General features: G+C 43.1%; 2 protein-coding genes and 2 long non-coding RNA genes across 16 annotated transcripts in view; 1 reads left to right on the top strand and 3 right to left on the bottom strand.

The window, feature by feature from the left end:
- Positions 1-7,985: 7,985 nt before the first annotated feature.
- LOC133493657 (uncharacterized) lies at positions 7,986-17,101 on the bottom strand. 2 transcript variants are annotated; one of them, XR_009793088.1, is made up of 4 exons: positions 16,862-17,101; positions 16,546-16,683; positions 8,541-8,606; positions 7,986-8,272 (listed from the first exon to the last, which is right to left on the bottom strand). It is a non-coding gene; the product is annotated as an uncharacterized LOC133493657 (long non-coding RNA). The 2 variants fall into 2 exon arrangements; XR_009793087.1 differs by having other exon boundaries at positions 16,546-17,101.
- An 8,700-nt stretch (positions 17,102-25,801) lies between these two features.
- Positions 25,802-44,383, bottom strand: LOC133493652 (uncharacterized). Its single transcript, XR_009793082.1, has 6 exons — positions 44,274-44,383; positions 42,004-42,189; positions 40,692-41,883; positions 39,107-39,211; positions 38,872-38,995; positions 25,802-29,890 (listed from the first exon to the last, which is right to left on the bottom strand). It is a non-coding gene; the product is annotated as an uncharacterized LOC133493652 (long non-coding RNA).
- Positions 44,384-48,163: 3,780 nt separating this feature from the next.
- On the top strand, positions 48,164-112,382 carry LOC133493633 (gastrula zinc finger protein XlCGF17.1-like). Of its 12 annotated transcripts, XR_009793067.1 has the most exons (6): positions 48,164-48,935; positions 57,098-57,219; positions 62,344-62,495; positions 71,692-72,090; positions 80,335-80,443; positions 112,335-112,382. XR_009793067.1 is itself a non-coding variant. In XM_061807242.1 (5 exons), the coding sequence occupies exons 2-5, from the start codon at positions 57,173-57,175 to the stop codon at positions 80,355-80,357; spliced, it is 621 nt and encodes a 206-aa protein (XP_061663226.1). In that variant the 5' UTR covers positions 48,164-48,935; positions 57,098-57,172; the 3' UTR covers positions 80,358-80,866. The 12 variants fall into 12 exon arrangements, 11 of the variants coding, with proteins under 11 accessions (XP_061663226.1, XP_061663221.1, XP_061663219.1 ...); XM_061807242.1 differs by lacking the exon at positions 112,335-112,382 and having other exon boundaries at positions 80,335-80,866; XM_061807240.1 differs by lacking the exons at positions 48,164-48,935; positions 57,098-57,219; positions 62,344-62,495; positions 71,692-72,090; positions 112,335-112,382 and adding exons at positions 79,379-79,594; positions 80,896-82,784; positions 82,936-83,355; positions 83,440-84,786.
- Positions 112,383-114,128: 1,746 nt separating this feature from the next.
- Positions 114,129-115,890, bottom strand: part of LOC133493943 (gastrula zinc finger protein XlCGF17.1-like) — a 4,056-nt gene continuing 2,294 nt past the window's right edge. Inside the window, exon 2 of the mRNA XM_061807948.1 lies at positions 114,129-114,301. Coding sequence (XP_061663932.1) covers positions 114,129-114,301 — 173 coding nt within the window. The remainder of the gene's footprint in view (positions 114,302-115,890) is intronic.

The raw sequence follows: 115,890 nt of genomic DNA, 5'->3' as shown, positions 1-115,890 counted from the left end.
CCAAAACTTCAAATATGGACTAGCCAGAGTCCATATGCTGAATAGTCATTTCAAATGTGGAATCCTCTTAAGTTCAAATGTAGCAGAGCCAAAAGGACGAATTTGGAAGAGCGAGATTCGGCCAACAAATCGGCTTGATACTTCTCGGTCTGCTGAATGTGCAGCCCCATAGAAAATAATTTGAAAATGGTTCACATTAGACAACCATCACATGCATCAGGGGACGTGCAAACCTCCATGGCAAACATGCAACTTGTAATCCTCATTGCTCTGCCAAGATTCAGGCTCAAGAGCCAGCACAAAAGGTTTCAGAACAAGCAGAGGCCGGGCTCGTTGGCGGGAGAAAACTGCTCCAGTAGGTTATTCTGAAGAAGGTATGTTGTCATATTTTTATAATGGAAATATTGCTGGGATGAAATCGTTCAACCCATGTCTGCGTGGCAAATGCAAACAAACACCCAAATACCCCAAGTGATGTGGTGTACCTGTACTTTTAACATCACTACATGGTCTCCTGATAATTTACATTACTCCGTCCCACCTTCGGCTCTTAAAGGGGTACAATCATAATTACAAACACTGTTAAACATGCTCCTTGTGTTTACTCTCGATAATAATGGTAAAAGTTAAAAAAAAAAGTGCTGTTGGTTTAATGAATGTCGGGGTATGTGAATAATAGAAGAAAAAGTGCTGAAACTGGAAGAGATTTTCTCTTTTTTGAGTAAAATAGGTCTGGTCTGAAGCCAAAGTAGAAAGTACAGGATGAGATGGTGTATAATGTTAAAATTCCACCTTGGCACAGCCTGATAGAGGATGAAAGCCTACACAATACAGTGCACAAAAAGCTAATTTTGTACTTGCCCGCCCCCTCGCGAAGCGCACGCTGCAGTGGGAACGGACTCGCCACCTCGCTAAGCGCACGTAGCTGTGGGAACTGACCCGCTCCCGAGACACGCCCACGTGTCAGTTTCGATTGACTCTCTGCCGACTCTCGTTCACGTTGCCCTGGAAACGGATTCGCCACCACGCCACGCCCACGTTGCTGTTTCAACGGTTGCACTGCAAGCTCACGTGGCAGTGGGGACCGACCCAATGCCGCCTCACGTTGCTGTCCAGGAGGTGGCGACGTCTCCACAGCCGCTTCTCGTCCGTGCCCTGGAGTACCAGTGGCGACCGGTCCGCGGTCGCCCCCCGTTCTTGCTCTGTCAGCGACCGGTCCGCGGTCGTCCCCTGTTCCTGCTCCGACGGCGACGTCCATATGTTCCCGTCCAGGAGGTGGCGATGGTGCCACCACCTTCTCACGTTCCTGTCCAGGAGGAGGTGGCGGTGATGGTGTCGCCGCCTTTTCACGTGGCTGTCCAGGAGGAGGTGGGGATGGCGATGGTGTCGCCACCTTCTCACGTTGCCGTCCAGGAGGGGGCGATGGCACCGCAGCCTCCTCACGTTGCCGTCCAGGAGGAGGTGGAGTTGGTGATGCTGCCTCCGCCTTCTCACGTTCCTGTCCAGGAGGTGGCGACTGTTCCCCAGCCGCCTCACATTCCTGTCCAGGAGTACCAGCAGCGACCGGTCCGTGGTCGTCCCACGCCCGTGTCTCGACGGCGACAAGAGCTGGGGAGTTCTGATGAGCCACCCCGGAGCTGGAGAGACTTCGGGATGGCTGTGATGGTAATGGTGGCGGTCATGGCTCTGGTCCTTCTCTCCATCACCCTCGTCGCTCCTGAGGGCTCCCAGCCGCTTCAGGACCTGGCCTCGTTGGTGACCAATCCACGGCTGCCTCCTGACCAAGCCTCGGTGGCGACCAGTCTCTGGTCGTCTCGCAACCACAGCGTGGGAGGTTCTCGTCCGGAGCAGTTGCCTGCCTCGGCCTGGTTCCTGCTTCGTCGTTTGGTTCCTCACAGAGGTCGTCCGCCCAAATCGCTCCGTGGGGACCCTGGTGCTTGGCGTCCTGGTCGTCCTCCTGACCTGTCCACCCGGACGCCTTGCGTTTGGTGGCCTGGGTGGCCACCAGACTGGGGTTTGGGGGTGGTGGGGGCGTGCCCTCCTCCGGACCCCCCTTCCGCCCACCCCTGCCTGTGTTAATTATTGTCTGTTTGTTTCGTTTAGGCACGTCTGGGAGCCGTGCCTTTGAGGGGGCTACTGTCATGATCCTGCCGGTCCAGCCGGGCTGTGCGGGTGTCTGTGGTTGTTCTGATTGGGAGGTGCACACCTGCGCCTCATGCAGCCTGATTATGCTGTGTATTTATATGACCCCGATGACGACTGGCCGGCGCCAGTTCCTTGAGCTTCATGTCCCGTTCCAGCACTCTCGTTTCCCTGATCGACAACCTGTGTGTACTGATCTTCGCCCGTTTTCCGACCAACCTTGTAAGCCTGACTCCTTTGATACTTCTGCCTGCCTTGATCGTTCTCCTGTGTACCGACTCCTGCCTGCCCGCTCACCTGCTCTCTTCGCCCGACGTCCCAACTACCGCTGCTGCTCCGGACTGCCTACTCGATCCCCGACCTCGGCATATAATAAACGTTTCTCCTTGAACTACCTTGCATCGTCCGAGTCCGGCATTTGGGTCCTACCCCCGTTCCGATGTTCTGTGACAAATGTCTTTGTAAAAGCATGCCCATGTTCCTGCTGATTACACGCAAAGACAATGAGCTTCTTGTCAACAATATTTATACACTTGCAATTATAGTTTATATTTTTAATAACCATAAATACACAGTCATTATGATGCACCGACTACATTGTTAAGCTTTGGCACTTATTATTGAAGTGGCAACACATGATCATATAGTTGAAATATTGCTATCTGCCATAACCAGTTAATCCAATATTAGTCATGGAATACTGTATTGAGTACCTGCCAAGTCATGGAAAATTCATGGAATGTTGATTCTCTGGAAGTGTACGAACCCTGAATACATTAAAGAAGAGGAGGAAGAAATCCTCCACGTGAAAGAAGAAAGCAGGAGGAAAGCATCTAGGTTCCAGCCACTTGTCTCCATTTGAAGAGGTAAGATGGTCAAAGTGAGAAGAGACAAGGGGCGGACCCTCCAAGCAGGAACAGCTCAAGTGATGGAGACCAATGTGAAGGATCACAAACAGATGGTCATGATGATGATTATGATGAGCAGTCAGAAAGTGATGGGACATGTCACGATGCCAACAAATGCTGGAAATGTTCTCGGTGGAGAAAACTTTTGCTGCTATGAGGGATTTCAAACAACACGGAAAATACACAGGAGAGAAGCCTTTTACACGCTCAATTTGTGGTAAAAGGTTCACTCGGAAGGGACATTTAAAAACACAAGAACACACACTGGTGAGAAACCCATTTCCTGTTCAGTTTGTGGCCAAAGATTCTCACAGAGGGATATTTAAAAGTACACACAAGAACAAACACTGGTGAGAAACCTTTTTCATGTCCAGTTTGTGATAAAAGCTTCACTAAGACAGAGCTTTAAAAAGACGCACAAGAACACACACTGGTGAAAAACCTTTTTCATGTCCACTTTACGATAAAAGATTCACTCAGAGCGGAGCTTTAAAAAGACACACAAGAACACTTACCGGTGAGAAGCCTTTTTCCTGCTCCGATGTGCCCAAAGATTCTTTGTGAATGAAAGTTTAAAAAGACAAGAACATGATGACGGTCCTCGAAGAAGTATACGTAGCAGTCACTGTGATTTGACGGGCACATACGTGCCCACGCGCCGACACTCGCAAATCTGCACAGTAGAGCACGAAAAATCCATCCATCCATTATCTAACGCTTTTCCGGGTTGGGTCGTGGGGGAAGTAGCTTCAGCAGGGATACCCAGACTTCCCTTTCCCCAGCCACTTCTTCCAGCTCTTCCGGAAGGATCCTGAGGCGTTCCCAAGCCAGCCGAGAGACATAGTCTCTCCAGCGTGTCCTGAGTCGTCCTCAGAGTCTCTTTCCGGTGGAACATGCATGGAACACCTCACCAGGGAGGCGTCCGGGAGGCATCTTAATCAGATGCCCCAGCCACCTCATAGGGCTCTTCTCAATGCTGAGGAGCAGCGGCTCAACACTGAGCCCCTCACAGATGACCGAGCTTCTCACACTATCTCTAAGGGGGAGCCCAGGCACTCTGCGGAGGAAACTCATTTTAGCCGCCTGTATCCCAGATACAATGTTCTTTCGGTCACGACCCAAAGCCCATGCCCATAGGTGAGGGTAGGAACATGGATCAAATGGTAAATTGAGAGCTTCGCCTTTCGACTTAGCTCCCTCTTTACCACAATGGACCGATACAAAGTCCGCATCACTGCAGACGTTGCACCGATCCGTCTGTCGATCTCCCGGTCCATTCTTCCCTCACTCGTGAACAAGACCCCAAGATACTTGAACTCCTCCACTTGGGGAAGGATCTCATCCTCGACCTGGAGAGGGCACGCCACCATTTTCCGACTGAGGACCATAGTCTCCGATTTGGAGGTGCTGATTCTCATCCCATCCGCTTCACACTGCGCTGCGAATCGCTCCAATGAGAGCTGGAGAGCACGGCTTGATGAAGCCAACAGAACCACATAATCCGCAAAGAGCAGTGATGTGATGCTGAGGTTGTACTGGGACCGAACAGCTCGTATCAGGGGGTTCGGTAGCCCATACTCAAGAAGAGCCCCCCACAGGACACCCTGAGGGACATGGTTGAATACCTTCTCCAAGTCCACAAAACACATATAGACTGGTTGGGCGAACTCCCATGCACCTTCGAGGATCCTGCTGAGGGTGTAGAGCTGGTCCACTGTTCCAAGGCCAGGACGAAAACCACATTGCTCCTCCTGAATTCGAGACTCCACTTCCTGATGGACCCTACTCTCCAGTACCCCTGAGTAGACCTTACCAGGGAGGTTGAGGTGTGTAATCCCTTTATAGTTGGAACACACACTCCGGTCCCCCTTCTTGCAAACGGGGACCACCACCCCAGTCTGCCAATCCAGTGGCACTGTCCCCAATGTTCACAAGATAGTGCAGAGGTGTGTCAACCAGGACAGCCCCACAACATGCAGAGCCTTTAGGAACTCCGGGCGAATCTCATCCACAACCGGGGCCCTGCCACCAAGGATCTTTTTAACAACCTCGGTGACCTCAACCCCAGAGATAGGAGAGCCCGCCTCAGAGCACCCATACTCAGCTTCCTCGTGGGAAGGCGTGTTGGTGGACTTGAGGAGGTCTTTGAATTATTCTCCCCGCCGACTCACAACATCCCGAGTTGAGGTCAGCAGCGCCCCATCTCCACCATACACAGTGTTGAGGGTGCACTGCTTGCCCCTCCTGAGACGCCGGAGGGTGGACCAGAATTTCCTCAAAGCTGTCCTGAAGTCGTTCTCCATGGCCTCACCGAACTCCTCCCACGCCCAGGTTTTTGCCTCAGCGACCACCGAAGCCGCATTCCGCTTGGCCAGCCGATACCTATCAGCTGCCTCGGGAGTCCCACAGACCAGAAATGCCTGATAGGACTCCTTCAGCTTGACAGCATCCCTTACTGTTGGTGTCCACCAACGTGTTTGTGGGTTGCCGCCATAACAGGCACTGACCACCTTACGGCCACAGCTCCGGTCAGCCGCCTCAGCAATGGAGGTCCAGAACATCGTCCATTCGGACTCAATCTCCCCCGCCTCCTCCGGGATGTGAGTAAAATTCTTACAGAGGTGGGACTTGAAATTCCTTCTGACAGGGGAATCTGACAGCCGTTCCCACCAGACCCTCACAATATGTTTGGGCCTGCCACGTCGGACTGGCACCCACCATCGGAGCCAAATCACCACCAGGTGGTGATCAGTTAACAGCTCCGGCCCTCTCTTCACCCGTGTGTCCAAGACATGCGGTCGCAGGTCCGATGACACAACCACAAATTCGATCATCGAACGGCGATCTAGGGTATCATGTGAACACCCTTATGCCTGAACATTGTTTGTTATGGACAATCCGTGATGAGCACAGAAGTCCATTAACAGAACACCACTCGAGTTCTGATCGGGGGAGCATTCTTCCCAATCATGCCCTTCCAGGTCTCACTGTCATTGCCCACGTGGAGATTTAACTCCCCCAGCAGAATGATGGAGTCACCAGAGGGGGCGCGCTCCAGCACTCCTTCTCAGGACTCCAAAAAGGGTGGGTACTCTGCACTGCTGTTTGGTGGATAAGCACAGACAACAGTCAGTACCCATCCCCCTACCTGCAGGCGCAGGGAGGCTACCCTTTCATCCACCGTGGTAAACCCCGACGTACAGGCCCCGAGCTGGGGGGCAATAAGTATACCCACACTTGCTTGGCGTCTCTCCCCGTGGACAACTCCAGAGTGGAACACAGTCCAATCCCTCTCTAGGGGAGTGGTGCCAGAGCCCAAGCGGTGCATAGAGGAAAGTCTGACTATATCTAGTTGAAACTTCTCGACCTCACGCACCACGGAAGGACTCCTTCCCTGCCAAAGAGTTGAAATTCCATGTGCCTAGAGCTAGTTTCTGTAGCCGGCGATCAGATTGCCAAAGTCCCCGCTTTTGACCACTGGCCAGATCACATTGCAGCTGACCCCTATGGCCCCTCTCACAGGTGGCGAGACCATTGGAACGGGGACCCATGTTATCCTTTCGGGCTGTGCCCGGCCGAGCCCCATGAGTGCAGGCCCGGCCACCTGAATCAGCTTTATTGGCTAAATGTGTAACAACACACAAGGAATTTGTCTCTGGTCATCCGTGCTACCTTGGTACGACATTCATAACATAGAACAAAAAAATTTACAAGAACAAAGAACACATTCAGTAACAGATGTGAAAGATGCAGTCTTCATTTAGAGTTAAGTTTGATAAGTTAGGGTTAAGTTAACAGTTAAGAGTGCGTCAACGCCCCACATTATATTAAGCTGATTCAGAGTTCCCTGACCTGATCGCAGTTAATATTTTAAAGCTTGTGCACGTGACGTCACTGTCCATGGCACCATATTGCTGTCGGTCAAACAAAGTTGTTCTGCAGTAGGAAGTTGTTGGACCGGAGCAGATTTTTTACAATTCCCGAGACCCATTGTGCTGTTGGTTGCCACAATAGACAAGACAGTCTACCAGCTGAAAAGATGAGAAAAGATTGATGGATTTCGGCAATAAAACACGATGGATAGCGCCCAACGACGTACACATACGCCTGTGTAGCCATCATTTCAGGTAGGAATTATTCTTCTCAATCTCAAATTATCAAGCACAACACAAATTGAGCACACAACTGTGGGCGTCGGTAAACTATCCATACATTGTCAACTATCTCCTCTTCTCGACAAGTGCTTATACTGTGGACCAACTAAAGCATTACAAAAGTCTGGAAGCCTACAAACAATTCATCAATGGCTGGGTTTGTCAGGCGGTGGTATCCATTGTAAGCAACCTGTCTCCCCACACTGCTAAGGTTAGTTTACCGCACAATGCAATTTAAATATGTACCACGTGATTATAGTCAGTGTTGTGTTAAATTATGTTGATTATACCAACGAAAGAGGTGTAGATTATTATTTTCATTTTTGTTACCAAGAGGGAAAGAGAGAGAGAGAGGTTCAACCGGGACGACCCTGCTCAAAACTTTCTATAGAACATTTCTAAAGAATTTCTATAAAAACATTCAATAAAAATGCTATAGAACTTTATGAACTAATTTCTAGAGAACATTTCTCAAGAAATTCTATAGAAATATTCTATAGAAATCCTATAGAACTTTAGGACCCAAATTCTATTGAACTGTTCTAAAGAACCTGTTCTAAAGAACAGTTCTATTACACTGTGTTCTGAAAAAGTTCAAAAGAACTGTTCTAAAGAACTGAAACAACATTGCACTTGTAAAGTGCATTAACGTGATAATTCCACATAAAATCAACGTTGCCTTAGAACATAGAAATAACTTTGCCATGTTACATGGAAACTGAGCCATTAAAACATGGATTGAAACCTTTATTATGCAGTGTGAAACCAGACTGTTTTTCAATCAAACTGCACACAATTACAAACAATTGGGTTATTCAGGCCACAGTAATACATGTTTAACGTTTAGAACTAATAACTTTTTTCTTAAATTATGTTACAATAAAATTTAAATATAATATTCCACTATGTAACTTTAACTATGTGTCTCTCATATTTACTGTCCATCCTGGTTCTTCCCGTCCTGTTTCTTGCCACTGCCACGGCATCTGTCAGGCGCATATTTCAGGCATGACGTGGCCGCATTTCGTACATCGCTCAGGGTCCCCTCCTGGTTTCTCAAGACACATTCTGAGTTCAAAATTAAGAGACTTGGTTATTATTACGTCTGGCAAACGCTATAACAATCAGATAGGAATTTATCAAATGCAAGAATCTATATTTTGTTTGAGGGAACATTGTTCGGAAGTCTGCAAACAGCACACAAAATACTTTCAACTGTATTAATAAATGCAATATCATTTGAAAGTTAAGTACAAAATCTTCACATAATTCTCAACTGTATATTACTGGTAAAAAAAACATGACATTCTGTACAAAATATATAATATTCAATTACCTCTTCAGGATCTGTTTGATATTTTCCTTAAGGTGTTATCCATCCAACTTTCAACATTTGGAATTTCTGCAAATCAAAAAGAGGATAAAAAAATTGGTAAATAGTTTGTTGTTAAAATTAAACTCAACAACATTTTCCATACTTAATCATAGCAGTTCTGCAGAAGCAGAAGGGTCTTCCGTCACCTTCTCTTCAAGGACAATAAAGTCGGCCAATGTCGATCTCCTCTTCCTGTGCTGCCCTATGGTTTTGATGCCTGACTGTGTTCCTTAACTCAATAAACAGCATCAGTCCTTTTTTTGTGGTGGTCTCTATCGGCTGCATCTTTCTAACCATTCTGTGTAAAGGTGCCAGGAGTCTTGAAAGGCTGCATAATAGTCTGAATTAGAAGGAACTCTTTACAATGCAATAATTCTTTCATCCATTCCTTTTCTCAGCTGCTTATCCTCATGATTGTCTTCTTTATCTCTATCTTTTACAGTGGACAAATACATGTTTAACTGTTTCCTTTTGTTGACTTTTTGGTGCTTTGCTATTTTCACTAATGTTCTGTATTTAACCTACATTGTAGGTGTCAAACTTTGGCCCAAAGTGTAATTATATTTGGCCCGTGAGGCAATTTCAAATTAATATTAGAGCTGGCCCACTGGTGTTACACGACGGCAGCACTGTAATGCCACATTCACCGCTTATATTACAAATCCCATGATGCCCTGCTGTGGTTTTGGCACGTCAAAACAACGTGACAACGTGACGCCCCCTGCTCTGTGTCAGTCGCATCTATGGTAGCGGTCATGGATGTATTAAGAAGGTAGTGATCTGTCTTCATGCACACCCCTTCGGCTATAACCCTCAGTGGACTCCATATCCCCGTTCCTCTCCCCCGGACCACACTGCAAACTCAAAGTACAGCTGTCACTGTGTTACCCTACCAAGAAATGGCGAAAGGAAAGGCACAAAATAGAACTTTTTTGGACAGGTGGGAGATGGAATATCTGTTTATATATGGAAAAGGCAGACCATTTTTTCTTGTTTGTGGAGCCAACATGTCAGTAACCAAGTAGTACAATATTAGACGACACTATGAAACAAAACACCAGGACAAATATAAGGACATGGACACGACTGAAAAAAGATAGAATGTAAAGGAAATGAAAAGAGCTTTGTTTTCACGGCAGAAAATGTTCACAAAAGCCACAACACAAAGTGAGGCTGCTGTAAAGGCAAGTAATATCGTGGCAGAAGAAATTGCCAAATCAGCCCGACCCTTTAATGAGGGAGAGTTTGTAAAAAAATGCATGATGACGGTTTATGACCAAGTGTGCCCAGAGAAGCAAGCCTTTGCAAATGTAAGCCTAAGCAGAAACACAAGAGCTGAGCGCACTTGCGAGCTTGCCACCTGTCTACATGTCCAGTTGATGGAGAAGGGAAAAGATTTTGTTTATTTTTCCCTTGCTGTGGATTAGATCACTGACGCGTCTGATACTGCAAAACTGTCAGTCTTCATCCGCAGCGTGGACTAAAATCTCTGTATTACGGAGGAGCTTTTGGGATTTAAATCCATGCATGGCACAATCACAGGGAAAGAGATTTTTGAGGAGGTTTGCAAATGTGTCAGTGAGATAAACCTGTCGTGCGATAAACTTGGGTGTGATTAACCAAGATGGTGCGCCAGCGATGAGTGGTGAAAAGAATGGACTGGTGGCCAGGATTCGTGAAAAGATGGTTGAAGAGAACTGTGCGGGTGAACTGTCTGTTTATCACTGCATTTTACATCAGGAATTCTTGTGTGGTAAAGCACTAAAGATGGAGGATGTTGTGAGCAAAGTAACATAAGTTGTTAACTTCATTAGAGCCAAACCTCTCAATCATCGGCAGTGCTGAACAGATTTCTGGAAAGCAAAGGGAAGGACACAGCAGAGCCCTGGGAACAGAGCTCACCTTTCTGTGTGACATCTCAAGCCACCTTGATGTGCTGAACCCACAGCTCCAGGGGCGGGGATGCAATCATCACAGACATGTATTCGTCAGTGAGAGCTTATAAAACTAAGATGTGCCGGTGGGAGAAGCAGAAGCTCACTTTGGCCATTTCCACTGCTGCCAATCCATTAAAATGCAGATCTTCACCGCCGTGTGTGTTCAGTTTGCTGAAAAGCTCAGCGTGCACGGCGTTGAGTTTAGCCGGCGATTTGGCGACTTTGATCTCCATAAACTTAGATTTGAACTACTTAGTAATCCCTTTGCAGTTGATGTGGAAAAAGCACCAACCGAGCTCCAAATGGAGCTGGTTGAACTCCAGTGTAATGCAACGCTGAAGTCAAAGTTTGATGCTGTCGGGGAATACAGTTTCCATAGTTCATCCCGAACACGATGCCTTAGCTCCGCACCGAAGTTGCTCCATCGCTCCCCATATTTGGTAGCACTTACTTATGTGAGCAAATTTTCTCCTCAATGAAGATGACGAAAACATCTCATAGGAGACGTATGACTGACGAACACCTTTGTTCGATAATGAAGGTTTCCCTAGCTCAAACCCTGAGCCCTGATGTTGATGAACTGACATGCAAGAAAAGATGCCAGGTGTCTGGTTTGGGCACATCAAAGTAGATCAGTGTGTCCCAAAATGAGCAGTAAATACATTCTCTCTGCACTTTTTCTTGCTACTCCAAGGCCTGAATGGTTGACCCTAAATATTTGAAGTTGTCCACCCGTGGTATCTCTTCTCTCTGTAGCCTCATGCACCCTCCACCCCTCTCATGCACGCACATACAGTATATTCTGTTTTACTTTGGTAATCTTCATTCCTCTCCTTTCCACCAATATCACAGGCACTACTATCACAACTCCGATCACCACCATCACGACAATTACAAGTACTTCAAAGATCTTAATACTGACCCTTTTGTGCACAAGGCTAAGTATATTTTATTTTATTTTCACCTGTAGAGTGTTGGCCTCACAGTTCTGAGGACTGTGGTTCAAAACCCTGGCACTGCCTGCGTAGAGTTTGCATGTTCTCCCCGTCCCTGCGGGCACTCTGGTTTCTTCCCACATCCCAAAAACATGCAACATTAATTGAACACTCTAAATTGCCCCTTGGTGTGATTGTGAGTGCGGCTGCTTGTCTCCATGTGCCCTGCTATTGGCTGGCAACCAGTTCTGGTGGGATTGGCTCCAGAACACCTGCGACACTCGTGAGGATAAGGGGCTCAGAAAATGGATGGATGGATGTTTTCAGCTGGTTAAACCCCATCTACACATTTTAGAAACTTTTCTCAGACAGGCATTAACAGGTGCTAATTTACTATATTTAAAAAGGGAGCGTAAGATCGTTAGCGAGATTTAACGAGATTTTGCAAACAATTCCGGATGAGAGGAGCTACTAACGTTTTGAACATTGGCGAACGAATACACATATGGCTTAATTGGTGATAATTTGTGCTCCAAAAAGCTTTATAATAACTATCTTTTTGTCGTAACTTGTTTTTCAAAGGAGTAGTCCATGTTTGTGAGAAGAAACACAAACCCTTTGTTACATATCCCCCCCCCCCCCCCCACCACCACCATACAGGTTAGGGTTAGGGCTATTCACAATGTAAAAAAAAAAAAAAAACAACGTCGTGTTTTCAACTACAAGAATGACTTTATTTCTACCCTGATTGAATGATCACAAAAATAATTAAAACATCTTTTTTTAAAACATGTATCTTTCAGTAATGGTAACCTGTTTTACATTTGGGTGCCAACACAGAAGTGGGCAAGACGATTGCAGGTTTTACAAATTTCCACGGATAAAGCAAACTTTGTGGGCAAGACTGTGCATGTTGGTAGATGTTATCATGTGTGTACAGATGTATGCATGTTACAATTGGGATGTTCATGTTTATGACAAACCATTTCAATTTTGTATTCCATAGACGATCTGACAGACAACCAACACAGCCCAATGATCGCCTTCGTAGTTCCCACTTCAAAGATGGCTTGATGGAAAATGACCCAGTGTACTTTCTGCACAACCTCGGAAAATGGATGGATGGACTCCCCTGATCCAGGAAAGAGCAGGTATTGGACAGAAATTCTTACAAATGGCAGCTGTGTGGTGACAACACATTGAAATCGGATTGTTTGGCTGTCTTCACCAGTCAGGAGCAATCGGAGACGTTTGTCCATGAGATGGCAACAAATAGTCAGCAGCTGGAAGATGAACATGCCCAGACAGCTGATAATGTATTCCATTATCATATATCATCTATTTCCACATGTGCTTCACATTGTTTAATCTTTGCCCAGAAAGACATAAAGAGTAATTAAACATTTATATGCCTGTTTGCATTTTTCTTTGATTAGGATGCACGTGAAGATCACACCTATGCCTCAACAGCTTGCTTGTCTAGATGTCTGGAGCTAATAACAAAACTAAAAGAAGAAGTTAAAGTACTTCAGAAAAATGTTGAGGACCTCATGCTCGAGTGTGAAAAGCGCAAACCCATGTCTATTTCTGACATAAAGGACAGAGAAAAAAAGGTAAACATAATTATACGCAAAGACTTTAATAACATTCAAATGTCCACATATGTAGCATGTATCCTTAGAGAGCATTCAAATTTTTTCTAAATTTGTTTTCTTTTGTTACCTTTGTACTCGTAGTTAGGCATGCTGGGTGGGAACAAGTCGTCTGTAATTTTAATGTCTTTCTTCGTTGACTTTGGATGCTTCAGCCACGCACATTTATCATCTGTTTAGCTCATGCATTTGTACCTCCTAGCATGTTTAAAAATAACATAAGTTTACATATATATTACATTTGTTCATATCACATATGTAGAGACACGTTTTTAATGAAAAATATCTTTATATGCTGTGCAACTTTTTATTTGAAATTGCTTACTGGTCATTGTTTTAGTTCTGAAAAATCTTACCGGTGTGGTGGTCTACAGGACCTTGAGTTAGGTTACGAGGTTCCGCACGGACGTTATTGTTGGTTATGCCTCCGGTGTTAGTGTGTTAGAGAGTTCCCGCCGTAATGGGTTCACTCTGTTGATGTCTGCATTAAAATGAGGTTTGCTCCTGTGTTCAACACTCGGCCTCCGACTCCTTTTCTTCGGCGCTACACTGGTGACCCCGACGTCAGTCCCGGCGTTTCCGAGACTGAACCAAACATGGCAACCACCATCCTCAAATTGCCGGAGTTTTGGGAGGCGTCCGCGACAGCATGGTTCGCACAGACAGAGGCTCGATTCGCCCTCCACGGGATCTCGAATGACACAGCACGCTATTACCATGTTGTCTCAGCCCTTGGGAGATCAACGGTGGCCAGAGCAGTGAGTTTCATCACATCTCCCCCGGCCCGAGATAAATATGCTGGGCTCAAGGCTCACCTTCTCAAAGTTTTCGAACTTTCACGGCCAGAGCGAGCCCGACGTCTTTTGGCTATTCATGGACTGGGGGACAGCAAACCTTCCGAACACATTGAAATGATGCTAAACCTGCTGGGCAGGGAGGACCCCAACTTCCTTTTCATGGAACTGTTTCTAAGACACATGCTGCCGCATGTTCAGACAGCGCTTGCTAACACTTCTATCACTGAACCCCGTGCCCTGGCTGAGGAGGCCGACCGTTTCTTCCTGGCCGCCCAGCGCTTCTCCCCTGAGGTGCTGGCCCAGGTGCGCAGTTACTCGCCCCTGGGCGCGGGGGTGCCATCCAGCAGGGGCCCCATCACGCTGGCACAGGCTTGTGCTACTTCCACACCCGTTTTGGCGCGAAAGCGAAGAGGTGCCGCGCCCGTTGCAACTACGACACGTTGGGAAACGCCAAACCCCACGCTCTGTAGCAGCTGTGAGCGTGGCCGGGAAGAACCGGCTGCTCTTCGTCATGGACACCCTTTCCGGCCGCAAATTCCTTTGCGACACTGGGGCCCAGAGGAGCGTCCTGACCGCCACTGCGGATGACGTCGCTGGTGGGACTCAGGGGCCACTCCTGCTGTCCGCTAATGGCTCCCCTATCCGCACGTATGGCATAAAGACTGTGGACTTGTATTTCGGGGCTCGGCACTTTACATGGCACTTTGTCACTGGCGCTGATTTTCTTTGTGCCCACGGGCTGCTGGTGGACGTGAAGAAGGGCCGTCTGGTGGACGCACTGACTTTCTTCTCGGTTGCCTGTTTCTGCAACGAGGCGACTTATGGCGGTCTCTCCAACTCACTCTCAGATGGCACCAAGTATCAGCTCCTCCTTGGTGAGTTCCCCGGCTTGATACGGCCCACTTTCACCTCTCCCACAATTAAACGTGGGGTGAAGCACCACATCAAGACCAAGGGCCCCCCGATTCATGCTAGAGCCCGACGGGTCGACCTCGAGAAGCTAGCAGTCGCTAAGTCCGAGTTTGCCAATATGGAGCGCCTGGGCATCGTCCACCACTCGGATAGCCCTTGGACCCCGCCGCTACACATCGTCCCTGGACCAGAGGGCGGGTGGTGACCGTGTGGTGACTACCACCGCCTTAACAACGCCACTACACCCGACCGCTACCCTGTCCCCCACATTCAAGACTTCTCGGCCCACCTGGCGGGCAAAATCCTGTTCTCCAAGATCAACCTGGTGCGCGGTTATCACCAGGTCCCCGTGCACCCCTCAGACGTTCCCAAGACTGCTGTAGGCACACTGTTTGGCCTGTTCAAATTTCTGAGGATGCCGTTTGGACTCGGTGCTCAGAGATTTGCCCTTCGTGTTCGTCTATTTGTACGACATCCTCGTCACCAGCTCCTCGGAGGAAGAACATCTGAACCACCTCCGGGACCTCTTCGCGAGACTCGAGCCTCATGGCCTGATCATCAACCCGGCGAAGTGTGTTTTCGGGGTGCCCTCCATCCAGTTCCTCGGGCACCTCATCGACAAAAACGGAGCCGCCCCGCTTCCGTCAAAGGTGGAGGACGTCTCCGCTTTTCCCCAACCTCGCTCGCCTCAGGGGCTCCGAGAGTTTCTGGAGATGGTGACTTTCTATCACCGGTTCATCCGCTGGGCGGCCCACACCATGCACCCGCTGTATGAGGCTCTTAAGTACAAAGCCCCCAACCAGGACATTGAATAGATGGCCGAGAGGGTGGAAACCTTCGGGGCCACGAAGGCCGTGCTCAGGCGGGCCGCTATGCTGGCCCACCCGCCCCCGTCGCTCTCACTACCGACACTATTGGGGCTGTATTTGAACAGTGGGTCGGCGGCACTTGGCAACCGCTTGCCTTTTTCAGCCGTCAGCTGGTCCCCAGTTTGGGTTAGGTCACGTATTGATGCCTGAACAACGACTGAGATGTCATCCTCTTCACATACGAAGCGAAGAACATGCTCACAAATTTCATTTCATTTCACCAGTGCTTACAGCTGCGATGCTCGCTCGATGTGTTTGCCACAGGAACTGGATCTTTCAAAATGGCGGCGGCGAGACTTTCCATAGTTTCTCGAGTATAATGCGTCCTAACCCTAACCAGTCCTTAAGTATAATGCGCACCCCCAAAATTGACCTAAAAAATTAGGAAAACCCTTCTACCAATTTGCACCACCAATTTGCCGCTACCCATATGCTCAGAATATTAGGAATGATCTGTATTTATATTTTGTTAGGTTTGTACTTGTATTGTTTTTCAAAAAACTGTCCATACAACAATCATTAGTAATAATGTGTAAGTGCGGATGTAGCGGTTATATAATTTCGGGACAGGCCACAGGACACACTTGTCCTGGTCCCTGTAATTGTCAGAACAGAATCCCTCAACCAACTAAAATAAATGCTCAATGATGGCACAACATTTTATTAATACTGTTGACACATATTTCAGTGTTAAAAATATAAAATCTTTAACATTCTTTATTAAACACTGCATTAAATATTTGTGCATGAAACTTTTGTGCATAGTCCAGTTTATCCACTACATTACACACCCTTGGCATGCCTTCAAAAGAAGCATTTGACTCATCTCCAATCTGAAAAAAGATCCATCGTACCGGTAGCTACCTTTGGTGCATCGCTGTGGAACTCATCAGTGATGACTTGAAATATCTTTTTAATCCCAAGAGTTTGGGTTGCGGAGCACAACCTCTCCCCCTTCATTCGGCTCCAATCCGTAGCATCTTTCACTATGGCGTCAGGTGGCTATCAAAACAACGTGACCTTAAACTATGTAGAAAAGAGCGTAATGGCCATATTTTTTAAAAAGCGAGCATTTCAATTGTGTGCGCTCGTTTTTTTTTTTTTTTTTTTTTTTTTTTTTATAAATGTCCCCATGGCGCTCGTTTTACATAGTTTGAGCTCACGTTGTTGTGATACCTACCTGAAGCCATTGAGGCCAGCTATCATTGTTTCAGACTGGGGCGCTACTTCCGGGTTGCTGGCATCATCGGCACGAGCGATGACACATTTCTTTTAAAAAAGCAGCTGCACAACTAGCTGTTGTAGTCCTAGTTTAAGTTAAAACAAATTCATGGGCATTCGGTTCTGATCTTTGGTGCGGTAGCAACAAACATGCTATGATAACAATCGTAAAATGCAAGCTCCGAGAAGAACTCTGAGACCTCAGGTTGAGGGGGGCGCACATTACCGTAATATATATAAATGTGTAACATAAGACAGCGAATATAATTTCGAAATGTATATGTATACATTTTTTTTACCACGCTATGTACCTGTATACGACTATACAATGTGATTGTATTTTTTTTATTTTTCATCCGTACCTAAATATAAAGCGTTCTATTAACTTTTTGAAAATATTTTGGGAAAAATTTTAGCATTGTTTTCGAGAAATTACGGTACGCTCCCTATTACTTTTTCGTAATACAGTCACTTGCACACACTGAAACTTGAGAGCATGACAGAATAGAACCGTGTTTACATACAACCGCTTCCAAGAGCGCTTGCAATACTTAACAAGAATACTTAACGTTTTGTTGCCTACTTCCAAGCTGTATCATATTAAAGTATGTGAACATACCACATGCAAGCCTGACGCTAACATGTTTCGCCCCAATTTGTTTTTATAATCCAGACAATGGGCTCCACACATGTCATCCCCAGGTCATGAGTCACATTTGAGTTGATAAGATACTGCCCGATAATGTTCCCCTAATAATAATAATAATAATAATAATAATGCAGTGCTACCGTATCTGAATGCAAGATTTTGTTGCAATAGTAATCATCCAGCCATTCATTTTCTGAGCCCTCCTATCCTCACAAGGGTCGCGGGAGTGCTAGAGCCAATCCCAGCTGTCATCAGGCAGGAAGCAGAGTAGACCGTGAACTCGTTTTCAGCCAATTGCAGGGCACATGGAGACAGACAACACTCACACTCACAATCAAACCTAGGGGCAATTTAGAGTCTCCAATCAATGTTCCATGTTTCTTTGGGATGTGGGAGGAAACAAGAGTCCCAGGAGGAAACCCACACAGGCACGGGGAGAACATGGAAACTACACACAGGCGGGGCCGGGATTTGAACCTTGGTCCTCAGAACTGTGAGGGCAGTGATCTACAGCTGTGCCACTGTAGTAATAATTGTGAAAAAGTAAATTTGTCTTGTCTCATCTGGGCATTACTTGTCTTCTGTCAGCTGGTTCGTCTTTCCCATGTCATCAACATGTTTTATTCAATAACTTTATTGAGCATCAGATATCTATAGTACAACATCAAAAGACATGGGAAAAAAAACAATATACGAGACTTTATAATGAGTTTTATCGGGTTTTATTGGCACAACTCAATTATGTCATTGACTCATAAAGACAATAACCAATTCTACTCTTAACCGTCGTGCTCAATAAATCTCAATCTGAAATTGTTTATTTTGATACAGTGACATTTATAGTTTTGTTCCTTTCTTTTGACACTGTACTTTAAATATATAATGGTCAATAAAGTCGGCACAATGGGAGAGACAAGGCAGCGAAGATATGGCACGCAATGCACAGATCCGAATGAAAGACAAATTTGCTTTTTCACGACAGTACGATGTCAGATGACTGCAATAAAATCTTGTATTCCGATACCACCATCTTTTTTTAAATTTTATTATTATTATTATTTTTAACCATCAGTGGGGTTTTATCTGGTCAACTCAAATACGACTTTATACACTCGCTACCGTGGTGAGAACAAGTGCTGATCACCCCGACTGTATTATCAGTAGAAAATTGGGGTGGCGCGGGGTGTGTTGGCGGTCACTTGTGCTCAGGACAGGAAAGATTTCTTGTAAGGGTTGCTTAAAGTGCTACTGACACCAAAATATACACTTTAAAAGAGGTATTATCAAAATTAAATATAATATTAATCACTTTGATGATAATACGACTCAGAAAAAAGTGAGCTAGGAGCGTTTTATATAATCACAAAGTTGCCCAAGTCTGTCTCAACACAATGTGCATCCCAGTGGCGGCCATATTGTCTGTGACGTCATGTGACGTGGCCCTGGCATTGAAAACATGCCGTGCCGAATGCAATGGCAGATGAACAAGAGCGATTTTCTGATTTTTCTGATGCCCCTTCTGAGACTGAAGCTATTTTCGAGGAAGGAAACATCTCAGAAGAGAGTGAGGCGACTGGGGCTGTTTTACCGTCTCATTTCGAGCCATATTTAGATGATATGCGGATTACTTCCCCACAAACAACAGACTCCCACAGACAGACAAGGAGGATGAATGACCCGATGAAATATTCAAAATGACTCACCCATAATTGCTCGATTCCCTAACCCTTTTACAAGTCTTGTGTATGTCGCGTATTCATGAGTACCCATGCTGAGCGAAGTAAATATGTCACGGGTGCCCAGACACCAGTGACCAGTGGAGGGGAGAGCTTTATTGTTGTGACGTGGATCTTTTTTTACATTCTGAGAGAAGGATTACATTGTCAGACGGGGATTTCTACAACATTCCTATGAGGATGAGGGTGGTTGTCGACTGAGCTTTTTATTAATACTACTGCTATTTTAGGACAAGTACACGGACACCACACTGCCTACCCGGAACATTCGCCTATGTGGAACATCAACTATGCTGACCATACGTCATTTGGCTAGTTAGCTCGTGTTACACGCTACTAAACTGTCTTTGTACTTCTATTTTGTTTTTGTTTTGTAATTTACTGTGTGATTAAATTGTCGTAAATGCAATACAAGTGCTTTGTTATATTTTGCTGGTTTGATCAAGGGGATTTATTTGAAATTCACACGTAACATCTGCTATAAACTCGGACAAATTCGTCACCCCAACTAATATTTTTTTACATAGCTCTATCAACACCTATATGACATTTGTAACACACAAAGCTCTTGTCCTTTACACCTGTGCAATCCATTTTTCATGACTGTCAGGTTCACCAATTAGACATTCATTAAACAGGACAAAAAAGGAAGCAAAGACACCAGTTCAAGTCTCGTGAGGAGAGAGGAGAGGAACTGTCTCGTACAATTCGCCACTGCACTCTCTGATTATCCTCTCCTCAGCACCTCTATTTATTTAGTTTTACGACGCCCCTTATTTACATGGATGTTAAAAAAGGAAACAGCAAGCAAAACAGTTGGAAACAAAGTGTACATGTTTGTTCATGGGAGTGTGCTTGTGTGGAAGATTGCTGAGTACATGTGTGGTCATCATTTCTTTAACAGGCAGCAGTTCTAACAGTTCTGATGATTGCTATCTTCTGCTATGTGGCTGCATTTCTTTATTGGAAGCAGATGTATGATAATTATGATCACAATTATTCCTACAAGCATTTTGGCTAACACAGAAAAAACTGCTTTTTTCTCGCCGGAGTCACTGTAGGAGTCTGCAAAAAAGGTCACTTCCTGGTTCTTGTTCAACACAAAACCCTCGAGAGACTTTTCATAGCGGGAGATAAAAAAAATCGATATACGGCAACATCCTTACGTGCTGTGAACAAATGGATGAGTCCATTCCGGATGATTTTTTTTTTTTGTTAATAACATACTAACTTTTATATTTTAAGTATCAATGGCATTTTAAGATATTTTTATTTACTCTTAATGCCATACAACTCGCAAGCCAACAAAACATTGCGTTGCCTAGCAAGCTAATGCTACCGCTCGTAGTTGTTTATACACATCCTCCAATCTGTTGAACGCATGATGACCCCAGAGCAGCGAATTACAAACTTTTTGATGACAAAGGACCTACTTTTCACTTGAAAAATCTTTAGGCACACCAACATTTAAAATGTCACAAAAAGTAGATAATTAATTCCTGTATGTACTTACTGCCACCACATAAAAGACCTTTACATTGTTCCGTCACTATTCCTCACTGACATAAATGGATGAACATAGATACATTATTTATTGTCAATCTATATATATTTTGAACAATTCAGGCCACAAGAATTTACAGTAAATGAAAAAGTCATTCAAAGGGACTCATGGTGATCGCACCGTTTTTTAATTTTTTTAAACTCTGCGATTGGCCCCGAAAATCCTGACCATGTAAAGCCAAATAAATTGTACTATATGAAAATAAACTAGCTTCTGGATTCAGACACTGTATATTGTCCAAGACTGCGACAGGGAAGAAATGTATTTTGCATATCCGATCAATCATGTCATTGTTTGGATTGCAAATTTTGACCTGAAAATTGATATGCTGATCAGCAGAGAAGCCGATCCAGTTGGGGTCAAGTCTACTAAAAACATGCATGGTAGGTTCACTGAAGACTCTAAATTGCCCAGGGGTGTGAATGTGAGTGTGAATGGTTGTTTGTTTCTATGTTCCCTGCAATTGGTTGGCAAACAGTTTATGGTGTTCCTTGCCCGATGACAGCTAGAATAAGTCCAGCACTCCCGTGACCCATGTGAGGATAAGCGGCTCAGGAAATGGATGGATTGATGTACTGTTTCACTCATACTATCCAAACCTGAATCTGATTTTCACTTAATTTTCTCATCCCTCTTATGTAGTGCAGAAGGTGTTGTGATCATCGTGTGAAAATGTATGCAAGAAAATCAGTAAAGTACAAGGTACAAGATGTTCGTGGACCAAGAAAGGAGGAGGAGCCACAATGTCAACTATTGGACGCTGTGTTCATTATGCAGCCTCGAATTGTCCAATGTAGAGCAGGTTGGTTCATTTGATGCATGCATTCTAATTTGAATGATACAGTATTCTTATTTACGGGCCCCGTTTGATGATGCATTTTACATAACATTAATAACATCCCCCCCTGCAACTGACTGGCGACCAATTCAGGGTGTAGTCCGCCGTTGGCCCAAACGTAGCTGGGATAGGCTCCGCAAAGCATGATGGGATCACCTTTAAGCTTTTTCTGCTGTGAAATGTAAAAATCAACTATTCCTCTCTGCTTTGTGAGTGCCATCAAAGTGTAGCTTACATACACACTAAAACGTGCTACCATATATCGTAACGGTGTAACCATGTTTTCAAGTGTACTTCATTGGACAATTCACACAACAATTGTGCACATAAGGCATGCTGTCCATTTTGAAGAAAATGTAAGACTTTTAAGTGCATTTTATGGTTTCATTAATATGGTACATATCATACATCTTCTTTTCCTTTCGGCTTGTCCCGTTAGGGGTGGCCACAGCGTGTCATCTTTTTCCATCTAAGCCTATCTCGTGCTTCTTCCTCTCTAACACCCACTGTCCTCATGTCCTCCCTCACAACATCCATCAACCTTTTCTTTGGTCTTTCTCTCGCTCATTTGCCTGGCAGCTCCATCTTCAACACCCTTCTACCAATATACTCACTCTCGCCTTAGAACATGTCCAAACCATCGACGTCTGCTCTCTCGAATCTTGTCTCCAAAACATCGAACTTTGGCTGTCCCTCTAATGAGTTCATTTCTACTCCGATCCAAGCTGTACACTCCAAGCGAGAACCTCAACATCTTCATTTCTGCTACCTCCAGTTCTGCTTATTGTTGTTTCTTCAGTGCCACCGTCTCTAATCCGTACATCATGGCCAGCCTCACCACTGTTTTAAAAACTTTGCCCTTCATCCTAGCAGAGACTCTTCTATCACATAGAACACCAGACACCTTCCGCCAACTGTTCCACCCCGCTTGGACCCGTTTCTTCACTTCTTTCCCGCACTCTCCATTGCTCTCTGTTGTTGACACCAAGTATTTGAAGTCATCCACCCTTGCTATCTCTTATCCCTGGAGCTTCACTCCTCCTCCTCCACCCTTCACATTCATACACATAGATTCTGTTTTACTTCGGCTAATCTTCATTCCTCTCCGTTCCAGTGCATGCCTCCATCTTTCCAATTGTTCCTCCGCCTGCCCCTTGCTTTCACTGCAGATCACAATATCATCTACGAACATCATAGTCCAGGGCATTCCACTCTAATTTAATCTGTCAATCTATCCATTACCACCGCAAACTGGAAGGGGCTCAGCACGGATCCCTGATGCCGTCCCACCTCCACCTTAAATTCTTCTGACACACCAACAGCACACCTCAACTATTTTAACATATTTCTCTGCCACACCAGACTTGCACATGCAGTACCGCAGTTCCTTTCTTGGTACTCTGTCATAGGCTTTCACTTGGTCTACAAAGACACAATGTAGCTCCTTTTGACCTTCTCTGTACTTTGCCACAACCATCCTCAAGGCAAATAATGCATTTGTGGTACTCTTTCTAGACATGAAACCATGTTGCTCACAGATCCTTACTTCTGTCGTGAGTCTAGCCTCCACTACTCTTTCCCATAACTTCATTGTGTGGCTCATCATCTTTATTCCGCTATAGTTTCCACAGCTCTAAACATCGCCTTTGTTCTTAAAAATGGGGACTAGCACACTTCTTTGGCATTCTTCTGGCATCTTCTCTCCTGCTAGAATTCTATTGAATAAGTTGGTCAAAAACTCCACAGCCACCTCTCCTAATTGCTTCCATACCCCAACTGGAATGTCATCAGGACCAACTGTCTTTCCATTTTTCATTCTGTTCAGTGGATTTCTAACTTCCCCTTACTAATCATTGCCACTTCCTGGTGATTCACGCTTGCCTCTTCGATTCTACCTTCTCTCCCATTCTCTTCATTCATTAACCTCTCAAAGTACTCTTTCCATCTACTTAGCACACTACTGGCACCAGTCAACACATTTCTGTGTCTATCCTTAATCACCCTTACCTGGTGGACATCCTTCCCATCTCTATCCTTCTGTCTGGCCAACCTGTAGAGATCATTTTCATCATTTCGAAACCCCACGCAAGTGTCACTTTTGTCAAGTCTTACTTGTCGGTCGCGGAAAGAAGACTTTACCTCATGCTTGATCTCTATTTTATAAAGTGTCGGTCGCAAAAGTGTCTCTGTCATGGTTCTGCCGGTACACCCCGGGCTGTGTGTCGCACTGATTAGGAGGCACATACCTGCGCCTCATGCTGGCTGATTGGCTCCAGTAGATATAGGACCCTGGGGATGACTGGTCCTTGGCCAGATCGTCGTAACTAATGCCCCGTTCCTGCACTCACGTATCTCTGATCGTGAACCCGTGTGTACTGACCTCCACCTGTTCTCTGACCGACCCCGTAAGCCTGACTCCTTTGACACTCCTGCCTTCTTTGATCGATCTCCCGTGTACCGACTCCTGCCTGCCCGCGGACCTGCTCTCTACTCCCGATGTCCTGACTACCGCTGCTGCACCTGACTGTCTGCCTGATCCCCAACCTTGGAACAATAAACCTTTTTCCCAAATTACCTCTGCGTCTCCCGAGTCCTGCAATTGGTGTCCTCCCTCGATGGGTCGTGACAGAACAATCTGGCCAAGGACCATTCGTCCCCTGGGTCATTTATCATATATATATATATTATATATATATATATATATATAACTTCCTAATCAGTGCGACTGTGCGGGAACCCGCACAGCCCGGCTGTTTCAAGGTGCACAAAACGACTCCAACCGAACACGAAGATTGCACAGATTATTTTTAGTCCACTAAAGTAGAGATCACGGCTATCCCATGTCGACAATTCACAACATTTGGTCCAAATTCAGAAAGATTAACTGAAGATGATCGAGCCTACTCCCGAGGAGGAAAAAGATTAGCCAGGATCACTTACACTGGAAATATTTCAGCAATGGACCACCGCCTGGAGCCACTGAAGTCAAGCCAGCCGTCCCTTCAAAAAGAAAGCAAATCTGCGGCCGACACTGACGTCAATGCTCAGAGATTAAAATAATTCGATTAACCTCTCCTATAACACAACCACAGTAAAAGAATGACCAATTTATATAAATTTTGTTATATTGCAATTTTTTTGTGTCAGTGTATTTTATTATGGAAATTGCCCAGATCTTCAACGCAACAGGTGCGTGACTCAAGTGACACGTTGAGACTGCACCGAATACTTCTGTTTCCGGTCTCAATCGACTCGAACGCTTCAGCTTCCAGACGCAGCGGGCTGGCTAATGACAGCAGAGTTCAAAAAATTAATCACTTCAAAAACAATTTCACTTCGTTACATTTACTGAAAGCATTTGTTCTTTCGAACGAAATGTTTGCAAACGAAACAACACAAAATCAGGAGTCCTACTTAAAATTTGGGTATATTGCAACAGTGATCTCTCAGGCAACAAGTCCACTTCGAAACAGATTCTGCTCGACAGGCAGGATTATTTTGTCAGAGTTAAAAGGAGCTAAAGAACTGCAGTCTGGTTGCTTGGACACTGTTCTATGAACAGCTAGCCTCCTTAGCTGTGGACTTTTGTGGTGTAGTGTATTTTTAGCATTGCATCAGATAAAATCCGAGTGATGAGAATTAAGGTTTGACCTCAGAAAATAAAATAGACAGAGTCTCAGAGTATTTCTGCTTCAAAAGAATTCTAAGGCAACTTGAGACTTTTATAGTTAGCCCCCTTGTGGTTGACCCCCAAGGTTATTACCAGGGGTCCTGGTTATAGATCCGCATTTATTGGTTTATTGTACTCAGATATTCAATGCCCACAGACACCCCGGAGCCAGTAGTTGGGATACGCTCCACAGGTGAGGGGGGAGAAGGAAGGGTCCCTGGGAGAAACACGAAAGGTCGCCCTCAACTCCAGGTCCAGGGGTGGAAAATAATTTTTTCAGCAGAGACAAAGGTTGATGGGGGACTCTTTTCTGCTGTCTCTCCAACGCAATGGCTCATCTGACCAGTAGTTTACAGGTGTGACACCTCTCAATACAAAAAAAAATTGCCCCACCCGAAGACTCTGAGGTTGGTTCCTGGAAGCAATTTAGTGACACCTGGGGAAACATGTGCAGGTGGTTTGAGTTTGTAGCGTGTGACACTTTCAAACATTTATACCCTGTAAAATTTGGACTGGGGAGTGTTCTAATTTTTGGAATTAATTTTTGTGGGGAGTAGGAAGCCCCAATTCTGTCCAAATAAATAAATAAATCATGGACTTATGAAAACTGAAACCATCATCTATCAGCCAATCGCAGCGCTCACAGAGACAGACAGTAGACACACAATCACACCAAGGGCCAATTTACAGTCCCCAATTAATGCATATTTTGGGATGTAGGAGGAAACCAGCCTGCCGGGAGAAAACCCACGCAGGGACGGGGAGAACATGCAAACTCCACACAGGCAGGGATGGGATTTGAACCCCAATCCTCAGAACTGTGAAGGAAAACACGCTACAGCTCCACCACCGTGCCGCCTGCCCAAGAGTCACGTCTTGTATTCCATGATTTTTTTTTTTTTTTAAGTATCTGACTTTATTTCTTTTTTTGGGGGGTAGGGGGTTGTCTGCTGCCTCGCATTATTGTTCTGTTGTGTTTTTGGACTGCCTATATGTGTATCAACCTCTGCCTGGTTTAAAGGTTTGGAGTCTTTCATTTGGGTTCTACCCCCATTGCCCTGCTCGTGACAGGGTGTGTATGTGGCGGCACGCTGGGCAACTGCATGCTTAGACTAGTGTATGCCTCACAGTTCTGATGACCGGCGCTCGGGAGAGACTCATAAAATCTATTGATGGTCTGTATACAATATTTGTATCTATATCTTTCTGATTTACTGCATATTATGGGTGTGGAGTTTGCATGTTCTCCCCATGCCTGTTTAGTGGGTCTAAATGCGTTGTTTATTTTTTTGGACGATGAATGAGAAGACACACGTTGGCTGGTCTCAACCTGGTTTAATCCTTTCTCTGTATTATAAAGGATTCACATTCACGGATGTTCAAGTGATGAGGCTGAAATTTGAAATTGACAGTATTGTGTATAATGTGATTAGTGGTTATGCCCCACAGGTAGGATGTGACCTCAAGTTGAAAGACAAATTCTGGAAGGAACTAGACGAAGTAGTCCTGAGCATCCCAGAAAGAGAGTTGTGATTGGTGCAGATTTCAGTGGACATGTGGGCGAAGGAAACAGGGGCGATGAAGAAGTTGTGGGTAAGTACGGCATTCAGCAAAGGAAGTTTGAGGGGCAGATGGTGGTGGACTTCACAAAAAGGATGGAATTGGCAGTGGTGAACTCTTATTTCCAGAAGAGAGTGGAACATAGATTGACCTACAAGAGCTGAGGTAGAAGCACGTAGGTGGATTATATTTTGTGCAGACGGTGTCATCTGAAGGAGGTTACCGACTGTGAGGTTGTGGTGGGGGAGAGTGTAGCCCAACAGCATAGGATGTTGGTGTGTAGGATGACTCTGGTAGTGGGCAGGAAAACTAAGAAGGCAAAGGTAGAGCAGAGAAACAGGTGGTGGAAGTTGAGAAAGTAAAAATGTTGTGTGGCCTTCAGGAAAGAGGTGACATGGGCTCTATATGGACAGGAAGAGCTCCCAGAAGACTGGAATACTACTGCTAAGGTATTCAGAGAGGCAGGCAAGAGAGTACTTGGGGTGTCTTCTGGTAGGAAAGGGGAGAAGGAGACTTGGTGGTGGAACCCAAAAATACAAGAAGTCACCCAAGGACAGAGATTAGCGAAGAAGAAGTGGGACATGGAAAAGACTGAGGAGAGGCATAAAGAATACAGTGAGGTGTGCCGTAGGGCAAAGGTAGAGGTAGCGAAGGCTAAACAAGAGGCATATGACGACATGTACTTCAGGTTGGATACGAAAGAAGGAGAAAAGGAGCTCTACAGGTACACGTTAACACTTGGTCAACCATTCTATCATTAGGCTCTCTACCATCCACCCTTTTGTGTCGATGTCTTTTGGGAAGTTTTCTTTTGGCATAGTCATCATCTTAAAAATTACCATTGGTGGAAGCTTCAGTCCGGATGCAGTGCAGCCCAAAACACAGGTGAAATGCGTCTTTTCATGGCCGGTTGTTTTCAGTGTGACAGATGCTTCACCTTTCTTGTTGACGGTCCTGGGGAGGGGCAGGTCAAACGTCAGCGGTATCTCATCCATATTTATAATGTCGTCGGGTCCGATAGAATTCTCTGTTATCTTTGTTCGAATGAATTGTTGAAAATTTGCGACTTGTTCCTCGTAGCTGGACAGAGCGTTTTGCTTCATAAATCAAAGATACCACGACAGACCTCTTTTGAAATCATTAATTTTGTTTTCCGTGGCGATTGTTTTCATTTTCATTTTTATCTGCACAGCGGAAACACCTCGGGCGTCTGCTCTCCATTTGTTCACCCAGTCTTCGACAATATTCTCCAGTTTGGGCCACCTGGGTTTACAACCTCTAAGGGCTATTTTGTCTTTTTGCATTCCTGCAATTCTTCACTTTGCTGTTTCCAACCTCTCACCATTTATTCCTAGTTCACGAGCAGCTGTGTTGTAGGAATTTCTTCTTGTACTCTCCATGATAATGGTCTGTTTAAAATATCCGCAATGGGCGAAGTTATCTTAAACTTGTGTCTTCCTCAACACATATACTCCTCCATCTCACTTATCTTTTCTGCTCGAGCACCCCTTGTGGCCAAGAAAAATCCCAAAAATGGCCACATCATTGCATAAGCCGCTCGGTTGAACGGGTGTGAAAAAATAGTGGCTTGTACGCCGGAAACTACAGTAGTAACCTGCGAGGGGGAGAGGAGCCGGGCAGCAAGTCAATGGCACAGTTGTATGGTCTGTGAGGAGAAAGGAAATTGGCCTTGCACTTGGGAAATACTTCCTTCAGGTCATGGTAACAAGAGGGCACTGAAGACAAGTCTGGGTCATCATGTGAGTCCTCACAAGTCCTGAGATCCATGCTTTTGACCAGCTGTGACTTTAAAAGATTGACGTCCGAACCCAAGTCTATGAACGCAGTCACCCTGAGTGGCTGTCCTCCTGAATACAGGGTGACAAGAGGAATTGCTTGGTCTGGACTGTCCTGGATGAAGTTGAGATTCACAGTAGTCAGGGTTCAGGGTGAGGTACCAGCTGGTTTGACCGGGGGCGTAGACTGCCCGCAGTAGAAGCAGAGTCCCTCCTTCAGTCGATGTAGACTTACGTTCCTCAGGTGACAGACAGAGGCGGCCCAGCTGCCTGCAGTTCTCCGGCTCAGCAGACACACCTTGAGGAGCATTGATGTCCCTGGCACGATAAACCATATTCCTCCGCTAGGCGCTGTCCGGCTCCGAATTCATGAGTCTCTTGTCAATTTTTAAAATTAAAACAATGTGTGCGTCCAGGTCTGTTGGCAAGTCCAGTGGGATAATCTGGTGCTTTATCTTGGAGGACAGCCCTTGAAAGAATGCATATACAGTAGGAGCGCCCTGTTGTTCCACTGGTTTCAGCTGCAAGAATGCGGAAGTCAATGGCGTAGTCGGAAACCCTGTGCTTGCCTTGCCACAGGGTGATCAAAGAGTTCGCCACTTTGCGTTCAGGGGATGCAGACTGGAACACTTTTGCCATGGAATTCACGAAGGATGGCCACATCCGACATGTCCAGCTCCACTTGAGTGTCGCCCACGTTTCCGCGCGTCCCGTCAGGTGGGAAAAGACGAAAGCTGTCAGAGTGAAAAGCGGTTGCCTGTAGCTCAAAATGGAGCTCGCACTGCTGATGAATGGCTTGATATTACCAGAGTCTCCTGAGAACCACTCCAGATGGGAGAGCGGTGAGCAGACACCCGTATGTGTGCCAGGGACCACCAAGGGGACTGACTCATGGAGACGGAAGGATTCCGTGGCAGCTACCGGCGCCGGGCTGGCGTCATCCCTGCTGGGAAGTATTCAGGCAGGGAACTAAGCCAGGTAATTACTTGCCGCAACATGTTGCCCTGGTGCTCCAACTGGCAAGCAAACGTCTGGAAATGTTCTTCATGTTCGGCGAGATGCTATCCTTGATCCTGGACAGTGTGGCACACCGGGCCTGAGTCTGCTGGGTCCGTGTCGTGGCCAGATCGTTCTGTCATGGCCAGAACACGAGGCTGATGGTGAAGGTGGGAATGCTAAAACAGAGCAAAAAATAGAAAATGGTGAACAAAGATAAAGGAAAGAAAGAACTGTTATTGGATTGTTAAAGTGTCTGTTGAGAAGTGAGACAAGTTCTTATGGTGGTCATAGGAATGACAGATATTCAAAGTGATTTGGCAATCTTAAATTCAACCAAGCTGCTACAAGACCTTTATTTTCTTATTTTTCAGCTTTTTAAATTAAACATAATTAAGGGATACTGCTGTGTTCATGTGCGTGTGCAAAGGTATATCATAGTAATATAAAGTATCATACCAACTTCAACAAAGTGATGTTTAGAAACTCGAGATTTTTTGTTTCCATTACAACTGGTCCAAATGTATGTATATAAAATGAGTTTAAACTGCCCCTTCAATAAATTCCTTTTCCCACATCATCGATGCAATGAATTTGGTCTCCACTTGTGCCGTTTATGTTACATCAAGACGGCTTAACTTTTGTGATGGAAAAAAGAGCATTTTAAGTGCAATTAAAACTGATTGTTGTTCTAAATAACTGATTGATCGTGAACCCGTGTGTACCGACCTCCACCTGTTCTCTGACCGACCCCGTAAGCCTGACTCCTTTGACACTCCTGCCTGCTTTGATCGATCTCCCGTGTACCGACTCCTGCCTGCCCGCTGACCTGCTCTCTCCGCTCGACGTCCTGACTACCGCTGCTGCACCTGACTGACTGCCCGATCCCCGACCGTGGAACAATAAACGTTTTCCCCAAATTACCTCTGCGTCTCCCGTGTACTCCTGCATTTGGGTCCTACCTCCGTTCCGATGGGTTGTGACAATGACCTCTTTGAATATCTGTCTTATCTGTTGTAACAACCAAAGCACAACAAGTCTCAGGCAGTGAATATTCTGCTCTGGTTCAATGTCCCCCACACTGTCGAGCAGCTCTTTTTGACCGGCCATATGGCGCCATGAAAATAGTGATGTCATGTTCACAAGCTCTATACGATCACGGCTACTGAAGCCTGGCATGGTTGTCTCTCTGAATCTGTCGACATGGTGAAAACTTGCAGGATGCTGAGCCAGCACCAGTGAAACAATGTGAAAGGGTTGGTAGGCATTAAAGTGTCAATTAAATGTATCATCTCAACATTTTACTGCATATTCATCAACATTTGATATGGATTACCATTCCAACCGCTTTTATAATCAAATCTTGTATGTGATTAAAAGCGACGTTCAGGTACAATCATCCACCCATCCATTTTTTCCGCCTCTTATTCTCAAAAGGATTGCGGGGAGTGCTGGAGTCTATCCCAGCTGTCAACGGCCAGGAGACGGGGTACACCCTGAACTGGTTGCCAACCAATCGCAGGGCACATAGAGACAGACAACAGTCGCACTCACAATCACACTGAGGGCTAATTTTGAGTGTCCAATTGATATTGCATGTTTTGGGGATGTGGGAGGAAACCGGTGTGCCCAGAGAAAACCCACGCAGGCACTTCATTTACACACTCCTTTCATTCCCAGTTGAAGTGTTTTAATTTTTTTAGGGATAAATTGGTGAAAATTTATAAAGTAAAAACGAGATGACAATGACGATGAAAATGATGACGATGATGATGATGACTCTTCAATCAACCTACCATTGATGTTTTCATGGCATGGAAGGAAACCGGAGTGGCCGGAAAAAACCCACACAGAGAAAATACCAATTCTTTTTTGTCTGTGGTTCTGAGCCACTGGTGACCCCAGGAGAATATTGGCTTCCGTTGGCCAGGATAGGGATGTAGTTTTACTGGCATGTTAAATGTGCAATGCATTATGGGTTTATTATTCATACCGAAGTCTTGCGTCATTGTTAGGATTTGTGTCTGCTCTCACACTGAATGGAGTGGAAAAGTGTGCATGTGTTAAAATAAAAGTAGATCCGATTTTACACTACCGATAGTTTGTGTGAATTATTCCTCCAAAATTTATAAAATATAATCATGTTTTTTTGTGCCCTCAACGTGTGAGGTTTAACAGGTTATGGGCCCAGGAGGGAAGTCAGAGGCCGGTGGAACCGCTTCTCCTCTGGTGAAGATGAAAAGAACTGCCACCACTTGCTAGGCCTCAAGACTACTGAGAAAATGTCTCCTTGTAATCTATTCCTTTCACATATCTAGCCTTATATGTTTCCATCTCATCCATCAATTTTTTTCGCCACTTATTCCCACAACTATTGCAGGAGTGCTATTTATCGCAGATAGCATCAGACAAGACGCAGACTACACTGGGGACTGTTCGCCAGTCAGTCACAGGGAGCATAATTGACACCATCACTGAGCAGGAATCAATCCTTGCTTTGGTAACAATAATATTCATTCTCCAATATGGAGAACCCCTCTAGTCTTTTAAAGGCATACAGAGTTCTACATAAGAAGCATATTTCTATCTTATTTTTGTGATGTGATGGTGTTGTTAAGAACTGGATTAAGTCATTGAAAAACTAGATCCCAACGCACAACCTGAAATGTAAAGATAACCACTACATTGTGTGACTTGTTAGATGTCCTCCCACCAAAGGCTTTTGATATGCTTCCAATCAGACCATGTTTGTTCATGTCCTCTTAATGGACCTGATTTTTTAATTCTATAAATACTTCCAAGGACTAAACGCTGGTGCACTTTGGGTAGGATTGTTTGGATACAGTTGGCATATTGCTTTTTAAGGAATCCTTTTCTGGCCACCGAGTTAATTAAAAAAAAAAAAAAAACTAGTTTATCTACTAATCATAGTTTGAAGTGTCTGAAATATTTGTTTTTGAAGCATTGACGCATGATGTGTGATCTTTGTATACATTTTTGAGTGAGTCTTTTAAGGGTGATCAATTCCTACGAAGCTCGAAGCCTAATTTAGTAATAAGGAATTTTAGGATGAAGGATTAATTATAAAGCCAACTTGCCCTTCTTAGGTAACCACGTATTATCGATGGTATTATCCTGCAATTACCTTATTATAATAGTTGTTTTGCTCGTACCCAATCGAAGAAGAAGTCAAAAATAAGCATCCCAAGTTGCTCGAAGACTTCTCCCCGTGAGCTTGTCCGATGAATATCACTCCCTAGAGAAAGGTGTCTTTATGCAGCTAACAACGTCACACAGGTGCATCTGATTCGGGATAATAATGGAACAACATACAAATCAAGCCTAATCCTCAATAAAACCTCAGTTTAAATCGACGACGTAAATCACAGAGGAAGCTCAAAAACTCCAATGCAACACAGTAAAACTGTTCCGGGATATAGGGGATGCTGATTCCTGTTTTGCTCGGTCTAACAGTCGAATAGGACACACACACACCAAAAAAAAAAAAAACAAGATAATAAGACATGGACTGCCAAGTACTTCTTTGCAGACGTCAAAGGTTAAAGCTGTGTATTTAATTTGTGGTACACTACAACAGCTACCAGTGTAGTTTGCTGTTAAAGACTATAATTAGAAGCACGATAAATACAGAAATCTGTGATGAAGAGTGCAAATGGCAAAGCCAACCAGGATTATTTTTTTCACCAAACCTTGCACACCAAGACGTGCACAGAGTTACTCGAAAACTAGAGCATTTTGTGGCAGAGAGTTTATTTAGGAGTGCTTATTGGAACCTATTGCACAGATAAGCCTGGAAAAAAGAGAGCATTTGAGAACATGCCACTCTCCCGACACACTGTAACAAGACAGTTGAGGACATTGCTGGAAACTTGGAGCTTCCACTGAGGAACAGAGCAACCGAGTTGGAGTTGGATGAGAGCTGTGATGCACATGATCACTGCCCAGGTGCTCTTCTTTTTCATGGGATAACTGCAGACTTTCAAATCATGGAGCAGGTTGCTATACAATCAATGAAAGGGAACACCACTGGGACTTGTTTGACTTGTTTACAGAGGTAACTGCATTTCTCCACAAGTTGAAATGGGAAATGGGTAAAATGGGAAAAGCTGGCAGCTGTGACAATAGATGGTTGTCCAAACTGAAGAGAATACAGGATAAGGTGACAGATGTATTATGTTGGACGAGAAGTTAATATCACTCTATTTATGCATATTTCGGCTCCGATGAGGCTCTGTGGGATATTCAAACAAGTGATGGCATCCTACGTGTTTTCAAGTGGGCTTCCTTCCATCATTAAGTGTTTCACTGATGGCCCCACAACACTCTCGAGATGGTTCAGCAGTGAATCCCAGCGTCCCAGGTTTGCCCCCGAGGTGCCATCAATTCTCCTAAAGGCCCAATTGGGGTCTTTCCGCTTTATCCGCAGCCACTGGCTGGCCTTTTCAAACGCCTAGGAGAAATCTCTGACTGCCTGCTGATGGGCCTTCCCTCGGACTCTGAACTTTTTCAGGAGCCTGGATGTTGAAGAAATTATAAATCCTCTGCAGCCAACTTCCACCGGGCGTACCTTTGCTCTGAAGCCTTGCTGTTGCACTTCGGCTGCAAGTCCTGCATACCTCCGCCGCTTCCGCTCATACGCCTCCTTGACTGCCGCCTCCCAGGGCACTGTTTGCTCGATGATGTAGACGAGCTTGAGAGAGGCAGACCAAAGCACTAGATCTGGTCGTAGGGTGGTAGTTGCAATTTCAACTGGAAAGCAGAGCTTCTTGTCCAGGTCTGCCAGCAGTTTCCAGTCTCGTGCACTGCCCAGCTGTCCGCTGTCTGGTGGCTTGTTGGAGTGACCGGTTTGACTCTCCCCCTCCTGAACAAACAGCCTTGGTTTCCAGTTGGCTGACAAGGGTGGGAGGGTGCTCACCCTCATCCACTGGTTCTCCAGAACCCAAGCGAGACACTTCGGCATTTGATTATGCCGCCAGGTGTAACGGCCTTGAGTGGGGCTGGTCTTGCAACCAACCAGGATCTGCTTCAGTGTTGCAGGGCTTGGGCATAACAGGCACTAGGGATCTTTGGCATACCACTGGTTAAGGTTTGTGTGAGAAGGCAAGACGTCATATACAGCTCTAATGGTAAAGCTTGCCCTGAATGCCTCCATCTCCCAAAGCTCTTTCCAGGTGATCTTCCTTGGCTCCACTCCTTCCCAGGCCAACCATCGTCTTTGCTTGGACTGAAATAGCTTAGGCGTACCTTTGTGCTTCCTCTTCTCGACGTACCTCCTGGACCACCACCTTGCGCCCCTCAGCAGTATTGGCCTTGCTCCATACTGGTCTCTTGGCCCCAAGCCCTAGGCCACTTCTCCCCTCCTGCACTCGGCCAACGATGTCCTTGTGTCTGAGTACTGCCTTTCCCTGTTCAGTTGCACCCACCAGTGTCCACTTCCTCCCAGTGGCCAGGATGGTGACAGTCTGGGCTACCAGCAGATCGCTGGAATCCAGTGGCATCATTTCCAGTCTTACTTTGGCGCACTTGTACTCATCTGCCAGGCTGGAAATGGGCAGGTGTAGCATCCCTTTACCATAGAGCCCAATGCTGCTGAGGCACCTGGCAAAGCCAAGCCACTTTCTCACTAATGAGCTGATCAGTCTCTCCAGCTTTTCTACCTTTGAGAGTGGGATCTCATAGAGGGTGAATGACCAAAGGAGTCTAGGAAGAGCTTCAACTTCCCAGGAAGCAGGGTTCTGTCAATTCTTTCCAGGCCCCTGGGCACCTCCTTTCTGAGCTGCTCTACTTGCTCTTTAGCCTTAAGACGGGCATCGTACAAGCGGCCTAAGCTATTAACAGGCTTCTTGGAATTTGTTCTTCACCAATGTGAAACCGATGGTTTGACAGTACATTTGACAGACATGACAGTACCCCCCACCCCCACCCAAGGCGCGGCTCCCAGACGTGCCTAAACAAAAGATACACACACACAAAAATTCACATGTCCAGGGGCGGGTGGAAGGGGGTCCGGGGGAGGGCAAACCAGAGTCTGTCTGGTGGCCATCCAGGCCACCAACAGCGAGGTGTCCGGCTTGACAGGTCAGGAGGACGATCCGGACGCCAAGCACCAGGGTCCCTACGGGGTGATTCGGGTGGACGTCCTCGAGGAGGAACCCAACGGTGAAGCAGGAACCAGATAAAGGCATGCAACTGCTCCGGACAAAGCCCTCCCAAGATGCAGTTGCGAGACGACCGGGTATCGGTCGCCGCCGAGGTTCGATCAGCAGGTGGCCAAGGGCCGGTCGCCTCCAACGCTTCATCATGAGGCGGCCGGGGATCAGTTGCTGCCAAGGCTACGTCATGTAGTGGTTGGGAAAAATCAGGAGTGAGGAGGATGACGGAGAGAAGGACCAAAGCCATGACCGCCACGAGCATTATCATAGCCATCCCGAGGCCCTTCCAGTTCCGGGGTGGCCCATCTGAACTCCCCAGCTACTGTCGCTGTCGAGACAGGGGCGTGGGACGGCCGCGGACCGGTCGCCGGTGGGACTGGAATGAAGAGGACTATAGTCCCGTCGGCGTCTGCTGGACAGGAACGTGAGGATGCCAATGAGACGTCACCATCCTCTGTTGCTGTCGAGACAGGGGCGTGGAACGACCGCGTGCCAGTTGCCGTCGAAGCAGAAGCGTAGGACGGCCGCGGGCCGGTCGCCGACGAAGCAGGACTGGGGGGCGACCGCAGACTGGTCGCTGACTAAGCAGAAACGTGGCGCGGCCGTGGACCGGTTGCCGCCGGTACTCCTGGACACGGATGAAAGGCAGCTGCGGAGCCATCGCCACCTCTTGGACAGCAACGTGAGGCGGCGGTGGCGCCATTGCCACCTCCTGGACAGGAACGTGAGGATTGGAGAGCGGCTCCTGAAACCCCACAGGCGGCAGAGCGCTGCGTTGTTGCTCCTTCGGTGTACGCCCAGGTACTGCAACATGGGCGTGAGTCACCAGCGAGTCTGTTGCTCCCGCGACGTGGGGATAGTTCGGCTGATTCTCTAATCCAAACTGAACCTGGGGCGTGAGGACTGCCAGTTTGGCGCTCTGGCACTCTATTTCCGCCCGCATTTCGCGATAGAAGACCTCGTGATTCTCGGGTCGCTGCACCTCGGGATTTACGGACCCCTCCTCCCTCTGAGCTGAAAGTTACACTACCAGCTCCGGATCTGCTGGTTTGGCCGTTGCCGGTGGGGAGTGGCTGGACGAGGACGGTGTCTTTGTCGCCGCGCAGCGGGAGGCACAAGGGAGCACCCGGCCTGGGCGTCTCCTCTGGCCGCCACGCGAAGGACCGGGTATATGGCCATGCAGGTTCCCAAAAAAGGATTGGAGGACGAGGACTTGGACCTACCAGGCGAAGACACTTGGGGAGGTGAAGCAAACTGACTGGAGCTAAAGATCGGGAGAGGAAATTCATAGTCAAAATCTGAAGTCAGGCAGCTGGTCATATAAATCAAGGTCTTCCTCATAGTCCGAAAAATCTGAGTCCAAAAGAATATGAGGCGCTAAGCGGGTCGTGGTCGGGGCGTATTCATGGGACACAGGCGGTGCGTGTGACACAGAAGAAGGAGACAACATCATGGAGCCTACCCGAATAGGACAGGCTTGGTTCTTCGGCAGTTGGTTTATCTTGCGTCGGTCCCGGCGACCCCGGGTACTTCATGCTGGGTCCAGGTTTGGCCAGATCGTTGTGTCACGACCATCAGAACGGAGGGAGAACCCAAATGCAGGATTCGGTAGACGTAAAGGTAGTTCGGGAAAAGTGTTTATTTGATCCAAAGGCGGGGATCAGGCAGACAGTCAAGTGGGGCAGTGGTAATCGGGATGCCGGTAGGAGAGAGCAGGTCCGTGGGCAGGCAGGGGTCGGTACACGGAAGATCGATCAGAGAAGGCGGGAGTATCAAAGACGTCAGGCTAATGGGGGTCGGTCGGAGGACAGGCGGAGGTCAGTACACCTGGGTTGACGATCAAGAATACGGGAGTGCAGGAACGGGGCATGAGTTGCGACGATCTGGCCAAGACCAGTTGTCCCCTGGGTTCTATAAATACCGGGGTGAATCGCGAGGATGAGGCACAGGTGTGTGCCTCCTAATCAGCGCCGGTGTGATGGGACCCGCCCAGCCATGGCCATGACAATACCCAATACGTCCTTCAGCTGTTCAGGACCTATTCAAGTCTGGCCATGCCTTGATTTAGGTCCTTGGCAAAAATTGTCTGAATCACATTTCACACTTTATTACTAAGGCATAGTGACAAAATTATTAACCTCATTAAAAAAAAAAAAATTCCAATGTTTTTCTTAGGTAACTGAAACATATTAATTGAATACCACTACAATTTAGAAACATTTCTGGATCTTAACTTATAATTGTGTGTACGCGTGTTTACATGCGAATACCTCCAAATCAGTCGCCGATTGGCAAAGTTTGTGCTTTTGAAGTCAAAATACAGTGGTAGCTCTACTTCTGAAATTAATCGGTTCCGGAAGTAATTCCGTAATGCGGATTTTTCATAAGTAGAACCACATTTTAGATGTAAATAGCCTAATCCGTTCCAAACCCCCCAAAACGCACCAAAAATAAGCAAAGTAGATATTGTAAAGAATAATAAATGTGTTCATTTACCTTTGCCGTTGGGTGACTATGCGAGGAGAAGGGTGCGTGACAAGCAAATGGCACCGTGGGGGGTGGAGAAGGGGGCACACATTTGAAAGGGTTAGAGTTAAAAGTTGTACTTTTCCAGCGTGTGCTAGTGTGACTCGGTGACAGTCAAGTGTACAAGGGAAATGAAAAGCATCATGGGTAAAGATTGATTTCCCTCCCAGCCGATGGGATACAAGGTAGGAGCTTCAGTGGTAGCCAATGGGAGAGCAGCTCTCTCGCGCCACACAAACTACGATACAGTATGTTTACATTGGGTGGAATTTGGGGGCTGCAAATACAGTGCCTATTAGTTCCTTTGGTGTCTTGAATTTTCCTTTGTAACTAGAGACAATTTTTTTCAAGGAGGTGTTTTGTCACCTAAATTTTTCATGAATAGAGCTGTTCAGAAGTAGCGGTACCACTGTATTAAAATTAGAATCCATTTACTAAACATGTGAGAGCTATGAACCAACCTGCTTTGCATTGCAAAATTTGAGGAAGCAGAGTAGTTGTGGCTCCTTCTCCTCTTTAAGTCCACAAAGTTCCTCCTCATACTCTGCTGTACATCTTGCACACTTTTTCACACGCTGATCAAGACTTTACGATGTAAATTGGAGGGATGGCAAAAGCAAGTGAAAGTCAGACGTGTTGGATTATAACATTAAATTATGGAATGTTAAAATGTTAAAGGCGGCATGGTGGCCTCACAGTTCTGAGGACCCGGGTTCAATCCTGGCAACACCTGTGTAGAATGTGCATGTTCTCCCGTGGCTGCGTGGGTTTTCTCCTGGAACTCCTGTTTCCTCCCACATTCTAAAAACATGCAACATTAATTGGACATTCTAAATTCCCCCAAGATGTGATTGTGAATGTGGCTGTTTGTCTTTAAGTGCCCTGCGATTGGCTGGCAACTAGCTCAGGGTGTACCCCGCCTCCTGGCCGTTGACAGCTGAGATAGGCTCCAGTACTCTCCGCGACCCTCGTGAGGATAAGCCGCAAAGAAAATGGATGGATGGATAAAATGTCAACATTGTCAAGGAATGGGAATTTATTATTGTTTGTAAAGATGAGCCGCAACGCAAGCAGGATGAAAGAAGAAGGTATTAAATTGGGTTGTGAGGAGTGAGATAGTTTTAATTAAATTTTAATTAAATTTTAATATTGCTTCTACTAGTTAATAACACCTTCACATGCTTTATTGTTCCATAATCTGATTACTAGCTGTTTTCCCGCCATGTGGTACATCCGGTTTATTGATAAAGAGTTGTTTTCCTCATCTTCTGTATAAGAGAATAGATTTTTTGCTCTGGGTTTGGGTAACAGGTGACAACTTGTGAGACTTATGTACCTTTTCACCTCTTTGCAAATACTTATTTTTCCTTGTAATAAAAACCCACAAAGACGAGATTGCTTCATTATTCTGTCAGAAAGAGATTTGTCAAACCCGTTGGTGTCAGAAGTAGGATTCTAGGATTGGTCATCCAGGCAAACGAATCAAGGACAAGAGGGGTTGCTGGGGCTCTGGAAATCCCTTCATAAAACTGGTATCACAAAGTAGTACAGATGTGTCATTTGAAATGTATGAGAGGTTGTATTGATGAGGTACATTGGAGATGAGCTCAGGTTTATGTGGGTTCCAACACATCAAGTAATAAATGGGATTAAAAAAGAGGTTTTATTTTGCAAAACAAGCACTGAAATGAGACAAATGCTTGGAATATCCGATGGGATGAGTGAGGTCTCAAATAGTGTTAAAAACAAAACAGAACCTCAAAAACTTTGGAAATGAGGTCATAAAAATGCCATTTCTATAAATTACAGAAGACGCTGGGAGGAATGAATGCGGTGGGTAGAAACAAAAGGGAACAAACAGTTATAACAAGATTAAAACATAGAGGATTTAATGGGACAATGCATTTGATTGGGAAACAACTGTAAAGGTTTATGTGACTGTGGCATTAAGAGTGCTGAACATATTTGTTATTGTCAAAGGATTTAGCTAGAGGGGGGATAAGAGATGAGGGGTTTCAGTGATTATTGTAACAATGCATTGTTCACATAAGAAATGTGTGTGTATATATATATATATATATATATATATATATATATATATATACGAACACACACACACACGTATATACATACACTGCAGTCCTGCAGTTCTCTTTTAACAATGATTCTCATGAACGGGAGCCACCACGTGCTCAGTCTCCTCGACTCCCACGTGGCACAGGCCATGCATGGACTTCACTTATCAGTTGCTTCAATTGTTTTTGCGGCGGGATACACTTACCATCTTTCGTCCACACACCGTCTTCATTCTTCGTTCCCCCCTTCGACTTCCATGCACTCTTTTCCTCTGGGCTGGCCTGCTGCTGCCACTCCCTAACTGTGGCCATGCTCACCTCCTCTCTGGCTTTCAGTTCCTCTTTACTGATTGTCATTTGTAAGGTTGGGAGATCTTTTGCAGCTTTGTTTGCGGCTGCATTTCCCTGTGTGATGATATCGGTGCCTTTGGAATGCCCTTGGCATTTAATAACAGCTACAGCCTTAAGTAACATGAGTGCGTCCCTGAGTGCCAAAATGTCTTGTTGATGTTTTGTTGGAACCCCCATTTCAGTGAGAAAATCGTTCTTTTGCCATTCTGCAAGCGCAGTGTGGATTACCACATGGACATAGGCGGAGTCAGTGTAAATGTTTGCTGTAACTCCTTGGGCTATGGCTAATCCAGTTTTGACAGCTACTATTTCGGCTCTTTGTGCTGATTCGATGCTGGTTAATTTTTTGGCCACAAGCGTTGCGAATGTGTCTCCCGTCCACTGATTTACTGCGAATCCTGAGTGAGGTTTTCTGGGCGTTTGAAGCAACACCCATCTGTGAACAAAGACATTTCTGGGTCGCTTACTGCTGTGTCATACAAATCACTTCTGAGTGTATTTTCTTCCACAACCCGTTGTGTGCAACAGTGTGGTTCTCCTTCTATCAAACCGTCAGCCATATTGATACCTTCTCATGTGTGGAAAAAATGTTTGGTTGTGTCAATGCCGCCTCAATATGTCTTTGTCCTCCTCCTGTCATTGGAAATGCTTGGCTCGTAAAATATTGAACTGTGCTGTGTGACGTTCGGATGGTCAATGGGTGATGCAAAACTATGTGATGTTTTTTTTGTACCAGTCGGACCAGGGCGGATGCGAATGCTGCGCGTACTGGATGTCTTTGCTTTAAAGTGGGGTGGAGGCTTATTAGCAAACATTTCATTCACCTCCTCCCCCTTTCTGGAAAAGAACAGCAGTAACGCTGCTGGCTTTTTCGGACGCATCCAGGTAAAACAGTTTGGAATAGTTAGGGATAGCTAGCGCAGCTGCAGAGGACAGTTGCAGTTTTAAAGCAATAAATGAGTCTTCTGCTACCGGTGTCCAATGGAGAGGGTTGGTCAAGTTTCTCATCCCATTCATTGACAAGTGCCCGCATTGAGTCCGTTAACTCTGTGAAATCAGACACATGGTGTTGTCAGTAATGGCGCAAGAAGGCAAACATTAGTTTGATGTTCGTAGGCTGCGGATGGTGTAGAATGTTGTCCTTGTGAGAAGGAGATAGGGCCGTACCTTGTCGTGAAATAAGGCGGCCCAAGAATGAAACTTGAGGGCGGGCAAGCTTGCTTTTTGAACACTTCAAGCAAACGATTGCCAAATGAGCCAAAACTGAGGGGGTGGCGTCAATGCCTGTTATTTTAGAAGGAGCAGCAAGCAAAATGTCATCAACATATTGTACCAGCAGTACTGCGTCCGGACCTGCAAAGGAGCCAACAGTTGTTTCAAATACGCATTATAACTTCCTTTTCCAACATACTTGAGACCTTTTTCAATGACTTTCTTACTCTCCTCCCTCAAACAGACAACATTTTTTTTTCTTACAAACACTCAAGTTTCTCCTTTTTTACCACACAACACTTTTCCACTTCTTTCATCAACATGACCAATGACGCTGCAGACGTCAAGGTCGGAAACCAGCGATCCATACAAAATTCCTCGATCCACTCATACAACTCTTTTTTTTCTTACTTTTTCTCTCACGCTCAGGAAGGCCTTCCACACATACTTTGCATGCATTTTTTACTTGGTCATCAAGTGGAATTTTCTGATCGTCATCTGGGATGGCGCGTAAATCAAACCACTTTTTCTCTGTCAAATTCCCCGTTCATTTTGCAATTTCAGTGATCAATTGGTTGCGTAGAGTTTATTACGTTAATTTTCGTACTATTATATTTATTTACATGAATTATTTATTATTTTATTATTTATATCTTATTTATATTATTATTGTATCGTGGATCCAAATCTTTTTAGAAAACACCGGTACTCGAGGTTGCGTGTTTTTCTTTACTTCACACCGCAATGTGAGAAATTTTAAGACATCTAAGATTCTTCTGAAGAATGATGTTACCTCTTACAACGCAAAATTAGGATTTACTGTTTCTAGGATTCTCTAATAAAACGAAACCACCTCTATTTGCAGTATAATGTATACGGTGTGATTTGTCTCTGTCCCTGACAGGTTACTGTTTCTCATTTCTCTCTGTCTTCAACAGGTTACTAGTTCTCGTTCCTCTCTCTGCCCCCGACAGTCTACTCCACACACATTAAGTAGTTGTTGGTTCGAGGATATTGTGGTATTACAGATTCTGTAAGGGAATGATACCGCCTCTTAACACAAATCAGGACTTATTGATTCTAAAACTCACAAGAAGAGCGAATCCGCCTTCTCTTTGTGCTAATTACAACACTTAATGGATTGGTTATTTCTCTGTTTCTCTTTGTCACCACGATTACTTGCACACTTTTATCCTCTTTACTTTCTGGCCATAACATCACATTTTACAGCCTCTTTTTCAATTTCAAACAATAGGAAGTGAAACCTTACCACACACTGGCCGACGGACAGAAATTAGATTGAGAAGATAAATGTCTTCTTGTCTTGTCAGTTATGGCCACAGAATCTCTGCCTGTCGGTCCATTGGATGGTCCCAAATCACGTCAGGGTCACCAATTGTTTGAAGGACGGCGTTTTGGGGTCCTTCTGTGTGTTCATCCAATTCCAGGTTCAGTCACCAGAGGCGTGAAATGTGACAAACACTTGGAAGTTTAATGAACATAGCCCTCTTTGACACAAAATTTGAAACAGGCATGGCTGTGGTCCGACACCGAGTGTGTGTGTGTGTGTGTGTGTGTGTGTGTGTGTGTGTGTGTAACAGCAGAACAAAGCTTACGTATGCAATGTTGGAACGCTGCCGATAGTGGACAAGTCTCAAAACAGGATCTAACTGACTTGACTAGACACCTCCGTTGTGGCTAGTCACTCAAGGTAGGTGCTTGCTAAAAAACAACTCCGTTTTGGCTAGTCACACAAGGTCGGAGCCTGCTGGAAAAACAACTTCATTTAAGGCAGTTCCTGGAACCCTGAATTAGTGCAGGTTGCTGTCCTACATAACCTTTTCAATATATATGTATATATGTTTATTTTGCTTGTTTTGGTCCCTAGTGATATAAGTATGTACAGGCCAACCCTGATCCACACTCGCGCATTTAAGCAAATGCCACCACTGAAAAATCTGAAAATGGTCCTTTTTATATATAAAACTAATTCTATTCAATTATTTCTCTACCAAAGGATCACGGTTTCGGTCACGAATTTCCAGAGGATATCGTTTGAGGAGATCACACATAACAAAGCTGACAGAAAGAAAATCGAGTTCTGGTCCGCTTATTAGCAAGGATAAGAGAACATGAGAAGCTCTAACATTCACTGAAACGATTTCAACCAGACAAGATAATTAAACAAACTATGTATTAGTTCGGAAAAATTTTGACAGACTTACTGCGACGAGGATTCAGCAAGTTTGATACAGATTCAGGGAAATGTGGTAAACTGCGTGTGGTTACAAAGAAACGTAAATAATCTTGTTGTGTTTTTTTCTTTTTTTTTCCCTTCTTCTTCTTCTTCTTCCTGACAAAGCTACTTTACGGTGCATTACCACTATCTACTGGGCTGGAGTGTGCACTTGCAATTCTCTTCAGCATATTTGGAAAAATCTTCTTCCCCCCGTTCGGCTGTGGACACATCCCACACCGAGTGACCCAGGGAAGTCGGCCCCACTGAGGCAAGGTCCAAAAAACAAACAAACCATGAAACAAGGTCATATTTCAACACCGGTTTCCTCCCACATTCCAAAAACATGCAATATTAATTGGACACTCTAAATGGCCCCTAAGTGTGATTGTGAGTGCGACTGTTGTCTGTCTCCATGTGCCCAGCGATTAGCTGGAAACCACTTCAGGGTGTACCCTGCCTTCTGCCCGTTGACAGCTGAAATAGGCTCCAGCACTCCCGAGACCCTCGTGAGGATAGTCGGCACTGAAAATGGATGGAGGTACAGGTGACAAGGCTGCTGCCAGGAGCCAACGGCATGACCACGCCCCCGAGAGACCCTTTCAAAAAACAAAAAAAAAAAAAAAAATATATATATATATATATATATATATATATATATATATAATGGAAACAATTATTTCAAAATTTAATTTAAAAGTTAAATTCTCTACATAATAGTATCAGGGTCCACAATTTATTTAATATTGCAATATAATTTGGGTTTCCAATGGATAGATTTCACATGACGTCACCTCAGTCCTTAGTCCAATCGGATAAATTGACGATAGAAAAAAACTTCATGTTTCACCTATCGCCTGTATTCTCTGACCTCTATAACGCACAAGACCGCGTAATTGGAAACCTGTCCATACCCCATGAAAATTAAAAATTCCAAAGATCAGAACACTACCCTGTCCAAATTTTGCAGGGCATAAATGTTTGAAAATGTTACACACACACTAATTATCTACTGAACTCACACCACCTGCACAGGTTTCACCATGTAGGTGTCATGTAATTGCTTCAGTTTGGTTCAACTGTCTCAGTTGGGCTCAAGTTGGGGAAGACTGCAGACTTGACAACAGCTCAGAAGTCCACAATTAGTCCCGACACCTTCCAGCTGGGGCACCGAGATGTGCAGGATGGGCGCGGTACTTGATATTGTGTTGTTTCCTTTGCGAACATTTCTTTCAAAAGACACAGTGTTCGCGTCAATGGCGTAGAACAGTGATTTTCAACCACTGTACCCCGGCACACTAGTGTGCCGTGAGAGATCGTCAGGTGTGCCGTGAGAAATGATCCAACATCACTTTTTTTTCAAATAACATTTATTAATAATGTTCTGCAAATATTATGTCATTGTCCAGTGTCCGTGCTGTAAAGGCTGGCAGAGTAATGGAATATTTGTCCGTGTGGCAACACGTAGCTGATTGCCTCATTCCTCCAAGAGAATTAGTGATGCACCTGAGAGGCCGCGGTGACAGTCATGGAGAAGTTTTTAAAAAGGACAACTGCAAACTGGCAGGTAGTATTACTGGGCCCTGGACAAGATTCTGACCCGGATGAAGGCCTTAGTATGAGTGGTGGGAAAAAAAAAGCAAAGACGGTGAGCTCAAGGCAATATAGTGAAAGCTATCTTTCGTTTGGATTTACTTTCACCGGGGATGAGACGACACCCATTCCGTTATGCCTGGTGTGTGGCGAGAAGCTATCCAACAGCGCCATGGTGCCAAGCAAGCTTAAACACCATCTCCAAACGACACACCCGTCGCTTCAAAACAAGCCGATAGACTATTTTGTTCGCCTGCGTGTAAACACAGAGAAACAGGCAACGTTTATGAGAAAAACCACAAAGGTAAATGAGAAAGCCCTCAAAGCTAGTTACCTAGTCGCCGAACTTGTTGCTAAATCAAAAAACCTGCACACTGTGGCAGAGACATTAATACTACCTGCCTGTAAAGCCATTGTCAACGAGATGCTCGGCCCTGATGCGGTTAAAGACAAAGCTAAAGTCCCGCTCTCTGATAACACAATTTCCTGGCGTATCCATGACATGTCTACAGACATCGAAAGCCATGTTTTGGAAAAGATACGCATCAGTGGGAAATTTGGGTTGCAAGTTGACGAGTCTACGGATATTAGTGGACATTCTCAGCTCTTGGCCAATGTGCGTTTTGTGGATGGAGATGCCATTAGAGAAAACTTCCTATTTTGCAAGGCACTGCCAGAAAAAACAACTGGAGAGGAAATTTTTCGGGTCACATCGGAATATCTTGACCAGGGAGGACTTACGTGGGAAAACTGCACAAGTGTGTGCACTGATGGAGCTGCAGCCATGGTCGGGCGCACCAAAGGCTTCGTTCGTGAGTAGAGTGAAGGAAAGAAACCCAGATCTGATTGTCACGCACTGTTTTTTGCACCATGAGGCCCTCGTTGCTAAGACTTTACCAGCAGAACTGGTTCCTGTGTTGGACGATGTGGTGCGCATAGTGAACTTTGTAAAGACACGACCTCTGAAAAGCCGTATATTCGCATCTCTGTGTGAGGAAATGGGAGCGGAGCATAAAGCCTTATTGTTCCTTACGGAGGTCCGATGGTTGTCGCGCGGTAAGGTGCTGACCCGTGTGTATGAGCTGCGAGAGGAACTTAAAATGTTTCTAACGAGAGGTCTGATTACTCAAATCAGTTTGCAAGTGATGAGTGGTGCGCAAAGCTGGCATACCTGGCTGATATATTTCATCATCTTAATGAACTGAACACAATGATGCAGGGCCGAAATGAAAACCTGCTTACAAGCACAGATAAAATAAATGGATTTCGTTTAAAGGTGCACCTCTGGCAACAACATGTGCAACGTGCCAACCTGGAGATGTTCCCACTCAAAGACAAACGCCAAAGCAACACTGCTGCACTGTCTGAGGTAATAGGTAAACATTTGTGAAAAGTCTTGAGGAGAAATTTTATTTCTCTTCAGCCTCCACTGAATGCTTTGACTGGGTTAGGGACCCATCCAGCTCGGCATCAGTTGTTGGAAAGGACATGACTTTACAAGAGCAGGAGGAACTAACTGAACTGAAACAGGATCGTGGTTTAAAACTAAGATTTGCTGATCTTCCCTTGGACAGTTTTTGGTTGACTGCTGCCAAGGAGTTCCCCATTGTGGCCAACAAAGCTGTTCTGACATTGCTCCCATTTTCCACAACATATCTGTGTGAGCTGAGCTTTTCAAGCCTAACTGCTATAAAAACGAAAAACAGAGAGAGACCGAGTGCTGTTGAAGAAGAGCTCCGTGTGTGTCTTTCTTCTATTCCTGCCAGGATATCGGCTTTGTGTTCATCTAAACAGGCCCAGGTTTCCCACTGACTGAGTATAAATAGAGGAATTCTATTGTAATTAAATATACTATACAGAGTGTCATTTTGTAACATTTTTGGTTAGTGGTGTGCCACAAAATTTTTCCAATGTAAAAAATGTGCCGTGGCTCAAAAAAGGTTGAAAAACACTGGCGTAGAATACCAATAATAATATATAAAAAAAAAAATACGTCATTGGTTCGAGTTGACTGGGACAGGAAACGGAACCATTCAGTTCAGTCTCTCCGTGTCATTTTAGATACGGAGCTGTTGCAGTGCGGTAGATCTGGTCAATTTTCATAATAAAAGACACTTAACGCAAATTTCAACACAACAAAAATGATATAAAGTGTTCATTATTTCGCTATGATTCAGTTATAGCAGAGGTTAATGTAATTATTTTAAACCCGGAGCATAGACGTCACTGTCGGCCGAAGAATTGCTTTCGTTTTGAAGGGACGCCTGGCTTGACTTCCGTGGCTGGCTGAACTATTTCCGGTGTAAGTGGCGCTGGCTCATCTTTTCTTCCTTTTCGCCGTGCGGGAGTAGGCTCGATCAACTTCAGTTTGTGTTCCTGAATTTGGACCCAATGTTGTGAATCGTCGACAAGGGATACTCGTGATCTCTTCTTTAGTGGACTAAAACATCACCTGTGCAATCTGTTGGAGTCGTTACGTGAAATTTGAAGCTTTTCGGCCGAGTTTAGCCTCGTTTGCGAACAAAGAGAGACGATCAACATTACGCGAAGCAGAGATCAAGCGTGAGGTGAAGTCTTCTTTGCGCTACCGACGAGTAAGATTTGACAAAAGTGACACTTGCGTGCGGTTGAAACCACCCCCTCACAAAAACACACAAATTCTGTTGGCTTTGTCTGAAAGTAAAACAATCTCCACTTCCTGAGTCGTCTTATAATGGACCTTTCCTACCTGTCAATCATTCGTACAATAATAGCAAATCAGATAGCCACATTGTCTTAACCGCTGGCTTAACACGCCCCTTCCGCCATGTTGAAGCAATGCTGGTTGTCAGTAGAGTGCGCTTGGAAAAGTTAATGTTACGAAGAAAATGGTCCACAGATCCGCTTGGGGAACGTGCAATTCTGATATCTGGCTAGGTTACTAGGGTCCCGGTTGTTTGATTTTCCAAACCTTAAAACACAGTTGAGGAAGTGTCTACGATTGATTAAGGCTCGCGGAACACTGCACGTACAATTAAATGTGGACAACATCAACAAACACAAGGCTGTATGTTCGAAGGTAAGTGAGGGAGAAGTATCTTCCCTGAGTTTGATTGAATTATTATTAGTTGTTTGTACATTTACAGATGAAAGTGGACGTTCATGAAAATTCCTGAAAATCCAAATGCGAGCACTGAGAGTATGAAGTCCTGGTAGGAGGTCCGGGGGTATTTTTGAAAAAATCGATGGTTGTGGTGCATTCTGGTGATACCTGAACAAAAATTGAAAGTAAAATTTCCAAGTCCTGACCAAAAAAAAAAAAAATAAATCGGCCAGAAGTTCCCCAAGGGGCAAACCCAGATTGTATTGCCCCCCATGCCCATATCACTGGATAGCACAAAGTCACATATTTATCATTAAAATATGCCATCTTATCTCAAGACAAATGAGTTAAGTGAACTATTCAGTAAAAAGACATCTAAAATTGTCCTTTTTCCCCACATTATACATATTATAGTATAGATATAGAATATACACGAAAATATATCCTAGAATTTCTACACTGTACGGCAAAACATGTTAAAGAAGTTGATCTCTAGTAATTACTATTAATGTTTAAGTCACAAACTTGTTACGTCACGTTGTACTGATACACTCGACCACATTTATCACTATCTTAGATATAGATTTAGTAATACTAATAGTATAATGAGTTGGCTATATATATATATATATATATATATATATTCACTCATTTGAAAAATGTACAGGTGTTGTCAGTCATGTTCGCAGATAAAGTTGCGGGTGTGATTAGGGATGGCTTTAAATTAACTTACTGGATTAATATAACAACTGTAAATTAAAAATAAAATAAACAAATACATAACTAAAATAGAAAACCAAAATCTCAAACTCAGAAAATAATAATTTCCAATTTCAACTGATATTAATAGAACATGATATAAAATAGTATTTAAAAATTTTCATCAATAAAAATTCTTGATCTGACAAACTTTATCTCAATAATAGTTAAATGCACTTGCCGGTCAAGGAACAAACATGAACGGTCTGTACTCGCAATGTTTTGAAGATCCCTGAAAGTTTACTTCAACATAATCGGCGTTCGTGGCAACAAGCAAGCGATACATTTGCACAAACATTCCTGTCGGCTATTGTGACATATTGTTGACGGAGGGGGAGAGTTGGGGGACACACCACGGGACTGCAGTAAATAGGAGCCCGGCTTGCTGGATGTATTGGCCACACCTTAATCAAGCGACAAGGTGGATGATAGTCTAACGTCTTTTTGGGGGGACGGGCGCCGTCACACTGCCTCACAATCGACGCAATGAGAATCCCCTGGTGTAACTGAATTTCCTTTGACATGGCTCATGATGTTGATGACTTTCGACGTGAAGCAGCTCTGAACATACGCTTTCGCCCTAACTTCCATACTTGCTCAGTACGGTTAACTTCCATTTCCTCGTTCTGGGTGAATACCGGTTGTTTTGGAGGAGGCTTGTTTACTTAACGTTTATGAGATAAACATGTAAACTAATGTCAAGACTACACAAAATAAGCAACGTCTTGAGAGAATGTGAGGGGAGGGGTGTTACTGTTACTCATCTTAGTGCTTCAACATGACTATGCTCGTGAGCGCAAAGCAACGAACTCAAACGCATGTTCATTCAATGTTGTCAACTAATATCCGAATTAATTTTAGGCAATTTTTCCTCAATTTTCCAGAGGAATTTTCATGAAAACTTGAAAATCCAGAATTCCGGGAAAATCCAGAGGACTTTCATCACTGTACATTGCAGAAGAACAACTTTCACTTTGTTAGTGTATAACTGACATGCTGAATGAAGTGTGTAATAATTTATGCCGAATGAGTCGGGTTTGTAATACGTAAATGCGCGAAGTCATGCAAGTGACAGTGAAGTGCAAATGACTATTTGTATCACATCAGACTTTTAAGACAGAAAACTGGGTTCCATTACGAGCCAAGTCAAATGAATACACCCGCTCACTTATAAAGACGACAATGATATTACTTGTGATATTTCCAAGTAAAAAATACTCACCCTGCTTTACATGCTCAGTACAATTCCACAATTTTATTTTTTATATTTCAATATGAAGTTTTGTGAGGCGTAAACTGTTTTGCAACGTTTTTCTGTAACTCTGACTCTGTTGAACAAGTCCAACGCATTTGCATTTGGTTGTATGATGTTCTCTTCTTTGAAAAGAGCTTCCGTGTCAGAAGGGGCGCATTTGTCTCCGATAGTTAGGGTCCACCGCATGTTTTCATTGGGGGATGTCCAGGGTGACGTCACAGACAGGGGATGCAGCCAATATGGCGACCACTTGGATATCGTACAATGACACTTCCGGAACTTTGCGCATGGATGACGCTCTCTACGCTCACATTCATTTTTTCGTTTAGACATTGAAGTGAATAATGTTATATGTATTTTTCATTACAATATCTATTTTAGAATGTTTATAGGGATGACACTTGGGCTTTAATGCACTGTATTAAAATACTACAACCAAAACACATGTGAACAGATTAGAAGGAGTAAAGAAAATACCAAAAAAAAAAACCTGTCAAACCAAAATACATATACCCATCCATCCATTTTCTTGACCGTTTACCCTCACGAGGGTCGTGGGGAGTGCTGGAGCCTATCCCAGCTGTCAACGGGCAGTAGGTGGGGTACAACCTGAACTGGTTGCCAGCCAATCGCAAGGCACATAGAGACAAACAGCTGCACTAACAATCACACCTAGGGGCAATTTAGAATGTCCAATTAATGTTGCATGTTTTTGGAATGTGGGAGGAAACCCACGCAGGCACGGGAAGAACATGCAAACGCCACACAGGCGAGTCCGGGGTTGAACCCGGGTCCTCAGAACTGTGAGGCCAACGCTTTACCAGCTTAACCACCGTCCCACCTAAAATACATGTATAAATAATGAAAAAAATCCAAAATACATTTCTCACAGGAACACTTCCATGTTAGTCAGCAATACATTTTAAATATGAACGCTAATAATTGTAATCCCTGAGCCCAACCAACTGTGCACATACCTGCATCATATGAAATTAAATCAAGAGTGTGAGCTTCATGTCGTCCAAAAGGTCACTTAGCATGAAAGTTACAGGAGAGGTGGATGAGCACCTGCGCTGAGGCACACCCCTCCAAAACCCATACTTACATACACACACACATGCAGGAATAGCTGCACGATTAGCCAGCTTGCCTCCTTACTCAAATACAACAACACAATTCGGTATGTGAATTAAAACTTTTACAACATGTCACCAGCCAACAGTACTCAAAAATGTTGACATGAATTGATTAATAAAATTTATGAAAATAGCTTTTTGTTACCGCGGCCTCATGTACATACCTCTCGCAGTTAGATTCATGGAAGACTGGCGAGAGAAGGACCTGACTTATATCATTTCCACTGGTTTTCAAAATAAAAGCGATGACTTTCCAAATAAATGAAGTATAATGCCAAAATAAATTAACATGCCAGATTAAAAATAAAATGACAATAGTGAAGATAATACAAAACACAATGTGAAGGATTTTGGTGAAATTAATAAAAAAAAAATTATATATATCACCAACTCTCTTTTCTCCTGTATGTTACAGCTACGTAACCAAAATTGGGGTCTTGGTGGTATTATGTAATGTATAACTGGGGTATTAGTAGGAGCCTATTAATTCTTGTTAGTAACGTAATAGTCTCCTCCAGTTCTATTTGTTTTAACACTATTTGTCATTGGGGAGCATTAAAATGTGGGTGACATCTTTATAAACTAAAATAGATATTGTGATGAAAAATACATATAACAGTATTCACTTCAATGTCTATATGAAAAAAAAAAAAGTGAGCGGAGAGCGCGTCATCCATGCACAAAGTTGTGCATTGAGTGTCCCTCGGCATCCAAGTGGTCGCCATATTAGTCGCGTCATTTGTCCTTGACGTCATCTTCACTTCCGCCGTTGAAAACGCGCAGTGCCTGCTACTATGGAAGCCGAACAACAGAGATATTCGGATTTTTCCAACGCACCTTCTGACACGGAAGCTCTTTTCGAAAAGGACAACACCACACAACCGAGTGAAGTTACTGGGGCAATATTATACTATTGTTTCGAGCCCTCAGCGCAATATTACACTATTATTTTGAGCCATATTCAGATGATATGCCATCACGGGCAAAGCGCATCCCGTCCGATCCACTTCCGCAGCCGGGCAGTGTGGCTTATGATGGAGCCGAGTGGTGCCGCTTTGTGTTCACAGTCGAGCCGGCGCGCTTCATGCTCACACGTGACTGAGTAACACATTCTCGGTTGGGTTCTTCAGAGCTGCCCCCGTCGCAAAGCCCGACGCGCAGCCTTCGCGGAAGATGTGACCGCCGAACGCGGCGCCTCAGCCGGTGTGGCTGAGTTTCGGCCCGCCGTGCTATATAAGGAAGGCGTGGAGCCGAGCTATGTTGCGCACATCAACACATTTCATACGCGGATCTTTTGTCACGTTATGAGAGATTACGTGGTCCGCCCCAAACTATTATTTTTTTTAGAAGCTGTATGCGCACATCAACACATTTCATACGCGGATCTTTTGCTACGAGACCGATTATGTGGTCTGTCCCAAACTTTTTTTTTTTTTTTTTTTTTTAGTAGCTGTATACTCACCTACCTGTTATTTGGAACCCACGAAGCTCTCGTCCTCTCCACCCATGCAATCCATTTTTCACAACGAACAGGGTCTCTTTCAAAATTATGAAGGGTAATTCCATTCTCCAGAGTGTTCAAGCAATGTCCAGCAATTCAATGAGCCAGCATTTTGGCTAACACGAGGGAACAACGAGCTACTGTCCCAGAGGTAAAACTAATGAAAACAAACGAGTCCACTAGGGGGCGCCTCTGTCTTGTACGTCACTTCCTGCTTCTTCTCGAAAACAAATCCCTGAGAGGATTTTCATGGCGGGAGTTACAAAAAGCTGTATACGTCAAAATCATGTTTTGTGGTGAAAAAACACATGGGACCATATTGGCTGTGGGTTTTTAATTAATAATATACCAAAAATCATCCGTTTGACGACACTTGAGATTTAAGGTAGCAATAGATGTAATTGGGCATTAATTTATTCTTTCCAATTTTATTTCAGGAGAGAAAGCTTATCTACGTTCGAACACCAGCCCATCGTGGGTGCCAATTCTCAATCTCGTAAACTGAATTGGAATGTTCAAGCTCAGTGTCTTTGGCTGAAACTCTGAACAAAATTTATCTGTCAGCAATAACAATGCAGCCTTTGGCAAAGCAGCATGTAGCTGGTCCATGAAGTCTTCCACTTCTGTCTTGGTTGTGGATGAGACTTCACATCTTGGCATTGTTGAACATGTGTCTTCTGACTCCTGAATTTCATCATTCAGCCTTTTCCTTCTCTTTGAAGAGGAGGAAAAGTCAATGTCTCTGACCCGCTCGAATGGGGTGTTAAAAGTTGTAGCTGTTGAAACGCTAATATGCTGGAACATCGGGAATGGATGTTTCATTCCGAATACGTGTAGCAGCCTCTAATCCAAACATTACTGCCTCGATATGGCTGCAATATTCACTGAGTCCAGCCATACATGTACAATGGGCATACTGCACTGTACCATCTGATGACAAAATAATCTCTTATCCGCATGGAATGATGAACTTCTGACAAATGAAACAAAGTTGTTTAACAGAATGTCAGTTTGTGGAAGCCACTCTTACACTGGTAGGCCTATATTTGTATTTTTTTGTAGAAAAATAAACAGTGAATTTGAAATCAAGATGGAATTTAATTTTCAGGAGTGAACATACATGTTAATGCAGGTTTCCATGTAGGCTTATTTATAACATTTGCATGAATAACCATTTCATATATATTAGAAGTAAATATATTTAATAATTAAAATACAGTGAAGAAATTAAGTATTTGAACACCCTGCTATATTACAAGTTCTCCCACTTAGAAATCATGGCGAGGTCTGAAATTTTCATCATAAATGCATACCCTCTGTGAGAGAGATAATCTAAAAAGAAAAATCTAGACATTACAACACACATCACAATGTATGATTTTTTTTTTTAACAATTTATTTGTGTGATACAGTTGCAAATAACTATTTGAACACCTGAGAAAGCTCATGTTAATATTTGGTACTGTAAAGCTCATGTTACTATTTGGTACAGTAGCCTTTGATCACACTTGCAGAAGTCAAACATTTCCTGTAGTTGTTCACCAGGTTTGTGCACACTGCAGGAGGGATTTCCGTGCCATGCTTGATTTTATGTCTTAGTGTATTACCAACAGCCACCTTGGAAACGATGGTCCCAGCTCTTTTCAGGTCATTGACCAAGTCCTGTCGTGTAGTTCTGGTCTGATTCCTCACCTTTCATGGATCATTAAGACTCCATGAGGTGATATCTTGCATTGGGCTCCACTCCGATTGAGATTAATCATCATGTTTAGCTTCTTCTTCCATTTTCTAATTATTGTTCCAACAGTGGACCTTTTTTCCCCAAGGTGCTTGGCAATTTCTCCGTAGCCCTTTTCAGCCCTGTGGCGTTGTAAAAATTTTGAGTCTGGTGTTTTTGGACAGCTCTTTGGTCTTGGCCATGTTACAAGTTTGAGTCTTACTGATTGTATGGAGTGGACAGGGGTCTTTATGCAGCTAACGATCTCACACAGGTGTATCTGATTCAGGATAATATATGGAGTGGAGGTGGACACTTAAAGGCGGACTAATAGGTCTTCGAGGGTCAGAATTCTAGCTGTTAGACAGGTGTTCAAATACTTATTTGCAGCTGTATCACACAAATAAATCGTTAAACAAATCATACATTGTGATGTCTGGATTTTCTTTATAGATTCTCTCTCTAAGTGGACATGCACCTACGATGAAAATTTCAGACCCCTCCATGTTTTCTAAGTGGGAGAACTTGCAATATAGCAGGGTGTTTAAATACTTCAATGTATGTAGATTTTAGTTGCCCATTACCCTTGGCACACATTAAGATGAAGACTCCGATCTTTAAATGCAGAATATTGTTCATCCAGCCATCCTGGAAGATCTTGTAAGCGTCCATGCACTTGTAATGTTTGAACTGCTCTTTTGTGTACCCAGAGACATTAAAAATCAGGTAGTTTACAACGTCAATGTATGTCACGTCGGCCAGTCTTTTCTCTCTTTAGAGAAATCTGTTAATGGAATTTCATAAGGATCCCATTTAATGGCAGCGATCTTCTCGTCACACTGCCTGCGGCTCTCAGCCGACAGAGAGTTGTAGTACGGTCCACTATTTACATTGCCGATCGCAGCAGTCAGGTCCTTCAAAACACCGCTGTTTGCCATCATTACAGAAGTGACTACGTGTAAACCTTTAAATTCTCTGTCTTCGGCTGCAGTCGTGATGAGATAGTGAGAGAAAAAAAAGCTTGTTCTGGCTGAAAGACTGGTTGTTGATAATCGATGCGTCATTGTGGTGTGTAACTGGATATAGGGAAGTAAAATGGCGGTGCGCAGTGGTGTATGGGTAATTAAGCAAAAAATGTGACGTCAGTGAAAATAAAGGATTGCTACTTAAATTACCCATTCATTTACTACATATGCTTGTGTGCTTAAAAAACGAACCCTCCGGTCATTCACTGAAAAATGAAAAGCCATCTGATCTAGAACAAGCAGCTGCTCGTTGTACAGAAGATCTTGGCCTCCATGAAATAGACAACCCTTCCATTATTGAGGATGAACCGAGGCTTGGTCAATCTTCAAGTGCCATGTTGCCTCCGGATTTTCACTGTAAATGCTGCAGGCATGCTATTGCTGTCAAAGATATGTAGGTGCTGCGAAGATATACAAATCAACTTTTTGTGTGACTGTATGTACTCGTACTGTTCTACTGTAGCCCATCCCAGAAAGACGACAACCACATGCAGGAATTCCTTAATTGATATGTCAAACTAGAAGAAATATCAACTGAACTCTCACATCAATATTGTTTTACATATGTGCTGTATGGTCTTTTGAATCACAATAAAGCTGAAGTCCTCAAGAATCTATTCAAATAATTCCACTGATTTCCAATTGATATTCATTAGCTGTGCATTATTTCAATTAAATTATGGGTATTAAATATTTGACTCTGAAAGTACACAGATTTAAACTATTTTCATCTACTTTATTTCAGATGCATCATTGCACCCAGATATGGACCTAATATTTCTCAGGATCACACACATTCCAAAAAACTTAATCACAGATCATGTGCCACCCGCAAGGGCATCCTCAAAGACTGATGCAGTTCAAGATGTAAGTTTTTTTTTTTTTTTTTTGGGGGGGGTTAAAGCATTTGCTTTAACTTGCCTTTATTGGCTTTTAATGGAAAAGACCAACATCAAGATTTTCTGGTGAATATTAGATTGTGTCTGTTCAAGAAAAAGAATGGGCTTGAAAATAGAAATCTACATACTGGTAGCATATTTACATTGTTGTGACTCTTCTCAGTGGTTGGGATCAATCAAAAATCATTTTTGGTTGTGTGTAATGTTGAAATGTTAAAAGAAAAATGGGATCCATCTTGTGCCACGCTGCTGATGTTTATACATGGAATGACGAAAAATTATTCCATGCATGTGAACATCCAATACTATGAAAATGACCACAACAAGCAATGGCTCATTGTAGGTACACTTGCACATGATTGCCTCACCCGGATTGTCAAAGACAAAACAATACTGATTTAAAATACTGTGCCCTACATTGCCACACTGGGAAGTTGGAGGTTTATCATTCTTTGATAAATAAGTATGCCCTACTAACACTTCTATGAGAATACCACTGCCGAAGCTCGGCACGCGGCCGGCCGCTGGAGCTTGCTCGTCAGACTCCGCGTCATTCCTGTCTGAAGAACCATCCGCGGCTGCCGGCCCGGAGCTCCGGGGCCCTTTGTAGCTGAGCTTTGGCTAACGTCCTCCGCCGCCAGAACTCGCTCGTCAGACTCCACGTCATTCACGTCCGAAGAACCATCTGCGGCTGCCGGCCCGGAGCTCCACGGGGCTTTTGTTCACACACTTGCGTCCCGTGGGTAGGGGTCAGAGTAATCCAACTCCAGCGTCATTCCGCCCAAAGAATCATCCAAATATTCAACCTTATTTTCAGCCACAGGTTCAAATCTGTATGGAATTCTTCCTTTGTCTTCCTGATCAGCCGCTATTGCTATTTCTTCATCAGATGAGGACAAATCCGAGAAATCAGTGCTGTGCACAATGCAATTGGGCCTTTGATGTGGCACGTTACACGTCACATCCGTCCACGTAGGTCATGTGACTCGCGAAAATGGTAGCGCCCCTGAAAATTTGTAATTGTCAATAAAAATCTTCTCAAAACACTAGGTTAGGCTGACAGACGAGGTTAGACTGGAATCCCCTTGGACCATGATGTTCGCAGAGGATATTGTGATCTGCAATGAAAAAAGGGAGCAGGTGGTGGAACAATTAGAAAGATGGAGGTCTGCACTGGAAAGGAGAGGAATGAAGATTAGCCGAAGTAAAACTGAATATACAGTATATGCATGAATGACAGTAGTGGAGGTGGAAGAGTGAGGCTCCAGGGAGAAGAGATAGGGAGGGTGGACGACTTCAAATACTTGGGGTCAACAATGCAGAGCAATGGCAAGTGTGGTAAGGAAGTGAAGAAACAGGTCTAAACAGGATGGAACAGTTGGCGGAAGGTGTCTGTTGTTCTATGTGACAGAAGAGTCTCCGCTAGGATGAAGGGCAAAGTTTATCAAACAGTGGTGAGGCCGGCCAAGATGTACGGGTTAGAGACGGTGGCTCTGAAGAAAGAACAGGAAGCAGAACTGGAGGTAGCAGAAATGAAGATCCTAAAATGGACAGCAGAAGCTCCCGGAAGACCGGACTACGACAGCCAAGGTGATCAGAGAGAGTGGCAGGAGAGTACTTGGTGTGTCTTCTGTTAGGAAAGGGGAGAAGGAGACTTGGTGGTGGAACCCCAAAATACAGGAAGTCATACAAGGAAAGAGATTAGCGAAGAAAAGGTGGGACACTGAGAAGACTAAGGAGTACACTGAGATGCGACATAGGGCAAAGGTAGAGGTGGCAAAGGCTAAACAAGAGGCACATGATGACATGAAACCAGGTTGGACATGAAAGAAGGAGAAAAGGATCTCTACAGGTTGACCAAACGGAGGGATAGAGATGGGAAGGATGTGCAGTAGGTAAGGGTGATTAAGGATAGAGATGGAAATGTGTTGACTGGTGCCAGTAGTGTGCTCAATAGATGGAGAGAATACTTCGAGAAGTTGATGAATGAAGAAAATGAGAGAGAAGGAAGAGTAGAAGAGGCAAGTGTGAAGGACCAAGAAGTAGCAATGATTAGTCAGGGGGAAGTTAGAATGGCACTACAAAGGATGAAAAATGGAGAGGCAGTTGGTCCTGATGACATGCCGGTGGAGGTATGAAAGCAATTTGGAGAGATGGCTGTGGAGTTTTTGACCAACTTATTCAACAGAGCACTAGCAGGCGAAAAGATGCCTGATGAATGGAGGAAAAGCGTACTAGCTCCCATTTTTTAGAACAAAGGCGATGTTCAGAGCTGTGGGAATTATAGAGGAATAAAGTTGATGAGCCACACAATGAAGTTATGGGAAAGAGTAGTGGAGGCTAAACTCAGGACAGAAGTAAGTATCTGCGAGCAACAGTATGGTTTCATGCCTTGAAAGAGTACCACAGGTCCATTATACGCCGTGAGGATGCTAGTGGAAAAGTATAGAGACTACTTTGTGTCTTTGTGGATCTAGAGAAAGCCTGTGACAGAGTACCAAGAGAGGAACTGTGGTACTGCATGCATAAGTCTGGTCTGGCAGAGAAATATGTTAGAATAGTACAGGACATGTATGGTGGCAGGAGAACAATGGTGACGTGTGCCGTCAGTGTGTCAGAAGAATTTAATGTGGAGGTGGTACTGCATCAGGGATCAGCTCTGAGCCCCTCCCTGTTTGTAGTAGTAATGGATAGGCTGACAGACGAGGTTAGACTGGAATCCCCTTGGACCATGATATTCGCAGATGATATTGTGATATGCAGTGAAAGCAGGGAGCAGGTGGAGGAACAATTAGAAAGATGGAGACACGCACTGGAAAGGAGAGGAATGAAGATTAGCTGAAGTAAAACAGAATATATGGGCGTGAATGAGAGGAGTGGAGAGGGAAAAGTGAGGTTACAGGGAGAAGAGATAGCACGGGTGGACGACTTCGAATATTTAAGGTCAACAATTCAGAGCAATGGTGAGTGTGGTAAGGATTCGGAATGACGTGAAGAAACGGGTCCAATCAGGTTGGAACAGCTGGGGGAAGATGTCTGGTGTGTTATGTGACAGAAGAGTCTCCGCTAGGATAAAGGGCAAAGTTTATAAAACAGTGGTGAGGCCGGCCATGATGTACGGATGAGAGATGGTGTCACTGAAGAAACAACAGGAAGCAGAACTTGAGGTCGCAGAAATGAAAATGTTGAGGTTCTCGTTCGGAGTGAGCAAGTTGGATAGGATTAGAAATGAGCTCATTGAAGGGACAGCCAAAGTTGGATGTTTTGGAGACAAGGTTCGAGAGAGCACACTTCGATGATTTGGACATGTTTAGAGGCGAAAGAGTGAATATATTGGGAAAAGGGTGCTGAGGCTGGAGCTGCCAGGTAAAAGAGCGAGAGGAAGACCAAAGAGAAGGTTGATGGATGTTGTGAGGGAAGACATGATGGCAGGTGGGGTTAGAGGGGAAGATGCAGGAGATAGGCTACGATGGAAAAAGATGATATGCTGTGGTGACCCCTAATGGGACAAGCCAAAAGGAAAAGAAGAAGATACTAAAATGTGGTTACTTGGATAAAAGAGCGCATTAAAGTTAGTATTTGCAATTTTTTACTAGAATTTTTCTGGATCTGCTGATATTTATAATGGATTAACAAGATATTCAGCATTTCATCGAGGTAAGCACTGACCGGAGCTTTCCTTTAATTGCTCAAAAATATATTTATTTACAATAAACATTGCATCTACTTATGCCTATGAGGCAATGTGGCATAAGGAACAAATTAATGGGTTAATGGCAGTAAGTATTTACAGCAATTAATGGAGATCATTTTTGTGACATTCTTGTTTGTTGGTATGTCATAAGATTTTTCAATAAAAAGGTATTTAAATGGCTCCAAAAGTTTTGGATTTACTCTGTTTTTCAGGTTGAATCAACATTATGAGACAGAATTTAATGTAATTAAATTACTTTATCATAATTAAGTAACTTCCCACACTGAAACTTGAGTCAGTCTGTCAGCCGCCTCGTCTTTCCCATGTCGCCGACACTTTTCTTTTTTTCAACAGTCAGATATTTATAGTACATCATCAAAAGACTTGAAAAAACTGTGAAATATGAGCCTTTACAACGATTTTATCGGTTCAGCTAACATCATTTGATGATGTAATTGACAAAGAAAGACATCTACCCATCCTCCACTTTGCCGTCGTGCTCAATATATCAGCTTCTGAAATTACAGTATTTTTATATCGTAGTATTCAGTTTTTTTTCCCAATATATCAGCTTCTGAAATTACAGTATTTTTATATCGTAGTATTCATAGTTTTTTTCCCAAAATATCAGCTTCTGAAATTACAGTATTTTTATATCGTAGTATTCATAGTTTTTTTCCTTGTCTTTTGACGGAGTCCTTTCGATATCTGATTGCCAATAAAGTCGGCACAATGGGAGAGACGAGGCGGCAAAGCGACAGCACGCAATGCATATGATCAGAATGCAAGACAAATTTGCTCTTTAATCATTGCACTGTCAGACTACTGCAAGAAAATCTTGTTTTACGATACCACTGCATCCTTTTTTTTTTTTTTTTAAACCATGAGTGGGCTTTTATCTAGTCAACTGAAATGCGATTTGATACACTTGTTAATGTGGCGAGAACTACACGTGTGGATTGCCCCAACTGTAAAGTCAAATAAATTGTATTATATGAAAATAAACTAGCTTTTGGATCCAGATATACTGTCTGAGACTGCAATGAGGAGTAAATGTCTTTTGTAGAGCCGATCAATCATGCTGATCCAGTTGGGGTAAAGTCTACTAAAAACATGCATGGTAGGTTAATTGAAGACTCTTAATTACCCATAGGTGTGAATATGAGTGCGAATGGTTGTTTGTTTATATATGTGCCCTGCGATTTGGCTGGCAAGCAATTCAGGGTGTACCCTGCCCCCTGCACAAAGGTAGCTGGGATAAGCTCAAGTACCACCGCCAACCTTGTGAGGATAAGCGAGTCAGGAAATGGATGGATTTCACTCATCCAAATCTGAATCTTGATATAATTAAGATGTCCAATTTTCACTTGGTTTTCTCATCCCTCTTATGTACCGCAGAAAGTGTTGTGATGGGCATGTGAAAATGTGTGCCAGAATGTCAGGGGAGTACAAGGAAGAAGTTTGTGGACCAAAAGAGGAGGAGGAGCCACAACATCAACTACTGGACACTGTGTTCAATCTGCAGCCTCAAATTGTCCTACGTAGAGCAGGTTGGTTCATTTATTGCATGCATTCGAATTTTAATGATGTTCTTATTTATGGCCCCCATTTGATGATGCGTTTTACATAACGTTATTAACATACCACCCTGTGACTGACTGACGACAAATTAAGTGTGTATATTGCCATTCGCCTGAAGTCAGCTGGGATCGGCTTCAGCACTCCCGCGACCCTTGTGAGAAAAGCAGCTTGGCCCCCCTGTGCGGCAATCTAATACTTAGGGCGGGTGACAATGGTCAACAGTCCCTGAGCCAATCGGGATCCACCATGCGATGCGCGGCTTCCCTTCGCGCATTAGGATACAGAACGCAATGCCCATTCATACACTGTTAAAAAAATTACACACACACACAAAATAAATGTAGTAGCAAGACCGTGTAAAGAGAACCAGGTTGTACCAAGGGAACACTGTAAAAACGTAGCCGTTGAACATGTTGACAAAGGCTGGAGACTTGAAAAGTTGTACAAATCTTGAATCAAAACAGGTTGCTTTATCTACTTAATGTACCTCCCATGGAGGAGCGGTTACCTACCCCAAGTAGGCGTCCTACGCAGTTCTCAAACATAATCGAAGCTTGCATGTCTGTTTGAGAACAGTCTCACTCAAAAGAAAACAAAGTTCGGTGACAATGACCCATAGTTGTTTTTCACTCGCAAACACACACCTGCAACAAGGTGCTTCATCTGAAAAAGACCCGACAACAGAGTTGCGCCAGGAGGAAAAGAATGGCCAGTCCCTATTAATAATTTCTTTTGTGTCCAACTTCATAGATTGGTCATTAAAATAGATTTCGTAATTTATCAACATTTTATTCTTTATCATTTTAGAGGAAACCGATTATTCCTGGTCCTAGATAAAGCGGAAATAAATGGATAGAGGGGTGTTCAGTAATTTATTTCTCACAAATGTTTTGGCCTCAAACAAGTTTTTGATCTTTGGTTTCATTCAAGAAAACAAATGTGTATATATAAGTATATATATAGTGTATGTATATAAATAGTGTATTTTTTTTTAAATGAGAAATGAGAGCAACTGCTTATGCCTGTCTCAGAAATGTTTATATTGTGTGGTTAGGGGTTTAACGGCCTTAAAACATAAAAGAAATGAAAAAAATACTAAATTAAAAAAAAAAAAGATCCTACAAATGAAAAAAATATATAAACATTGATCAGATCGGTGAATCATCAGAATCAGCTTTATTGGCTAAGTGTTAGGTTTATCACCTAACTTGCTGGAATAATTGCACAAATAACGGACAAGAAGCCGTCTTTCTTCTGATCAGGAGGATGTGAGAGACCGGCCAGTTACAGTCTCCAAACACGTTCTGAATCAGCCTCTCGCGTACTCCTTCTTTATTCAAAAACACACAAGGTCAAAAGGAGAGGTGAGCAGATGAAATGCACAAAGGCAGATTCTTTGATTATGATGTGGCACATACTTTGGTGATGATTTGGCACATTCTTTGTTTATAATGGAGTTGTCTTTGGCCAGTTCTAGGAAGATACTGTTGCATCTGTGTGTAAGGAGCTCATCCTGTGAACAAGACTCTTCGGAGCGAGGATGATACTTTGGCTTTGTTGCAAGCCCATAATAAATATATTAACGATATTTCAAAGACTGTCTAAAAATACACAATATTTCTCCGGCATACGGTGCTGCTCTGGTATGACATTCAGAGCAGAGAAAAAATGATAAACGAATAAAAACAAAGAACAAGAGACATTTCTGTTTATTGGAACTATTCCTTATCAGAGTCACAGATGTGCAAGATGTCGTCTTCTTCATTTGGAACAGGTAAAAGATAAGTGTCAACGACCCATGATTGTGACAATAAACCCGATCAATCATTTGGCATAAAATGCTCATGATTGTCCGTGACCGATATCATTAATTAAATTGCTGGAAAGTCTAATGTAAATTGATTCAAGGAAGACTAGACTTTTCTGAGCATGCCTTCTCATGTGTGGGAAGTTCTCCTCTTTCAGGGAAGAGTACAAATCCAGTAGTGAGACTGTACCCACTCACCATGTTGTTCCTCATTTGCGCTGATAAATTAACTATTGTAGTTAAAAAAAACAAGATGGGAAGAGAAATAGAGGAGGGGTTATTTTAAAGAAAGACCTGGTTAAGAATATCTTGGCGGTGAAAAGAGTATCAGATTGAGCGATGAGGCTGAAATGTGAAATTGAGGGTGTTATGTATAATGTGATTAGTGGGTATGCCCCATAGGTAGGATGGGAACTAGATTTGAAAGGGAAATTCTGGCAGGAACTAGATGAAGTAGTTCTCAGCATTCCAGACACAGAGAGTTGTGATTGGTGCCAATGGTAATGGACATTTGGATAAGGTTGTGCAGCCGTTCAGAAAGAGGTGGGATAGGCTCTTGATTGACAGATGGAGCTCCCGGAAGACTGTACATACAACTACAGCCAGGGTGATGTGAGAGAGAGAGAGAGAGAGAGAGAGAGAGAGAGAGAGAGAGAGAGAGAGAGAGAGAGAGAGAGAGAGAGAGAGAGGAGAGAGAGAGAGAGAGAGAGAGAGAGAAGAGAGAGAGAGAGAGAGAGAGAGAGAAGAGAGAGAGAGAGAGAGAGATAGAGAGAGAGAGAGGAGAGAGAGAGAGAGAGAGATCTAGAGAGAGAGAGAGATCTAGAGAGAGAGAGAGAGAGAGACTCTACTTGGTGTATCGTCTGGTAGGACAGGGGAGAAGGAGACTTGGTGCTGGTACCCCAAACTACAGGAAGTCATCCAAGAAAAAAAAGCGAAGAAGTAGGACACTGAGAGGACTACGAAGAGGCGACAGAAATACATCGAGAGCAATGGTAGATGTGGCGAAGGCTGAACAAGAGGCATATGATGGCATGTACACCCTGTTGGATATGAAAGAAGGAGAAAAGTATCTTTCCAGGTTGGCCAGACAGAGGGATGGAGATGGGAAGGATGTGCAGCAGGTAAGGGTGATTAAGGATAGAGATGGAAATTCTGTTGACTGGTGCCAGTAGTGTGGTAAATCGATGGCAAGAATACTTTGGGAATTTGATGAATGAAGAAAATAAGAGAAGGAAGAGTAGAAGAGGCAAGTGTGAAGGACCAGCAAGTGGCCATCATAGCCTATCTCCTGCATGATAAGTACGGGGAAAGTTAAAAAGGCACTACAAAGGATGAAAAATGGAAAAGCAGTTGGTCCTGATGACATACCGGTGGAGGTATAGAAGGAATTTCGAGAGGTGGCTGTAGAGTTTTTGACCAATTTATTTAACAGAATACTAGGGGGCGAGATGATGTCTTAAGAATGGAGGAAAAGTGTGCTAGTTCCCATATTTAAGAACAAAGGGGATTTTGACAGCTTTGGAAACTATAGAGGAATAAAGTTGATGAGCCACATAAAAGGAAGTTATGGGAAAGAGTAGTGGAGGCTAGACTCAGGACAGAAGTATCTGCGAGCAACAGTATGGCTTCATGCCTAGAAAGAGTACCATCAGTTACATTATTTGCCTTGATGATCCTAGTGGAAAAATACGGAGAGGAACGGAAGGAGCTGCATCGTGTCTTTGTGGATATAGGGAAAGCCTGTGACAGAATACAGAGAGAAACTGTGTTATGCATGCGTGAGTCTGGTGTGAATAATATGTTAGCTGAAGTAAAACATAATATTTGTGTGTGAATGAGAGGGATGGAGGGGGGAAGAGTATGGCACCAAGGAGAAGAGATAGCGAGGGTGGACAAATACTTCGGTTCAAAAATCCAGAGCAATGGTGAGTGTGGTAAGGAAGTGAAGAATCGGGTCCAAGCAGGTTGGAACAGCTGGCGGAAGGTATCTTCTGTATTATGTGACAGAAGAGTCTCTGCTTGGATGAAGGGCAACGTTTATAAAACAACAGTGAGGCCGGCTATTATGTACGGGTGAGTGACGTAGCACTGAAGAGACAACAGGAAGCAAAACTGGAGGTGGCAGAAATAAAGATGTTGAGGTTCTCTCTAGGAATGAGCAGGTTGGATAGGGTTAGAGATGAGCTCATTAGAGGGACAGCCAAAGTTGGATGTTTTGGAGACAAGGTTCGAGAAAGTATACTTCGATGGTTAGGACATGTCCAGAGGCGAGAGAGTGAGTATCTTGATAGAAGGGTGCTGAGGATGGAGCTCCCAGGCAAAAGAGCGAGAGGAAGACCAATGAGAAGGTTGATGGATGTTGTGTTGGGAAGACATGAGGACAGTTGGTGTCAGCGAGGATGATGCAGGACATGGGCTTAGATGGAAAAAAATGACTCGCTGTGGCAACCCCTAACTGGACAAGCCGAAAAGGATATTTTACATTTTCTTTTTTTTTTTCTTCTTGTTCCTCGGTCTCATAACAACTTTGGGAGGTCGGTCTTTAGGAACTGCCTCCAAGGTCACTGAGTCCAAATCCTCGTCTCTCACATCAGCCTCAGGTTCGGTCTGTGGTGGTACACACACCCAGTCTCCTTCCTCTTGCTCACTCTCGTTTCCACTTGCATCTTCTGGTGCTGACGGGTACCCTACTGGTTCCCTTGCTTCACTAGGCGATCGTGTCGGGTCTCCCTTCGGTTCGGGTCAGGGGGTTGGTGGAGGTGACCCTCAATAGGAGCCACACATCGATCTGGGAGTAGAGGTGAAAGGACTGAAGGTTACCGTCACTCTTCCAGGGCTTCTTGCTCCTCTCCTCAGCCCACTAGGTCCGCCTTGTTCCCCGTCCTCAGCTTTTATCCTCTGGATGTAATCTTGGTGTTCTTGATATCTGGACACTGCCTTTGCCCTTTCACTATCCACCAGTTTACATTTTACGTCAGCCTCCTTGGCTAGCATCTTCACTATTGGCTCCCACATAACGCCAGTACTAATCTGTTCGACTATATTGTATCTTTCCATCGTCTTGATCCACCACTCGAGCCATTGGGGAGGTTCTCTTCGATTGTTGTCACCTCCAGGGTGATCTACTATTATCGTCGTTATCCCAGTTCCTTCACGGCTCTCTCCACCCTTGATGAGAGTTCCACGGGTCAAATGGATGGATTCTCTGTTTCTACCATCCTTCTCACTTCGGGCGGCCATTCTTCTAGGCCTCCGTTGAATAGCACGAGTCTTAATGGTATTTCATGTTGTCTTAGAGGTCGGGTCTCTGACACCGCCGCTGCCTCTCCTTCTTCTGAGGGGCCCCGGGAGCTTGTCTTCTCCCTTCTTCATAAGCATTTTTCTAGTGGTCAGTAGCGTATTACTAAAGCCTGCTTTGCTTATCTTGACGTCTTACTGAAGCCCGTCTGCCTTTTCTTGACGTATTACTGAAGCCCATCTTGTTTTTCTTCACGTATTACCCTGGCCGTAGCCCGCTATCGTTGTAGGAGTGGAGCTGCCAATTTCTGAAATCCCCCATAGCGCATAGGGTCATAGGCTCGTACTACAGCTCCTGGTTACTCAGCGCCGCTTCTCTTGCGTCGCTTCTAAGTCTTAAAATAACCAGCTGCCAATGCTTTGCCTGTCCTACTGGCTAATATTTTCTACTAAACAGTGGGATGGTTTCTTACTGTACTCAGGAACGGCCCCAGTTTGATTCAATCAATGTCCAGTCTCATTTGAAGAAAAGCAAAATCTAATTTAATCCTTTTGTGAGAAAAATCAAATTAATCCAGTGAAAAAGGGGAAAAATCAACAAATCTATTTTCTAAGTATGGTTCTTCAGTTTCGGGAGAAATGCGAAGTGCCTGACTTCGGGTTGTACGCCAACCTTCTACTCCCAATGGGAGCGGACATCCCCGCCCGGGTGTTTATACTCACGACCCTTGGTCAGTTTTAGATCTCCCGAACTTTTGGACATTCATTCAAAAGAAAAAATTGAAAAAAAATCAAATCATTCATCCAGAAAAATAATAAAATAAAATAGTACGGCTCATCACCTTAGGGAAAACTCAAAGGGTCTGACCTTCGGGTTGGATGCCAAACTTCTACTCCCGATGGGAGCGGACATCCCCGGGTGTTTATACCCACGACCCTTTAGTCAGTCCCTAAACTTTGGGCAGTCACACAAAAAAACTCAAAAATCAACTTTAAAAGAAATTAAAGAAAAGAAAAACTTTAAAAATCAAATTAATTGTCCAAAAAAGGGGAAAATCCCACAAAGTCCTCTTTCGGGAAAAAAAAATCCATCAAAAAGGGAAAAACTCGAAATTTGTTCAAAAAGGTTAAAAGAAAGGGCATTGGGGATGTGGACATGGGGATGTCCAACTCGGCTGCTGAAGTTAGGGTATCTGCTATCAGAGAAAAAGGGCGATAAACTTCAAGGGGTAAGCCGTAGTAAGACAACGGGGAGTATGGTCAAGTAGCTAAAAATGGAAATTTACTATAACCTATAATGATAACAGGTATCCGTACCCAACTTGGGAAGCCTAAATACCTTAACACATAGTTTATCATTACTCAGCTTTTGTGAGACTGTCACTGAATCTAATGAGTGTCCTGACTATAGTCCCCATTTTCTGTGTTCTGGTATTCAGTTAGTCGTTCTGTCTCTCTAACAGTTTGACTAAAAGTCCTGCTGTTCCTTAGCCAGGGACTTTGTCCATCCCTCGACTCTGCCCCTCCCTCTACTGAGCGCCTTGCAGCACGCTCCAACAAGCTCACTATCAGTAGCTTCACAGTCGACCAGAGCAGCAGGTCGACGATTAAGCCCATTTACTTTACATGGGGTCTCACACTCACTCTCGCGTGTGAGTTTTTAGAGGGGGAGTTTCTTCACAGTTTCTTAGACACAAAATAGTACTATCTCCTTCGCTACAGATACTCCAGACCCGTAACTAAGAGTTCTTTTCCAAGAAACAATATTCTTCAAAGAGACTTATTTCGCACCCGCTCAGGGTCGTCTGACATGACAATTTATCAGCGAGTACCGCTTCCTAAGCCCTGTGCCCAAAACTTAAAAAAGCGTCAACTCTGTTTTTTTTTTGTTTTTTTTTGGATCCCGATTTTTTACAATAAATTGATCAATGCCCCCACTTTGTGCGCCACATGTCAGATTCCGCTTATCCGCAGGACTAATCGTGAGAATTGTCCTGACCGACTCTCCATTTAAAGGGTTAAGCTAACCCTTTACCCCAGCCAACTTTAACACCGAACGTGCAGGGGGACGGGAGCTTCTTAAGTCGGTGTCGAGATTAATTCGCCAAGGTGAACTAACTGCCTTTAGTTTTGCAGAGCCAATCTCTGGCCTCACCTATCAACCCTTATTGAGTAACCTTACAGAGTAAAAGGGTGACATAGTGATTGCTCCGCTTTTACAGCAGCTTCATCTCTTATGAATCGATTGCGCTTGTCATTGACCTAGTGAATTTAACAATCCTTGTTAGGATCGTACGGATTTGTTTTTATATTAAGCCGGAGTTTATCAATGGGTGACTGATTAAAATGGAATTTACGACTAGATGTTAATGTCGTTGACGATCGATCTTTAATGAGGTTAAATGGTAAAGATGGGACAACTCATAAGAATGACAATGATAGATGAAAATGGAAGTTTAAGTATTTGCTAAAATGATAAAAATTGTTCAGATAACATTCATTACTTGACAGTTACTCCCGCCAGTCGCGGGGTTACCATTGCAATGTTAAGGCAAATTCGATGTTAATTGAACATAAATCAATAAAAGGAAAAATTATTAATATGATGATACTGATGGTAAGTAGGATGAGATAAATGATAAAAGTAGTAAAAAGTAATAAAAATGAAGTAAGGTTAAAAGCATTCAAAAGCAGTAGAAATTTGGGAAAGTATAAAATTTTGAGTGAGCCCTTTAGGGGTGATCAAGTCCTACGAAGCTCGGAGCCTAATTTAGTAATAAGGAATTTTAGGATTAAGGCTAAATTGTCAAGCCAACTTGCCCTTCTTAGGTAACCACGTAATATCGCTGGTATTACCCTGCCATTACCTTATTATAGTAGTTGTTTGATTCGGGCCCAATCGTAAATGAAGAGGTCAAAAATAAGCATCCCAAGCTCAAAGACTTCTCCCCGCCCGCTTGCCACACGACTATTACTCCCTGCAGAAAGGCCCGTCTCCTTGTCAGCATGAAATGAACAAAGAGCCTCGGACTTCGGTATCCAAGGTTTTTATAGCTTTTGGGTGGAACATTCTGGTAGGTTTTGGCTCCTTATACGCCCAGTGGGAAGGACCCCCTTTGTTATTCTATCAGGCCCCTTTTGCCATCCCTGGGTTGTCTTGTCACGCCCCTCTTAGCTCACTCAAAATAGGGGGAGGCGCCCCCAAACTCAACTGTCACTTCCCTTTACATCAACGGCCAACAGGTGCTTCCTGTAGATATAACCACTATCTTGCTTTTAATTTCACTCTAGTTCTTAAGCAATAGCAGTAAGTGTATCAACATTCTTGTGAATACAATTCTCTCATGCATTCGTCAGGCTCGTTCTCGTTCGTCGCACATCGTGTGTTGCCTTGTCTGAGAGGGACAGTCATACACAGGTTATATTCTTTTCACAAAGTTTCAAAACATCATATTCTTCACTAGAGGTTGAATGGAAAAACAGTAATAAAAAAATAAGATCAGTTGCTTGAAAACTTCCTGTATGGTAACTCAAGGGTGTCACAGGCTTCATGTTCGGCAACCCAGCGATGCTGCAAACATCCTGTTTGTCACTTGCAGGCAGCTTTGCTTCGCCGTTGCAAACTGCGGGGTGTGAACAGCTGCTGAAATTCATTTTATCAAATTTTATGTCTTTATGTCAAAAACAAAGATGTGAATACAAAGATATGAAAACAATTGGGTTTTTAAGGTTACTGACTTTGGCATATGTATGTAAAGCGGTGAGATGCTAAGTGGGAAGGCTTAGTTTATTAGAGAGACCTTTGCCGTGTGGGCAATCCGATAAAATTATAAGTTGGTTTGGCGACATCTGATGTTCAAATTGAGAGTTGGTTCAAGGGCTCAGCTCAACACATGAACCCTAGCCACACAAATCAATTACTATCAATTTGCACCATTGCTATACGTGGCATGGCAACCTATTTGGACAGTTGGCATGCCTAATTTTACTATTTGCAAGATATCCATCTCCTCTGGCTTTCACATTAACCTTAAACATAATTTTAAACCATAATACACAACATCAAAGTCATACGAAAAAAGATTTACCAAGCTATGTGTGGTTCTTTCTTTGTCTTGCAGACATCACTGAAGAACTTCATACTAAGTGGTCGGCGCCTGACCACCTTCATATTAAAGAGGAAATGGAGGACGAAGAGGTGCAACACATCAAAGAGGAAGAGGAGCCGATTTCGATTAAAAAAGAGGATGAAAAAGAGCGACTCCATATCAAACAGGAGGAGGAGGATATCACCAAGTTTCCATCGACTTGTGTCCCTTTGAAGAGTGAAGATGAAGGTCAAAGTGAGGAGAGCAGAGGGGCGGAGCTTCTACGCAGCAGCTCAAGTCAACACATGACAACAGAAAGTGATGAAAACCATGATGGAGGATCAAGACCAGACAGACTCATGGCGCCACTATATGATCATGGTGACATGACATCAGACTCTCCTAACGCTGATGATAATGAACAGTGTAAAGGTGATTTGATGTGTCACACAGAAAACAAACGATGGAAATCTTCTCAGTGTGGGAAAATGTTTGCTGATAAGAGCAAAATGAAACAACACCTGAAAGTACACACAGGACAGAAAGATTTTGCCTGTTTAGTTTGTGGCCAAAGATTCTCTTTGAAGGAAAGTTTAAAAAGACACACAAGAACCCACACTGGTGAGAAGCCTTTTTCCTGCGCAGTTTGTGGTCAAAGATTCTCTGACAAGAGAAACTTAAAAACACACACAAGAACACACACTGGTGAGAAGCCGTTTTCCTGCTCAGTTTGTGGTCAAATATTCTCTCAGAAGGGAAACGTAGTACTACACACAAGAATGCACACTGGTGAAAAACCTTTCTCCTGCTTAGTTTGTGGTCAAAGATTCTCTGACAAGACCAACTTAAAAAGACACACAAGAACACACACTGGTGAAAAACCTGTTTCCTGTTCAGTTTGCGGTCAAAGATTCTCTTTGAAGGAAAGTTTAAAAAGACACACAAGAACACACACTGGGGAAAAACCTTTTTCCTGTTCAGTTTGTGGTCAAAGATTCTCTTTGAAGGAAAGTTTAAAAAGACACACAAGAACACACACTGGTGAGAAACCTTTTTCCTGCTTAGTTTGTGGTCAAAGCTTCTCAACAAAGGAATACTTAAAAATACACGCAAGAACACACACTGGTGAGAAACCTTTTTCTTGCTTATTTTGTGGTCAAAGATTCTCTGACAAGACAAACTTAAAAAGACACACAAGAACACACACTGGTGAGAAACCTTTTTCCTACTAAGTTTTTGGTCAAAGATTTTCTCTTAAGAATTAGGCTCAGACACACAAATGTGCTGGTGAGAATAGCAGTGACCAAGAAGCTTTTAATGCATATGTGAAATTTTAAAAACACAATTACTGTCACTGATTTAGAAAAATCAACATTCATACATATAGCGTAGTACAGTCTATAAATTTTCCCATACCAGCTATGCCAGCACTTTTTAGTTTTCAATTTTGGTCATGAAGAAGTGATTTGAAATGGAGTAATTCTTTTTCCAATTGCTCCATGTCCTGATAACTTGAGGGGAAAAAAGAAAACCATCAAATTATTATTTGTGAAATATGAGCCATGAGAAACCTATACTTCCGTCGAGCAATGTATGCATTTTGTTCAGTGTTTTAGTGATGTCGGCATCAAATAATTGAAGACTATCAAGAAACATGGACCTTTGGTTAAAATTGTACTGTATTTGGGCTCCTGAATGAAATACTCCTCTTTCAACAATGAGGTTGACTTGATTTGTGTATTATCTATTATCTATTTATATCATCTAGTATATTTTTCCTCCATTAAGAATAAAAGAAATGTCTTTAATCCATTGGAAAACCTCCCCAAAAAAAATGCAAAACATGGCCCAAGTGACAAGGCCGATGTGGGGGAAAAAAAACTGCAAAGCTGCGGGCCTATGGGGGATAACAAGCAGAAGGCCCCTTAGCTCCATAATCAGATCGTGACGATCAAATAGTGACTAGTCCATAGGTGAGATGGCATGTCACACTGACAGATAAATGATGGAAATGTTGTCATTGTGGGAAAGGTTTTGCTTGTAAAAGCAAATAATATATGAAAACACATTGGAGACAAAGCTTTTGCTTCTCAGTTTTTGGCCAAGGATTCTCTGTCAAGCTTTCATTAAAAGTTTAAACGTTTCACAACAAAAATAATGACTATTATACAGATTAAGGAGAAAAATGTTTGTGTATTTGACCTCCCCAGTTCATCTTCATCTTCACGTTGTCTTTGTCGTTTCTAAAAGCCTCCTGTGGACAAATGTTAAAAAGTAATGCATGTTTTGTTTTCCAATCATTTAGTCATGTCTTGATCAAATAAGTCTGATTCATTGAAGTATACTGTAAAGAAGTATTGACTTTTCATGGTAACCTTAAAGGAAGACTCTCCCCAAAATTCATATGTACAACAAACCCTCCAATGTTAAGTTATATTATTATTACATATATTTTGGACATTAATTGAAAATAAAAATTGAAAATAAAAAACACATTTGAAATCTAAGCAAAATCTGGACATGTGCCTGCTTTGAGAGCCAAACACGGAAGAAACATCCTTGGCCCGCCCCTGACGTCTCCGGTGCTTAGCATTACAGACAACTCGTTCTAGCTAAGCCAAGACGCCGATTTGTTCTCCACCAAAACTGAGAACATGCACCCAAATGAGTCCTTTAACCTTCCGTGGAGTCAACCTAATAGGATAAAGCTGTGGCTGTCACAGTTGAGGCTCATTCATCAGCGGGGGAATTTGCACACATTTAATCATTACTGGTTATTAGCTGCTGAGTTATTGCCTCTCATGCTAATACTGTATAAGCAACAACGTTATGAGGCGTGGCTGTTCAATCCTGGACTTCCATGTGTGGTGTTTGCATGTTCTCCCCGTGTCTGCGTGTGTGTAAACTTGCCTCCTACCTGTTGACAACTGGGATAGGCTCCAGCATCCCTGCGACTATCGTGCGGATAAGAAAATAGATGGATGTATGTATACATGTAAGCACACAACACTTCCCGGTTACTATTTATGACAATGCACGCATGCAAACCACCCTGCCCCCCATCCCCGCTGCTGATCGAACGCGAGAAACTGAGTGCTTCAAAAGTACAATTTGAGGAAGGCAAAAAAAGTCTGGCCATGCCTGCTTGTATAATCTCTACATTGAAACCAACTCCTCACAAAAGCATCAAATCTCCGTGGTCCATAGAATGTCACTGTTATTGTTGTCGTCAACACCACGCTCCTCCCGACACATCGACTTCCGCCTGTGTGCATTCTGGCTCAAAAGCTTGAACATTGTACATTATTTTTTTTTTTGTTTACTTAACAGCGGGAGTAGTAATAGCACAGAGCAGCAACTCGCTGTTATTCTCGCTTTGTTGGCTCTGAGCACACAAAACTTCCTGGTTACTATTTACAGCGATCCGTGTGTGCACCAAACCAGTAAAAAAAATTTTTTTTTTAAAAATCCAGAACTGAAATGAGCAAGTACGTTACATGGTCCATAATTCGTCTACAAATTGCTTTGTTTTTCGCTGAAGACAATGAAATTGTCAATCATTTTCAACACCATCAATCAGTTTTGACAGTTATGAATTGCACTTGAACACTTGCCCCCTTTCATTGGCAAAATCTTTTTCTAACATCAGTGGCAGAAGTGGAGACCAAATTAACTTCATATTTGGGGTGGAAAAAGCAATTTATTCAAGTGGCAGTATTTTCCATAAAGTCACTACTACATACTAATTTTGCGACCTCGAATTCGACCAGTTTTAAGGGGAAAGAAAAAAAGTCTTGCTTGAGTTTCATCGCTTTGTTCAAGTTGGTATGATTGATACTTGACATTGCTATCATATACCGTCGCAAACTCACATTACCACAGCAGTATCCCCAAATTATGATCGATTTAACACACTGAAAAATCAAAAATTTAGTAGGGTGTTCTCGCAGCTTGGTTGAAATTCAGGTCCAGAATACTGATGGTCAAATGGCCTTGAATACTGTATCTGTCATTCCTATGATCACCGTGAGAGCTTCTCTCCCTTCTTGTCTCCTTTCTTAGCCAATAATTTAATCATCATCATCTTGAACAATTTTCTCTGTATATCTCTTTTAGCTCTTCACGCCTTCACCATTACCCAACAAAACAACTTCCTGTTCTGTCATGGAAATAAAAACACATCTGGGCATACGAACTTTAAAATCAAAGCACTCAAAACATACAGGAAAATCACAACAAATAACTTCGTTCCCACCACTCCCACCAAAAAAATGTGTGTTCTTTTGTCCACAATTTGAATCAGAATCATCTTTAGAACGTCCAGAATACACAAGAAATTTGTTTCTGGTAGTTGCAGCCACTCAAATACAAAAACAGTCAATTGACAAGAGTACCTTTGAAACAATGAGCAAAAAAAAGAAAATAGCCACTGACCAATAAACGTTTGCCAGTAATCTGGTTATGCCGCTTAAATATTTTTTTTGGACAATTGAACAAAAAGAACTTTGAAATGACTTAAACAAAATTTGTCTCGCAATGAGCATTGTGCAAAGAATGCCAAGATGTCAACAAATGCATGCAGTTTCAAGTGACAAATAGTGCAATCATTTGGCACATTCGGCCTAATGGATAACCCTGCTCGGCCCCAGTAATGCCGATAATAAATTATCGCCACCCTGGCTTATTTTCAGCGCCGAGGTGGCTTATCATGGCGCCGAGCTGTGCCGCTTTATGGCATTGTTCATAGCCGCTGCCGTCCGCGATGAACAATACCGCCAAGCCGGGGCGCTTTACGGTGTCGTCGCCCGCACCTGAGTGCGGTATTATCGGCAGCGTTGTTCAGACAGTGATGGCTCATCTCCGCCATGGAAGTTGATCAGACGGGGAGGCGGTTTGGCCGTGATCGCGTATCATCTAAATATGGCTCAAAACAATAGGGTAATATTGCCCCGGTAACTTCACTCGATTGTGTGATGTTCTCTTTTTTGAAAAGAGCTTACGTGTCAGAAGGGGCGTGTTCGTCTCCCATACTAGGGTCCACCGCATTTTTTCAATGCCGAATGTCCGGGGTGACATCACAGACGGGATGCAGCCAATATGGTGACCACTTGGATGTCGTCGAATGACACTTCCGCAACTTTGCACATGGATGTCGTGCCCTCCGTTCATAGTTATTTTTCTGTGTAGACATTGAAGTGAATAATCTTATATGAATTTTTCATTTCAATATCTATTTTAGAATGATTATAGGGATGACATTCTACCTCTAAGGGAAAAGGCACAGCAAATTTTCCCAACTTTGAAAGAGCAGAAAGGGGAAGGACGCAAAGGAGGAATTGACCACGAGCAACGGCTACTGGTTCATGCTTCTTTAGCAGTAGCTAAGCACAGCCTCCCCTCATTCTTCATTATCCACCTCTTGCAGCAATGGTAGTATAGCATATGTTTTTATTTTAATGTAATGTGTTGGGGTTTTTTTTTTTATACGAAGCACCAACATCCACCCATTTTTTGAGACACTTATCGTCACGAGGGTCGTGCGAGTACTGGAACCAATTCCATGCCAAAATTCGGGTTATTTCGCAAGTTTAGGAACGGATTGTAGACCAAGGACTCCCTGTACACACAGTGATCTGGCCACAAGTGGCATGAAAAACAAGGCTTAAAGCCAACATAATCAGGGTGCAAAAAAGTGCAGTAGAGCACACAAAGAAGTGGCATGGTGTTGACAAATGATCTCATACGTCACTGCACTGTTCAGTGTAAATATTTGTGTGTCGATAAGATTATTTTTTCCTCTTCCAATCCATGGTGACTGAAGGCAGGACCGTGTTTCTTCCTCTGTTGAAAAGATAAAATAACAAGTGTTATTCCTCGCTAGATGTCTGCACCAACACACGGCCACGGTGTCGCCCACCAAGGCTGCTGTCAAAGGCCCGACTTAACTCTGTGCTTCCGTGGCAGTTCGGATGCGTGGCCATGGAGAACAACCAGAAAAGATAGAAATAAGGACATCATTTTCTTTTACTCGAGGAAAGACAGTTTGTGATAAATAGATAAGATAAATGGATTGCATAAATAGCTGAACAAATATGCATTATTTATTGTAAATATATATTGCAAGCAATTACATTTACGTGTATGTAGTAAATGAACATATATTTAAATATAGTCATTGTTATATCTTGTGATTGCATCGTTGTTGTTTTTTTTTTAACTCGCTGATCGCCACCAAAAATTCTGATCGTGTTAAACCTAGTTTTTAGGAGGAAACCCACACCGGACAAATGGAGAACATGCAAAATCTATATTGGCGGGGCAGGGATTTGAACCATTTTTTTAGTCCATTAAAGCGATCAAAGGCATCCCGCATCAAGGATTCACAACATTCGATCCCAGATTTACTTAAGCCAATCGAATCGCAAGGCGAGAAGACATAGAAGAAGCAAAAAGAAATAGATATTACCCAAAATCCCCTGCGCCAGTAAAATTTAAAGCGACAGACCACCAACTCCAGCCTACTGAAATCAAGCCAGCTGCTCCTTTTCAATATAAAATCCAATATAAAATCTTCGGTACCACAATAAATCAAGCATCAGTTGGAGCGTGGCTTTCTCTGAACCGAACGAAACGTGTAGCAACCTTGTGATTTTTGAGAATAATTAAAAGTTTTTCCTTCATATAAACCATCTAAAAAAATGAACGTGGTGCCTCTTTTTCTAGACAAATGCTAATCTGGAAGTGGGACACAAGCGTTCAATCTGACAAGGTGGCTGGCTGTGAAAAAGACCGAATCCATTTCTTAATAACACCATCATGTCACAGAAATCCATCCATCCATTATCTGAGCTGCTGATCCTTACAAGGGTTGCGGGAGTGTTGGAGCCTATCCCAGCTGTCAACGGGCAGGAGGCAGGAACACCCTGAACTGGTTGCCAGCCAATCGCAGGGCACATAGAGACAGACAACAGTCGCACTCACGATCACACCGAGGAGCAATCGAAAGTGTCCAATTAATGTGGCATGTAATTAGAATGAGGGGGGAAATGGGCCTACCTGGAGAAAAAACACATAGGCACAGGGACAACATGAAAACTCCACACAGGCGGGCCCGGATTGAACTACCATGTCACCCCATCACAAAAATAATATAGAAAAATTCTATGCATGAATATCTACGTATGTCTGGCATTAAAAGGAGAGACATGTGTTCCTCATATTGGAGGATGAACGTTATTGCTACCAAGGCAAAAATATATATATATCAATTCCAATACGTCACTTACACATCGGTCAGGGTAAAACGTTGCTCTGGATACTATTTTCATGTGAAATTGACGTCCTTTGACAGATTTACAATTGTACATTTTGAAACGTAATAACATCAAATTTATTTTTTGGGTGTCAATTTTGTTGTCAAAACCGTGGAGGCGGTCGCAAAGATGTAATTTTTCACCCGTTAGTGTGTCTCAGCTTAACCCTTCATAATTAATTATTATATATTTATCGCATTGTTTTCCATAACAATGTATGTTTACAATGCTTTTTTTGCCCTGACCGGAAGTCAGACCTTGTTGACCATGACGGAACCAATGATGGCTGCAGAGTGCACAGCCCAGTTTTTTTTTTAAATTCTACGTCATTGTATACGACACACCACTTTATCCCTGCCGTAACCCAGACTTGAACGAGGGTTTCTGCGGAAACAACGCAGGGTACAAACCAGGATGCAATCACATCTTTGTCAAAGCTGCCATGAAAGTTAACTGTCTCAAGCTTGTACGCTGCAGCACGAACGGATGCTGAGCCACACCGACCCGTTTTAGGATAGTGAGCAATAGTCCCTGGTGGTCTAGTGGTTAGGGTTCCTATCCCGGTCAGGCTGCGTAAAAGCTTGAGCCTGTTTCGTCAAGTGCTGTTCAACATTGACAATGCTGTGAGTTGACAGTTTTGTTCTTCTCTTAATGGAGCTTGTCCCTTTAAATAGTTTTGCCGTAAATCATCGTGGGTTATCTCCTTTCACTTCTCTCTTTGCGGGAGGTGAGACGATCATCCTTAAGTAAATCTTCCCGAATTTGGACCAAATGTGAATCATCGACATCAGACACCCTTTTAAGTGCTTTAGTGGACTAAAACCTCACTCGTGCTGTCTTCGTGTCCGGTTGGAGTCCTCTCGTCCACGTTGCATCTTAGTGGTCTGGCTTATTTTAGTTTATCTTATATTGCGAAGAAAGTGAGACGTTTGTGATCAACACTTCGCTAAGCAGTGCTCATTATTTAGGTAAAGTCTTCTTCTTTTCGCCACCAAAATCGAATATAATACTGAAATGTATTTCGGAGAGGAAAAAACACCAACTGCTCCATTCTATTAGCGTAGTTTGTCTGAATTTCTGAAGTACAAGTACAAGAACAATTGTTTTCTGAATTGTTATGTATGTGAGTGTGAATGCTTCTTGATTTTGTATGTGCACTGCGATTGTCTGGTAAACAGTTCGGGTTCTCCTCCTTGTGTGGATACGCGGCTCATAATGGTCTTGAATTTATTCAAGATTCTGAATCCTTTTTTCGAAGTTTGTGTCTCACGTTTCGGTCTTCATCTTTAATTGTTTCACATGTTGGGTTTGCATTTGCTTTTCTCATCCCCCCAAAGTGAACGTCATGTGAAAATGTGTGCAGGAAGAGTACGAGAAGGAGTTTAGGGGCCAAGAAGAAGAGAAGAAGCCACAACGTCAACTCTTGGACGTTGAGTTCAATCTGCAGCCTCGAATTGTGCTACGAAGAGCAAGTTGGTTCACTTCTTTTTCACTTCTCGCATGCATTATAAATGTAAGGATATTGCTGTTTTTTATTAATTTTAATCAAGAATTTAATTTAAGGTTATTTGATGATAAATTTAGAGATTCCATCCATCCATAACTTTCGGCTTGTCCCTTTCGGGGTCGCCACAGCGTGTCATCTCAGATGAACGCACATATGTTTGGCACAATTTTTACGCCGGATGCCCTTCCTGACGCAACCCTTCTCAGGGAGTGGAGGCCCCAGTGGGATACGAACCCACAACCCCTGGTTTATCAAACCAGTGCTCTTATAGATTATAAAATGATACATATAGGATTTCCTCACCGAGTGATGTTTTATTGTACCTCAGTTTCTTTGAACCCCATTAATAAAATGAGAAATTGTGGGAAATAGTTTTTTATCCACCCATCCATTTTCTGACCCGATTATCCTCACAAGGGTCACGGGAGTGCTGGAGCCCGAGCCCATCGCAGCTATCTTTGGGTGAGAGGCGGGTTACACCCTGAAATGGTTGCCATCACAGGTCTAAAATAAAAAAACCAATCAACCTTTGTGTTTTTGGGATGTGGGAGGAAACCTGAGTGCCTGTAAAAAGCCACCAAAGAACAAAGAGAACATGCAAATTCCACATCGGATCTGCTAAGAGGTCGTCCACCATGCTGCCCACTGCGGATCTACTCCATTCCAAATTGGGAAGGCTGCATTAAAGGCTCTGCAATTCATCACTACCATACCAAAACATCATTCATCAAACTTTGTTAGTCACACACAAATGAGACATTTGGTAGCTGGATTATTCATACCTGTCAACTTTTCAGAGCGCCAACCTGTATAGACTACCAAAAAAATCCTTATTGAAAGCAAAACATCCTTATAACATAAAAAAATCATATGTCAAAATAACAGAGGGAAAAAACACAAAGTTTTTCAATGATTTTTATTGTAGATCTCCAGAATGATAATATCTGAAGTTATTGTCTAATTCTACTAAGTAGAATGATCAAAAAGATGGCTATTCATCACAGAGGCTACAATACCTCAGATATTTGTAAGAGTGATTCACCAGAATCAGTGATGAGAAAATAAAAATGTTTTGAAAGATTACATATCTACTGAATGCCGATTATCAATTCCTTATTTTTAGTGAATAAGGAATGAGCTGATCTGTATGATAAGGCTAACAATAAGCTATTGTTCCTATGAAGCCATTCTCAATCTTAGTAAATGGCACATCTATCTTGAAATACATATCCTTTCCTCGTGGTGAAAACACAGGATTCAATTATATTATTGTCAACTGTTATAAAAACAGGACCATGAGCTAGAATGCGAGCAAGAGAGCTTCAATGTAAACTACAATAATCCTATGTATTTGTAATGAGGCCCAGGCGGCTAACTAGCAAGCATGCACGCGACATTAGCTAAGAGCTAAGTCAAATTAATTTGAGCCACAAATGATCAAAGTCAAGATAAAAATGACACTTTTTGTGGCAGTCAAGTAAGGTAAAGGTGTACACTCATAATTACAAACACCGTCCACCTCCAGTGCTTGAGTTCGCAACACAGTCTGGGCAATGTAGAGTAAAGACGAGCTAGGCATGCTGCTTATTTTTAGTCTCGATAATAATGGCAAAAGAAAAATAAGAAATGTTTCTTTAAGATGCGATGAGTGTCAAAGTATGTGAATAATAAAAAAAAAAGTGGTGAAACTGGACGAGATTGTCGTGATCCCGCCGCTCCAGCACGAGCTGTGCGGGTGCCTGCGCGGGTGCGCTGATTGGGCCGCACACCTGCGTCTCATGCGGGCTGATTAGTCTGTGTATTTATATCACCCCAATGACGATTGGTCCCCGCCAGTTCGTTGATCTTCATGTCCCGTTCGTGTGCTCCGGTATCCCTGATCGAACCTGTGTGTACCGACCTTCGCCTGTTCTCCGACCAACCTTGTAAGCCTGACTCCTTCGTTACTTCTGCCTGCTTTGATTGTTCTCCTGTGTTCCGACTCCTGCCTGTCCGCTCACCTGCTGTCTTCGCCCGACGTCCCAACTACCGCTGCTGCACCGGACTGCCTGCTCGATCCCCGACCTCTGCATATAATAAACGTTTCTCCTTGAACTACCTTGCATCTTCCGAGTCCTGCATTTGGGTCCTACTCTCGTTCTGACGGGACGTGACAGAACGAACTGTCCAACACAGGACCCAGCAGGGAAGACCCGGCGTCACCGGGACCGACGCAAGGTAGACCGTCTGCCGGAGGACCAAGCCTGTCCGATCCGGGTAGGCTCCATGATGTCCTCCGCTTCCTTATATTACGCTCCGCCAGCGAGGTATGAATACGTCCCGAACATGACTCCTCATATTCTTCTGGACTCTTTACTTTTCGGAATATGAGGAGGACCGTGATTTGTATGACCAGCTGCCGGAGTACGACTCCGATTATTCTGATTATGAATCTGCTCGTCCGATCTTTCATCCCAGTCAGTTTGTTTCACCTCCCCGCCTTTCCAGTACCCGAGCGTCCTCACCCAGTAGGTTTAAGTACACCATTCCGTATGAGGGAACCCGCTTGGCCATCTACCTGGGACCTCTGCGTGGCGGCCAGAGGAGACGCCCCGGCCGGGCAATCCCCGGTGCCTCCCGCTGCGCGGCAACTAAGACATCTTCCTCCCAATCCTCGCCGGCAACGTGAAACCGGCAGACCCGCCGCTGGTGGCGAAGCTTCCACCCCAGAGGGAGGAGGAGTCGCCAAATCACAAGGCGTTCCGCCGCGAAATGCGGGCGGAGATAGAGCGGCAGAGCGCGGAATTGGCGGCTCTAACGTCCCAGGTCCGGCAAGGATTGGCGAACCAGCCGAGCAACGCTGACGTCGCAACGGCGACGGACTCGCTGCTGATACAGGTTCACGTGGCAGTTGGAACTGACCCGCTTCCGAGACACACCCACGTGTGAGTTTCGACTGACTCTCTGCCTACTCTCGTTCAGGTTGTCGTGGAAACCGACCCGCCCCCTCGCCAAGTGCACATCGTAGTGGGAACGGACTTGCCACCTCGCCAAGTGCACGTCGCAGTGGGAACGGACTCGCCACCTTGCCAAGCGCACGTAGCTGTGGAAACTGACCCGCCTCCTCGCCATTCCCACGAGGTTTTGGCTGTTCCGAGCAGAGCTCACGCGGCAGTTGGAACTGACCCGCTCCCGAGACATGCCCATGTGTCAGTTTCGACTGACTCTCTGCCGACGCTCGTTCACGTTGCCCTGGAAACGGATTCGCCACCGCGCCACGCCCACATTGCTGTTTCAACTAATGCACTGCAAGTTCACGTGGCAGTGGGGACCGACCTGATGCTGCCTCCTCCTTCTCACGTTGCTGTCCAGGAGGTGGCGATGGTGATGGGGTCGCCGCCTTCTCACGTTGCTGTCCAGGAGGTGGCGATGGCGATGGTGTCGGCGCCTTGTCACGTTCCTGTCCAGGAGGTGGCGATGGTGTCGCCGCCTTCTCACGTTCCTGTCCAGGAGGAGCTGGTGAGTTCTGTGGAGCCACCCTGGAGCTGGAGAGACTTCGGGATGGCTGTGATGGTGGCGGTCATGGCTCTGGTCCTGCGCTCCATCATCCTCTTCGCTCCTGAGGGCGCCCAGCCCCTTCCGGACCTGACCTCGTTGGTGACCAATCAACGGGTGCCTCCTGACCAAGCCTCGGTGGCGACCAGACCCTGGTCGTCTCGCAACCACGGCGTGGGAGGTTCTCGTCCAGAGCAGTTGCCTGCCTCGGCCTGGTTCCTGCTTCGTCGTTTGGTTCCTCACAGAGGTCGTCCGCCCGAATCACTCCGTGGGGACCCTGGTGCTTGGCGTCCGGGTCGTCCTCCTGACCTGTCCACCCGGACGCCTTGCGTTTGGTGGCCTGGATGGCCACCAGACTGGGGTTCGGGAGCCGTGCCTTTGAGGGGGGGTACTGTCATGATCCTGCCGCACGAGCTGTGCGGGTGCCTGCGCGGGTGCGCTGATTGGGGCGCTCTCATGCGGCCTGATTAGTCTGTGTATTTATATCACCCCGATGACGATTGGTCCCCGCCAGTTAGTTGATCTTCATGTCCCGTTCGTGTGCTCCGGTATCCCTGATCGAACCTGTGTGTACCGACCTTCGCCTGTTCTCTGACCAACTTTGTAAGCCTGACTCCTTCGTTACTTATGCCTGCTTTGATTGTTCTCCTGTGTACCGACTCCTGCCTGTCCGCTCACCTGCTCTCTTCGCCCGACGTCCCAACTACCGCAGCTGCAATGGACTGCCTGCTCGATTCCCTACCTCTGCATATAATAAACGTTTCTCCTTGAACTACCTTGCATCTTCCGAGTCCTGCATTTGGGTCCTACTCTCGTTCCGATAGGACGTGACAGAGATTTTCTCTTTTTTTTTTTTTTTGAGTTAAAAAAATGTCAAAAAAGCCAAAGTAGAAAGTACAGGATGAGATGGTGTATAATGTTAAAATTCCACCTTGGCACAGCCTGATTGAGGATGAAATCACAGACAATACAGTGCACAAAAAGCTAATGCTGAATTTTAAATATAGGAGGCAACATAACATCAACCTTAAAACTGTTTGGGAGCATCATTCAGCTTTCAACATGCATTGCCAAAGATATTCTGCAAGCAATAATTCAGTTTTACACCAAGAAAAACAAACAGATATCATTGTGGGTTGGAAAAAAAAAATGAAACAAAGTTGGAAGCGACCTTTCAAATTTTTGGTTCAGAGTTGGCTTGGTTGTGTTAGCAATGTATTTTTTTGTTGTTGTTGACATTTTCCTCATTTCGATCATTTTATAGGTTTGCAAAAACACAAAATTGTTCTTAAAAGTATTCTGAGTCGAATCTAAATGCTGTCATCTGAATCTTTGAATGAGCCATTTAGCTTCAAATGGATGACACTGATCTGACCACGGTATATACGTCTGATGTTGCTCACAGTGGTCAAAGTGAGTGGTCACGGCCTTAGTGTGTTTGCTCAGACACGATGTGAGAGTTCAGAAGCAATTGCTTGAAAAATGTCTATTATTTACTGATAACGAAACATGATGTTAATAATTGTCAAATTCACAAGTTTCAATCATTTACAATAACAAGAAATTAAAACGTTTTTGAATGGATACGATATAAACGTTATGAAAGCACGTTTGCATGCCATTACGCAAATCTGAACTCAATTTAGTTTCAGTTTAATTAGTTGAATTTGTTTTTGGGGTAAAGGTATGCACCTAAACAATGAACGATCATATTGTGTACATTTTGAAAACAGAATAGCATTTATTTATAGATGTACTAGATATATTTCTTTTATAATACAACTTGCACATTAAAATTGGTGATCATCCTTTGATCATGCTTGCAGCCCCCAGACCCCAGGCTATTTTCATTCAGTCAAATCACATGCCTGTTGTATAGAGATCGTGCGCCTACGTCATAAAATTGAGGGTGCCTTAGTGCCAGTCAAACCAAGCATTGTTGAAAGTTAATTCCATTGAGACGAAACAAAAATATGTCTGATAGCACAACACCCAGAGTTTTGTTCTATACAGTGAAACATTTAGAAGGTGATATTCAGCGAAGGTACGTGGAAAAGAGACACTCAGCATAGAGGACCCATATTTAATGCCAAAGTCAGTGTTGTCACGGATAAGAAATTTGACTGTTAATTCGCTTCCCTGTCTTGGACAACTGGATCTACACGTGTATCTGGTGAGTAAGTCGTCGAGATTTTACACAGAAGAGTTTGAAAGCGTATTAAACGCTGGACGCATACAAATACTTCATTGCTGGATCTGTTCTCAATCAGGAATAAATCCCACTTAGTGATGGACCCACTCAGAGTTTTTCCATACAAATACCAATATTTAAATAAATGTTGCTGGATGGGTTAAAGATGACATGTCCTGTAGAATTGAACGAAATAAGTCTCATTTTGTGATGGCAAATGTACAGTAAGTTGCAACTTGCAATACAACATCTTGTAATCCATAACTTGCATGAAATCTAACAATGATTTTGGACTAAGTTATTCCCGACATCGAAGGACTCATAATTTTTTAAAACTGACAACAACAAATCGAACTGGAGTTTTTGAAGATCAGACTTTATTACGTCTGTAACAAACCAAAAAGTAGTCATAGATTGATGTTGCTGTTTTTGAAATATAATCATGCATAGCCCATTTGTGGGGAATAAAATGTAGGACAGGAAGTCCTCTCCTCTGTATATATATCTCTGTGACAGTTTATGTTTAAAAAAAAAAAACCGCATTGTTCTCAAATGAGTCAATTTGGCATTCTAAATAATTCTTGATAATTTGAGATTGAGAAGAATAATTCCTACCTGAAATGAAGTGACTGCTACACAGGTGTGTGTTTGTCGTTGGGCACCATCCATCCCGTTTAATTTCCGAAATCCTTCGATCTTTTCAGATGGTATTTGTCAGAGATGTTCCTAGAAAAACGGCTAAGACAAGCCTGAGGACTGTAGAGAGTGAACTCAAACCATCCAAGATTGTCTTTCTCGCGATGGACAGACGGAGGACACACTGTGAGAGTGCGCTACCTCAGACTGCCAAAGTGGTAGTCACTGTCTGCTCTTTTTTATTGCATTCTCAGGTCAAAGGGTTACATGGTTACACAGTGAAAATGCTGACACAGATGGCTATACCAACAGCACACAAACACTAAGGTACATGTTTCTTCAAGGCTGCAAGGGTGTCCTGATAAACCCACAAGGCATTGTTTAAAGACATGTTTATGGCATTTGGGGGTATCCTCCTGCAGTAGAAGGGTGTTATCTCCTCCCAGTGTTGAGGAGTATCTCCTTAAGATCAGAAAGGAAACATGCTGAGGCCAGGATGGAGACATCGCTTCCCAGTGTTCAGGGGCATCATCTTGAGGTCGGCAGGGGGGGCATCGCCTCCCAGGTATCACTGGGTCACACTTCAAGACACGCACGCAGCTCACAAAGAGAACAATTCAGACTAAGACTAACAGAAACAAACGCATGATAAAACAATCCTTACAGCAACTATAGTAGTAATGATATACTTTTATCATGATAACTAACATTGTAATAAATTCTTTATCACAATGTGATGGTGAAGATAAAGCTTGCAGTCCATTGAGTATTTCTTTGGCATTGGCAGTCCTTTTAAAGCAGATTACTCATGCTTATTGTTATCAAAGGGAGGAACTCAGTTTTTTATATTCCATTTCCTCAACGCCAGTCCTCAATACAGATTGTGTATACACAGCAATGTAAGTTAAAGTCCCACTGACACCAAAAATCACATTTTAAAATAGGTATTGTTTTCAAAATTACAAATAATATTAGTCACTTTGATAATAGCAGTAGGAAAAAGTGAGCTGGGAGCATTTTATACAAGTGCAAAGTCCCACTCAACACAATCCACATCCCAGTGGTGGCCATATTTGTCTGTGATGTCATGTCCACACATCACAGTGGATCCCTGGGATTGATAACAAGCTGTGCCGTATGCAATGGCAGATGAACGAGAGCGATTTTTGGATTTTTCTGACTGCTCTTCTGAGACTGAAGCTCTCTTTAAGGAAGAAAACATCTCAGAAGCGAGTGAACCGATCAAGCCATATTTAGCTGATATCCGGATCACTTCACCACTGACACCAGACTCTAATGCAGATACAGACGAGTGGGCAGACGAGGAGGATGAGGGTATTTGGCCCATAATTGTTCGATTAACTAACCCTTCGACAAAAAAAAAAAAAAAAAGGGAAAAATAAAAAATACAATCACATTGTATAGTCGTATACAGGTGCATAGAGTGGTAAAGAATGTATACATACTGTAACATTTTGATATAATATTCGATGTCTTACGTTACACATTTATATATATTAGAGTAATGTGCGGCGCCAACCTGAGCTCTCAGACCTCCTTGGCGAGCTTGCATTTTACGATCGTTAGTGTAGCATGTTTGTTGCAACTGCACCAAAGATCAGAATCGACTCCGTGTATGTTTGTTTTAACTTGAACTAAGACAAAAAATGTCAACTACAATGACTAGTTGTGCAGCTGCTTTTAAAAGAAATGTGTCAATTGTGCCGACGACACTGCCAACCCAGAAGTAGCGCAGCAGTCCGAAACAACGATAGCTTGCCTCAATGGCTTGAGGCGGGTATCAAATCAACGTGAGCTCAAACTATGTCATACGAGTGTCATGGGCACATAAACAAAAAAAAAACACGGGAGAGCGCACGCAAATGAAATGGTCGCTTTTTTTAAAAAATGTGCCAATTACGCTCGTTTCTATGTAGTTTAAGCAAAGCAAGGCAAAATTATTTATATAGCGCATTTCATACACGAGGTAACTCAATGTGCTTTACATGATTAAAGGCATTTGAAAACAAAGAGATAAAACATTTAAAATGGGATAAAAACAATAAAAATGACAAACAATATTAAAAAAAGGCAATTAAAATTGGATACAGTGCAAGTAATAAGATCAAAAAGTGGATGTATTCTAAAAAGCATGAGAAAAAAGAAGAGTTTTCAACCTGGATTTAAAAACTTTCACAGTTAGGGCTGACCTCACCTCTGTTGACAACTTATTCTATTTGTGTGCAGCATAATAGCTAAATGCTGCTTCACCATGTTTGCTTTGGAGTCTGTGCTCCACTATTTGACCTGAGTCAGTCGATCTCAGAGCTCTACAGGGTTTGTAGTAATCCGTAAGCATTTCTTTCATGTATTCAGGACCTAAATCATTTAGTGATTTATAGACCAGTAGCAGAACTTTAAAATCTATTCTAAAGCTGACTAAAAGCCAGTGCAAGGACTTTAGAATTGGATTTAAATGCTCTGACTGCTTTGTTTTGGTCAGAACGGGAGCTGCAGCATTTTGAATGAGCTGCAGCTGTTTAATACTCTTTTTTTGGGAGTCCAGTCAGAAGATCATTACAGTAGTCAAGTCTACTTGAGATAAAGGCATGGATTAGCTTTTCCTGGTCGGCTTGACACATAAAGGACTTCAGTTTAGATATGTTTTTCAGATGGTAGGAAGCATTTTTTGTGATTGATTTGATATGACTGTTGAAAGTCAGGTCGCACTCAATCAGAACACCAAGTTTTCGGATGTGGTCTTTGGTTTTTAAAGATACAGAGTCCAATTGTTTACTAACAGCAATTCTCTTTTCTTTATTGCCAAAAACAATTGTCTGTTTGTTGTGATTTAGTTGAAGAAAATTTTGGCTCATCCAGTTATTTATCTGATTTAGACAGTGACAGGATACCTCAATTGCACTGTAGTCATCTGGAGACACTGCTAAATATAACTGTGTGTCATCTGAATCGCTATGATAGTCAAAATTAAAGTTTTGAAGAATTTGACCCAAGAGTAGCATATACAGGCTGAACAGGAGATGCCCAAGAACTGACCCTTGAGGGACCCCATAGGTCATTGCCAACCTTATATCATTTAGCACTTTGATAAGGGCAGATTCTGTACTGTGATGAGTTCGGAAACCTGATTGAAATTTGTCAAAAAGTCCATTTAAATTCAAGATATTGTTGAGTTGGTTAAAAATAACTTTCTCAAGAATCTTGGCTATGAATGGGAGATTTGAGATGGGTCTATAGCTTCCTAACATGGAATCATCCAGTGCTCTGTTTTTATAGAAGAGGCTTAACAGCAGCTACTTTGAGAGCTTTGGGAAACTCGCCAGACTGAAGTGGGCAATTTATTTGCTGCAAATCAGGTAGCACTGACTTCACAATAGTTTTGAAAAAGTCAGATGGTATTGAGTCGAGACAGCTCGTTGATGGTTTCAACTGCTGGAGAGTTTTCTCTCCAGTTTTTGGGTCAACTGTATTAAATTCTGACAAGTTAATAGAGTATTTTTCTGGGTGGCTTCAAATGTGAGATCATTCTATCTTTTTGCTGATTTGTGCTGACATTTGACCTGATGGATTGTATTTTTTACTAAAATAACAGGCAAACCCATTGCATTTGTCAGTTGTTATGAGTTCTGGATCTATCTGATTTGTGGGGGTGTAAGCTTGTCAACCACAGCAAATAGAGCACGAGTATTGTTGAGGTTCTTACTGAGGATTTCAGAAAAGTGTTGCTGTCTAGCTCTAACTAACGCTTGGTTAAAATTACAAAGATAATGTCAATCGAGGTCATCGTCAATTTGGAGTTTAGTTAAGCTCACGTTGTTTTGATAGCCACCTGATGGCATAGTGAAAGATGCTACAGATTGGAGCTGAATGGAGGGTGAGAGGCTACGCTGCGCAACCCAAACTCTTGGGATTAATTTTTTTTTCTCACAAACGCTATGGATGGCACGGAGGATGACGTGCGAGGGGAGCAAGGTGGGATGTTCATGATGCAATCCAAGAGGCACCAGAACTGTACCAAGTCATCAATGATGAGTTTGACAGTGATGCACCAAAGGTAGCTACTATGGATCTTTTTCGGATTGGAGATGAGTCAGATGCTTCTTTTGAAGGCTTGGCAAAGGATGTGTAATGTAGTGGATAAGGTACACTATGCACAAATATTTGATGCAAAAAATAACTAATATGTGTTATCAACAGTATTAATAAAGTGTTGTCCCATCATTGAGCATTTATTTTATTCGGTTGAGGGATTCTGTTCTGACAATTACAGGGACCAGGACAAGCGTGTCTTGTGGCCTGTCCCAAGTTACATATTATCGCTACAGCAGCACATGCACAAGGTTTATTATTAATGATTGTTGTACGGACAGTTTTTTTAAAAACAATACAAGCACAAACCTAACAAAATATAAATACAGATCATTCCCAATATTTTGAGCGTATGGGTAGAAGCAAATTGTTGGTGCACATTGTACATAGGTAGAAGGGTTTTCCTGTTTTTTTTTTTTTTTCAACTTTGGGGGTGCGCTTTATACTTCAGGACACATTATAAATTACAATATTCAGAACATTCATGTGACTATACGTTTTTTTGCTAGTTAGCCCGTGTTACATGCTACTAAACTGTCTTTGTACTTCTATTTTGTTGTTGTTTTGTATTATATTGTATTGTGTGTGATTAAATTGTCTTAAAAGCAACACAAGTGCTTTGTTATATTTTGCTGATTTGACCGAGGGGATTTATTCTAAATTCACATGTAACATATGCTATAAACTGTGAGACAAATTAGTCCCCGCCCCAACTATTATTTTCTTTTGTAAACGTATGAAGAGTGAATCCATCCTCCTGAGTGTTCAAACAAAATCCAGCAATTCAACAAGCTGGCTTTTTGGCTAACACGATTTAAAAAAATGTAATTTTTCACTGGTACAATAGGTATAAACCAATATAAACACTTGACTCCGCTACTGCAAGAAATGTCAACATTCTGACTTGCTGTGAAAAAACAGATGGGTCCATTCCGGATGATTATTTTTGGTTAAAAACATACAAAAATTTTATGTTTTACGTGTCAGTGGCACTTTAAAGGGCCACTGACATGCCTATATACACGTTGAAATAGATATTATGAAAACTACATATACTAATATTCACTTCAATGTCTATATGAAAAAAAAATGGCTAGAGAGTTGTCATGGGAAAGTTGGGGAAGTCTCACACGACATCCCAGTGGTAGCCACATTGCCTGCTATGTCATTTACAGCTGTGATATTGGGACAATCGCCATTGAGAAGATACTGTGCCACTTGCTATAGGAGATGAGGAGCAGAGAGTTTTGGATTTTTCTGACGCCCCTTCTGACACTGAAGCTCTTTTTGAAGAAGAGAACACCTCACAATCAAGTGAAGTGACCGGGGCAATACCACCTTATCATTTCGAGCTATATTTAAATGATATGCGGATCACTTCTAAATAACATCTGACTCCCCGAGAATATGGATGACAGTATGTAGCATACTCAGGAGGACCCAAGCCGGGCGAAGTAACAGTCATGGGGCTCCACTCCGATTGAGATTGACCGTCATGTTTACCTTCTTCCATTTTCTAATGATTGCTCCAACAGTGGACCTTTTTTCACCAGGTTGCTCGGCAATTTCTTTGTAGCCCTTTCCAGCCATGTGGAGTTGTACAATTTTGTCTCTGTTGTCTTTGGACAGCTCTTTGGTCTTGGCATGTTACAAGTTTGAGTCTTACTGATTGTATGGGGTGGACAGGTGTCTTTATACACTAACGACCTCCCACAGGTGCATCTGATTCAGGATAATACATGGAGCAGAGGTGGACTTACAGGTCTTTAAATGTCAAAATTCTAGCTGATGGACAGGTGTTCAAATACTTATTTGCACCTGTATCACACAAATAAATCGTTAAAAAAAATCATACATTATGACTTCTGGATTTTTCTTTTTAGATTATATTTCTCACAGTGGACATGCACCTACAATGAAAAATTCAGACCCCTCCATGATTTCTAAATTGGAGAACTTGCAATATAGCAGAGCGTTCAAATAACTATTTTCTTCACTGTACAAGACTTTACGATGACTTGATCGGTTTTGTCATAATTCACATTCAATTACATCATTGATTGGCCCTGAGAAAGACATTTACTCCGCCTCACCATCATGCATGGTATTTTTATGTAGTAGTATTTATCTAGGTTTTTTTTGTCTTTTGATGCAGTAAATATCTGACGCCCAATTAAGTTATAAAAACAAACATCGACATGGTGTGAGAGACAAGGCGGCTGAGAGAGTGCACGTAATGTGAGATCAGACAAGACAAATTTGCTTTTTCCTGATTGCACTGTGAGACTACTGCAAGAAAATATTTTATTCCGATACCTTTGTATCCATTTTTTTTAAATCAGTAGGCTTTTATCTGGTCAATAAGGTTGGATCTCAGTGACTGTATTATCTTAGAAAATAGGGGTGAGGGGTGGCGTTAATGGTAACTCATGCTCAGGACAGGAACAGACATTCTTGTAAGACTTGTACTTATCAAGCTCACAAGCCACCAAATATTACACTGCCAAGCAAGGTAATGATAGCGCGGATGGTTGTTTGTAAACATACTGCCATTCTCTTGAACACATAAGACCAGAGCAACGAATTCCAACTTTTTGGAGCCAAGGCACATACTATACACTAGAAAAATCTCAAGGTACACCAAAAACAAAAATGTCACAAAAGGTAGATACATTAATTGCTGTTTATAGGTCACTTGCACAACTTCAGAGCAGGTGCATTGTGGGTAAGAATTTTTTGTGTGTCAGCCATTTTGGGAGGTTGTAAACAGTTCTTGAAGTTTGTCTACATACCAGCATCGTGTTCATTGTATCTGCACTTTCTATGATGTTTTCCAAGTATTTCGAGGATCTGTCGGCTGGCAGAAAATCAGTTTATGTGAGGATCTGGACCCGTATAGTCTATCGAAGGATGATTTTGCGACTGAAAAATGTTGGCCGAGAGTGGAATACCACGACATTGTGAACTACTTGGTGCTTACAACCAACAGCCTTACTAACCAACAGATGAAGGCCTACAATTGACCCTGAAGTGACGTTACGCCCCGTGCGCTGACGTAAGACAAACAGTAAAAATGGCAAATACAATACAATACATTCTGAACTGAGACAGACTCCATGCTTCTGATTTCATTCAAATCAACGATATATTATAGATTCTAAATACAATACATTCTTAACTGAGAGAGAGACGCCATGCTTCTGATTTCATTCAATCATTCACACGTAGCAATGTTATGCTAGCGGAGAACGTCTCATTCATTTATACGAGACGTGTATTAAAAATCAAATTTAGGGCATATTTTCGTGCAAACACAGTCTGGTTAAGCTTCTGGCCGCGAGCCAGCAAGAAATCAATACGTTTGTGCAGTCCGATCATCACTAAATATCGCTGAACAAAGAATAAGTGTGTCAATCGTTCACACGTAGCAATGTTATGCTATCAGAGAACGTCTCATTCATTTATACGAGACGTGTAATAAAAATCAAATTTAAGGCATATCTTCGTGCAAACACAGTCTGGTTAAGCTTCTGGCCACAAGCCACCAAGAAATCAATACGTTTGTGCAGTCCGATCATCGCTAAATATCGCTCAACAAAGAATAAGTGTGTCAATTGTTCACACGCAGCAGTGTTATGCTAGCGAAGAACTTCAAATTCATTTATACGAGACATGTATTGAAAATCAAATATAGGGCATACCTTCGTGCAAACATGTGTTCCGGTTGATATTAGATGGATTTAGTTGATGATGCGGTCTTCCACAAAGTTTTATCCATCGAAGGCATTTTTCGTACTGGGTCTTCGGTTTTGGAAAGGGTACGAATCGAACTCCACCAACTAGCCTTTCAAGATACCTGTCGTCACTATTACAAAGTCCGTGACTACACCTCTTAACCATATTTTTCGCTAAATAACCCAAATACACGATAAAACGCTAACTAAACCTATACTGGACCATTCAATGTTGTCAGAGAAAATGGCGGGAGCAAAAACGGGCTTTGGTCTATGCAGATCTCTGGCCTCTGATTGGTCAGTGACGCGGATTGCGCAATATCCACGGAGGGGTCAATTACTTTGTAAGCGGGTGGATTCAGTGTCCTCTGCAAAACGTTGTCTGAAGAAAAGGTTTTAATTGCTGCCCGAGTAAGTAACTTGTAATCACCCGGGACAGAGTGCGTAACTCACTGTTGTTGTTGTTGTTGTTTCTGCTTCGCCATTATGCCCTTTTCAGGTCCGACAAATCGGACCGATTAGGGAAAAAGATCTATGACAAATAAATATTACACCATCTTTTAAATTTATTTGAAGGAGCATTAAGTAATGTGACAATAATTAAAATGTACAAGGTGTAAACTACTAAATACTAACAAATTGTAGCGTGAATGTCTGAATGTAGCCCTAATAGTAATACTAGCCCTAATACAACAGTAGCGGCTTTCTATTTGTTCACATTTGCCTTACTCAAATGTCAACATATAGAAAGCCGCTACTGTTGTACTAGGGCTAGCGTGAATGATGCCCTGGTAGGTGGTAGGTGCTACATGCATACTTGTTTTGTTTTTAACATATATACGGTATATTTCCTTCTTGAAAATAATTTGACGTTTACAGACAGTAAACAGACACCAAAATCACAACACACATCCATACGTTTGTATCCTAAACTGTAGATGAAAAGCCTGTCACTGGCGGCTGATTTCGATCAGCGGCCGAGTTGAATGTACATGTAGACCTGTCAAACACCGTTAGTCTTGTAATATAAAACACAGCAAACAACACATGTAAAAATAGCAGGAGGAGGATATGGTCAAAGTGCAATACTAGGCTTAAACTTACCACTTATGAAGTGATCGCTGCACACATGACTTGAACTTGTGCGACGAGTGAGATCTGCACGTGAGATATTACTGAGCCACTTCGCTTGCCGTTTGCTCTACATTTCTTCTGTTTGGGGTCCTTGGTGCGTAATTATTTTCGGAAATCGGAAAAACTGTTCCCTTCTTTGCTGAACTTGTTATAGCAGCCAATAACACAACACGTGTGCAGCATCGTCTCAGAAGTCAAAAAGCGTTTTATGTAATCTAATCTAACCAGCGAAATGAAACCTCCCAATATGGCGGCCAGAAAAAATTCAAAACGGATGTGACGTCACCTGCAAGTCACCTATACCTACTGCTATCTCATCGAAGACCATTACATTGTTCTGTCCATCACTATTCCTCGCTGGCACAAATAGATAGACATACATTATTTTTTATAAATATATATTTTTTAACAATTCTTACACAGGTATAAACATCAAATGAGTTGTTTTTTTTTTTAAGAGACTCACAGTGATTAGATTGGTTCTCATTTTTTTAAACTCGGTGATCGCGACCAAAAATCTTGTTTGTGTCAAGCCAAATTAATAGGAGTGTACGATCTTAAAAAAAACATTATTACTAAAATTACTATTTTTTGGATTCAGATACACTGTCCTAGACAGTGACGACGAGTAAATGTCTTTTGCCAAGCCGATCAATGATGTAACTGGATCAGCGAATTACCACATGAAAATCAATCGACCAATCAGTAAAAAATGCTAATTTTCGGCAGTTTCCAAAAAGGAACCCCTTTTGAGGATAAGCGGCTTGGAAATTAGATGGATTCTGAATGTTTTTGTTGAATAATGTCAGTAATATTTAATCAAAAACAATCCTAGAGTTTAAAAAATATATTTATCTTTTACAATGCACAATTACAAGTTTTACTGTTTCCTTTTGTTGACTTTAGTGCTTTGCCATTTTCACACAAAATGTCTAAATGTATTTCTTGAAATAATTAAGATGTCCAATTTTCTCTTGGATTATGCGGTGCAAATTGTGTCGAGTGCAGAAAGTGTTGGGATCATCATGTGAAAATGTGTGCAAAAACGACAGGAGAGTACAAGATAGATGTTTATGGACCAAAAAAGGAGGAGGAGCCACAATGTCAACTACTGGACGCTGTGTTCAATCTACAGCCTCGAATTGTCTTACGCAGAGCAGGTTGGTTCATTTGTTGCATGCATTCTAATTTGAATGATATTCTTATTTATGGGTCTCGTTTGATGATGCATTTTCAGTCACTCACATTTGAAGAATGTACGGGTGTGGTCCACCAGTCATGCCCGCAGATATAAACTTGCAGGTGTGTGTTGTTTGTAATTATGACTCGACCCCTTTAAGTGTGGAGAGTGGTGGTGTCAGGTAAACTAGGAAGTAGAAATAGGCTGAGAGTGTGCGACAAGTGAGCAACTGTGCAGAGGCGCATCTTAGAGGCACCATTGGTCAGGACTACACAAAATATGACGTCTTTCAATGTGTATGTATTTCTACTCGTAACAAATTTTACACTGTAATTTTTTGTGCTCAACTGTGCATATTTGCAAGTGCGATGGCGCGTATGGGCCCGTCAAATCACAGTGACTGATATGGCTATGCATAAAATGACATTTGGGAGTTCAGAACAAATAAGTTCATTATTTGTACATCACTTATAATAAACACTTATAAATTCCAAACTAAATAAAATGGATAAGTCATACATGATACTGCTAGTCCAATGATACTTATGTGATGTCGATGACTCGGAGGATTTTTCATATTAACAGATTAATATAACAGCAAATTAAAATAAAAAAATAGATACCGGTATATTACTAAATTGGGAAAAATAACATTTTAAAACTTCTTGTTTACAGATTGTTATAACATAACTGTAAATTTTAAAATAAAATAAATACATAACTAAAGTAGAAAACAAAAATTTCAAACTCAGAAATAATAATTTCCAATTTCAATGGATTAGTAGAAGATATAAAACAGTATATAAAATTTTTCACCAATAAAAATTCTTGCTCTGACAAACAATCTGAAGAAAAGTTAAATGCACTGGCCTGTTAAGGAATAAACACGAACGGTCTATACCCACAATGTTTTGAAAATGCTGAAAGTTTAGTTCAACATAATCTGCGTTGGTGGTTGCTTCAGCTCCCTCCAAAGATTTTCGATTGGGTTTAGGTCTGGAGACTGGCTAGACCACACCAGAACCTTGATATGCTTCTTACGGAGCCACTCCTTGGTTTTCCTGGCTGTGTGCTTCGGGTCATTGTCATCCTGAAAGACCCAGCCACGACCCATCTTCTATGCTCTGACCGAGGGAAAGAGGTTGTTCTCCAAAATCTCACAATACATGGCCGCGGTCATGCTCTCCTTAAACTGGAAATCTAGTGCTTTGCATGAACAATTGGGCATGTAATATGTACCCTATTTTGACAATGTGATGTTAAATCCTCTCTCATTTAATAGTATTTTGAGAAGATTTTTATCGCCAATTACGAATTTTCAGGGGCGCTGCCATTTTCGCGAGTCACATGACCTACGTGCGCAGAATCTCTCGATTACATGGCACCCCATCATGCCCAGCTCTGATTTCTTGGATTTATCCTCATCTGATGAAGAAATAGTAGTATCGGTTGATCGGGAAGACGAGGGAATACTTCCATACAGATTTGAACCTCTGGCTGTAAATGTTGAATATTCGGATGGAATGATGCGGAGTTACTCTTAGCTACTCTGAGGCCTACGCGCGGTACATAAGTGTGTAAACAAAGGCCCCGGAGCTCCGGGCTGGCAGCCGCGGATGTTTCTTCAGACGGGAATGACGCGGAGTCTGACACGCAAGCTCCGGCGCCGAGCTTCCAGGGGGCGAAGGCTGTTAGCCCCGGATGCCGACGCTAGGCTAAAGGCCTCCGCCGGCACTGAAGCTTGGCTAACGGCCTCCCCGGACGTGGAAGCCCGGCTCGCGGCCCGCCGCTGGAGCTCGTAGCCCGCCTTCGGCAGCGGCGGAGGCCTTTGGCCTAGCTTCGGCGTCCAGGGCTAACGGCCTTCGCAGCCTGAAAGCTCGACTCGCGGCCCACCAACATAGCTCGCTCATCTGACTCCGCGTCATTCCTGTCCGAAGAACCATTCGCGGCTGCCGGCCTGGAGCTCCCAGGGGCCTTTGTTTACACACTTATGTCGCGTGTAGGCCTCCGAGTAGTCAGACTCCGCGTCATTCTGCCCGAAGAACCATCCGAATATTTACAGCCACAGGTTCAAATCTGTATAGAAGTATTCCTCCGTCTTCCCGATCAACCGATACTGCAACTTCTTCATCAGATGAGGATAAAGCCAAGAAATAAGCGCTGGGCATAATGGTGTCCCATGTAATCGAGGGTTTGGAATGTCACATTCGCGCACGTAGGTCATGATGCTACCACCCCCATGCTTCACAGTAGAGATGGTGTTCTTGGGATGGAACACATCATTCGTCTTCCTCCAAACACGGTGAGTGGATTTATGACCAAAAAGTTCAATTTTGGTCTCATCTGACCACAAAACTTTCTCCCATGACTCCTCTGTATCATCCAAATGGTCATTGGCAACCTTAAGACGGACTTTGACGTGTGCTGGTTTATGCAGGGGAACCTTCCATTCCATGCATGATTTCAAATCATGACATCTTGGTGTATTACCAACAGTCACATTGGAAACGGTGGTCCTAGCTCTTTTCAGATCATTGACCAAGTCCTGTCGTGTTGTCCATCTGGATTCTTCTTTTTAGATTATCTCTCTCACAGTGGACACACAACTACGATGAAAATTTCAGACGCCTCCATGATTTCTAAGTGGGAGAACTTGCAATATAGCAGGGTTTTCAAATACTTATTTTCTTCACTGTATATCGCAGAAATGTTTTCAGTGTAACTGGATTTCCTTTGACATGGCTCATGATGTTGATGACTTTCAACGTAAATGTGCTCGCAGTACGTGAAGAAGTTCTGAACTTGCGCTTTTGCATCATGTCTGAACATGCTTTGCACAGTTAACTTGCATTTCCTATTTCCGGGTGAATACTGATTGCTTTGTTAACAACGTTTATGAAATAAACACGTAAATTAATGTTGAGACTTCATAAAATAAGCGATGTCTTTCAATAGCTCTGCATTTCTACTTGTAACAAATTTCACGCGTGTGATTTTTCGTGCTCGACTGTGAAGATTTGCAAGTGCAAAGGCTTGCGGGCTCGAACGTGCCCGTCAAATAACAGTGACTGCATTTTACAGAACATTATTAATCTCCTGTCTTTCGACTGACAACCAATTCAGGGTGTCGTCCGCCATTCGGCTGAAGTCTGCTGGGAGAGGCACTCCCACGACCCTTGTGAGGATAAGTGGCTTGGAAAATGGACTCACACACACACACACATATATATATATATATATATGGTGGACTCAGTTTTGAAGACAAAAATCTCGACCAAAAGGGTAAACGCGAGAACAAAATGTCTGTAGTAGGGCGCCCAGTTGAAAAGTTAGGTCTCCTTTTCAAGGCTGCTTAGATTCAGCCAGGGTGAGCAATTGATCTTTGCAAGGGGACGTGAAAAACCTGAATTGTGTCAGAGGGCCACACCATTTATAACTTCAACATAATTCTCAACTTGGTGCCATTGTAAAATGCATTCAATTCTATATTTTGAACATGTTGCAATGGTAATTGGAATAAAAGTATGCTGTCAATATTTATAGAAATAGGTCAAATAAGTAATCCATCCATCCATTTTCTGAGCGGCTTATCCTCACGAGGGTTGTGGGAGTGCTGGAGCCAATCCCAGTTGTCATCGGGCAGGAGGCAGGGTACACCCTAACTGGTTGCCAGCCAATTGCAGGGGTGAAATAATATGTAAAATTAGAAAATACTCCTGTAAAACTAATACACGAAAACTGCTGGGATAGGTTCCAGGACTCCCGCGACCTTTGTGAGGATAAGCATGTCAGAAATAGGATGGATTCGGAATCAGTCCATTTTATTGTTCATTGTTTATTGTATAAGTTCTCTAACACCAACTGCCCTCATGTCTTCCTTCACAACATTCATCAACCTTCTCTTTGGTCTTCATCTCGCCTTTTTGCCTGGCAGCTCCATCCTCAGCACCCTTCTAAGATCATTTCTAATCCTATCCAACCTGCTCACTCCTAGCGAGAACCTCAACATCTTAATTTGTGCCATCTCCAGTTCTGCTTCATCCTCAGCACCCTTCTACCAATATACTCACTCTCTCGCCTTTGGATATGTCAAAACCATCGAAGTCTGCTCTTTTGAACCTTGTCTCCAAAACATCAAACTTTGGCTGTCCCGCTAATTAACTAATTTCTAATCCTATCCAACCCTCCGAGCAAGAATCTCAACATCTTCATTTCTGCCACCTCCATCTCTGCTTCCTGTTGTCTCTTCATTGCCACTGTCTCTAATCCGTACATCATGGCCAGCCTCACCTCTGTTTTGTAAACTTTGCCCTTCATCTTAGCAGAGACTCTTCTGTCACATAACACATCAGACACCTTCCACCAGCTGTTCCAACCTGCTTTGACCCGTTTCTTCACTTCCTTGCCACAGTCACTGTTGCTCTGGATTGTTGACCCCAAATATTTGAAGTCATCCACACTCGCTATCTCTTCTCCCTGGAGTCTCACTCATGCCACTCCCCCCTCTCATTCACCCACATATACTCTGTTTTACTTTGACTAATCTTCATTCCTCTCCTTTCCAGTGCAGGCCTCCATCTTTCTAATTGTTCCTCCACCTGCTCCCTGCTTTCACTGCAGATCACAATATCTGCGAACATCATGGTCCAAGGGGATTCCAGTCTAACCTCATCTGTCAGCCTATCCATTACCACTCATAAGCACGTTTTAAAAACACACACAAGAACACAAACTCTAGAGAAACCTTTTTCCTGCTCAGGTGCGACCAAAGATTCTCTTCTAAGTATCAGGCTCAGACACACAAGTGTTCCTGTAGGAAATGCCATGACCAATGTATAAAATGAAAGTAGTTTCTGTGATTGACTGACAATCAACATTATTGTACAGAGCTTGTGCACCTACGTCACAAAAACACGTGACTTTTGTTTACGTCGCCATATTGCCAGTCGAACAAAACATTGTTCAATGCTCAGTTGGTTGGAGATGACACGAAAATCTCTTATAGCGCGATACCCAGAGTCTTATCCGATCCCGTTAGATATTTCGGAGGTAAAAATAAATGAAGGTACATGGAAAAATTAGATAAACATGGAATAGAGGTACAGGTGCAAAGGACAAGAGCTTTGTGGGTGTCCAAATAATAGGTAGGTGTGTAAAGAGGGAATGCGCCTACGTTATAAAATTTGTGATTTTTATTTACGCCGCCATATGCAACGCAACGAAAATATGTATGATAGCACGACACCCAGAGTTTTGTCCAATACCATTAAACATTTAGAAGGTGATAATAAATGAAAGTACATGGAAAAATTAGAGACACTTGGCATAGAGGATCCATTTTTAATGCCGAAGTCAATGTTTTCGCCGCTAAGAAATTGGACTGTTAAATCGATTCCGCTTGTCTTGGACAACTGGATATACACATGGATCTGGTGAGTAAGTCGTCGAGATTTACACAGAAGAGTTCGAAAGCATATAAAAGTCTTAAATACTTAAATACTTCGTTGCTGAATTTGTTCTCAATCAGGAATAAATCCCACATAGTGACTGTCAGGTTTAAACCCAACCGCTGGACTACATATGCAAATGAAGAGACAGAAGAGGTCTTCAATTTTGCCCGTATGGGGAGAAACGGGTTTGGCTGACCAGCTGCAACTCCAACACCTGTTTTGAGTCAGCCTTACCGGTGTCCCTCTTTTTGTTGGTTTCTCAGGTCAAAAGGTTACAAATTCAAATGGTGAAACAGATGGCAATACCAATATAAAGACGAATACTAAAGTAAACATTTCTACCAATGATGTTGAGGAGCATCTGCTTTGAAGTCAGCAAGGGGGTGCATCACTCCTCAAGGTGTCGCTGGGTCACACTCCAGGTCACACAGTCGCCTGGAAGGATAACAATACCGAAGGAGAACAATAGAAACAAATACATGATAAAACAATGAATCTAACAGTGACAGGGAGATGGCTCTTCAACACGGAAGCGTGTTCGGCCACATGTTTACCTTTGCTGGAATCCATCTATCTTTTCAGCTCGTGTTCAATACAAATACCAATATTTAAATAAATGATCCCTGGTTTTACACAAACTGTCATTCATTAACTATGATTTAAAAAAAAAAAGAGGACAGAGTCATGTCCACGGAACATACACGGAAGCGATTGCAGACACGTTAACCTCCGTAAACCTCTCTGCTGCGACAGACTGTTTATTTTCTTTTTTTAAATATGCATTGTTCTCAAATGAGCCAACTTGGCGTTATAAATACTTCTTGGTAATTTGAGATTTAGAAGAATAATTCCTACTTGATATGAAACAATCGCAACACAGGCGTATGTGTATTTTGGTTGGGCACCATCCATCATGTTTAATTGCCGAAATCCATCAATATTTTTTGGTCTTTTCAGCTGGTATTCCATAGAATGATCTCTTTGAATATCTGTCTCATCTTTTGTGACAACCAACAGCACAAGTCTCGGGCAATTAGAAAAATCTACTCTGGTTCAACGGCAGTGCAGAGCAGCTAGGTTTGACTGGCATTATGTCGCCATGCAAACTGAGACGTCACGTGCACGAGCTCTATTCTTTGTACCAACTTATATTGTATCTATCTTTGACCCATAACAAAGGTTTCTTGTCCCCAAAATGGGGCTGATCTGATTTGACCTTATCTGTTCCATGAAAGCTAAAATATTGGGGTAATAATTAAAATATTATATATCCGTGCATTTTCCGAGCCTCTTATCCTCACAAGGGTCATGGGAGTGCTGGAGCCTATTCCAGCTAGCTTTGGGCAGGAGGTAGGGTACACCAGAAACTAGTTGCCAGCCAATCGAAGGACACATGGAGACAGACAACAGTCGCAAAAACCCTCAAGGGCAATTTGGAGTCTCCAATCAATGCATATATATAGGATGTCTACGTTGAGTGGAATCCAGCGCAATTTTTTCCTTTCGTATCCTGAATTTCTTTCGTCAGCCTTGAGTAGATCTTTCTGCATATATTTCTTTGGGACATAAAGCCACATTTCTAGGAATTCAAGGAATTCATTCAAGGAAGTAAGACTTACCCTGCAGTGTTGTCATTTTTTACATTTATCCATCCCAATCCATACATTTATGGGTTCTTTTGTTTGTTCCACCTGATAGCTACAATATATAAAATATGGCTAATTTCAAATTACTAATTCATAGTATGGCACATTCCTTTTCCCACTTCTGCTGTGCCAGTGCTTTTAATGTTGGATTTTGATGATGAAAATGGGGGGTGTTCAAATGGGAATTAATTTACTAATTGCTCCAAAATGTAGTCATTTTCTTGAGCATGGATTAATTTTTCCAATGTTTTAGTCATGTCAAGATCAAGTAAATTAATAATTGGTCCAAATAGACTGAAAAGAAACTTTGGCTTTTGGTGGTAGTGTATGTGATCCTTAATAAAATACACTTGAAATACAAAGCTGACTCAATTTGCTTGTACATCAAATCCAAATGCTCTCTTAAAAAGAAATAAAATGTTTTTTGTCCATTGGAAATCTTCCAAAAACAAAATGCCCACACTTAAAGCCAGGGGTCGGTTACCTATGGCTGGCGAGCCACACCTGGCTCTTTTCGTGATTGTGTATGGCTCGCAGAGCCTTCATAACGACATACTGTATACAGCAGGGGTGCTCAACGTGTCCATCGATCGTGAGGAAGTCCTGGTTGATCGCGTGAATGTGTGGCCAAAAAAAGAAAAGATGTCCGTCTTTTTTTTTTTTTTTTAACCTTTGGGCACCACACGTATCTTCTTTCTTTGGCGTACCTGGCGCCGCCCACTCCTCTGCTCTTACAGTGGTATACCTATAATTACAAATATTACAGTCCTTACGCAGCCTATCAATGTGGTTTATAATGACAGAGTGCTGTCCAAAAACAGAGTGGCCACCACTGGAATTTTTTTTACATAAAGACATTCCTCTGTCGGCAAGCATTGTTGGCAAGCGCACATAAGTGGGACAAATGAAAAAAAATCAACCTGCAGACCAGCTGATTGGGAAAACTCGGAGCGGACTTCCCGTCACATACGCACACACTCCGGTGTGTGAATATTGCTGTACTGACAATGTTTGGTTATACCTACACATACGAAAAATCTTTCTCACATTTAAAAACAAAAACATTAACACAAACCTACGATCATGAATAACGGATGGAAGTCTCAAAAGTTGCCTGACGTTTGGTTTAATGTCATATGAAGCAGACGACTAAGCCATCAGCAAAGAAGTTGCATTAATGGTAAAAAGTGCTTTTGTTATCATTTGTTAGCAACAGTATAATGTTTAAATTAATTTTGAGACTTATTGTACTCTTAGTTGTGTTGGTCTAACATAAAATGCACGAATACACTTGTATTTAGTTTTAAAAATATTGGATGGCTCTTTGGGAATTACATTTAAAAAAAATTGCCATTTATGGCTCTCTCAGCCAAAAAGTTTCCCGACCCCTGCTTTAAGCAAAACATGGCCCAAGCACAAATGCCTTCATGAAAAACTCCAAATTAAGGCATTGTGGAAGATCATAGCAGACGGCCTCGAAGCTCCACTCGGGTCGTAACGACATGAAGTCATGCTCTTCTCATGCTGCTGATGATAATAAAAAGTCAGAATGTGATATGACATGTGAAGAGTTTGTTTTCAAAACAAGACGTAGGCATTTTTTTCAGATTTACGAAACCCGCGCCAAAATTATCCATTCGGAGCTGGATAATTTTGGCACGAGTTTCGTAAATCTGAAAAAAATGCCCATGTCTCGTTTTGAAAACAAACTCTTCATGTCATACTGACAACAAGCAATGGAAATGTTCTCAGTATGGGAAATCAAATGACCAATTTCCCGAGTACAATAAACTCCTTAAAACCCTTCTTAAGAATGACTCCTAAAAAAAGAATCATCTCACCACTTTTACTGCCATTGATTTGAACAATATTTAACATTTAATATTGTTTACCATTTCAACCATATATTTGCCTTGAGGATGCTAGTGGTAAAGTACAGAAAAAGTCAGAAAGAGCTACATTGTGTCTTTTTGGAGCTAGAGAAAGCCCATGACAGAGTAGAGGGAACAGCCCCTTCCTGTTTGCTTTGGTGATGGATCGGCTGACAGATAAGGTTCGACTGGAATCCCCTTTGGACCATGATGTTTGCAGATGACATTGTGATCTTTAGTAAAAGCAAGACAAAGACGAGACAAAAGCTCCACATTTGTCAGAAGTCATGACAAATAGTGGAAAGAATGAAGGAAAAGAAAGTTGCAAAAAAAAACTTTCTGTTGTAATATACAGTAACTAAATAAGCAACACTTCAAACATGTTGAAATCTATCAAAATATAGATATTGCATCAAATATTCACAGCAATTTTAAACTGGAAAGTGCATCAGCACATACATTGTCTCTAACTTTAATGTGCTTGATCACAAGATTGAACCCTTGCAAAGTCAAACTCGACCTCATAAGTCTCATAAGACAAATGTGTCAATTTCTCATCAAGTGGAGCTAACACTTCAGAATTCCACAACCTTAGTGTAAAATTATCACTCAGACCATCAACATTGTCATTGACATGTATATCATCGTCATCAAAAGTACTATCAATGACTGGGGAAGTGTAGCAATACAACTGACTTGTTTGGTTTCTACTCTGTTATATTTCTTCATCATGTTCACATGACATAACCTTTTGTGTCTAGTGTCTTGATAATCTTTTTGTTTATCAGATATGGACCTTGATATCTAGCTCTGAGTAGTTGTCCAGGTATGGGAAGTAAGACTAACACTTTTTCACCAGGAATAAAACTTCTTTCTTTTGACTTTTTGTCATAATTTTGTTTCATTTAGGCTTGAGAAGTTTTCAAGTTTTGGCTGACCAACTCACAAGCTTTTGAAAGCCTGTTCCGAAAAGTAGAAGCATAGTCCAAAAGATTGATCTCAGGATTGGAACTGAGCCATTGCTCTTTCAGATGCTTTCGTGGCCCACGTACATTGTGACCAAAAACAAGCTCAAAGGGACTAAATCCTAAACTTTCCTGAATCAATTCCCTGACAGCAAACAACAACAAATGCCCACCCCCATCCCAATCCTTCTGTTTCAAAACAATAAGTCTTGATCATATTTTTCAAAGTTTGGTGAAACCTCTCTACTCCTCTCATTTCCCGGGACTCTGGATGATAAGCACTAGACTTAACCTGCTCTGTGGCCAACTGATGCTTCGCTTGTTGAAATACCTTGGACATTAAATTTGAGCGCTGATCAGAAAGAACAACTTTTGGCAACCTAACTAAGGTAAAAAACGTGATCAAAGCCTTGATAATCACAAGAGCAACAATCTTACGGATAGGAAACACCAAAAGAAATCTGGTAGAACCACACATGATAGTGAGCAGATACTGATTACCAGATCTGGTTTTCTGGCAGGGGACCAAGAGTCAATGATAACTCAACTGAAAGATTCCTCTAAAGCTGGTATAGGTTTTAAAGGAGTAGGAGGAATTTTCTGATTTGGTTTACCAACAATTTGGCATGTACGACAGGGCTTACAAAATTCAGCAACAGCTTTCCTTAAGCCAGGCCAGTGGTCAGGAACCTATGGCCCGTGAGCCATAACTGTCTCTTTTGATGGTTGCATATGGCTCGCAGAGCCCTCATAACGACATATTGTATTGTATTGTATTGACATTTCTGTTGTGCAGGCAACACAAATGATGCAGAGACAGTTTGTCCTAGCGGGGTTGCTGTAGTTTGCTGTGGTAGTTGATCTGCGCAGGCGCAGAAGGGTCGATTGCTGATCGGGTCAGAACAACTAATAATGGAAACGCTTTTGACGAAGGTCCCTCAAAGAAAAAAATGAGGAGCAGTTTTTGGCAAGACTGGACAGCCTTTGTGGAGAAGGTTCTGCTGTGTCTTATTAGTAATGACAAAACTGCAACAATGAAATGCTCAAATATAAACCACCACTTCCAACACATCACATACTGCAAGAAGAAAGTATGTACAGAGGTACATAACAGAGTCCAAGTTAATCAGCAGCAAATCCACGTTTGGACCCAAAAAGGTGAATGGAATTCAGATAGCTTTGCTGGTACTTTTGCACTTGTGAGAAATGGAAAGCCATTCACAGATGGGGAGGATGCCCAAGCATTCATGCTTGATGTTGCCAATAAACATTTTGACAACTTTGCAGAAAGACAAGATAATCCAACGAATAAAAGACATGCCACATACCTCGTGATGGCAAATCAAATTGATTTACGTTCACAATTAACGGATGGAAGTCTCAACGCCTGTGTGAAGCTTAATCCAACGACATCTGAAACAGACTACAAAGCCATCAGCAAAAACCGGGCAGCACCAGAAGTCGCATTAATAGTAAGAATTACTTTTGTCATCATTGGTGAGCAAATTCATAACAATGTTGTTTAAAAGAATCCAGACACTTATTGTACTCTAAAAGTGTTGGTCTTACATAAATGCACTTTAGTTTTTAAAATATTGCATGGCTCTCTTGAAATTACATTTGAAAATATATGGCATTTATGGCTCTCGCTGCCTAAAAGGTTCCTGACCCTTGCTCTATTGCATTTAGAGGCTCAGTCAGACAATTAAATAGTGCCCAAGCACCAATTTTGTGAGTGCCAAAACAAATGGAATGCAGGAAGTTAGAGACTCACAACCTTTCTTGCAACACAGCAATGCAAGTGTGATTAGAACCATACGAATTGTCCTCAACGCGACACTGTCCCTCTCACCAGGAAAGCTCAATGACACCTCCCTATTTGCACTTTCTTGTATAATTCTGCAGCCATTGCAAACGGTCATCCTTTTGTGACAGACAATCTCAATGATCTAGTTTGATGCCTTTCTCTACAAATCTCCTCATAACCATGAAAACACAACACCCCCCCCACTCCCTTAAATGGATTCATTGGAAACTCGCGATTGCCTTTAGGTGTGACTGTGAGTGGGAATGATTGCTTCTCTGTACCAGAGCGATTGGCTAGTAACCAGTTCAGGGTGTGCACCACCTCCTGCCCAAAGATAGCTGGAATAGGCAGAGCACTCCGGCGACCCTTGTGAGAATACGTGGCTTAGAAAATGGATGGATGGATAGACCTAAATGGATGAAATAGATGGCTTCAAGAGCAATATCTGGATGAGCAGTTTGGGGGCAAATGGTGAAAGAATATTTCCACAACATAACTGTCGGATGATAGTGGCACATGCCTAAGAGAAACCTTCAAACAGGTGACATGGTCAGCGGCATTGATGAAACACTGACAAGGTGAGTGTGGAGACACGTCAAGTATAGATGAATTTGTGAGGAGGGTCAAAGTTACACTTCGAGACCAACATCTCAACCAAAAATGATTAATGCAGAAAGAAAATCACTGTAGAAAGGCCAGGTCACAATTTAGTTCTGCTTTTAGAGGCTGCTTAAGTTAAAGCTCAGCTCAAAAGAGCCACTCATATGCCTGAGTAGCATCTGCATCACTCGCACAATTGACTGAGGAGGATCTGCAAAATTTGCACTATTGACATTGATTGATCACATTGCTAAATCCCTTTAAACTGCATTCATTTTCATGAAGTCTCAGTGCCCTTTGCACAACGGTCATTGCAACGCATGTTTTATTGTTCAGTAAAACCTGCTCTCATTATTCGAGAAATTTGTATCTATTTGTACAATTGCCAAACTATATATACATACCGGCATTACTGGTAACCTTTTATGGCTCAGTTTTTTTTCATCCATCCATTCATTTTCTAAGCTGCTTATCCTCACAAGGGTCATAAGAGTGCTGGAGCCTAGCCCAGTTAACTTCGAGCAGTAAGCTGGGTACATCCTGAAATTGTTGCCAGCCAATTGCAGAACAACTTATATATTTATTTATTGGTCTTAATGTCTCGGAAATATTGTCATTTGACTCTCTGCTGTAGTATTAGAGCAGCCCCAACTATCAGAGGCAAATTCCTTGTGTTTTTCAAATACTTGACGAATAAAGATGATTCTAAATCAAGCTGTGTTCAAAAATCACAATTTGGTGGAAGTGTAAGTGTTGTTGATTTGTTTCGATTTTACTGTGTTTGAGTGCTTTTGTTTTGAAAACACTAAGACCAAATGTGTTTGAGTTCCATGACAAAACAGGAAGTTTTGTTCTTGGGTAAAAGTGAAGGTGCGAAAGCTAAAACAGAGCTACACAGAGATAATGGTTAAGATGAAGGAAAGAAAGAACTATTACATGATTAAAGTGTCTGTTGACAAGGGAGACAAGTTCTTATGGCGATCATAGGAATGAAAGATCTTAAAGAGTGTTCTTCTTCTTTTCCTTACGGCTTGTCCTGTTAGGGGTCGCCACAGCGTGTCATCTTTTGCCATCTTAGCCTATCTCCTGCATCTTCCTCTCGAACCCCAACTGCCCTCATGTCTTCCCTCACCACATCCATAAACCTTCTCTTTGGTCTTCCTCTCGCCCTTTTGCCTGGGAGCTCCATCCTCAGCATCCTTCTACCAATATACTCACTCTCTCGCCTCTGAACATGTCCAAACCATCGAAGTCTGCTCTCTCGAATCTTGTCTCCAAAACATCCAGCTTTGGCTGTCCCTCGAATGAGCTCATTTCTAATCCTATCCAACCTGGTCACTCCGAGCGAGAACCTCAACATCTTCATTTCTGCCACCTCCAGTTCAGCTTCCTGTTGTTTCTTCAGTGCCACCGTCTCTAATCCGTACATCATGGCCGGCCTCACCACTGTTTTGTAAACTTTGCCCTTCATCCTAGCAGACACTCTTCTGTCACATAACACACCAGACACCTTTCGCCAGCTGTTCCAACCTGCTTGGACCCGTTTCTTCACTTCCTGACCACACTCTCCATTGCTCTGTATTGTTGACCCCAAGTATTTGAAGTAGTCTACCCTCGCTATCTCTTCTCCCTGTAGCCTCACTCTTCCCCCTCTACTTTTCTCATTCACGCACATATATTCTGTTTTACTTTGGCTAATCTTCATTCCTCTCCTTTCCAGTGCATGTCTCCATCTTTCCAATTGTTCCTCTGCGTGCTCCCTGCTTTCACTGCATATGACAATATCATCTGCGAACATCATGGTCCAAGGGGATTCCAGTCTAACCTCATCTGTCAGCCTATCCATTACCACTGCAAACAAGAAGGGGCTCAGAGCTGATCCCTGATGCGGTCCCACCTCCACCTTAAATTCCTCTGTCACACCTAAGGCACACCTCACCATTGTTCTGCTGCCATCATACATGTCCTGTACTATTTTAACATACTTCTCTGCCACACCAGACTTACGCATGCAGTACCACAGTTCCTCTCTTGGTACTCTGTCATAGGCTTTCTCTAGATCCACAAAGACACAATGTAGCTCCTTCTGACCTTCTCTGTACTTTTCCACGAGCATCCTCAAGGCAAATAATGCATCTGTGGTACTCTTTCTAGGCATGAAACCATACTGTTGCTCGCAGATACTTACTTCTGTCCTGAGTCTAGCCTCCACTACTCTTTCCCATAACTTCATTGTGTGGCTCATCAACTTTATTCCTCTATAGTTCCCACAGCTCTGAACATCCCCTTTGTTCTTAAAAATGGGAACTATCAGTATTCTGCAATGGCCTTATAATTTCTTTATTTTTCATCTTATTAAATTGAACAGATTGGGGTACTGCTGTGTCAGTGTGCAACAAAATATAATAGTAATAGAAAGTACAGTATCATACCAACTTGAACGATGTCGTCGTCTTTTCCTTTCGGCTTGTCCTATTAGGGGTCGCCACAGCGTGTCATCTTTTTCTACCTAAGCCTATCGCCTGCATCTTCCTTTCTAACACCAACTGCCCTCATGTTTTCACTCACAATATCCATGAACCTTCTGTTTGATCTTCCTCTCACTCTTTTGTCGACAGCTTCCTCCTCAGCACCCTTCTACCAATATACTCACTCTCTCGTCTTTGGACATGTCCAAACCATCGAAGTCTCCTCTTTTGAACCTTGTCTCCAAAATATCAAACTTTGGCTGTCCCGCTAATGAACTAATTTTTAATCCTATCCAACCCTCCGAGCAAGAATGTCAACATCTTCATTTCTGCCACCTCCATCTCTGCTTCCTGTTGTCTCTTCATTGCCACTGTCTCTAATCCGTCACTAATTCCGTGGGGATCTACCACAATTATAAGTGACAGAGTCATAATAACATCCTGTTTCCTATTCTACATTTTGGAGTTGCAGGTAAATATTCTGAACAAATGAGATTTAAACACATTGTGTTTGTCTTTTGTTTATGCAGACGTCAGTGAATATTTTGATCCAGCCTGGCAGCAGTCAGTGTCCAGTCACATCAAGGAAGAAGAGGAGGGCGAAGAGGTTCAACACATCAAAGAGGAGGAAGAAGAAGTCCTTCACTTTAAAGTGGAAGAGCAGGAGGAAATCATCCAGATTCCAGCCACTAGTGTCCATTTGAAGAGTGAAGATGGTCACAGTGAGGAGAGACAAGGGGCAAAGCCTCCAATTAGGAACAGCCCAGGTGATGGAGATTGTTGTGAAAGATCACAAACAGATGGTCATGATTATGATGATGATGATAAACAGTCAGTAGGTGATATGACACATCCCACTTCCAACAAATGCTGGGAATGTTCACAGTGTAGGAAAACTTTTGCTCCTATGAGGAATTTCAAACAACATGTGAAAATACACACTGGTGAGAAGCCTTTTTCCTGCTTAGTTTGTGGTGAAAGATTCACTCGGAAGGAACACTTAAAAATACACACAAGAACACACACTGGGGAGAAGCCTTTTTCCTGTTTAGTTTGTGGTCAAAGATTCACTCGGAAGGGAACCTTAAAAATACACACTAGAACACACACTGGTGAGAATTTTTTTTCCTGCTCAGTTTGTGATAAAAGATTCACTCAGAAGGGAAAATTAAAAATACACACAAGAACCCACACTGGGGAGAAGCCTTTTTCCTGCTCAGTTTGCGGTCAAAGATTTATTCAGAATGGACACTTAAAAATACACACAAGAATACACACTGGTGAGAAACCTTATTCCTGCTTAGTTTGTGGTCAAAGATTCTCTGAGAAGGGTCAATTAAAAATGCACACAAGAACACACACCGGTGAGAAACCTTTTGCATGCTCAGTTTGCGGGCAACATTTCACTCGGAAGGGTCAATTAAAAACACACACAAGAACACACACTGGTGAGAAACCTTTTTCCTGCTTAGTTTGCGGTCAAAGATTCACTCAGAAGGGAAATTTTAAAATACACACAAGAACACACACTTGTGAGAAACCTTTTGCGTGTTCAGTGTGTGGTCAAAGATTCACTCAGATGGGAAATTTAAAAAGACACACAAGAACACACACCGGTGAGAAACCTTTTTCCTGCTTTGTGTGTTGTAAAAGATTCGCACAAAAGACAGATTTAAAAAGACACACAAAAATACACAATGGAGAAAAGCATTTTTCCTGCTCATTTAGTGATAAAAGATTCTCTGTGTATCAGGTTAAGACACACAAGTGTGCTGGTAAGAAAAGCAATGATCAAGAACCTTTTAACATAAATGTGTAATATGAGCGTAATTGTTATTAGTGTTATTAGTAATTCCTTTTACAACATTCTTGTATTATGTGAACTAGGTTATATTGTATATATCTTTTTCTTGTTCAATTAGTACTGGTTGAAAAATAAAGGGCAATTCCAGTGGTTTGGATTAACAATGTATCCAATAGGTCAGGTCATATGTACTGTATCTTGAAAATGTTATGTTAGTCATCTCTCATCTAATAGTGTTTTGAAAAGATTTTTATTGACAATTGAGAATTTTCCTGGGCGCCGCCATTTTGGCGTGTCACATGACCTCCATGCGTGGATGTGATGTCAAATAAAGGCTCGATTACAGAGGGACAATCATTGCCAGCACTGACTCCTCGGATTTATCCTCATCTGATGAAGATATAGCAGTATTGGTTGATCGGGAAGATGGATGAACACTTCCATACAGATTTGAACCTGTGACTGTAAATAATGTAGGATTTTCAGATTGCTCTTCGGACGGGAATGACGCGGGGTCTGACTACTCGGAGGCCAACGAGCGGGACACAAGTGAGCGCCTCAGGCAGCGGGTGACCGGCCACGAGTGAGCTCCGGTGGCGAGGGACGGGCCGCAAGCAAGCTCCGGCAGCAGGCTGCGTGCTTGCTCCGGTGGCGCTCCACGAGCAAGCTCCGGCAGTGGGCTGAGAGCAAGCTCTGGTGGCGGGCCGCGAGCGAGCTCTGAGGGACTTTGTTTACACACTTGTAAACAGGTGTTCAAATACTTATTTGCAGCTGTATCACACTAATAAATCATTTAAGAAAATCATACATTGTGATTTCTGGAATTTTGTTTTTAGATGATCTCTCTCACAAATGCAGCCCTATGGGGGCACAAACCAGTGCAATCTGTAGGCCGGTCCCAAGCCCGGATAAATGCAGAGGGTTGCGTCAGGAAGGGCATCCGGCGTAAAAACTGTGCCAAACAAATATGAGCGTTCATCTAATGAATCCCATACCGGATCGGTCGTGGCCTGGGTTAACAACGCCCGCCCTCCCCCGGCACTGCTAACCTGCAGGGCGTCGGTGGAAATTCAGCTACTGTGGGTCGAAGACAAAGAAGAGGAGGAAACCGGATCCAGCGTCAGAAGAAAAAGAGGAATGCACAGAGCCTACAACTGAGTGTAGGGACTTTGAATGTTGGGACTATGACAGGAAAAGCTCAGGAGTTGGTTGACATGATGATTAGGAGAAAGGTTGATATTCTGTGCATCCAAGAGAGCAGGTGGAAAGGTAGTAAGGCTAGAAGTTTGGGAGCAGGGTTTAAATTATTCTACCACGGAGTAGATGGGAAGAGAAATGGAGTAGGGGTTATTTTAAAGGAAGAGCTGGCTAAGAATGTCTTGGAGGTGAAAAGAGTATCAGATCGAGTGATGAGACTAAAATTTGAAATTGAGGGTGTTATGTATAATGTGGTTAGCGGCTATGCACCACAGGTAGGATGTGACCTAGAGTTGAAAGAGAAATTCTGGAAGGAACTAGATGAAGTAGTTCTGAGCATCCCAGACAGCGAGAGAGTTGTGATTGGTGCAGATTGTAATGGACATATTGGTAAAGGAAACAGGTGCGATGAAGAAGTGATGGGTAAGTACGGCATCCAGGAAAGGAACTTTGAGGGACAGATGGTGGTGGACTTTGCAAAAAGGATGGAGATGGCTGTAGTGAACACTTATTTCCAGAAGAGGGAGGAACATATAGTGACCTACAAGAGCGGAGGTAGAACCACGCAGGTAGATTATATTTTGTGCAGACGATGTAATCTGAAGGAGGTTACTGACTGTAAAGTAGTGGTAGGGGAGAGTGTAGCTCGACAGCATAGGATGGTAGTATGTAGGATGATTCTGGTAGTGGGTAGGAAGATTAAGAAGACCAAGGTAGAGCAGAGAACCAGGTGGTGGAAGCTGAGAAAGGAAGAATGTTGTGCGGCCTTCCGGAAAGAGGTGAGACAGGCTCTCGATGGACAGGAGGCGCTCCAGGAAGACTGGACTACTACAGCCAAGGTGATCAGAGAGACAGGCAGGAGAGTACTTGGTGTGTCATCTGGTAGGAAAGGGGAGAAGGAGACTTGGTGGTGGAACCCCATAATACTGGGAGTCATACAAGGAAAGAGATTAGCGAAGAAGAAGTGGGATACTGAGAGGACTGAGGAGAGGCGAAAGGAGTACATCGAGATGCGACGTAGGGCAAAGGTAGAGGTGGCAAAGGCTAAACAAGAGGCATATGAAGACATGTACACCAGGTTGGAC

This window comes from Syngnathoides biaculeatus, chromosome 20 (assembly GCF_019802595.1).
Source record: "Syngnathoides biaculeatus isolate LvHL_M chromosome 20, ASM1980259v1, whole genome shotgun sequence".
Taxonomy (NCBI): Eukaryota; Metazoa; Chordata; class Actinopteri; order Syngnathiformes; family Syngnathidae; genus Syngnathoides; species Syngnathoides biaculeatus.
Note: the sequence above shows the minus strand (reverse complement) of the source record. Positions and strands in the feature narration are given on the sequence as shown.

Bases quoted from the DNA above. Each gene is read 5' to 3' on its own strand.
- LOC133493633 (XM_061807233.1), top strand. From the start codon at position 57,173: ATGTGCCACCCGCAAGGGCATCCTCAAAGACTGATGCAGTTCAAGAT. The intron at 57,220-62,343 runs GTAAGTTTTTTT...TATGTACCGCAG, and splicing joins AGACTGATGCAGTTCAAGAT to AAAGTGTTGTGATGGGCATG. The intron at 62,496-71,691 runs GTTGGTTCATTT...TTTGTCTTGCAG, and splicing joins AATTGTCCTACGTAGAGCAG to ACATCACTGAAGAACTTCAT.